Source organism: Crinia signifera, chromosome 5 (genome assembly GCF_055691185.1).
Source record: "Crinia signifera chromosome 5, ASM5569118v1, whole genome shotgun sequence".
NCBI lineage: Eukaryota > Metazoa > Chordata > Amphibia > Anura > Myobatrachidae > Crinia > Crinia signifera.
In genome coordinates, this window is record NC_139221.1 from 323,929,547 (window position 1) to 324,055,017 (window position 125,471).

Genomic DNA, 125,471 nt, shown 5'->3' on the forward strand with positions numbered 1-125,471 from the left:
AGAGGATCAGCAGTGGAATAAGAAGGACAGACAGGCTAGAGCAACCATAAGCTTACTAGTGGAGGATGATCAACTTATTCACATCCGTGATGAACATACAGCTAGAGACATGTGGACAGCTTTGCAGAGAGTGCATGAAAGGTCAAGTTTGAACAGCAAACTATTCCTATTAAGAAAGTTATACCAGATGAGGTTTAACAAAGACAAGACAATGCAAGAACACATTAATGCACTACTAGAGATAACTACAAAGCTTAGATCAATGGGAGAAGAAATTAAAAACAACCATATAGTAGCTATTTTACTGTGCAGTTTACCAGACACATACAGTGCTCTAATAAATGCACTAGAAACGAGACCTGAAGCAGAAATCACACTAGACTTTGTGAAGAACAGGCTCATAGAGGAGTATCAGCGCAGAAAGGAGCTTACAGAGTGTAATACTGAAAGTGACACAGAGAAAGCACTTAAAATGGTGGACACTAAGCCACACACTAAGGAAGCAAGAGCATGCTTCAGATGTAGGAAATTGGGTAATTTAAGGAAAGATTGTACCATATGGAAATCAGAACAGCACAGACCACCTGAAAGATTTCACAAACAAAGAGCCAAAGCCACACTCACAGAAACAAGTGTACATAACTGGAATGGGACATTTAAAGCGACAGTAACCCAATTGTCAGACAAATGGTATGTAGATTCAGGAGCAACTAGTCATATGACAAATAACAAGGACTTCTTCACTGAACTTGATTTGAACCATAAGGAAACTATCTACCTGGCAGATGGAACAAACATAATTGCAGAAGGTAAAGGGAAAGGTCAATTCCTATGCTCCAAGGGTAATGGCAACTACACACAGATACCAATAACAGATGTACTATACGTTCCTAAGCTAGAAGGGGCGCTATTGTCAGTAAAGAAATTAGCAGAAAAAGGACTTACTGTAAAATTCCAGAATAACAAGTGTCTTATCCAAAATGGAAGAGAAACACTAGCCACAGCCAGAATAAAAGAACACTTATATTTCTTAGATATTGCAGCACAGCAAGTAAAGCTAAGTACACAGAAACACGCAGACTGCATTCACAAGTGGCACAGAAGATTGGGACACAGACACCCAGATTGCATAAAGGAAATGCAGAGAAGAGACCTAGCAAAGGACCTCGCAGTGTCAAACTGTTCAGAAATGATGACATGCCAGTGTTGTATAAAAGCAAAAGCAACAAGGATGACAATTCCAAAGAAAAGTGAAAGCAGAGCTTCAAAACCATTAGATCTTGTACACAGTGATGTATGCGGACCTATGAAAATATGCACATCGGGAGGCAAAAGGTACATGCTGACATTTACTGATGACTATTCCAGGTTCACAGTCACTTATCTTATAAGAAGCAAAGATGAAGTCTTTGACAAGCTACAAGATTATGTATCCATGACCAGAAACAAATTTTAAGAGGAATATGCTAATTTTTCGATGTGACAATGGAGGAGAGTTCACAGGGCAGAAAATAGAACAGTACTTAAGGAGACTCGGCATAGAGCATCAGAAAACTGTACCGTACACACCAGAACAAAATGGCGTATCCGAGAGAAAGAACAGATCGTTAACAGAAATGATCAGATGTATTCTTACGGATTCAGGACTACCTGATAAATATTGGGGTGAAGCGGCAATGACAGCCACCTATCTTCAAAACAGACTACTCTCCAGAGCAGTACAGAAGACACCTCATGAGTTATGGTATGGTAAGAAACCCAGCCTAAAGCACATCAGAGTTTTCGGATGCAAAGCCTTCGCCTACATTCCCGCAGAAAAACGGAGCAAGTTACAGAATCGAGCCGTAGAGGGAATTCTAGTTGGTTACAGTGAACATTCAAAAGGTTACAGAATCTTAAATCGAAAAGATGATAGAATAACCATAAGCAACAGTGTGACATTCGTAGAGGAACCAAGAGACGATGTCATAATTCCTGAAAAAAAACCGTAGAATCCAATGAAACAGATGAAAGAGAGATCACTCAAGAAGTTGAGATACAAGATAAGATAAATACCATCGACACTCAAGAAAACACAACAGAAGAAGTGAGAAGATCTTCAAGGGAAAACAAAGGTAAAGCACCCGTACGTTTATCTTACAAAGCAGAGGCAATTAACATACAAGAACCTACATCATGGGAAGAAATTGCTACCTTTTCAGAAAGAGAAGCACAAAAATGGCTAGAAGCCGCAAAGGAAGAAATTAAGTCAATGGAAGATAACCAGACATGGACATTGACCAGACTACCCGCAGGTAAAAAGCCCATAGGATGCAAATGGACATTTAGGGGGACATTTACCAAAATGGATTCGTAGAAAAAAGGTGTATTCGTAGGGAGAAATACACCTTTTTTTTACGAATTTGTATTTTCGGGATTTACAATCCCAAAAATAAAACAATTCGTAGTCCTAAAGATGGAACATTCGTATTTGTAGTTACAAATACGAATGCCCTACACCATCGATAGGATACGACAGAAATCACCATTCAAAAGAATGGTGGTTTCTGATTTACTAAGCAGCCGTACTGATAATACGGCTGCTTAGTGGTGTAAAACACCCACGCAAATACGACAGGAAAATAGAACACCATTTTCCTGTTCTATTTGCGTTTTAGCCTGCACGGATCAGTCAGATCCGTGCAGGCTTCAGTGTAAAAAAAATAGAAAAATTAAATAAATAAAAAAAAAACGGCGTGGGGTCCCCCCCACAGCCGAAACCAGCACCAGGCTGACAGAGCCTGGAGCCGGTAATTAAAAATCAGGGAACCCGACAAATAGGGGCTCCCCGATTTTTAACAACCAGCTCCAGGTCCGGGGCTGGTTCCCAAAATACGGGGGACAAAATGACTAGGGGTCCCCCGTATTTTAAGAACCAGCCCCAGGCAAAACCAGCCAGCAGGGTAATGCCACAGCCGAGGGGAGACTTTTTATGCAAGTCCCCCCGGCCAAAGCATTAACCCTACCGACCAGTCAGCCTGGCCAGGGGCCCTGGGGGAGTGGGGACCCCCCCAATAAAGGGGTCCCCCCCCTCCAGGACTTACCTGACCAGGCTGAAGCCTGGTGCTGTCCTCGATGCCCCTGGGCGGTGGGCATCGAGCTGATAGCGGTGTAAAAAAAAGATGAATCTATTGTTTTTTACCGTGGCACTACAAGTGCCAGCAAGCCTCCGCAGCAAGCGGGGACTTGGAGAACCACAAGTCCCAGCCTGCTGGGCATTAAAGGGCCCGCTGGGTCTTGTAGTGCCACAGTAAAAAAAATAGTTAAATAAAACACACTGACACCCATTTTAAATAAAAGTTTAATACACACATTACACACATACTGATACTTACCTATCTTGATCCCGTTGGTAGGTCGCTGGCTCCGGTGTCGGCGGCTCCGTGTCGGCGGCTCCATGTCGGCGGCTCCGGGGACGGCGTCCTGTCCGAGGATAATCCATGTTGGACCTGTGGAAGGAAATCCTACTCACCCAGGTCCTGCATGGATGGTCTTCTTCATCTGTCGACATCCAGGTCTTCTGACAGCTGCTGGCGACTTCCAGCAGCTGTCGGCATCTTCCGCGACGCTCCCCGGCTTTCAGAGCCGGAGAGAACCTTCCTCGTCGGTGTCTGGGCTCAGAATGAATTCTGGCCAATCAGGAGCCGCCTAGCCGCCTAGCGGCCAATCAGGAAAGACCTTTCCTTTATTCCTTTATACAAAATTAATAAAAGGAAGATGTTTATACGTATTGATTTATGTGGATGATTTGCTAATTTGTTTTGAACAAGGAGGAGATGAAACTGAACTACTACAAGAACTAAACAGTCAATTTGAAACAAAAGACCTAGGGCACATAGCACATTACTTGGGAATGGAAGTCTCAAGAGAAGATGATGGTACATTCACTTTGAGTCAAAAACGCAAGATTCAAGAAACCATTGAGGAGTTCGGTATGCTAGAAGCAAAGACAGTAAGTACTCCTATGGAAACAAGTTATGTAAAGGAATCAAACAATCAGAGTGAACCATTACAAGATAACCATCTATACAGACAAGCTATAGGAAAATTGCTATATATTGCAACCGTTACAAGACCAGACATTTCCACAGCAGTTGGGATATTAAGCAGGAAAGTTTCCAAACCAACACAGATGGACTGGAACGCAGTTAAGAGAGTAATTCGTTACTTAAAGGGAACAATCAACAAGAAACTCAAACTCTCAGCAAGCAAAAGTCAAAAATTAACAGGACATGTTGATTCAGACTGGGCTGGAGATGTAAACGACAGAAATTCCACAAGTGGTTATCTATTCTTAATCGGAGAAGGATTAATCAGCTGGACAAGCAAGAAACAGTCTTCTGTAGCACTGTCATCTACAGAAGCTGAGTACATAGCAGCAGCTCACGCCAGTCAAGAAGTTACATGGTTAATGCAACTATTATCAGACCTAGGTATGCATCAAGAAGAACCTATCAAGATATATGAGGATAATCAAGGATGCCTTGCGTTAGCGCAAACTGAGAAAGTAAATCCCAGAACCAAGCATATTGATATCAAGCATCATTTTCTGAGGGATCTACAAGAACAAGGTCTTATAGAGTTGAACTATTGTCCGACAGAAGACATGACAGCTGATATCCTGACCAAGCCTCTTGTCAGAGAGAGACATTCGAGACTTGCATTAAAAATGGGTTTAATTGAAGAAACCTAGTCTGTTGAGAAGGGGTATTGGAATATGTGCAACAGACTGTGGGTTTCACTCATATGCATATACATGTGTATGTACACTGGAGGGACAGTAGATGGCGATATACTGTCATATGTATTGTTTGTCTGCTGTTATATTCCTGTATCTCTCTGATGTTTCCTGTTGTTTGTTGTTGTCTTAAGAGAAGGAATGGAGAAGCACATGTAGCAGACATCTTGTGTGAACAAGATACCACTGAATGCTGATCTTATGTAATGTTATATTGATCCTGTTACTCAGTTATACATAAAGAAGTTATACCTTTACAAGACTCATCCTATCTGATTGCAAGGTAACACCTGTGACCATCTTTTATGTGAAGCTGACCACTGCATACATCATTGGTAGATTCCATTGCAGAAACGCCAACAGTTACGAGATGTTTCGTGGACTGGTCGTGTAGCGGCGGCCAAGATGATCCTCCTACCTAGACTCATGTACCTATTTAGAACCATCCCCCGTCCCTTCCCTAACTTAATTTGTAACAAGTTTAATCGTATCATCTCAAAATATGTATGGGGAGGAAAGAAATCCAAACTCGCCAGAAATGTCCTTATTGCTCCAAGAAATGAGGGGGGAATAGCATACCCAGACCTAGAAAAGTACCATTCAGCCTGCATTCTAAGTCAGATCAGAGACTGGGCCCAGGTAGAACCCGTTAAACCCTGGATGGCTATAGAACAAAGTATTACGTTCCCCTTTCAACTATGTGACCTCCTATGTGTCACACCAGGGGACTCAGTCGACAAGACTGAGACCTCTGGTGGGGACCTGGACCGGTACCTGAACCGGGGAGGTTGGAGAGGACCCCTGCGCATGAACTGCGCGACAGTGCACCCAGAGCCAATAAGCAGTCAGAGGTAAAAGTACAACCAGATTTATTATGCAGAAGGTTGTAATGATACAGGCAGTAAAGTATGCAGGAGAAATGACAGTTCATACGGATTGCAATACTTTACAGGGATGATGAATGGAGTATCGATGGTGGAACATCAGATGGATATCGGATATGGAGACTGTAGGTCCGGAATGACGGACGGCAGGAAGGAGCTTGACTGTGAGTCCGGAATGACGGATGGAAGCTTGACTGTGGGTCCGGAGTGTCGGACTATCGATGGTGAAACATCGGAGACGGATGATGGAGACTGTGGGTCCGGAATGACGGACGGAAGGTAGGAGCTTGACTGTGGGTCCGGAATGTCGGACTATCGATGGTAGAACATCGGAGGCAGATGATGCTGGAGCATCGGAGGACCAGAGTCCTGGAGCTAGGCTGGATCGCTGGGCTGACGAGGCAGGTTCACAGGTGATGGAATAACCTGGATATCAACAGGAGATGGAATAACCTGGAATACACTGCAGCATGGAAGACAACACCAGCGGATAAAACACACTTGCACGGAGACAAGGACAGCTGACCATATACAGGAGACAACTGAAGCACTAGCATTGATCTGAGAGCTCCCAGCATACTTATACCCACTGGGTGGCCAGGATTGGCCGGGCAGGTATGACTGGGAGATCAGATCACACAGGATTGGATGGGAATGACATGTGACTGGGAAAACATGGCAGCCCCCATGTCAGGCTATGGCGGGAAAGTATGTTTGTGCACACCATGCTGGATACTGGGAGCAATGGCGGCGGACAGGTGGATTGCCGTGCACTGGGTACTGTCACTGGAGACAAGGAGAGCGGTGCGCCGCGCAGCCGCGGACTCAGCAGCGCTGAGCAGACTGGAGGATGGCAGCGGTGATGGCGCACGGCAGACAGGACGCCGGCAGAGGTGACGTCTGGACCGCAAGCTGAACCTGCGGAGGCACTTAGCCGGTAAGAAAGTCTGTCTGAGAGCTCGGATCGTGACAGCACCCCCCCCTTTAAGGGTGGCCCCAGGACACCTTTTAGGCTTGCGGGGAAACTTGGAATGGAACGCCCGGATGAGTCTGGGAGCATGGACATCGATGGCATTGGTCCATGATCGCTCTTCGGGGCCGTAGCCCTTCCAATCGATCAGATATTGCAGACGACCATATCGGATGCGAGAGTCCAAGATCTTACTGACCTCATATTCTGTTCCACGCTGGGTGCAAACCTTAGGAGCCTTGGGGAGCTTGGAATGAAAGCGATTCAAGACCAGCGGCTTGAGCAGCGAAATGTGAAATGTAGCTGGCACTTTCAAATAGGGCGGCAACTTAAGCTTGTAAGCTACTGGATTGACGACTCGCTCAACTGGGAAAGGACCAATATATCGGGGAGCGAACTTCATCGATGGCACTCTCAATCGAAGATTCTTGGTTGACAACCAGACACGATCTCCGGGACGGAGGGCTGGCACAGCTCTGCGTTTCCTGTCGGCAAATTTTTTGTACCTGCTTGAAGCCTTCAGGAGTGAAGAACGAATAAGCTTCCAGGATTTGACGAATTGCCGGATGGTCGTGTCGACCGCTGGAACAGAGGACACAGGTTGCAGAGTGAAGTCAGGAACTCGAGGATGAAACCCATAGTTGGCAAGGAATGGAGTGACATTAGATGAAGAATGATATTGGTTATTATGGCAGAACTCTGCCCATGGAAGGAGTTGAGCCCAGTCATCTTGGGAAGAAGAGACATATGTGCGGAGAAATGCTTCAAGGTCCTGATTCACCCTCTCCGTTTGGCCATTGGTTTGAGGGTGGTAGGCTGTGGAAAACTTTAGCTTGATTTGAAGCAGGGAGCACAGGCTTCGCCAGAATTTGGCTACGAATTGGACTCCTCTATCGGAGATGATTTCGAGAGGCAGTCCATGAAGCTTGAATATCTCTTTGATGAAGAGCTGGGACAGCTTGGAAGCTGACGGAAGACCGGTGAGGGGAACGAAGTGAGCCATCTTGGTGAACCGATCAACAATCACCCAGATGGTGGTGAACTTGTCAGACTCTGGAAGATCAGTTACAAAGTCCATAGAAATATGCGTCCAAGGACGATGTGGCACTGACAGTGGCATCAATTGCCCAGGAGGAGACTGACGACTGGTCTTGTGCTGAGCACATTTAGCACAAGAGGAAACAAAGTCCTGTACATCCTGTTTGAGGGACGGCCACCAGTAGGACCTGGTGATAAACTCGTAAGTTTTCTGAATGCCTGCATGGCCAGCGAATTTTGAAGAATGCGCCCAACAGAGCAACTTCTTTCTTAGAGCTGGCTTTACATATCTTTTCCCTGTAGGGGGCGTGAGATTAGAAACTCTCGTTGCGGAGAATGCCACTGGATCAATAATAAAGTGTTGATGTGTGGACTTAAACTCACTTTCTTGCTCCCATGAGCGGGAAAGGGCATCAGCTTTTCGGTTTTGTGTCCCTGGACAGAACGACAGCTTGAAACGGAACCTGGAAAAGAAAAGTGTCCATCTGGCTTGACGGGGATTTAAACATTGAGCAGACTTGAGATACAGAAGATTCTTGTGGTCTGTGATAATTGTGATCTCATGAACAGCGCCCTCTAGAAGATATCTCCACTCTTCTAATGCCAACTTGATGGCGAGAAGCTCTTGGTCACCGATGGCATAGTTACGCTCTGCAGGCAGGAACTTACGGGAGTAGAACCCACAGGGATGAAGACGACCATCGGGCGCTTTCTGCGAGAGGACTGCCCCAACACCCACGGAGGAGGCATCAACCTCGAGAATAAAGGGCAAGGTGGTATCAGGTTGTCTTAAGACAGGAGCGGAAGTGAACCTCTGTTTCAACAGATGGAAGGCTTCGATGGCTTCTGCCGGCCACTTCGCTGGATTAGACCCCTTTTTTGTCAAGGCAGTGATGGGAGCCACAATAGAAGAGAAGTTACGAATGAATTTTCTGTAATAATTGGCAAAACCCAGGAAACGTTGAATACCTTTCAGCGAAGAGGGAATTGGCCAATCTTGGATGGCCTGCAGTTTTCCTGGATCCATTTGAAGACCGGAACCGGAGACAATGTACCCTAGGAAGGGTATAGACTTCACCTCGAAGACACACTTCTCCAGTTTACAGTAGAGATGGTTAGCTCGCAGCCGGGACAGAACCTCTTTGACCCAATAACGATGTTCTGTGATGTTATTGGCGTAGATTAAAATGTCATCGAGATATACAACTACATGACTGTAAAGAATGTCCCGAAAGATCTCATTGACATAGTGCTGGAACACGGCTGGGGCATTGCTGAGCCCAAAGGGCATGACGAGGTACTCATAGTGGCCGTCTCTGGTATTAAACGCCGTCTTCCACTCGTCGCCCTCTCGTATGCGGATGAGATTGTATGCACCTCTCAGATCGAGTTTTGTAAAGATGGTTGCACCGCTGACACGGTCAAACAGCTCGGTGATGAGAGGCAACGGATATCGGTTTTTTACTGTAATGTCATTGAGGCCGCGATAATCAATGCAGGGACGTAGGCCTCCATCCTTCTTTTTGACGAAGAAGAATCCTGCGCCAGCAGGAGAAGTCGAAGGACGGATGAATCCCTTTGCCAGATTTTCCTTGATGTAACTGGTCATGGCTTGAGTCTCTGGAAGAGAGAGAGGATAGGTTCTACCTCTGGGTGGTTCTTTGCCTGGGATGAGTTCAATAGGGCAATCCCACGGTCTGTGAGGAGGTAGGACATCAGCGCCAGACTTACTGAATACATCTGAGTACTCTTGGTAGGGAAGAGGCGGAAGGTCTGCTGCATCGGCTGAAGAATGACGAGCTGGAAGTACCTTTTGGAGACAGGTACCAGAGCAGGAAGGATCCCAGGAAAGGATTTCGGATGTCTTCCAATCAAGACGGGGATTGTGAAGACGGAGCCAGGGTAAACCCAGAACCAGAGCATGAGTGGCTCGGGGTAAAACCAGGAAGGACAAGAGTTCAGTGTGCAGGACTCCCACTTTCACTGTAAGTGGCAAAGTTCTGCGGGAGACTGTCGCATCAGGAATCCTACTGCCATCCACAGCAGTAAGGAAGACAGTCTTGGAAAGACTTTCAGTGGGCAACCCCCACTTGCGGACCAGTTCTGCAGTAACAAAGTTGCCAGCGGCACCGGAATCAAGAAGCGCGGAGACAGTCTTGAAATGCTGACCAACTTGTAGGGAAACTGGAAGGACACAATCGGTTGCTGATGGAGAGGACTTAATTACTCCTAGCCTACCCTCTCCTTGACGGGCTAGGAGGAGGAGTTTTCCTGACGCTTTGGGCATGCAGAAATTTGATGTGCAGGATCGGCACAATACAGGCAGAGCTGTGCCAACCGTCGACGTCGACGTTCTCCTGGAGACAAACGGAAGCGGTTTATCTCCATTGGTTCTTCTTTGGAATGGACCGCAGGAACAGTGGGTAAAGAAGGCGGAGGAGTTGGCACTTTAACTGGAGCGCTCTTGTGACGTTCTATAGCCCTTTCTCGGAAGCGTAGGTCTACTTTAACACACAATGAAATAAGGTCACTTAGACCTGAGGGTAAGTCTCTTGTAGCAAGTTCATCCTTGATACGATCGGATAGGCCATGCCAGAAAGCTGCGTATAAGGCCCCATCACACCAGGAGAGTTCTGACGCCAGAATCTGGAACTGGACCAGATATTGCCCGACGGAGCGGGATCCCTGTCTGAGACGGAGGAGTTCAGTGGAGGCAGATGCTGATCGCCCAGGCTCATCGAAGATACGCCGGAATGTTGACACGAAGTCCTTGTAATTGGACAGGATGGCATCAGATCTTTCCCATAAGGGAGACGCCCACTCTAGTGCCGCTCCACACAGGAGGGAGATGATGTAGGCGATCTTGACCCTTTCAGTAGGGAAGTTGCTGGGTTGCAGCTCGAAGTGAATCTCACACTGATTGAGAAAGCCTCGACAGGTCTTGGGGTTCCCATCATACTTGGTGGGGACAGACAGATGAAGGCGAGGTGCAGCAGCCATTACAGGAGGATGAACGGGACTTGGAAGTTCTCTGACAGGCTCAGGGCCACTGAGAGTGGTCTGTAACTTATCCAGCCGGGAAGACAGATCTTGCAGGCAATGAATCACTTGGCTCTGCGCAGCCTCTTGCTGATCCAAGCGAACAGCCAGTTGCTGTACAGGGCTGGGTGGAGAAGCTTGGTTTGCGGCTGGATCCATTTGGCTAGTGCTTACTGTCACACCAGGGGACTCAGTCGACAAGACTGAGACCTCTGGTGGGGACCTGGACCGGTACCTGAACCGGGGAGGTTGGAGAGGACCCCTGCGCATGAACTGCGCGACAGTGCACCCAGAGCCAATAAGCAGTCAGAGGTAAAAGTACAACCAGATTTATTATGCAGAAGGTTGTAATGATACAGGCAGTAAAGTATGCAGGAGAAATGACAGTTCATACGGATTGCAATACTTTACAGGGATGATGAATGGAGTATCGATGGTGGAACATCAGATGGATATCGGATATGGAGACTGTAGGTCCGGAATGACGGACGGCAGGAAGGAGCTTGACTGTGAGTCCGGAATGACGGATGGAAGCTTGACTGTGGGTCCGGAGTGTCGGACTATCGATGGTGAAACATCGGAGACGGATGATGGAGACTGTGGGTCCGGAATGACGGACGGAAGGTAGGAGCTTGACTGTGGGTCCGGAATGTCGGACTATCGATGGTAGAACATCGGAGGCAGATGATGCTGGAGCATCGGAGGACCAGAGTCCTGGAGCTAGGCTGGATCGCTGGGCTGACGAGGCAGGTTCACAGGTGATGGAATAACCTGGATATCAACAGGAGATGGAATAACCTGGAATACACTGCAGCATGGAAGACAACACCAGCGGATAAAACACACTTGCACGGAGACAAGGACAACTGACCATATACAGGAGACAACTGAAGCACTAGCATTGATCTGAGAGCTCCCAGCATACTTATACCCACTGGGTGGCCAGGATTGGCCGGGCAGGTATGACTGGGAGATCAGATCACACAGGATTGGATGGGAATGACATGTGACTGGGAAAACATGGCAGCCCCCATGTCAGGCTATGGCGGGAAAGTATGTTTGTGCACACCATGCTGGATACTGGGAGCAATGGCGGCGGACAGGTGGATTGCCGTGCACTGGGTACTGTCACTGGAGACAAGGAGAGCGGTGCGCCGCGCAGCCGCGGACTCAGCAGCGCTGAGCAGACTGGAGGATGGCAGCGGTGATGGCGCACGGCAGACAGGACGCCGGCAGAGGTGACGTCTGGACCGCAAGCTGAACCTGCGGAGGCACTTAGCCGGTAAGAAAGTCTGTCTGAGAGCTCGGATCGTGACACTATGGCTCCCACAACCCGTAGTCCCACCCTCGATCAGTAGCTGCAAGGCGATTGCCACTACAATATCTATATGGCACAAACTATGTAAAACACAAACAACCCTTACGGGCCCGTCTCCAAACCTCTCCCTCCAAGCCATTGCATCTATAATCCCCAGCCTGAACTTAAATTATTGGACAGCACGAGGCCTTGTATCCCTCCATGATATCCTATCACAGGGTAATTTACTATCCTTTTCTCAAATCCGGGAGCGATTCTTAATCCCAAAACAAGATTTTCACAAATTTCTTCAAATTAGAAGCTGACTCGCTACTTTTCATAATGACACCAGGCCCCCTGAGAGTCATTGGAAACATCTAGCCCTTTTGGTACATGCTAAATCAAGCAGAGGGAATATCTCGAGGTGGTACGGTTATATCTTATCTAAATCCAAGAATCAGATATACCCATCCCATAAATGGGAGAGGGATCTTACCAACACCTTTACCCCAGAAATATGGTCCAGGATCTTTTCTTCCTGCTCTAAAATCTCAAGATGTACTTCACACCTGGAGATGTTCCTTAAGCTTATTCACAGAATATATCTTACCCCCGATTTTTTACACAAAATCTGGCCAGAGACCTCCCCATACTGCTGGAGGGGCTGTGGACAAATTGGGAATATCTTACATATCTTTTGGGCCTGCCCTCATATACAAGCCCTCTGGTCAGCGATCTTTGATCTCATAGCGACTAGGACACCGGATCCCTCAGAACCCCTTAACTGCCCTGTTTCACTACGCATACCCACAAGTGGTTGAAGTTGACGGTTACATCTTGGGCCATATACTTATTGCAGCTAAGGCCGCTATCGCTCAACAATGGAAGACTCAGAACATCCCTACGATTCAAGCCATAGAAGCCAAGATTCATAAGCATTTCACATTTGAAACGACCCCTAACCCATATAACCCTCCATCCCCTCTTCTTAAACGAAAATGGGCTAAATGGTTTTCCTATAAAAACACGGATCCGACTACTATACCACTCTCCCCTCCTTAGCATTTTGTACTCAGAATACATTTTCTTGACAGTTTGTACCCATGTCTGTGTGACTATTTGTGATTGCTATTGTAAGACATTTCTTATAGTTCCCCTACCCCAGCCCCCCCCCCCTCTTCTCAGCCCCCCCCCCCCTCTTCTCTCTCCTCCCCGATTCCCCTCTTTCTAGTATTTACTAATGACTTTGTGATTGTACTGATCACCATTTGTACTTTTATTGTGTTTACCTTGTCAATTGGTTTAAACTGTTCTTTCATAAAATCTTAATAAAAATGAATAAAAAAAAAAAAAAGAAGGGCGTTCGAGGGGCGGGCGTATGGGCTGCAATCGGGGCGTGTGGAAGTTTGTGGGCTCCAGAGCAAAATGTTGGGGGGGGGGGGCGGAAGCAGGGGAACACTCCCAGCGTTTTATGGGTGTCCTCTGCACATGCAGGCTTGGCGATGGCTGCTGGGGCCCTCAGTAGTGCACACCTCTTTCGCCTCTGTTGGCATTTTATGTGAGATACCCAGTCTGTAGGAAAGGTTGTCACCGGCATGACCGACCCAATCTAGTGCCGCCGGGTCACACTATCCCCAGTTATAGTATTGACAAATGTATGTCCTAACAATCATTCATGTTTTCTGTTTTATTATGTCTGCAAAATAAAGGTGAGCACCCCCTGGTGTTCCCATCCCGATAAACCAAGAGCCGCGTGATCCACTAGTGGGCAAGGCGCTGGCTGAAGCCAACATTGCTGAATGTCAAAGGCTTCCCTCAGGCCAACTAGACTCTGCTGAAAGTGTCTGATGTCCAAAAGAGAATATATATATTTACAGAATCAGAAATCCTTTATTGATCTCACAATGGAGAAATTGACATTGTTACAGCAAAGTGCACAGTGCAGACGAGAAATAAAATAACATAACAAAAGCACACACTAAAATCAAATCAAAAAGTGGTAAATAAGTAAGAAATGTATAGAGTGTATATATATATAAATATATATATATATATAGATAGATAGATAGATAGATAGATAGATAGATACACTGCTCAAAAAAATATAAAGGGAACACTTAAACAACACAATGTAACTCTACAGATGGGGCCGGGCTCATCTTTGCAGGGGATGGCGATGGCGTCGCCATCGCCATTCCCTGCTCCCGCGCCATCTGTGTGTCGGAAGGGGACGCGCGCGCACGAGGTGCGCGCGCGTCCCCTTCCGACAGTGCTGCCCTCGGTCGCCCGGTGCCCACACCGGGCGCCCGCACCCCCCCACAGCCTCCTCGGGTCCCCCCAGCCCCCCTCGAGCGGGAGGCGGACAGTATTGCGTCCGCCTCGCCGGCCGGCCGCCCGGATACTGAGACGCGCGTGCGTGGGGGACGCACGCGCGTCTCAGTCAGATGGCGCGCCGTGTTGCTGGCGGATCGCCAGCAGCATGCTGCTGGCGATTCGCCAGCAAGCATAAGGCCTGCGCTATCTGTAAGTCAATCACACTTCTGTGAAATCAAACTGTCCACTTAGGAAGCAACACTGATTGAACAGGTGGAAATTATAGGCAATTAGCAGGACACCCCCAAAAAAGGAGATGTTCTGCAGGTGGTGACCACAGACCACTTCTCTGCTTCTATGCTCTCTGGCTGACGTTTTGGTCACGTTTGAAAGCTGGTGGTGCATTCACTCTAGTGGTAGCATGAGACGGAGTCTACAACCCACGAAAGTGGCTCAGGTAGTGCAGCTCATCCAGGATGGCACATCAATGCGAGCTGTGGCAAGAAGGTTTGCTGTGTCTGTCAGCATAGTGTCCAGAGCATGGAGGCACTACCAGGAGACAGGCCAGTACATCAGGAGACATGGAGGAGGCCGTAGGAGGGCAACAACCCAGCAGCAGGACCAAAGATTTTGCCCATTTTGAGAACAAATTTGTACTGCGATCACATCTGAATAAGGGCCAAGATGTGTATTGGTTGTCAGTGTCCTTCCCATGAGAGTCTATGAACACATCCCACACAGTAGAGCAGTAGCGTAAGTTCATTCCAGTTGCCCGGAGGCAAGGGCCCTTATTCAGATCTGATCGCAGTACAAATTTGTTCTCAAAATGGGCAATCCATGTGCACTGCAGGTGGGGCAGATGTAACGTTCAATCTGTCTCCAAATCATGTTACATGCATCTAAAAAACATATCCAAAAAATGACCCTATCTCACACAAGACACTACTAAATCTCTTATCCATGCACTCATTATATCCCGCATTGATTATTGCAATAGTCTCCTAACTGGTCTTCCCAAGAACAGACTCTCACCACTGCAATCCATTGTAAATGCTGCTGCTAGGCTGATCTTCCTTGCAAGACGCTCATCGTCTGCTGATCCGCTCTGCCAGTCCCTCCATTGGTTACCTGTATCTTACAGTATTCAATATAAAACACTTCTACTCACATATGAAGCTATTAACCATACTGCACCAGCTTATATCTCTGCACTTATCACAAAATATCTCCCATCTCGCTCGCTCCGCTCTGCACAAGATCTGAGTCTCTCTTCTGCACGGATCACTAGCTCCCATTCATTATTACAGGACTTTCATCGGGCTGCTCCCATCCTATGGAATGCCCTTCCACGCACAATGGCATATATTCAATGCCGTGGGCGAGCGGTGACTGCGAGCAGGACTTTTTGCTCGCAGTCACCGCTCACCCTGTCAGTATTCAACTGACCCCCCCCCTCATTCGCAAATTCCCCCTCGCTCCGTTTTTTGAGCGAGGGGGAATTTGGGTATGTGCCTCCAAAAACTGCGAGAATCGAGGCTAATTACAGCAAGTTTGCTGCACTAGCCGCGGCTCTCGCAGTTTAGGGGAATCCTCGCAGTTCTGTGACTGCGAGGATTCCCCCGGAACGTTGCATAGTGCGAGTGGCCGGCGCAGGGGTTAAACTGCGAGGATCACTGGTTTTCTGCGATCCTCGCAGTTTAACCCCCTCGCCGGCCGCTCGCACCGGCATTGAATACTTGTGTATAAGTCTCTCTAATAGCCTCCAAACTTTCAAGTGTTCCCTGAAACCTCACCTCTTCAGGCAAGCCTATCGTATTTAAGTTCTACATGCATAACCCTCCGAGGCACTTATGTATTATATAGCTTCCCTTCTGGATTTGTAACTGCTATGCTATTACTGGTGCCTGTCCTTATGTTTCCCCCCTATATCCCTATAGATTGTAAGCTTGCAGCAGGGCCCTCCTACCTCCAAGTCTGTCTGTTGTTACCCAGTTTGTCTTATCACTGTCTACTATTGTAAAGTGCAACGGAATCTGCTGCGCTATATAAGAAACTGTAAATAAATAAATAATAACGTGCCGAGAGAGTTAGATTTGGGGGAGTTATTTTGTTTCTGTGCAGGGTAAATACTGGCTGCATTATTTTTACACTGCAATTTAGATTTCAGTTTCAACACACCCCACCCAAATCTAACTCTCTCTGCTATGTTACATCTGCCCCAGTGGTGTAACAAAAAAATGTGCACCCCCCGCCGGGAAAATTTCGGCGCCCCCTCCGTCCCTGCGGTGCTGAGTACTACGTTGGTGGGGTCCCCTGCTATCAGAAATGCAGGTAAGCATTTCTGGCTTTGAAAACACTGGTCGCACGCTGATTGGCTGTGATTCAGCCAATCAGCGTGCGGCTAGTGTTTTCAAAGTCAGAAGCACTTCCCGTGCAACATGCGGGGGACTCCCGGTCTCTCGGTGGTTAGTCCCGCCATGCCACGGGATGCTAACAACTGGTCCCTTGTATAAACAATGCGGCTCGGTCTGACTGTTGTATCTCCAGACACCAACGCCAACAAAAGTAGTAGAAAGGACTTGCCTTTCTACTGCTTTTGTTGGCGTTGGTGTCCGGAGATAAATTTCAGGATTGATGTCCATGGTTTATAAGAAAATATAAGAAACTACTTAGCGTGAGTTGGAGCGCTGTATCAGGCAGCCACTCTCACAGCGCTGGATGTTGGACATGTGACTGGCAATGAGCATGTAGATTTCCCCTGGCAATGAGCATATAAACCCCTGGCAACAAGAATGTAACCCCTGGCAATGAGCATGTAACCCCTGGCTACAAGCATGTAACCCCTGACAACGAGCATGCAACCCCTGGCTAAAAGCACGTCCCCCTTGGCTATGAGCACGTAAATCCTGACAATGAGCATGTAACCCCTGGCAATGAGCATGAAAGCCCTGACAATGAGCATGTAACCCCTGGCAACGAGCATGAAACCCCCAGTAACAAGCATGTAACCCCTGGCAATGAGCATGAAACCCCTGGCAACAAGAATGAAACCCCTATTAATGAGCATGGAACCCCTAGTAACATGTATGAAACCCCTGGCAACAAGCATATAACTCCTGTCATATAGCCTGTAACCCCCGGTAACAAGCAATTCAAGTAAAAAAAAACTCTGATTATTAATTTTTTGTTTAAAAACAAAACAAACCACCTCACCGATATCTGAGAAACTCCTGGTTGTAATAATAACAAAACTTTCCTATGACAGAATATTTCTCTTAGAATTAATGTCAGTGGGTGTATAATGTGTCAGACAGATAAGAACGCTCAATATTCTGCAAAGGGCAATGTTCCTGTTGGACAAACCTCAGAGGGCAGCGTCGGAACATTCCGCGTCGCCTGTGTGCCACCGGAAAGTATGCCAGACATCTGACTGGCAAACCCTGGCAGTGACCTGCCACAGAAACTGAGCATGAGAAAGTGCAGAGGGAACCCGAGGCGAACACACTGCCCCTCCCGCCCGTGTCTGTGTGATGGTCCCCGATCCAGCTACACCAGGCAGCCGCCCCTCCTGCCCGTGTCTCATTCTGTGTAGTATAATGTGTAAGGGGCATATTGCACAGGGTAAATGCCGGTAAATCACTGTGTACAAAAAGTAGATTCCGGGTTACAAAAGTCCGGCGGCCACCCCTGAATTAGAGTCAGTGGCGTAACTATAGCTCCGCAGCCCCCGCGGTGGCGGGGAGGCGCAGAGAAAGTTTGGGCGCCGGGGGTCTGCGGGGCTATAGTTACACCCTGCTGTCTCTGCCGGTACCTGCCTGCCGTGCCCGGTGCCGTCACGGTCCCGACTCCCGTCTCTCCCAGCGCTGACTAGTGGCTCCTGCTGCTATAATGAAAACGGACACTTAGAAAATGGCTGCCCCCATACTGCAGACAGTTTTCTGTCTGCAGTATGGGGGCAGCCATTTTCTAAGAGACTTTTCATTATAGCAGCAGGAGCCACTAGCCAGCGCTGGGAGAGACGGGACCGGGACGGCACCGGGCACGGCAGGCAGGTAGGTACCGGCAGAGACAGCAGCGGGGGACGGCGAGGGGAGGGGGAGCCCAAAAAAATTTGCGGCGGGGGGGCTCAAAATTCGTAGTTACGCCTCTGATTAGAGTTCCTCGTATCCATAATGATTTGGCTACTGCTATATAGGTATGAAACACAGCACATCCAATAAATATAGGTAGTGTCTACAAGATGCAGAAAGTCCAGTGTAACAGTTATTTACACCAAAAACATACTTATATGCTTAGGGATGAATTCACACAAGGTCAAATTGCATTTGGCATTTATTGCATAGACATCACATAAATCATGTACATTGTGCTAAGAAGAAAATAAATACCACCGAATTCATAGTTGCAAACAAGAAACCCCATATTGCAGACAGCAACGTTAGTATCAATACTATCAAAAATGTCCAAAATTTATTATTTCTAATGTTTATATAGAGATGTCTGGCAATAACAATAATGCAAGCATGGACACGCCCATATGTGGTTCTAGACACGCCCATTGGGTAGAGTGTGACACGCCCCCTTGACGGGGCACCCTACTGTAGTTTCCCTGATCCTAGTCTTCAGAAGCAGGCGAGTACTGTCTGTATGTGACACCTCCCATAACTCCTGCTGTGTGCATTCTGTGGTGTGACGGCCACATTCCATACAAAGGTTTCCTGTCCTTGTACTTGCAGGACAGTAAGATCTATGCGCATCTTAAGCCCTAAATTGGCTTTGTCTCAAATGGAATAACACTTGAGATTCTAGGATCCCATGTAATACGTTACAGTAACAGTATCCTCATCTCTCTAAGTAATGGAAATACTCCAGCAGTAAAAGTTGTGTAGAGTAAGGGGCCTATGTACTAATAATTACAGCATATTCTGGAGTGTATATATATCGGCTTACTCCATCCAGGGATGCAGCGGCTGCAGGTTCCGTATAAGTAAGCTTGCCGTGACATACCTTTCATCTGTAGCACCTGCAGATGTGTCCTAGCTCACCTTTGTGGCAAACACGCCTCATTTTGGGGGTCATTCTGGTTAACTCGGTAAGTTGCGGAGCTTGCAGCTTACGGGGTCCCTGTAACGCCGCCCACCACTCCCCCACGCCCCCAACTGACTTTTATTACAGCCGCTGTCATGGGGACACCCATCAAATGCTGGGTATTCCCCTCCATCCACCCCCTGACAGCCCCCATCCCTCTCCTACCCGTGCAAATGCATCAGCGAGTGTGATACTTGCCAAAGGCGTTCCCACCTGGGGTTTGCACAAGTGCAAATATGCGCACGGGCAGACCATCGTAACGGTGTTCAATTTGGACCCTTTCCAGTGGGTCTGAATGAGGCCCATAGTTTGGGGAGCAGAGTACGCACAACATAGGGGTTATTCTAGTTCACTCGCGAAGGACAAAACCATGTGTACTGCAGGTGGGGCAGATGTGACATGTGCAGAGAGAGTTAGATTTGGGTGGGGTTTTACTTCAAACTGATATCTATATTACAGTGCCAGTATTTACACAATACAATAGCCAATCTGTGATGTTGCAAACGTGTGATATATTTAGACACACGATGCAAATCACAGATAGGACAAAATCAGACGCGCAATAACCCGCGGTTAGTGACACTGTCAATATTCCACAGGGGAATAAATGAAATTAAAATTTATAACAATATTGCTGCTCCTAAGAGTGATTCTGTATCACTCAAGTTTAAAGCACAGGTATTTCTTGATAAGAAAAGTAGCGTAATTGTCATAAAAATCAATAAATGTATTAATACAGTAACAAAATATAAAAAAAACTATAAATGTCTGAATAGAAATAAGCAGCCAGCAGTACCAGGTGCTTGATGTTATTATCAGTACTTCAAAACAATGGGAGTTGATGTTGATGTCAAGAAATTTTATCCAGGTTAATGTGACGGCACTGTGGCCAAATAATTGCTGGAGTAGAATATGTGCTCACCAATTGTTGAAACCCTCTGTCTCTGGAGGGAATTTCCAATCTCCAGGGGTTATAGGGGACCACACTGCGGCAGTTTTTCAGGTTCGTACCCCACTGTCGAGCTCCAGGACCTGAAGCGTCCACACACCTTGTGAGCGCTGTGTGTGGGGGGCGTCTGAAGAAATTGCACAGGTGCAAGGACCGCTTTCAATCAGCCTCCAGATGGCAGCACCGCCTTCGCTTGTACACACTCGAGCGGGGAGCAGAGAAATAGCCGCACAAATTCGGCGTCACCCTGAGGAAACTGGTTTATACCAGAGATACGCGTCAAGACCCCTGGTGAACCATTTGACGATTGTGGGACACTTTGCGCATACGTTGGATAACGTTACAGGCAGTTCACCTGCCACCCAGGGTGACGCCGTTTTTGAGCGGCTATTTCTCTGCTCCCCGCTCGAGTGTGTACAAGCGACAGTGGTGCTGCCGTCTGTAGGCTGATTGAAAGCGGTCCTTGCACCTGTGCAATTTCTTCAGACGCCCCCCACACACAGCGCTTACAAGGTGTGTGGACGCTTCAGGTCCTGGAGCTCGACAGTGGGGTACGAACCTGAGAAACTGCCGCAGTGTGGTCCCCTATAACCCCTGGAGATTGGAAATTCCCTCCAGAGACAGAGGGTTTTAACAATTGGTGAGCGCATATTCTACTCCAGCAATTATTTGGCCACAGTGCCGTGACATTAACCTGGATAAAATTTCTGTCGACATGGAGTGTTGACATCAACATCAACTCCCATTTGTTTTGAAGTACTGATAATAACATCAACCACCTGGTACTGCTGGCTGCTTATTATTATTATACTGGGACTCTGTATATCCCTGCTTTCCTAAATCTACTCATACGCAATCGGAAATTCCAATCCCCATATATGTGCATATTGATAGTATTGCAATTTATGGATGTAACTACTGTTGGAACTAATAATGTATGAATTTGCATAAGTGTCCCACAGATGTCATTGTGATCACCTTCTATTTCTATTCAGAAATGTATCGTTTTTTTTATATTTTATTACTGTATTGATAAATGTATTGATTTTTTATGACAATTGCCCTTTTCTTATCAAGAAATACCAGCCAGTATTTATCCTGCACAGAAACAAAATAACTCACCCAAATCTAACTCTCTCTGCACATGTTACATCAGCCCCACCTGCAGTGCAGCATGGTTTTGTCCATAAGAGAGTGATTGTGCCTTTGCAAGTGAACTAGAATAACCCCCATAGTGTATCTGAGATGCCAGCAGTGGTGTGTTTCTGAGTTATCAAAGGGCAATTTCAGGCACAAGACTTCTCATGAGTTATTTCTGATTGTTACAGTCGTCCCCATAATGAATATAATCGGAGAACATTGTATTTCGGTGGTGAGACGTTCACAGTGATGACTTTCCAGAGCCGGCGCTTACTATTTTGGGACGGTCACGGTTATTTGCTAGTTGGCTGCAATTGCTACAAACAGTAGGAAATGGAAACTATTTGCCTGGTTTGGTGTTCGGGGCTCGGAGGCGTTTGTATAATAAACTTACATTTATTTCCGTAACTTCCACACTTTATTTACTAAAGCTTTGCAAAACTGTAGATGATGGGCGCGATACGGGAATGGACACAACCCAGGCGAATATTGCTCCAAATAAGCCTGCGCGGGATAATCTGTGTATCTGGTCTATGGGATGGGACACAGGGCCCGTGTAGGTGATAATTACTATTGTCTGTTATTATATGGCACAAAGTACAATAGTATAAAAACACACAATACAATATAAAAGTCAGTTATTAGCAGCAGCACTCGCTGCCCCCAAACCGCCACTGGCTGTGAGTGGGAGCCATATAGGGGGTGATTCTGATTGAATCGCTCCCGTGCACATTCGCTTTAGGACCGCGAATGCTCATAAACATTTATGCACAAGTGCAGCCTCATTGTGCGAGCGTCCACGGGGAATTGATTATTCGCCAGCCGCTCTCACACAGCAGTGCAGGTGGGGGGCGTGGAGCAGCGGGCCGTGTTCACGCCCATGGTAATGCCCAGTGGTTCATGGGCATTCCCAGGTGTGGGGGGGCAGCGGATGTCAGCAGATGTCACCTGCCCGCCCACTTCCCGTACAGGGACCCGCAGATCTAATAGAGGTGTATTACATCGGTGAGCACTGTAAAAACCATTCGATGGTCGGCAACCATCGAATGATTTCGCCCCTGTAAATGTTTATGCTAAACAGCCATTTGCATACATGCGGGAAAATCGGTGTTCATGCAGGCGCCGTTTAGAGGAATTTTGCAGCTTTGCGGGTCAACCAGAATCACCCGCGAGGGCAGTGGTGGGCGTGGCCTCACTGGAAGGGGTGTGACATTGTAGGGAGCCTCCTGTTTACATCACTCCAGGGATGATAAGGAGCTGCCTCTGAAGACTCTCCCTGTACTGCTGGCTGCTCCTCCTCAGTGACGGGAGCTGGTTCTGCACCTGGTACACTGCAGCATCAGACTACTGTCACTGCGGAGGGGCCGGCATTTTGGTGTCACCTCCAGGAAGGCGCTGGTGGCTCTTTCTATCTAATCTATTTATATATCAAATTTATCTATCTATCTATCTATCTATCTATCGATCTCAAATCTATATATTCTTCTCATTTCTATCTACTACTATCAATCTATTTAGTGTGCAGCATTCAGTGGATCTTTATATTTACAGTATGATACCTCTACATACATCCAGGTTTGTGTCTTACCCCTGGGTCACCAATAACCTTTATTCCCCAGATAACCGGTGTTCTGTCCCAGCGCCATCACTGTGTGACCGGTGCGCAGATTGCTAGGTCTGGTGTGGTAGTCTGCAGCTTACACCACCTGCTTCCTGATTACAGCGCTTGTCACAGTGACACAGAACAGAGCTCCTCACAGTTTACATCAGGATCCAGGGGTCACAGAATCCTTCTCAGAGCCTCTCAGGACCTGTGGGGTATGTGCTGAACGTCAGGGATTTGGGGGATCAGTAGTGAAACCGTTATACGGCTCTTAGTGTCCGGGCTGACACCCGAGTGTGTGATCTCTGAGAGTGATTGTGGCAGCGTAGTGGGAGCTGCCGCGTCATTTGTCAGCCGCAGGCAGGTGCTGATACCTTACACAGCAGTGATGGATGCAGGGAACATGTCCGTCTCTTCCTGCAGCACTGCCTGTTCCAGCGCAGCTTCCAGGCAGGTCATTAATAAGGATTTGTCTCCTGTTTCTCATGTTCAGTTTTTCCATAAAAGAAAAAAGAATAACAAAAGAAAAATATATTTTCTGTTTTGTACCAAGTAATAGAAACATAAAATGTGACAGCAGATAAGAACCATGCGGCCCATTTGTCTGTCCTAAACACACCAGGGTTCATTTTTTTTGTTGGGGGACAATTTACCTCCCGGATTCAGTATTGAATCCCGGCGGTCGGGATCCCGGCGTTCAGAATCCCGACGCCGGAATCCCGACAGCCGAAATGCCGACAAGGGGGGGACGTGGATCGCCCCCCCTTGCGGGCTCGCTGCGCTCGCCACGCAGCGGGCCCGGTGCCTCGCTACGCTCGGCACACTAATTTATTCTCCCTCCAGGGGTGTCGTGGACACCCCAGGAGGGAGAAAGTGTCGGCATTTCGGTGGTCGGGATTCCGGCGTCGGGATTCTGAACGCCGGGATCCCGACCGCCGGGATTGTAACTGCATCCCAACCTCCCTGTATACTGTATTTTTGGAATCCTCTGGTGTTGCAGGAATTTATTTGGGATGGACTACTCTCTTCTAAGGGACAACTATCGGTGGCATTGGTGGTGCCGAGTCCTCTATTTCCGTGCTGAGCTCTAAAGTAGGCAGGGTATCTTCCAGGAGAGTCCAATTTGGCACCTGATTGGCTGCTGGTCCAGGAGCTGCGATTGGCTTGCAGTTTATGCCAAATTCAAAATGCTGCTGCAGTCTTCAAGGCTGGCTGCAATTCCGTGATCTGCTTCCGGGCCCCCATCTCTCTCTGGGACCAGGACCCCAGTGCAAGCAGTGTCCTGCTACTGAGTGCTGAAGATAACTGTGCTACTAAAATGGAATCGTATTAATTGTGTTTTATCATTGGAAAGTTTAAGTTACTGTAATAATTCTCTGGAATTAAGAAAGACCAGCATACAGCCCCAGCTCCAGGTAGATTTACTAAGATGGAAGTTATATTATAGATGGGATGTTGCCCATAGCAACCAGTCAGATTCTACTTCTTATTGATTTTTTCTCCCCCATACATTAGGATTGTCATTTATGAGTACCCCCTCATCTCAATTTGAAATAACCACAGTACTTACGAGTGGAGTGGAAGTGGGCGGTCTGCGTGTCCATATGTGTATCCTTCTATTGCAGAGTAGTGGAGGAGTAGTGTGCGGTGGTTACGGTATAGATGGTAGACACTGTCTAGGTCAACGGTCACAAGGTCAACCACTAAATGTCAACACAAGCTTATGATCAGCATAGACATGGTCAACACGAATAAGGTCAACATGAGTTTTTCTCAGTTTCTTTTGGTGTCTATGTCCACAAGTCAACTCGCCATGCTTCGGGCGTGGCGCCTCGCTGCACTTGGCACACTATTATAATCCCACTCTATGCCCACTTGGATAGAAAAGTATGAAAAACCACCTTTAAAAAACAAACAAACAAAAACGTGAAAAACTCAGATCGACCTTATTCATTTCGACCATGTCTATGTTGACCATAAGCTTGTGACGAACTATTGTCAATGCCGACCTTAGTTATGTTGACCGTTTCAAGGTGTCAACCTAGTCACTGTCGACCAAGACATTGTCTACCCAGTGACTGCATACCGTGTGCAGTGAGAAATCGGGTGCCTCTGTGTCTAGCCGCTGGCTGTGTAGTACAGTATATACGGGGTTTCCGCTAAAGCCTGTCGGTGCTGATTAAAATGACGCGCTCTGCAATAATAAGATACATTGGTCTTTTTACTGTGCCGTCGGTTTCATGAGACTGTGGGTAGAAACAAAAGATGAGTAGAATTCCCTAGAACTTCTGGCAGAATATTGCCCACATTCCGCAGCGGTTGTGGCGCTCCGCGCATTTCCCCGGCAGAACTGCTACATGCAAACTTTCCCTTATCAGGATAAATCATATCCAGTTTAAACGGGGTTGGGGTGGAGCTTATTGCTTGCGGTTAGAAGCAGTGGTGGCTCCGGAGGATGTTCAAACATACACTAGGGGAGGCACACCCTCTGCCACCAACTGCCATTCCAAACTGACCCCCCCCCCCAGATCTACCACTGGTTAGAAGCCATTACTGCCAGCGCTCGTTGCTCGCTGCCATTCAAAAGGGGTTTGCATTGGATTAGCTCTGTCAGCAACATTTTCTAAATGCCAGCTGGGTTATTGCAGCGGTTTAATTACCCAGCGATGCCAGCGAGCCTGCGTTTCATTTTACAAGTTATATAATCACTGGGATTACATTTCCAGGGGCACATCTACGTTCTCCGATAAGACGACAGATAACGTTTCCAAGCTGAAATGAATGTCCGTGTCCGCAGTAGTCACGTGGAATGCATTATACGGCTGCTATTTACATAACGCGTTTTACAGAGCAATGGTTTATATCAGCAGCAGATTACATAAACCATTGCCAGCTAATCTGTGCTTTCTACATTATCTGCATTAGGTTACAGTAACCAGGATCCTATTACAGGCCAGACCTTACATATATGACAATTATAGGATTACAGAGAGCTGATAATCTGGGGTTCTGTATAACACATCACTATTAGGCCTTACTGGGTTTATACTGCAGGACATGGAGGCACTGAAATATCGCTACATACGCAGTACAGTGTACGAGCCGCTTATACAGATCCTGCACACCGGTGCCACCTGCAAATTCAGGACATGGGTCCTTATTCAGATCTAATCGCAGTACAAATTTGTTCTCAAACTGGGCAAAAGTATGTGCACTGCAGGTGGGGCAGATGTAACATGTGCAGAGAGAGTTGGATTTGTGTGAGTTATTTTGTTTCTGTGCAGGGTAAATACTGACTGCATTATTTTTACACTGCAATTTAGATTTCAGCTTCAACACACCCCACCCAAATCTAACTCTCTGAAGCGGAGACGGGGAGGGATCCGATGTGCCGCTGTCACCAGACTGGGATGCGCGTGCGTGTGAGACGCACGCGCGTCCCGGTCCCTATCGCCGGCGCTCGCCAGAGAAGGGGATCTGGCGGGCACCCGGCAAGGATGAAGAGGGCTACATCTGTATATGTGTGTATGGATGTATGTGTGTGTGTGTGTATGGATGGATGTGTGTGTGTGCGTGTATGTACTGTATGTGTGTGTGTGTGTGTGAATGGATGGATGTGTGTGTGTGTGTGTGTGTGTGTGTATGGATGGATGTATGTGTGTGTGTGTATGGATGGATGTATGTGTGTGTGTACTGTATGTGTGTGTATGTACTGTATGTGTGTGTGCGTGTGTGTGTATGTACTGTATGTGTGTGTATGTACTGTATGTGTGTGTATGTATGTATGTATGTATGTGTGTGTGTGTGTGTGTGTATGGATGTATGTGTGTGTGTGTGGGTGTGTGTGTTCCACGATAACTCTCAAACGCTTTAACTAATCGTCTTCAAACTTTGCCCACTACCTTCTTAAGGGACCATCTAAGTTTGAAGATGGGTTTAATCAGACGACCCATTAGGGTGCTGTCATAAGGGTCCATGCTATTTCTGTGGTTTCATGCATGGTGATATGTTGTTGGAAAGCTTATGACTTGTATATGTATACAACCAGGGCCACTGAGAGCGCCGCCGGGCCCTGATAAAAAAGGGACGCGGTCAACAGGAGGGCATGGCAAATGGGATGGGTCGTGACCACGTCCCTGTTAAAAAAAATTACAGGGGGTGTGGGCTATGTGCCGGCGCATAGGCTGCAGCTGCCTCTCTCTCCCCCACTCAGGGCCGGCGCCACCACTAGGCAAATCTAGGCATTTGCCTAGGGTGCCGGCCACTGGAGGGCGGTATTTCGCCCCCCCTTGCCGCCCGGGTACCTGTCCTGCGGCGTATATGTGCGTAAAAGCTGGCGGCGGCGGCAGCGGGGGGTCCCTGCAGTCAATAAGAAATAACGAGCGCTATCCGCCGGGCTATGCGAAAGTGCTTCTGTTTTGGTAACAGCCAGTGTTTCCAAAACAGAAGCGCTTCCGCATAGCCCAGCGGATAGCGCTCATTATTTCTTATTGACTGCAGGGACCCCCGCTGCCACCGCCGCCAGCTTTACAGCGCCGCAGGACAGGTACCCGGGCGGCAGACACCGGGGCGCCCCCACCCCGACTTGCCTGGGGCGCTCTGGTGCCTTGCACCGGCCCTGCCCCCACTCAGCACACGCACTGAGCAGAGTGTGCTTAGGGGGAGAGAGAGAGGCTGTGCTGCTGTGGCAGCCTTTGCTCCCTACTGCCACTACCAGATCTCTGCAGCGGGGGAGGGGGGCGCTGGACCCCATCAAACCCCCCCTCTTGACGGCATTGAATACAACACAATAAACAGACTCCCTTAAGTGGACCCTTAACCCCTCGAGTGGTGGGTTTTTCTGGGGCAGGACAAACCTACCAGGGCAGGTTTGTCCTGCCCCAGAAATACTCCCCTGGGGCTGCTGCTGCCAGCTTCAGGGGTTCGGGCGCTCAGACGTTTATCTGTTCGGGCATTCCTGTGTTTGGAACACACGAACGACCGAGCGGCAACGGGGAGGATCGGCAACGGGGGTGGTGGGGTGGGAGGGGGATCAGCGACAGGGGGGATGGTGGTTCACTGCTGAAGGCACCGCTGGCGCACCCTTTCTATTCACAGTCCATGCCCAGAAATTTCTTGGGAGCGCCCGCTCCTGCAGCTCAGCCCCAGGAATTTCTGGCTATACTACATACCACAAGGGGTTAAAGGTCTATAATGGTCCATTACATGAAAAACATTTTCACTTTACAAAACTTTTGAGAATTGCAGAAGTATAAACTTTTGCCCGTCCATCTGAAGACCTTAAGACTAGTACTGTATAAATAGAGGTGTACGGGCTACTAAGCAGTATATCTGACCCAGCCCAGTCTTCCAGCACGCAGCTATCTATTATATCATTAAGGAACGTATTTATTACAAAGTTGCCGACATTTGCATTCTCCTCTCCGGGAGAAGCACGGAGAGGATACCCGATGGTAGTATGGCAGGGGGTGGGGGGAGGCGGATGTCATCAAGCCCCGCCCCCATGGCAGGCAAACACTGCAATTCGTGGGTCCACGGATTGTGGGAGGGGATAAAATGACGCGAAATGACGCGATTTGCAACATTTTAGCCCCGCTCCTCACCACAGACCCGCGAAAACAGGTATTTCGGGCAGAACGAAGGGGGGTTATGGGGGACGATTGCCCACCTTCCCGGGGGGCAGGGAAGGGTACCCGATTTTCGGGAGCCTCCAGCAATTCCGGGAGGGTAGACAAGCCTGATTTATTATAGAGTTTTAGACCTGAGAATAATAATTTCTTATCCCCACTAATTGTGACATTACAGCTCTCAGCCTGGTCGGTTCTGAATATATCCCCCATATTGTGGGCAGTACGGATGGTGTAATGGTTAGCATTACTGCCTCACAGCGCTGAGGTCATGGGTTCTATCCCCACCATGTGTTATATATACGGGGCAGTACGGACGGTGTAATGGTTACATTACTGCCTCACAGCACTGAGGTCATGGGTTCTATCCCCACCATGTGTTATATATACGGGGCAGTACGGACGGTGTAATGGTTACATTACTGCCTCACAACACTGAGGTCATGGGTCCTATCCCCACCATGTGTTATATATACAGGGCAGTACGGATGGTGTAATGGTTAGCATTACTGCCTCACAGCACTGAGGTCATGGGTTCGATTCCTACCATGTGTTATATATACGGGGCAGTATGGACGGTGTAATGGTTAGCATTACTGCCTCACAGCGCTGAGGTCATGGGTTCTATCCCCACCATGTGTTATATATACGGGGCAGTACGGATGGTGTAATGGTTAGCATTACTGCCTCACAGCACTGAGGTCATGGGTTCTATCCCCACCATGTGTTATATATACGGGGCAGTACGGATGGTGTAAGGGTTACATTACTGCCTCACACCGCTGAGGTCATGGGTCCTATCCCCACCATGTGTTATATATACAGGGCAGTACGGATGGTGTAATGGTTACATTACTGCCTCACATCACTGAGGTCATGGGTTCTATCCTCACCATGTGTTATATATACGGGGCAGTACGGATGGTGTAATGGTTACATTACTGCCTCACAGCGCTGAGGTCATGGGTTCTATCCCCACCATGTGTTATATATACGGGGCAGTACGGATGGTGTAATGGTTACATTACTGCCTCACAGTACTGAGGTCATGGGTTCTATCCCCACCATGTGTTATATATACGGGGCAGTACGGATGGTGTAATGGTTACATTACTGCCTCACAGTACTGAGGTCATGGGTTCTATCCCCACCATGTGTTATATATACGGGGCAGTACGGATGGTGTAATGGTTAGCATTACTGCCTCACAGCGCTGAGGTCATGGGTTCCATCCCCACCATGGCCCTATCTGTGCAGAGTTTGTATATTCTCCCTGTACTTGCGTGGGTTTCCTGGTAATTGGGTCCCAACAACCCTAGAATGTTGGAATATTCTCTGTACAGCGCTGCGGAATATGTGTGCGTTATATAAATAACATAATAAATAATACATATTGTGATCAGCCACTTTCTGCTTTAAGGCCGGCAGCAAAGTTAATTTGGGTTTGAAGACTTTTCATGCCAGGAATGTTAATAAGAAGATTCCAGACTCTATAGCTATATATATGTATACGGAATAAAATAGCCATATAATGATATAATACAGTTCTGGAATCTGAGTAACAGCAGAATACACAATCACACTGAGACTTTGCCCTTCTCTGCTTGAAAGGTTCAAGTGCTCGTTTTACCAGCCGGCTGCTGCGATTCCTGTCCCCAGGGAAAGTTGTCCCACGCAGGAACCAGACCATCACCACAAAGAGGTCGTAGGAAGTAAAGGAACATATTTCTTCTCTGACCAGAGATCCCAGAGTAGTACAGTTATTATATTATCTGGGTCCCATTCCAGTCGTCACTTTACAAACAGTAAATATTTTCTAGAACTGAACCGAGGTACTGTAGTTCCTCTCTGTTTGTGTTCATCTGAATCCTATGCAGTGGTGCAAGTAGAAAAAATCTCTTGGTACAGTGCCGCGAAAAATGGGCATGATTAGGGGTGTGGCTAGGGGCGTGGTCATAGGACACAAGGGGGAGTGGCTGCATGACAAAACTTTAAAACACAATGCCATTTCTGTTTGGGCTTATGCACACATATGCCCCCACAGTGCCAGACAATACCAGATATGCCCACACAGTGCCAGACGTATGCCCCCCACAGTGTCAGGTATGCCGCCAGTGCCAGATATGCCCCCACAGTGCCAGACATATGCCCCCCCAGTGCCACACATGCCCCCAGTGCCAGGAATATGCCCCCAGTGTCACACATGCCCCCACCATAGGCGTGCGCACATTGAGTGTTAGGGGTGCACAGGCACCTCCTAATGCTGTGCCGACCTTTATGAACACCTACCTGTTGCTAGCAATGCCAGCATTACCTTTTACCAAAGGCTTTTGCTTTTTAGAACGGTATTCCATTAAAAGAAGTGCCTATCAATCAATTATGTGCATTTTGCATTAGTAATTGTTCTAGACCATTGTCATATCAATACATACCTCCATTTATGTTTTTTCATTTATTTGCATGCACTGTTACACTGAGTAATTAGAAGATTAAAACTGAAATAGGCAGGAGATTATGGTGTGGTTGGGAAACATTTATTTTGTAGCTAGTGCTAATAGATGATGGTAGACACGCCTGATTGGTGGTGTGAGACACACCCAATGGGCGGTATCAGACACGCCCAATAGGTGGTTCTAGTCACACCGCTTTGACAGTGCACCCCCTAATAAAATGTGCTGCGCACGCCTATGGCCCCCACAGTGACAGGCATTCCCCCCACAGTGCAGTGTTCCCTCTAAGCTGTGCCCGCGCACTCCACTCGACGAACATGCGCACAGACATTACAACTGAGCGCACAAAGCAGCAGTGGTCCCTTTTTGCAGTTCTGGACTCAAGTAATGTGTGTTTCACCCATTAACTACATTGTGTGCTGTGTTTTGAATGTTTAAATGTTTAATATAATTTTGAAGTAAAGTTAACACAAATGCTGAACGTCATTTTTCAGTTATATATAAGTGACGCACAAAATTTTTAATTTCTTTCCAAAGTTGCACAGCCAAAATCTTTAGCCGCACACAGCCTTCGTAAAATTAGAGGGAACATTGCCACAGTGCCAGGTATGCCCCCCCCCAGTGCCAGATATGCACACACAGTGCCACACATATGCCCCCAGTGCCAGGCATGCCCCCACAGTGACAGGCATTCCCCCCACAGTGCCAGGTATGCCCCCCACAGTGCCAGATATGCCACCCACAGTGCCAGCGGCAGCACAGCCCAACTCACCGTGCAGTGCTGGCTGGCCTGGGTGGCTCAAGTCGTCTCCTGGTGGTCTCTCTCCCTCCAGCTACTGCTGCCTCCCACCGCGCACTGCTGCTGCTGAGGGAGGGGATGCGCTTCCCGCCCCTCCCCGCCATAGGGAATCTGCTGTGGCGGGAGGGGGGGGCGGCGGACCTGTACAGGCCACGCCCCCCACCGCTTACGTATGCGCGCATGCACAGTACGATTTGGGGGACTTTGTTATGGCGGTACGGGGTACCGGCAAACTATGTTTTAGTGGTACGCCGTACCACCCCGTACCGCCTAACCTGCAGCACTGATCCTATGGCTTCCTCCTTGTGTCGCTAGAGCAGATAGGAGCCCAGTAACAGCAGAGTAATGGGTAACGCCAATCCAGGATTAGCAGAATGACCATTTATTACTATAAAACTACAGGGTTTTAATTGTTACTTCTTTACAGTCACCATCTGAAGACTGCAGACTGTTATCTCTTATCTGGAATCATTATTAATTTGTATGAAGGCGATTTTCTTTTTGCAGAGAGGTCAAACACTAAAATGAGATGTCCCATCCTCTCTTCTGTCACCAGTACCGCACTGCAGGAGTGCTCAGTCTCCACTGCGCATGCACAGATCTCCAAAAAACGTTGCGGCGGGATTTCGACAGCACTCAGGCCGGCTTTGCGGGACTCCAGTATTTATTTACAGTTTCTTATATAGCGCAGCAGATTCCGTTGCGCTTTACAGTGATTAAACAAACTGGGTAGATACTAACCGAAATGGAGGTAGGAGGGCCCTGCTCGCAAGCTTAAAATCTATAGTATTAACAAAATGGGTGCAGTGCGTGCGATGTGGGCCCCCCACTGACTCATGGCCCCTCCCCTTTAGCATGTAAGCACACGCAAGCAGGGCCCTCTCCCCTCTTTTACTTAGGGAGATATCGAATTTTTCAGGACGCGAAAAGTTGTGTTTATAGCAGTTTTTAAACAAAATTCCTTTTGATTTAATTGCCCCAGTTTTTTCTGTTCGCAATGCAGCCGTGCAAAAACATTCCAAAACATTTTAGGCCTTTGTGGATGTGGGATAAGTTCCTGGACCTACAGTATGTGTTTTCGTGTCAAAAAGGTTACCTGGAATATTTGTCACCTGCACATGCGCAAAACGTCCATCCGCAGACACCCCCCCCCCACCCATCGAACCAGGGCCGAATTCAAGCCGGTCCAATCGTTACAGAATCACCCCCAATGTGTACAACTTTTATAATGCGCATGGCTGGAGCGGGGACAGGGCTGACCACAGTCACCCAGTGGCCGCCATTTCCCGCTTACTATTTGTTTATAAATCCGTAAACCCGGTGTTCAAAGACACAGCGGGATGAATTAAGATGGTCGTCATGATTTATTGTCACCTATTATGTGGCTTTACTCGGCAATGTACTGTCATGTGATCGCTGCTGGAGCGCCAATGTGCCAAGCCTCTGAGAAGTTTAAGTGGCGTAGACAGAAGATGACCGGTTGTTTATGGAAACTTCTACATTTTGCCTGTCCCAGGTTTGATACAATTCCCCCGTAATGCTTCATTAAAAAAAATTCAAATAAAATATAGTTCTCCGTGCCCTGAAGATCAAAGTCAAAGTCGGGATCAAGAAATATTTTAATACATTTATTTTATTTGTGTACAAAAGTTTTCACTTGTTGACCCTGTAGGGGATCCTTTGAAGTGGAACGTTTATTTTTTGGATGCCAGTTAATCTGTTTTCAGAGAGGAACGATCTCTTTTCCTAAGCCGCCTTCACTATGCAAGTAACCGTGGTCCCGTTTGACTGTTGCTGATATATAGATATATCTATATGTATATACATATATCTATATATTTATGTGGGTGTTTTCTGAATGTTTCTGAACTTACTGAGGTGCAAATGACATTTTTTGCTTAGAACTAAAAGTCCTTTGTTTTCGCTCTGTACTATGATGTCCGGTTTGATATATGATCGAGGATAAATCCCCATCTTGGCCACCATGCTACGATAACAAAACGCGTATTTGTAACGTGCACCCTGCCAGCTGCACTCAGTCATCTGCAGGCAAGGGGAGAACACATAGACATTTCATCCTGAGGCCAAAAGGCATCTCGTTTCCTAAGCATCCTCCAGAAGTCTGTAAAAAGAAACATTTATTGGCAAGAGGGTTTGTTGAAAGTCTATCATAAGTTGTCTCCTCCATTACTCCCGGCCCCGCATATGATTTCCTGGCTTATTCCCCCATCTCCATCTATGGTCATAGAAAATAAGCCAGGAAGGGAGAGAAACGATGATCTATTCACACTGGGGTGATTACTGAGGATCTTCTTTGTTGCCTTGATCTGTCAGAGCTGAGACTCAGAGAGCCCTGTAGGCGGAATCTTGTTCTGGCCGGGAAGACTTATTTACATTGCACAAATGGAAGCAAAATGTATTATTTTTCATAAGAAATTCTGCATCTGTTTGATGGTAACGCTACCTTCCCAAATAAACTTTTTTTAAGTTGCATATAAGATGGCCGACTTCAAGATGGCCGCCATACTGGTGACACACCCTAAAAAGTTTTCCCCAACTCCCATATCGTAGCTATAGATAATGGATTAATATTTTAATGTTATATTACTATTATACCCTTAATATGACCAAACTTCTGGTCCAAGGGTGCTTCCGCCACCCTGTATATGGGTCACATCAATGTCCAACGACCCAACAATCTAATATGTCCTCTTTCCTTATATTAGGGTTTTACATTCTTCTCTTTAAATGCTGTTTGGTTACAGTTACACCTCATTTTTTAATGACATTTTTTTTAAGAGTTTGAGGATCTGCGCATAATTAGGTGTGGGCAGATAAGGTTATACTTTGGTTGTAGTTTATAACCTCCACCCAAAAAAATGCTTGTGGTTCTTGGGGCAGTAATATCATCACTGGATATAATGGTGAAATGGGTTGTTACTTTATGCGAATCTAAAGAATAATTTGTATTGAGTGAGAAAAGCTGCATTTATTGGTGCTTTATACTGTATTTCTAGAGATAATAGGAATTATTAAAATTAGGCAACTAGAAGCATATGCTTTGATACAATAGAGATGGGCTATAATGTATCAGTTTCAGTACATGGTTCCACTGTAACATACACTCATTACTGAATAAATCAAATAACCCACTCGTTGTTTATTGGAACCATTGAATAATGACTGCAACAAGATCCGTCATCCACACTCATTACTTGTTCCTAATTACACTTGCAGGACTTTCATTGGGCTGCTCCCATCCTATGGAATGCCCTTTCACGCACAATAAGACTCTCCTCTAGCCTCCTAACTTTCAAGCGTTCCCTGAAAACTCCCCTCTTCAGGCAGCCTATCATATTCAGGACCCCCCCACATAACCTCCAGTAGCATTCTTATCTAATTGCATCCCATCAGGACTGTCTGTAATCTGGTGGGACTGCCATGCTATGGAATTCTATCCTTCTGTTTCCCTCCTATTATCCCTATAGATTGTAAGCTTGCGAGCAGGGCCCTCCAACCTCTATGTCGGTTTGTATCTACCCAGTTTGTTGTATCACGGTTTCCTATTGTAAAGCGCAAAGGAATTTACTACGCTATATAAGAAACTGTAGATAAATAAACATGTCCCCGATCTCATTTTAATATTTGCTTATTACATTTCGATATATAGCAGAAACTATTATCTATTGTCTGACTATGTGTTTGGTGTACATATTCTCAGAGTGAACAAGTTGTTCAGCTCTGTACTAATTGATGATCACTATACAATACAAACAGTGCCGGATTAACCACGGAGCGACAGGGGTGGTCGACCCCACAGCAGCACTGCTGCGGCTGTTGTGGGTGGCAGGCAGCAGGATCAGGCAGTGTGGGGGGGGGGGGGGGGGGTGGGGTGGTGGCAGGGGGTCCCACTCAGAAGTGGCCTGAAGTGTTAGCAACAAAAAAGGCCATTTCATGAGCAGGTCGTAGGCTACTCCGAGCGTTGATGGTTCACGCGATTGTGGAGGTTTCAGGACAATTTGGGCGTCTCCGTGCTTGTATTCGCTGTCACAACGCTGGTGTACAAGGGAAAGTCTGATGTTAGCATTCATCGCTGTTCCAACATCGGCTGCTATTGTGTGACAGTAACTTCCACCTCTGAATTAGGCCCAGGGGCTTTTTTTGCACTATACAGCATAATAGCCATTGTATACACCGAGCTATTACAGTATTTATTGTTCTTAAGTGTTTTACTACCAACGTGATGATATTATGATTTGACGCGCTCGGTGTCTGCAATTTAATTGCTGTTTGTAGAATATGAAAGTGTCTGTCTAGCACAGCCAAATTCCTTCTTCTGCGGAGACACAAAACAGGTGGAGGGTGTGTGTGTATGGTTGCATGAAAGTCGTAATTACAGTATTGTGTACTGTAGATTGTGTGAAAAAAATATTATTCTAAAAATTCCATTGGCACGTCCTCAGCGTAATGCACGTTACAGATCAATCATGCCCCTATCCGCCTGTTGTGGTGACCCAGCTGCTTGCCGAAACTGGAATCATTAGCAACAGGATCACATGACCTTAGGGCATACCTCCCAACATTCTTCAGGTCACAGTAGGCACATGTCCCGAAAAGGGGGCATGACTTTGCGGAGTGTCCTCCATTGTGAAGCCACGCCTGTATTTTCAACAATGCATAAAATGGGGCGGTCCCGCCAAAAACGGGGACAGTTGGGAAATTTGCCAGGGCAGAGCCACAGAGCAGCCTCCCAGCAACAGGGTCACATGACCTCATCTGCCATCATAAATTGTGGGGCCTGGGACTGACAAAATAGGCAGGACCCTCCGCCCTAGGTAACTTACTGATATGGAGGGCCCCAAATTGAGCCTTTCCTGCAACGTAGCAAAGTATAACTTTTATAGACAGACTGAAGAGGTTTAAGGCAAAACTTAAAAATCACTGCAGGTGGGGCAGATGTAACATGTGTATGGGTGACCAGTCCCGTGCTGAGTGATGGACTTTAGCACATATCGCTCAGCAGACATCGCTGACACAAATGCGATGTGTGCTGACCAGTGACTATAGTGAGATCTAGTCAGACAACGTCGAAGCGCGGGACTGCTTACAAATAGATCTAAAATTGCTCCGTGTGTATGCGCCTTTAGATTTGGGTGGATTGTTTTGTTTCTGTGCAGGGTAAAAACTGGATGCTTTATTTTCACACTGCAGTTTAGATTTTAGTTTGAACACACCCCACCCAAATCTAACTCTCTCTACACATGTCACATCTACCCCACAGCAGTGTAGCATGGTTTTGCTCATATGAGAAAAAAAAAACAGCTTTGCAATCAGGTCTGAATAACCCCCAATGTCTGAATCAGGCCCATTCCTCCTAATGTGCATTCTATCAGCTGCGTGCACCTGTGAATCAGGCCCAAAGTCCTGAGAATCCTGCCACCTCCATAGTCCTGGGAGCAACTCCGAAGGGGCACGGCGGAACTGGGGCACAGTCTCTGGCGCTGGGACACTGCTGTACCAGCCGGCTGCAGATTTTCTTCCCATAATTTAATGCTCTGAAGCCGGTTTAGTCTATGCACGGTGTGCTCCCTCTGTACCCCAGGACAAGACACAGAGGGCGAGATGTACTAAGCCTTGAAAAGGCAGTAAGCAGATGATTGGTTGGTTATCACTCTCCAATTTATCACTTTTCAAGCTTAGTACATCTGGCGCTTAATATCTATCTATCTATCTATCTATCCATACTGTGTGTATATATATATATATATATATATATATATATATATATATATATATATCTTTTATTTTTTTTACTATCCCTGGATCTCTTTCCCCTTTGTTTGGTTGTAAGACAATGTTGATTTGATCCAGAGAAGAAACAGGTTTCCGACACCACAGTGCACTTCCAGGGAATCCGTTATCCCAGCACATGACAGAAGTGACACGGATAAACACTGCCGGCTTCCGCAGCTGTGGTGACACGGAGCAGAGCCGCAGCGCTGAGAGACGCCACCACACTATTTACTGTCACTCTCATCTGTGTTTCTTAAAGTGACACCAGGTGAAGATTTCTATGCGGATAAATACAGGAATATACTGTATCGTACTGTATAGGAGTCTGGGATTCTCTCTTACACAGAACATTAAAGGAATTAAGCTATTTAATTTTGGGTGTCGCATGTCACACTGAAAGCAGCTGCTCCCAAAAATCCTCCTAATCCGGGTGGGTCTGAGGTTTCAGTCCCAGGTAAATGTCGGTGAAAACGGAGCATTGAAACCATGAATGGGACATCCCCAGCGATGACACTTCCTGTGTGTTCTACTTACTCCCTAGGGTGCAGGAGAAGCGCCTCCAAACTTTTCTTATCTCTCTGGCATCATTTGTTTTTATATTATAAAAATACATAAATATTTCCAAAAAGTGCCATCTTACCGTCAGAGTCCGCCCTAGGTGAAATTGTTGGGGAGCTGAATATATACCTTGGCAGCCGCAACACTTTGTGCATGTCAGAGGGGGCGTGGTCTTAAGGAAAATGCCCAGGTGTAGGGCCCCTTACACTTTGCCCACAGTTGCAGTGCCCTTACACATTATGCCCACAGATGTAGTGCCCCTAACACTGTGCCCACAGTTGTAGTGCCCCTTAAACATAATGCCCACAGTTGTAGTGCCGGTACTTGTTTCCTAGCACGGCGCCACTGATTTTAATTGTATGCAATCGGGTTGCAAAAATCGCATGCAACCAAATCACATGCGATGCGATCGACCTGACCGAGCCGATTTTTTACATTGGAACCAATGTTAAATGGTCCCTGAGACCCGACTTTACATTGGCCCCAATGTTAAATGCCCCCCAGACCCCATTTTTCATTGTATGGCCCTCCATTGTTAACGCCACGATCAACGTGAACCCGAAGCGTGGCGGTACGCGTCCTACGACCTTTTCATACCCCCACTATTCACGTCGGCCTGGAGTTGATTTTATATAGTGTGGTGAGCGCAGCGAGCCCGAAGCGTGGTGAGCGCAGCGAGCCCAGTGAGGGGGCGCGCATTACTTCACATGTATTACGCGTCCGCTCGCCACACTATATAAAATCAACTCCACGCCGACGTGGATAGTGGGGGTATGAAAAGGTCGGAGGACGCGTACCACTGCCCCTCGCGGGCTCGCTGCGCTCGCCACGCTTCGGGTTGGCGTTCATCGTGGGGTGGCGTTAACAATGGGGGGCATTTCACATACAAATTACCCATCAGGGTGGGTATACAATCAAAAATTGGGTATGGAGGGCCATTTAACATTGGTTCCTACTGTATGTAAAATCGGGTCCATCGCATTGGTCGCATTGTATGCCATTATAATGGCATACAATGGACCCGATTTTACATAGGAATTTAATATTACATACAATGCTTACAATGTAAAATCGTGTCGGTCGCAGGCATGCGATGGACCCGATATTACATTTGTCGGGGAAACCTCAAAAAAAAAGCCAGAAATCGGGTCGGTCTGGTCCCATCGCATACCTTAAGTTAAGGTATGCGATGGAACCCGATGGGCGCCGTGCTAGGAAACAAATACCGTAGTGCCCTTGCACATAATGCCCACAGTTATAGTGCCCATCACACTGTTCCCACCGTTATAGTTCCCCTTACACACTGTGCCCACAGTTGTAGTGCCCCTTACACACTGTGCCCACAGTTGTAGTGCCCCTTACACACTGTGCCCACAGTTGTAGTGCCCCTTACACACTGTGTCCACAGTTGTGGTGCCCCTCACACTGTGCCCAGAATTGTGTCCCTTACACATTATGCCCATAGTTGTAGTGCCCCTTACACACTGTGTCCACCATTGTAGTGCCCCTCAACTGTGCCCACAGTTGTGTCCCTTACACATTATGCCCACAGTTATTGCATCCCTAAACATTATGAACCCGGGCAGTAATTTCCTTGGCTGACCCTGGGTAGTTCCTGCCTGGCCCTGGAGACGTCCACAGCAGCCAGGAAGTGTTATCGGCACCTGTGTCCTGCACCACACTACACCGTACACTGAAGAAATGCTAAATAAACTACAGCTCCCTGCAGGCCTAGATGTAGGTCCTTTTTGTGCTTGTTCACAGTGTGGTGCGGTGCATGTCACCGGGGCAGGACAGGTGCTACCCAGGAAGCATGCCGCTGGGTACGTAGCTGAGCCAGGGCGTGTTCCTCCATGTGGCACCTTATTCAGATACGTACCCATCTTATCCCTAACATACAGTATACATACATCTTAGTAACTACAGAGCAGAGACCAATTCCTTATACTGTATTAATCAGATATAATAGAAAATTGTGGAAAGTTCCCGAATGGGAACACTAGCCAACAGAGGGTTAATAACCCAATTATAACACCTTACCTGGCAATAGGGCATGTAGGGGTTTTATTCAACTCTTTAAGAAGGGATTATAGAACATTAGGAATCTTTGTATTAATAAAAAAATAAAAAAAATCTTCTTTAGGGAGTGTTTTTGAAATAACTAATGTGCGGGAATCCATATTCGCCTTTTTATGACTGCGTGCCGCGGCGATATGCAATGGTTTTTTATTGGTCCACTGACCGTTGCGTATACAACAGCACCCAAACCAAATGACGCCAATGTTTCTATAGGCTACAGATAGCGTCAGCTTGGCCAAATCAAGCTTTTTTTGGAGTTTCATAATTTGCCAATTTCACAGAACCCGTGAATGGCTTCATTTTTTTATGCAAGGCAAATAAATAGCGTTAAATGTTCATTTAAAGCCCCCAAAATTCTTGTTGACAACCTCAGGTCATTCCTAATTGTTAATTGTAACAACTTGGGCCAGTTTCCGACTCCTTTGGGAATACATTCTTCTTTTACAATGTTCAGCGATCAAAGTCATACTACGTTCCAAGCTGCCTGTCATCTGGGTGGGGGGGGGGGGATTAAAATAATATTTCAGAAATCATAATTTTTTTTTCACTGTGATTAACCACAAATTACGTTGAACATTCGCTGGATGAGATGTTTGTGTCTCACGTCAGGAAACGTACCGACAGCCAAATAAAATACCAGAGAGTTTATTGATTCATTACAAAAAATAGCAACAACATGACAAGACTCGCAACCTCGCTGAAACGTTTCAACCAGCGGACTAGGGAATAAACTACTGCATTTCTCTGCTACTCAAAATGATGTTTCTTCCCATAAGGCAGGAGAACCACAAGCCTCATACAGTATCTGCAGATGAGAAACAGTTCATCTGGGGTTAGCGGTCTTTGAGGTATATGCAAGGTGGAGTAGACGGTGGCGGAGGCATAGAGCAGCCATGTACTTTGATTAGCTCTTGTGTTGTGACGCTTCTACACATTTGTTTTTCTTCCTTATATCTTTCTACCCCTGTATGCCTGACAGAGTTGGGGGCTTCGGCCATTGAGGTCAGGGAGCTGGTTGGCTGGTTGTTTATCACTCTCTCACTTTTAAAGCTTGATACATCTGGCCCAATGTGTCTTAATTTATTGTGCATGTATTGATCTCTTCAACATACCTGGTGGAGCTCTGGTCATTTACCAGCGACACATCAATAACAAGATCCTTAGGGTCAGTTATGTGGTAGGGGGCAGGATTCGCTTCTGCTTGACCACATATGTTGGAAGCCACCAGCACTGGTTTTGGACCCCCAGCATGAAGCACCGCTGCAAGTGTCCTGAGGCATCCAGTTTGTGAATTAAGGAAATTAATGTTTTTATGTTACAATAATATTCTCCTTCCATTTTCTTCCAAACCACAAGTTATGAACACTTTACATTAAGAATCGCGTCCCTCGTATACCCTCCGCTCCTATCAGGGGAGGTGTAGTGCTCCGCTCCTATCAGGGGAGGTGTAGTGCTCTGCTCCTATCAGGGGAGGTGTAGTGCTTCGCTCCTATCATGTGAGGTGTAGTGCTCCTCTCCTATCAGGGGAGGTGTAGTGCTCCGCTCCTATCATGTGAGGTGTAGTGCTCCGCTCCTATCATGGGAGGTGTAGTGCTCCGCTACTATCATGGGAGGTGTAGTGCTCCGCTCCTATCATGGGAGGTGTAGTGCTCCGCTTCTATCATGGGAGGTGTAGTGCTCTGCTACTATCATGGGAGGTGTAGTGCTCCGCTCCTATCATGGGAGGTGTAGTGCTCCGCTCCTATCATGGGAGGTGTAGTGCTCCGCTCCTATCATGGGAGGTGTAGTGCTCCGCTCCTATCAGGGTAGGTGTAGTGCTCTGCTCCTATCATGGGAGGTGTAGTGCTCCGATCCTTTAAAAAGGACACATTGTCCCTCACCGCACTAACCTCGTTCTCTGTCCAGTCCAGGTTACCGTGATTTGGAAACCACGGGGAGGTACATCAGGGGTGTTATGTCCCGGGTGAAATGGTTCTTGTTTGAAGGTGAAATAAGTCGGTGTTTACGAAACTTGGTGTATAAGAAATGTGGTGTCACCCCTAGCAACTACATAGATTCTAACCAGCAGTTTAGAACATGGACTTGTGGGGCACCCGCAATCTCCAGTCAGGGCATAATCGGGTCACGCCAGCCGTTACGCAGTTCCATGTTGATCGTTGGATGACGCGTTGGCGTGCTGCATTTCTCCGTGATATGGTGGCCGCCCCTCTCGTGGCTGACTGTATGTACTTTCAGAGACAGGTATCGCGCCACCACTGAGTGCCAGTCTATAATCTCATCCACATGTATGGAGCTGGAGAAATGGCGATCTCGGTGCATCCCGCCTGCATGAAAAAACAAAACAAATAGAATTCTATAACGTAGCCACAAATTGTAGATAACCTGCCTCCAAAATCCCTAACAAAACAAGTAACTCTGCCATACGGTACCAGTCACTAATACCAGTAACTCTGTCATACAGTACCAGTCACTAATACCAGTAACTCTGTCATACAGTAACAGTCACTGATATCAGTAACTCTGTCATACAGTACCAGTCACTGATACCAGTAACTCTGTCATACAGTACCAGTCACTGATACCAGAAACTCTGTCATACAGTACCAGTCACTGATACCAGTAACTCTGCCATACAGTACCAGTCACTAATACCAGTAACTCTGCCATACAGTACCAGTCACTAATACCAGTAACTCTGTCATACATTACCAGTCACTGATACCAGTAACTCTGTCATACAGTACCAGTCACTGATACCAGTAACTCTGTCATACAGTACCAGTCACTAATACCAGAAGATCGGAAACTCTGTCATACAGTACCAGTCACTGATACCAGTAACTCTGTCATACAGTACCAGTCATTAATACCAGTAACTCTGTCATACAGTACCAGTCACTGATACCAGTAACTCTGTCATACAGTACCAGTCACTGATGCCAGTAACTCTGTCATACAGTACCAGTCACTAATAACAGAAGATCGGTAACTGTCATACAGTACCAGTCACTAATACCAGAAGATCGGTAACTCTGTCATACAGTAACAGTCACTAATACCAGAAGATCGGTAACGCTGTCATACAGTACCAGTCACTAATACCAGAAGATCGGAAACTCTGTCATACAGTACCAGTCACTGATACCAGTAACTCTGTCATACAGTACCAGTCATTAATACCAGTAACTCTGTCATACAGTACCAGTCACTGATACCAGTAACTCTGTCATACAGTACCAGTCACTGATGCCAGTAACTCTGTCATACAGTACCAGTCACTAATAACAGAAGATCGGTAACTGTCATACAGTACCAGTCACTAATACCAGAAGATCGGTAACTCTGTCATACAGTACCAGTCACTAATACCAGAAGATCGGTAACGCTGTCATACAGTACCAGTCACTAATACCAGAAGATCGGTAATGCTGTCATACAGTATCAGTCACTAATACCAGTAACTATCATACATTACCAGTCACTGATACCAGTAACTCTGTCATACAGTACCAGTCACTGATACTAGTAACTCTGCCATACAGTACCAGTCACTGATACCAGTAACTCTGCCATACAGTACAGTCACTAATACCAGAAGATCGGAAACTCTGCCATACAGTACCAGTCACTGATACCAGTAACTCTGTCATAAAGTACCAGTCACTAATATCAGTAACTATGCCATACAGTACCAGTCACTAATACCAGTAACTCTGTCATACAGTACCAGTGACTAATACCAGTAACTCTGTCATACAGTACCAGTAACTCTGTCATACAGTACCAGTCACTGATACCAGTAACTCTGTCATACAGTACCAGTCACTGATACCAGTAACTCTGTCATACAGTATCAGTCACTGATACCAGTAACTCTGTCATACAGTACCAGTCACTGATACCAGTAACTCTGTCATACAGTACCAGTAACTCTGTCATACAGTACCAGTCACTAATATCAGTAACTATGCCATACAGTACCAGTCAATAATACCAGTAACTCTACCATACAGTACCAGTCACTGATACCAGTAACTCTGTCATACAGTACCAGTAACTCTGTCATACAGTACCAGTCACTGATACCAGTAACTCTGTCATACAGTACCAGTCACTGATACCAGTAACTCTGTCATACAGTATCAGTCACTGATACCAGTAACTCTGCCATACAGTACCAGTCACTGATACCAGTAACTCTGCCATACAGTACCAGTCACTGATACCAGTAACTCTGTCATACAGTACCAGTCACTAATACCAGTAACTCTACCATACAGTACCAGTCACTGATACCAGTAACTCTGCCATACAGTACCAGTCACTAATACCAGTAACTCTGTCATACAGTACCAGTCACTAATACCAGTAACTCTGTCATACAGTACCAGTCACTAATACCAGTAACTCTGCCATACAGTGCCAGTCACTAATACCAGTAACTCTGTCATACAGTACCAGTCACTGATGCCAGTAACTCTGTCATACAGTACCAGTCACTAATACCAGAAGATTGGTAACTCTGTCATACAGTACCAGTCACTAATACCAGAAGATTGGTAACTCTTTCATACAGTACCAGTCACTAATACCAGTAACTCTGCCATACAGTACCAGTCACTGATACCAGTAACTCTGCCATACAGTACCAGTCACTGATACCAGTAACTCTGTCATACAGTACCAGTCACTGATCCCAGTAACTCTGCCATACAGTACCAGTCACTGATACCAGTAACTCTGTCATACAGTACCAGTCACTAATACCAGTAACTCTACCATACAGTACCAGTCACTGATACCAGTAACTCTGTCATACAGTACCAGTCACTAATACCAGAAGATCGGTAACTCTGTCATACAGTACCAGTCACTAATATCAGAAGATCGGTAACTCTGTCATACAGTACCAGTCACTGATACCAGTAACTCTGTCATACAGTACCAGTCACTGATGCCAGTAACTCTGTAATACAGTACCAGTCACTAATACCAGAAGATCGGAAACTCTGTCATACAGTACCAGTCACTGATACCAGTAACTCTGTCATACAGTACCAGTCACTAATACCAGAAGATCGGTAACTCTGCCATACAGTACCAGTCAATGATTCCAGTACCTCTGCCATACAGTACCAGTCACTAATACCAGTAACTCTGCCATACAGTACCAGTCACTAATACCAGTAACTCTGTCATACAGTACCAGTCACTAATACCAGTAACTCTGTCATACAGTACCAGTCACTAATACCAGTAACTCTGCCATACAGTACCAGTCACTGATACCAGTAACTGTGCCATACAGTACCAGTCACTGATACCAGTAACTCTGTCATACAGTACCAGTCACTGATACCAGTAACTCTGCCATACAGTACCAGTCACTGATACCAGTAACTCTGTCATACAGTACCAGTTACTAATACCAGTAACTCTGCCATACAGTACCAGTCACTGATACCAGTAACTCTGTCATACAGTACCAGTCACTAATACCAGTAACTCTGTCATACAGTACCAGTCACTAATACCAGAAGATAGGTAACTCTGTCATACAGTACCAGTCACTAAAACCAGAAGATAGGTAACTCTGTCATACAGTACCAGTCACTGATACCAGTAACTCTGTCATACAGTACCAGTCACTAATACCAGAAGATCGGTAACTCTGTCATACAGTACCAGTCACTAATACCAGTAACTCTGCCATACAGTACCAGTCACTGATACCAGTAACTTTGCCATACAGTACCAGTCACTGATACCAGTAACTCTGTCATACAGTACCAGTCACTAATACCAGTAACTCTGCCATACAGTACCAGTCACTGATACCAGTAACTCTGTCATACAGTACCAGTCACTAATACCAGTAACTCTGTCATACAGTACCAGTCACTAATACCAGAAGATAGGTAACTCTGTCATACAGTACCAGTCACTGATACCAATAACTCTGTCATACAGTACCAGTCACTTATACCAGAAGATTGGTAACTCTGTCATACAGTACCAGTCACTAATACCAGTAACTCTGCCATACAGTACCAGTCACTGATACCAGTAACTTTGCCATACAGTACCAGTCACTGATACCAGTAACTCTGTCATACAGTACCAGTCACTAATACTAGTAACTCTGTCATACAGTACCAGTCACTGATACCAGTAACTCTGCCATACAGTACCAGTCACTAATACCAGAAGATCGGAAACTCTGTCATACAGTACCAGTCACTGATACCAGTAACTCTGTCATACAGTACCAGTCACTAATACCAGTAACTCTGTCATACAGTACCAGTCACTAATACCAGTACCTCTGTCATACAGTACCAGTCACTGATACCAGTAACTCTGTCATACAGTACCAGTCACTGATACCAGTAACTCTGTCATACAGTACCAGTCACTGATACCAGTAACTCTGTCATACAGTACCAGTCACTGATACCAGTAACTCTGTCGTACAGTACCAGTCACTGATACCAGTACCTCTGTGATACAGTACCAGTCACTGATACCAGTAACTCTGCCATACAGTACCAGTCACTGATACCAGTAACTCTGTCATACAGTACCAGTCACTGATACCAGTAACTCTGCCATACAGTACCAGTCACTGATACCAGTAACTCTGTCATACAGTACCAGTCACTGATACCAGTAACTCTGTCATACAGTACCAGTCACTGATACCAGTAACTCTGTCATACAGTACCAGTCACTGATACCAGTAACTCTGTCATACAGTACCAGTCACTGATACCAGTAACTCTGTCATACAGTACCAGTCACTGATACCAGTAACTCTGTCATACAGTACCAGTCACTGATACCAGTAACTCTGCCATACAGTACCAGTCACTGATACCAGTAACTCTGTCATACAGTACCAGTCACTGATATCAGTAACTCTGCCATACAGTACCAGTCACTGATACCAGTAACTCTGCCATACAGTACCAGTCACTGATACCAGTAACTCTGTCATACAGTACCAGTCACTGATACCAGTAACTCTGTCATACAGTACCAGTCACTGATACCAGTAACTCTGTCATACAGTACCAGTCACTGATACCAGTAACTCTGTCATACAGTACCAGTCACTGATACCAGTAACTCTGTCATACAGTACCAGTCACTGATACCAGTAACTCTGTCATACAGTACCAGTCACTGATACCAGTAACTCTGTCATACAGTACCAGTCACTAATACCAGTTACTCTGTCATACAGTACCAGTCACTAATACCAGAAGATCAGCAGATGATAATTGCATTGTCACACCTGGGGGCACTTTGCGCTGCGTGTGAGCCCCACTGATGTCCCAATGATATCTATAGACCTGACTTGCTTCTGACAGTTATATAGAAAATTCCTGCAGCAGGGCAAAGTGTCATGCGTCACTCTCTGCAGTAATAAAGGCACAGTATGATGGTATATGTGCTACCGGTGTATAACAGCGCACTGCTTCCCAGCATATATACGGTATACGGGATTATGTATCCTTGTAATAAGCCAGTAAAGGTCAGAGTACCCTGCCAGGGGCACAGTGACACCTCTCCCGCACGGTCATAGCAATCTATAAAATGGGCTGTCAGGGTTATACTGTAGTCACAGCTATAGAGAACAGAGAGGAAGCTTCACATTATCTCTCCCCTCTTATTTATTTACAGTGTCTTATATAGCGCAGCAGGTTCCGTCACAGTGTCTTATATAGCGCAGCAGATTCCGTTACAGTGTCTTATATAGCGCAGCAGATTCCGTTACAGCGCCTTATATAGCGCAGCAGATTCCGTTACAGCGTCTTATATAGCGCAGCAGGTTCCGTTACAGCGTCTTACAGTGTCTTATATAGCGCAGCAGATTCCGTTACAGTGTCTTATATAGCGCAGCATATTCCGTTACAGTGTCTTATATAGCGCAGCAGATTCCGTTACAGTGTCTTATATAGCGCAGCAGATTCCGTTACAGTGTCTTATATAGCGCAGCAGATTCCGTTACAGTGTCTTATATAGCGCAGCAGGTTCCGTTACAGTGTCTTATATAGCGCAGCAGATTCTGTTACAGCGTCTTATATAGCGCAGCAGATTCCGTTACAGTGTCTTATATAGCGCAGCAGATTCCGTTACAGTGTCTTATATAGCGCAGCAGATTCCATTACAGTGTCCTATATAGTGCAGCAGATTCCGTTACAGCATCTTGTATAGCGCAGCAGATTCCGTTACAGTGTCTTATATAGCGCAGCAGATTCTGTTACAGCGTCTTATATAGCGCAGCAGATTCCGTTACAGTGTCTTATATAGCACAGCAGATTCCGTTACAGTGTCTTATATAGCGCAGCAGGTTCCGTTACAGTGTCTTATATAGCGCAGCAGATTCCGTTACAGTGTCTTATATAGCGCAGCAGATTCCGTTACAGTGTCTTATATAGCGCAGCAGATTCCGTTACAGTGTCTTATATAGCGCAGCAGGTTCCGTTACAGTGTCTTATATAGCGCAGCAGATTACGTTACAGCATCTTATATAACGCAGCAGATTCCGTTACAGTGTCTTATATAGCGCAGCAGATTCCGTTACAGTGTCTTATATAGCGCAGCAGATTCCCTTACAGTGTCTTATATAGCGCAGCAGGTTCCGTTACAGTGTCTTATATAGCGCAGCAGATTCCGTTACAGTGTCTTATATAGCGCAGCAGATTCCATTACAGTGTCTTATATAGCGCAGCAGATTCTGTTGCGCTTTACAATTGGAAACAACAGTGATTAAACAAACTGGGTAGATAGAAACCGACATGGAGGTAGGAGGGCCCTTTTGGGTTACACCGTGTAATTATCAGAAACACAAACCACATATAGACGCTGGAATAGGCGTAGATGTAAGTAGGGCTGATTACCCATCTCACGGGCCCTGGTGCTAGAGAAGTGAGCAGGCCCTGGAATTACCTAGGGCTGATTACTCATCTGATGGACTCTGGTGCTGGAGAGTAGGTGTGGCCCCTGGAATTACCCAGGGCTTATTACCCATCTCTTAGGCCCTGGTGCTATAGAGTGGGCAGGCCTTGGAATTACCCAGGGCTGATTACCCATCTCATGGACTCTGGTGCTAGAGAGTAGGTGTGGCCCCTGGAATTACCCAGGGCTGATTACCCATCTCATGGGCCCTGGTATTACAAATTTGGCACGGCCTGTGCTGTCTGATTTTCCCTATCTGCACCATCAGTGTATATCCGCTCTCCTGAAATCTAGCAGCAACACAAAGGCACATCCTGGTGCAATAAGTTGGGTCAGTTCCTTCCCCTGGCTCCAAGGTGACATCAGACAATAGGTGGGTTACCTTCAGGTGAGACCTGCATGGTTCTCTTGGCAGTCGGTCTAATCCACCCGAATGACGTATGGGCGAGGAGATCAATAGAGCGGGTGTCGGAGAAGCCATCCACATCCTCTTCTGTCATTAAAGTCCTGGCACTGGATGAGCACATTTTCCCTGCAACACATTGAACACATTTATTAAGAGTACAGTCATAGCTATTGTGTAGGTAGGAGATCGGTATATGAGCCTCCAAGCCACAGCGGCACCTGTCAACAGTAATCAAAGATGGAAATTTACAGGGGTTTAAGTTTGTGCAAAAATGAGGAAGGCGACAAGATTCCCTGCTTTAGGAGAAGCCACTTTACCCCTGCTCCAGGGCCACCTATAGGGCTGAACGTAAAACGAGGAGACGGGCCATGTCACCCAGCCCTGCATGCGCCAGCATCAGCCCGTTTAAAATGGGAGTTCTATTAAAGATGGGTTGTTGCTATGGGCAACCAAACAGATTCTGTCTATTATCTTCTAGAAGGTGCTAAATAAATAAAAAGTACAATCTGATTGGTTGCTACGAGTATGGGCATCATCTCATCTTCAATAGAAACCCATCTCGGTAAACGGACCCCTTAGTAATGATGGATAATACATAAATGGGCATGTTAGAACTAATTAACCCCCAGTTACAGATTATCCATCTATTGCCTGGCAAATGGCATGAGCAGACCTTGGTATTATTAACCCCTACAGTGGTGGGGTTTTTTTTGAGAGCGCTCCCCACCGGGTGAGTTTTTTTATGGGGAGCGCTCCCTTAAAAAAAAAACACCACTGCCTCCCTAAGTCCGGGCAGCACCGCTGAACTGTCAATCAGCGGCTGCCCGGACCTGCGCACCCGGTCCCTGTCCCCGGTCCCTGTCATAAGCCGGGACTTCAATAGAAAACCCGGAGGGGAGCGGGGGAGGAGGAGGCGCGGCGGAGGGGAGGACCGGTCACTGAGGCAAAGCCCGGAAAATTCTGGGGATTGCCACTGAAGGGGTTAATAAGCATATGGCATACTGGATGTGTGTGGGCATCAGTCCTGGAAGAATACTCTCGGGGAATTTCTAGGTTGCTATAGACAACCAATCAGATACTGTCTATTATCTTCTAGGTGATAAATAAATAATAATAAGATTCTGATTGGTTGCCCCTAGCAACATCCCATGTGATATAGGTCTCCCGTCTTAGTACATTTACCCTACTGTATATAATGTGGAAATTCACCAGCTGCTTGTGAGGTCGCTGAGGCACGAGGCACTGGAGAACAGAGAGGATATGGTATAATTGTGTATACTGTATACTCACAATGTAATAGCTTGCGCATCGGCCAGTTTGAGGCTATTACATAATACAAGTCCGTACAAGTTTATTGTACAGTAAGTAAGGGTAGGGGTCATAGGGTCAACACTGTGAAGGTCGATATACACTGCGTCGACCACTAAAGGTCGACCGGGCTTAGGATGACACATTTAATAGACACATGATCTATGTCGACATGGCTAAGGCTGACACAAGCATTAGTGGGAAGGTCGACATGAGTTTTTCAAAAAATGTTGTCCTGAGTTCAGCTGTAAGTCTCCACGGACACCGTCTCAGTGTACCGGGTCCCCTGGCATGGCTCGTGCGCTCGGTACACTGTTATATTCTCCGTGCCCGCTCTAGTGGTTGGTAGGGTACGAAATACCACCTGTCGGCACAAGTCGCTCAAAAAAAAAAAAAATTAAAAACTCATGTCGACCTTTTGACTTCCACCTTCCAATTGTCGACCTAATGCTTTGTGTCCACCTTCCGACCCAGTCAACATTAGACATTTCGACCTAAGCCCTGTAAACTCACGTCTTGTAAAGTTTGCGAGTTTCCCAGAAGCTGCACAGATCAGAGAGATCCGGACATGCTCCGGGAAATGGTAATAATACAATACAGAGACGTAGGGTTCAGTTGTGGAATACTTATCATCAGTTGTAGAATACTTATCATCAGTTGTAGAACAAACCTTTATGCTTGCAGAGGAGCTTGATGTAGTAAAATAGGTTGGTTAGCAGGTTAAAGGGGGAAGGCGTTCCCGGCTTCCTGGTCATATCTCTGATCAAAGTCGCTCTCCCGAATTTCCACTCGGTGTCTGACTGCGCTTGTATCCGTTGGTAAGTGTCACTCATCATGGCAATCAGCAGATTGATCAGGACGATTAAGGTGACCACAAGGTAGACTCCAAACACAAAGCGGATGATGATAAAGGTGAACTGGGGCGTCCTGCTCAGAGACGGGAGACAATCAGGTTCCACCAGACCAAACAAGGAGAAGAACAGGAGGACGGTGATATCAATAGGATCCTGAATACTGGAGCCGCTTCCATTCGCCCCGGTACCGTTATGTGACTGGTTAGCTGTGGGTTCCGGATACACGGGCTGATAGACAGCCGCCAGCTGCATGGTGAAGGCGGCATGGAATAGGGCGAGGATGACCGCGAACCTGGTCAGGTCCTTGATCAGATCTCTGATAATGATCGCCCACGGTCCAAAGAGGTGGTGAAAAGTGAGGAACTCCAAGAACTGGATGAAGGAGAGCGTCATGGCGACGCCAAGGAAAATGTTCCTAGCGAAGAGGCAGTGCAGGCGATCGATCTCCGTAAACAAGAACGCCAGTAGGTGGCAGAAAAAGGCAACGGTGGAGAACCCCAATGTGAACACGCGTACCCAGGCAAGGCCTGCTCGATCCCCTTGGTGAGTGAGCTCCGAAACTAGGGTACCCAATAACCAAGCCAACAGCAGCCACTCGTTCCAGGAGGGGATCATGCGTCCTTCATAAATGGGGCTCAGCGGCGGGTAGACAATGGTCAGGATGAAGAGCACCAACAGGAAAATGTGCGATGCCAAGTAACTCATGAACTTCATGATCGGGATCCTGTTGAACCTGTGCTTGAGAGGTAGAGAAAAGACCAGCCACACTGGTGGGCACGCCAAGAAGGTGAAGAAGAGCAGGACCAGCTTCCAAGCGCTCCAGTCAAGGTTCCCGTACCAGACCTCGGTCAGGTATTTCTGGACAGCGGGGTGTGCCACCACATCTTTCTGCTCACACTCAATCAAGCAGTCCAGTATGGTGGTCCCCCGGTGATCCACAGCCCGAAGGATGTACCCCGCATTTTTACTTCCCGATGCTATGGTCAAGAGTTCTGTGGCCATCGTTTCACTGTACTTGGCAGCATTCAGCAGGTCCACCGCCCGCTCCTTCTCTTTTAAGGCAGTGACGTAGAACGCTCTGGACAGTTTCACCGCCGTGTCCAGGGGGCCGTTAGAGTTCAGGACATATTCTTCTATGATTCTGTTGTTGTTCAGCTTCCCACACACCATGAGATCGAGGACAAACTGGAAAATAAACAGTATAGTAAGCCCTTTGTACTCCATACCTCAGTAACAAAACTCAACACGTTACATCTCGGGCAATACGGACGGTGTAATGTTAGCATTACCGCCTCACAGCAATGAGGTCATGGGTTCTATCCCCACCATGTCCCTAACTGTGTGGAGTTTGTATATTCTCCCCGTGCTTGCGTGGGTTTCCTCCAGGTACTCCAGTTTCCACCCACAATCCAAAAATATACTGGTAGGTTAATTGTCTGCCAACAAAATTAACCCTAGAATGTCTGTGTGTGCGTGTACATGTGGTAGGGAATATAGATTGTAAGTTCCACTGGGCAGGGAATGTTAAAATATTCTCTGTACAGCGTTGTGGAATATGTGTGCGCTATATGACAAACTGTTAATAAATGAATCAATCTCTGTACAACTACAATGGTGTCTGTACGTAGAGTTACATGTATGTACCACCTGCGATCGCGTGCTTGAAGACGGGGATCAGGGGTGCAGTACAGTATCAGGGATGTGTCTTATTTCGAGTTACATATATTATTAAATGCATAAGCATAAAATTTAAAAAAAATTGTAACTACATAAAGCGGGTGCTGACGATGAGGATTGTCGCACTTTTTCTCTGAAATCTTGGCTTTGTTTAAGCTGTCCGTATCTCTGCACAATAATTGGGCTGTACCCACATTTTAGTTCCCAGGGAAAAATCTGCTCCAAGTTTTGCCAATCCACCTGATATACTGTAAACAGCATATAAAGGGATTACGTAAAGTATTACTGATTTACACTTTAGAACATTACACTTATTTTATACTTTTGAGTCTTTCAAAATACATCTCTATTTTGCCTAAGGTAGCAAAGGAGGAAGCACCCCAGAAAATGTGCTCCCTCTTGTAAAAATGCAGAACCCCATTCTAAATGTGCTTCCTCTCAACGCCATTTACCACCTCCGATTAGTCCCATCCCTGATTGGTAGGGGCCCGTTACATTGTGATAGGATGGAACCCCTACTGTTTCTCTGGTTGGGGAGAGCTCCCCCCTGTAAAATATTTGGAACGGCTAGAACATTCACCAGGATATTTGTTACTTTGGGGTCCCGGTAATGACATCCTGTAAATACTAGATGAGTTTTGTGGCAAGATGACGAGTGTCCGTTACCTTCCTGTCCTCGGTAAGTCTGAGGGTGTTGTGGCTTTTCCTCAGTAGAAAGCTCACCACTTCCTGATGGTTGTCGCCGGCGGCATACTGGATCGCAGTCTTTCCATCGTTACACTCCAGGGTTGGGTTGGCGCCGCATTCAACGAGGAAGCGAACGGCGTGAAGGAATCCGGACTTGGCTGCAAAGTGCAGAGGACACCAGCCGTTCTGTGCACGAGAAAGACCGATATCCCGTCACGTCAAACACAGGTACCCCCCCTGGCAGGAGTTTATTATTAAGTAGGTACAAACCGCAAATCATTCTTTCACAAGGGCAAAGCTTTAGGAAATACAGTAAATGGGCAAGCCATTGGCTATCTGCGGCGAAAGCAAACAGGTAAGGGCCACAGGAAGATCTACGAGGAATCTGGGCCTACCAACACTCCGATAGATGCCAGTCTCCTACCAAACTCTACTCCGCATACAATCATTCCCGTATCTACGTAGCACCAGACACAGCCCGCCCTTCCTACATGCCCACGTCATTGTGACCACGTGTCTTCTGGGACACGGACAGAAGACTACCTTGTCGGTAACATTGATTTCCGCGCCTTGTCCGATGAGAGTCCTCATCATCTCGTTGTGGCCGTTGGCAGCCGCCAGGTGGAGGCAGGTCCGGCCTCTGCTGTCTTTCACATGCAGCTGGGTGGTGGATTTGCTGAGGAGGAGGCCGACCACAGCTGTGTGCCCGTTCCTGGCCGCAAGGTGTATGGGGGTGGAGCCCTGCAGATGCGGAAGTGGATATACGGGTGCAGTGTGAGAAAGGCAATAAGCAGGGGATACAGGACACAAGATGAACATATATACATACTTCATTGTTATATTCAGTGTTCTACGGTCAAGTTCTTCAGCACCCTTAGGGGGTGATTTATCAATAAGTTTTATCATACCCAATAAGTTGTAAAACTGGTTCTGTATGATGAATGGCGCCCCAGCCAATCAACTCTTAACTGTCATCTGCTTGAAAAGCTAGGAGCTGATTGGCTGGAGACCCATTTATCATACACAATGAGATTTAAAATTTGCTGCGTATGAAAAACCTGGATAATACATCAGCCTGTGTCATGGCTGGAGAAGGTTTTGAATCCAGACTAGGTAGAACTGATACCAGGAATACATTGTCTCTGGGATGAGAATAACCAGTGAAGGTGGGGTGCTCCAATGAAGTTGCAGGAGCAGGTTTTCAGGAATGCTGGGATTGGCTTTACCAGCCAATCAGGAAATGCTGCAATGGTGAAGCAGGAGCTTCAGTGTTACTGGGATTGGCTGCAACAGACTGACTGATAATTCCATGCCTTCTATATTACATATAAGGGTACTAAGGAAAATGACATTACAGGAGGAAAATGACAATGTTTGGACAAATACTGGGAGCCAAATGTAATAGGGTGTGAGAATCAGAAAGTGAGCGTTTTTGGGAGAGTTTTAAATTTTTTTAAAGCGGCAATCAACTACATGGCAAAGTCAACCTGTTTTTTTTCAGTGTAAATAATTGCCGCTTTAAAAAACAAACAAAAAACTCTCCCCCTAAATCTCTCACTTTCTGATTCTCACACCCCATCACATTTGGCCCTGTGTCAGTTTGCACTGGCAGAATATACAGGCCCATATACTGTAGATGAACTGGTTCAAAACCAGCACTCCCCCGCTAGCCTTACCCAATAAGGCCCTCTATATTTAATGACAGTCATTTGTAAAAGAAGCTGGAACAATAGCATGATGGCCGTTACCTGCCGGCTGGTCGCTGCGTCTGCCTGGACTCCGGGGTAGTTTAACAAGAGGCGCACAAGACTTTCATGGCCGGACTGAGAAGCCAAATGCAATGGCGTGTAACCAGACTACAAGACAGGGAAATAACACGTGGGTGCTTTGTTCTGGGGTGATATGGTTTACAAAGCGGTTAGTGGAAAATAAAGAAATAAACTGTATAAAGAAATGTGAATTATTAATAGGAACCTACTGAGCACACATAAAGGTAAACCCCTCCAGTGTCTCAGTATGATCATGTAGTCGCTTCTATTCCCTCACATCCTCCGGCGCTAATGGTACGGTCAATGCAAGAGGTAGCGATTATACCACATTTATGACAGCACCGGAATAATCTCCTGAGGAGGATTTCGCCGTCATCTGTCCATATACTGCAGGGGTGGCAAAACCTGTCCTCAAGATCTACCAACAGTTCTTGTTTTCCAGTCAACCTGTGGATCTATAGTAGGAATAAATGCAGCCGGTTTTAAAATGTGACCGTTAGTATTGGCTACAGCTGTGCACCAGCTAGGTGATCTGGAAAACATGGACCGTTGGTAGATCTTGAGGACCGGTTTGGCCACCCCTGATATACTCTATGCTATCATTTCCCAAACATGGCATTTACACAATATTACATTTGCGGAGATGCTGAATCGGATGAGACTGAATTACCCCGATCCTCGTGGCCTTACCTCTCTGTCACGTTCTCTCACGTGTAACAGGTCACCAGCGGATTTTGGAAGCTCACTGTGCACCGTGACCGGGAGCTTTGTCAATATGTCCCTGACGACATCCAACTGGCCAAACTGCGCGGCGACGTGAAGGGCGGTGAAACCGGTCTGGAAACAGAAGTAACATTTCAGCAATGCCAATATTTGTTCTCACCCTATACAGTAGCTCTGATTACATGAGGAATCGCTGCCACGCATCCCGGGGTCACATCCCAAGGACTGGGCAGGTTAGTAGCATTGTTTAACGGAAAGGACTGTTTTGCACAATAATCCAGATATTGAATCATTATTATTATTTTATCAAAGTAACAAGGGGACAAGCAGGAGAGGTTCACTTGGTCAAGAAGGTTCTAAAGCCTAGGAGAGAACCGAAAGGACCTAGCATCCAATGGTGAAAATGACATATATTCCTGGCAATTGTAATGCAAGTAGTCTTAGTAATAGACATTAATACAAGATATGGTTAAAAAATAACTAAAAAATTTCAGGAATTATCACTGACTGGAACAGGTAGGGATGGAACTGATAAGGAACTTGGGTCACCTTCTGCAGATGTTACCTTGTTGCTGGTAATATGAAATGAGACGCTGCCCTTTAATACATCCAGAATGTTGATATGTCCATTCTGAGCTGCCAGGTGGATGGCGGACATCCCTTCCTGTAACACACAGAGGAGGAACAGACACTACTGAGGGACAGTGATAACAGGGTCTAACAGTAACTATCCGGCACAGGTGGATGAGCACATCCCTTCCTGTAACACACAGAGGAGGAACAGACACTACTGAGGGACAGTGATAACATGGTCTAACAGCAACTATCCGGCACAGGTGGATGAGGACATCCCTTCCTGTAACACACAGAGGAGGAACAGACGCTACTGAGGGACAGTGATACAGGGTCTAACAGCAACTATCCGGCACAGGTGGATGAGGACATCCCTTCCTGTAACACACAGAGGAGGAACAGACGCTACTGAGGGACAGTGATAACAGGGTCTAACAGCAACTATCCGACACAGGTGGATGAGCACATCCCTTCCTGTAACACACAGAGGAGGAACAGACACTACTGAGGGACAGTGATAACATGGTCTAACAGCAACTATCCGGCACAGGTGGATGAGGACATCCCTTCCTGTAACACACAGAGGAGGAACAGACGCTACTGAGGGACAGTGATAACAGGGTCTAACAGCAACTATCCGGCACAGGTGGATGGCGGACATCCCTTCCTGTAACACACAGAGGAGGAACAGACGCTACTACGGGACAGTGATAATAGTGTCTAACTGCAACTATCCGGCACAGGTGGATGGTGGACATCCCTTCCTGTAACACATAGAGGAGGAACAGACGCTACTGAGGGACAGTGATAACAGGGTCTAACAGCAACTATCCGGCACAGGTGGATGGTGGAGATCCCTTCCTGTAACATGCAGAGGAGTAACAGAAGCTAATAGGGGACAGTGATAACATGGTCTAACAGCAACTATCCGGCACAGGTGGATGAGGACATCCCTTCCTGTAACACACAGAGGAGGAACAGAAGCTTATAGGGGACAGTGATAACATGGTCTAACAGCAACTATCCGGCACAGGTGGATAGTGGACATCCCTTCCTGTAACACACAGAAGAGGAACAGACGCTACTGAGAGACAGTGATAACAGGGTCTAACAGTAACTATCCGGCACAGGTGGATGAGGACATCCCTTCCTGTAACACACAGAGGAGGAACAGAAGCTACTGAGGGACAGTGATAACAGGATCTAACAGCAACTATACTGCACAGGTGGATGAGCACATCCCTTCCTGTAACACACAGAGGAGGAACAGACGCTACTACGGGACAGTGATAACAGGATCTAACAGCAACTATCCGGCACAGGTGGATGGCGGACATCCCTTCCTGTAACACACAGAGGAGGAACAGACGCTACTACGGGACAGTGATAATAGTGTCTAACTGCAACTATCCGGCACAGGTGGATGGTGGACATCCCTTCCTGTAACACATAGAGGAGGAACAGACGCTACTGAGGGACAGTGATAACAGGGTCTAACAGCAACTATCCGGCACAAGTGGATGGTGGACATCCCTTCCTGTAACATACAGAGGAGGAACAGATGCTACTGAGGGACAGTGATAACAGGGTCTAACAGCAACTATCCGGCACAGGTGGATGAGGACATCCCTTCCTGTAACACATAGAGGAGGAACAGACGCTACTGAGGGACAGTGATAACAGGATCTAACAGCAACTATCCGGCACAGGTGGATGAGCACATCCCTTCCTGTAACACACAGAGGAGGAACAGACGCTACTGAGGGACAGTGATAACAGGATCTAACAGCAACTATCCGGCACAGGTGGATGGTGGACATCCCTTCCTGTAACACACAGAGGAGGAACAGAAGCTAATAGGGGACAGTGATAACATGGTCTAACAGCAACTTTCTGGCACAGCAACCAATCAGAATCTATATATTATCTTCTAGAAGGTGCTAAATAAATAAGAAGTTGAATCTGATTTGTTGCTATGGGAAACATCCCATCTTCAATAGAACTCCCATCTTAGTAAATTTACCACTAGGATAACATTCATTTTAGTGTGAAATATATATATATTTTTAAAATACATTAGTTTATAACACCGCGGGCTGAACCTACCCCATCCTCATCAGAGGCGGATGCACCGGTTTCCAACAAGACCTTTACCACCTCTGCGTGGCCCCCTGCTGCGGCCAGGTGCAGGGGGGTGGAGTCCGTAGTCTGGAACGGCAAATAATGTGTATCATCATTAACATATCACGCTCTGTGATACTATGGGTGAGATTTAATAGGATGAGAGATTCAGAAAGTGAGAGATTTGGTGAGAAATCTTCAGTTTTTTTAAAGCGGCAATCATTTACACTGCAAAATCAAACTGGTTTTGCAGTGTAAATGATTGCCGCTTTTAAAAAAAACTGGAGATTTCGGTACTCTTCACCTAGCACGGCGCCCACGATGTCCATCGCGGTCATCGGGGGTCATAGGGATCAATGTTAAAAGTGTGATTGGACGCGATTTTACTGTTCAATGCCCGCGATTTTTCCATAGGAAACAATGTTAAATGGGCCACAGAGCCCTAATAGTCCCCCTGAAGTGTGAAATGGCCCCCACAATTGTTAACGCCACCCCACGATCAACGTGAACCCGAAGCGTGGCGAGCGCAGCGAGCCCGCGAGGGGCGGCGGTACGCGTCCTCCGACCTTTTCATACCCCCACTATCCACGTCGGCGTGGAGTTGAGAATAGAATAGTGTGGCGAGCGCAGCGAGCCACCGAGCCCGAAGCGTGGCGAGCGCAGCGAGCCCCGCGTGGGGACGCAGATACCTGTGAAGCCCGCAAAGGGACGCGTTTACCTGTGAAGGTATCCGCGTCCCCTCGCGGGGCTCGCTGCGCTCGCCACGCTTCGGGCTCGCCACACTATTCTATTCTCAACTCCATGCCGACGTGGATAGTGGGGGTATGAAAAGGTCGGAGGACGCGTACCGCCGCCCCTCGCGGGCTCGCTGCGCTCGCCACGCTTCGGGTTCACGTTGATCGTGGGGTGGCGTTAACAATTGTGGGGGCCATTTCACACTTCAGGGGGACTATTAGGGCTCTGTGGCCCATTTAACATTGTTTCCTATGGAAAAATCGCGGGCATTGAGGCATTGAACAGTAAAATCGCGTCCAATCACACTTTTAACATTGATCCCTATGGGAAATCGCGGGCATCGCGTCGCACCCGTTTTTTAGTGCATTTGATGGCCGCGATGGGCGCCGTGCTAGGTAAAGAGTACCGAGATTTCTTCCCAAATCTCTCACTTTCTGAATCTCTCATCCTATTAAATCTCACCCTATGTTCAGTGTATGGGTAAAAGCACACAATATCTTGTATTCTATATTTTAGCATCATATAAGAAATGACATAATAATCCTACTACCTACAGTAACTTGCATAACTGCGTAAATAGCAGGAGATTTATGACGATTTGGAGACAGATAAAGTAAAGCCAATAAGCTTCTAACTGCCATTTTATGGGCTCCCACACATCTAAAATCCGTTCTCCCAATTACCCAAAAGGTGCTGCCAATCCCCAATCATTGATGATCGACAATCCATCTGGGAATCTGGTAAATTCTTCATTTTAAAAATCCCAGATTCACTGATCCCAAAATGTTTTAATATTTCCGATTTCTGAACACCGGCCGTTGGAGGCCATAAGGTCAACAGGTAATTGTTCAACAGGGTTAAAAGGTCAGCATTCAAGGTATCCACTCTTTACAAGTATTAACCGGGCAGCAGCAGCAGCATGCAGCAACATTGTATCCACAAAATAAATACTATCGACAAATGATCAGTTAGAAACAATTGCGTGCCACAAATCTTCTCAGCATCCCTATGAGCCTATAAACGGCTGAGTAAAGTGATTTTATAGTAGCAACACACAGGGCACCTCGCCCACGGGTGGGCCTCACCTTGCTGCGCGCTGTGGTCACCCCGCTGCTGTTAGACTTGAGAAGCTCCTTGATCACTGCCACACTGCCCTTAGAGGCCGCAATATGGGCACAGGTCAAACCATCCATGTTGGCGGAAGTCACCAGCTCCGGGCGGTGTTTCAAGAACAGCTTTACAACTTCAGAGTGGTTGTTCTGGGCGGCGACGTGGAGAGGCGTTTGTCCTTCCTAAAGTTACACATAGGATTATACAGAAGGTTTTGGCATCAGACTAAGCTACACGTGTGCATCAGTCCGATCATCTCACATCCCTAGCGGTGACAATGACTAATGCAACGCATAGAAACAGAAATGGAATTACAATGGCTTGTTTGGAGAGCACAAAAAGTTTACAAGCTCTGAAACTACAGCCGCATTCTGGAAAATATAACCGCAGCCTAATAACCGGTGGGTGGTGCATCCATGGGATGGGGGGGCGTCGACATAAAGTTGCGGGGGTGCAATCCGGACAACACAGGCATATCCGGGCATGTTGCACCAGCTGTGTGATGTCCGCTGCACCCAAAAGCAGCCGTCAGGAGCATAATACAGGGCCATCCTCATCACACCTCCTGCAATACGGACGTCATCTTTCTAAAAGGGACATAGCTGACCCAGTGGCGTAACTACTGATTCTGCTCCCCCCTGCCGAAAATGCAGGGGGGCGCCTCCGCTAGGTTTAACAACAAACGCTTCCCCCCCCCCCCCACCCTCCCAATGCGGCCGTTACCTTACCCAGTGGAGGGGAGCCGGGGTGCGGTGGAGGGGAGCCGGGGTGTGCGGAGGGGAGCCGGGGTGCGCGGAGAGGAGCCGGGGTGAGGGGTGGATGAGACGTTACCTCCTGTCGCATCTGCGCCTGGTCCCCGCTCTCCCGTCTACTGCTGCTAATCAAAAGTGACACTTGGAAAATGGCTGCCTACAAAAAGCAGACGAAAAACTGTCTGCAGTATGGGGGCAGCCATTTTCCAAGTGTCACTATTTGTATTAGCAGCGCTGCAGCAGCAGTAGCCGGGACTCGGGAGAGCTGGGACCCGGCACAGGCGCTGGCGGCAGAAGGCAGCGAGTAATGTCCCGCAGCCCCCCAGGCGCCCACACCCGCTCAGCGCCTCCCCGCCACCGCGGGGGCTGCGGGACGATAGTTACGCCACTGAGCTGACCTCTGCCTGTACTTAGGTGCCGATTCAGGATCACTCATAGGGAGCTGAATAATAAAGTTATAAAGTTATAAAATAAAGTTATAAAATAAAGTAATAAAGTTTTGCTGTTCTCTGTGTCTGTGGTTTTTTTAACATTCTTTTACAGGTGGACAACAAGTCCAAGGGGACCCATTAATGCCCCGCATGCTGAGACTTGTGGTTCGCCAAGTCCCAGGATGCGGGGAGGCCTACTGGGACTTGTAGTTCACCTGTAACAAAGCAATGTTTTTTTACACTTTTATGCGTATCAGCCCGGCGTATCAGCCCACGGATGCCGGGGACACTGGGAACCCCTTTATTGGGGGTACCCACTCCCCCAAGGCTGACCAGCCACGGTGAGTATGGTATGGCCGGGGACCTTATGTAAAAAGTGTCCCCCGGCTGTGGCTTGACACCGTGGGCTGTTGGAGCTGGTCCCAAAATACGGGGAACCCCCATTTTTTTTGTCCCCCGTATTTTTGGAACCAGGACCGGTCCAAAAGTCCGGGGCTGGTTTCAGAAGTACAGGGGACCCCTACTCTTTTTGTCCCCCGTAATTTTGAAACCAGGTCCGGCTCAATGAGCCTGGGGCTGGTTATGCTAAGGAGGGGGGACCTCACGCCATTTGAAAAAAATTTAATTTTTTTACTGTTACACATATTTTAACACAGAACCATGCACAGATCTCAATGATCTGTGCATTGTTCCGTCAAATTCGCCTGTCAGAACCTGGTCTATTTGTTTGGCGATTTTTTGAAACATTTACCAAAAATTGCATCCCATTAAATCTGCGAGTTGTATACTTTATAATGGTAAAACATCTGGATGTGAATTGATGTAAAAACCGCCAGGTCAGAATGTGCGATTCTTTCCCACAATTCGCATCCTATAAAATGTGCAATTATCGGAAAAAGTGCGATATCGGACATTTTTTTTGCAATATTATCGCAAAAGTCATTATATCAGACACCATTAAATCTCGCCCATAATCTTTTTTACACAACATTTTTTATTTGAATTTATATAACAAATGTGAGGGATGCTGGCATTTGTAGTGGTTATTTTGCACTTCTCTCACAGAGAGAAAGGGTTAATCTCTCCCCCCCCTGACTTTGCACAATACCTGCTCCTGACATGTCAACACCAAAATGTCGGCAGACGCAAAATCGACAGTCAAAAGATTGACATTTGTGTTTGTTGGGCATATGGTGTTGTCCTGATACCAAAAAACCCAGACAATCTATAAAAATATGTCATTTTGTCAGTTTTACCAAACCTGCTAAAGTCTCCCGACTGCAGGGGGATGGGAGACCTGAGGGTGCAAATTCCAGAGCCTTGTGCGTTTGGAAATTCAGATACAGAACCCTCAGACAACTTTATGTAAAACAGTTGTTTTTCTGTCTTCGAAGAACATGATGTTATTTTAATGCACAAAGCAGAGCTGATCTGTGTAATACCCAAGGGTAACTAAAAGTAAACACCTTTGTAGATGTTAAGGCGGCTAAGAAGAGGAAGAAACGGCATTGTATTGAATATGTTGCAGGCTGACATGCCCAAACCAATGCTCTATGGGGCCTTAAATGCATTGTTACATATACAACTACCCAAGGAATGACTGCTGAGTGTCAGCAGCAGACAGACGCACTGGGACTATACATGCAGCCAGTCTGATTGGCTTCCGAGTCTTCTCAATGACCCCGCACTTTGATCATTAGCACGGAGGAAATCCTCTCAACGTTTCATGTGAACATCAAGGTCGCAGTTCGGTGTCACCGGCCGTGCAGGATAATCATGGAGAGGAAAGGGAGCGGCACAAGTAGCAATGTCCTGCGGCCGCCTGATCTCCAGCAGTCCAGGAAGGTGACGACTAGTGTGACAGGCAGGCGGCCCTTTTATGTCTGCAGTGACACGTGTGGAAGAGACTGCCTCCTCTGATGTCACTGGACACGTATTACGCAGCTGAAATGCGTCACAGTGCAGAACAATCACCTACACTCACAGGCTGCTTATTGCTGGTCTCTACACGTTGCATCAACATTAGGGATTGTTATGGTCTGAGAAGAGGAACTTAGATAGTAACATAGTAAGGTTGAAAAAAGACATTAGTCCATCGAGTCCAACCTATCTAACTTGTAACTACTGACTTGAGTAAGTCATATCTATAGGATTCCCTTAGTGGCCAAATATGCATCCAGTTTTGATTTAAATACATTAACAGTAGTTGCTGTAACCACCCCCACTGGCAATGAGTTCCAGAATGTTACTGCTCTAATGGTGAAGAATCCTCTTCTTAATTCAGTGCGGAATTTATTTTCCTCGAGCCTCAGTACATGCCGCGTGTCCAAGTATAGGCCTGTTAGTGACCAATCATGTCCCAGTTCCATATGAGTCCTATTCCTTTATTTGAACATACTAATCATATCACCTCTCAATCTCCGTTTCTCCAGTGAAAACATATTCCGCCTGGTTATCCTATCTTTGTATTCTAGTGATTCCAGACCTGTTACTAGCTTAGTCGCCCTTCTCTGTACCTGTTCCAATTCATTTATGTCCTTTTTAAGGTGCAGTGCCCAGAACTGAACACAATATTCTAAGTGTGGTCTCACCAATGCCTTGTAAAGAGGCACTATCACATTGGCATCCCTTAAATCCATACCCCTTTTAATGCATGCCAGTGTCCGGTTTGCTTTTGCTGCTGCACTTGAGCAGTGTGCACTATTACCCAATTTTTCATCTATGATGACCCCCAAGTCCTTCTCTACAGCAGAATTCCCTATAATAACTCAATTTAGCCTATAGGTAGCATGTTCATTTTTATTCCCATAATGCAGGGCTGGGCAATTGTGGCCCTCCAGATGTTGATGAACTACACATCCCAGCATGCCTTGCATCAGTTTCAGCATGGCCACATAGCAAAACTAATGCAAAGCATCCTGGGATGTGTAGTTCATCAACATCTGGAGGGCCGCAATTGCCCAGCCCTGCCATAATTACTTTACATTCATCATGGTTAAACTGCATTTTCCACCTTTCTGGTTTAATTAAGTCACTTTGTAGTGTATCCACATCCTCTCCTGAGTTAATTTCCTTACTCATTTACGTGTCATCCACAAATATTGCAATTTTTTTCACTATGTCGCTTCCTATTTCATTAATGAATATATTAAACAAGGTGGGTCCCAACATTGAACCTTGCGGGACTCCACTTTGGACCTCACCCCAGCTGGAATGTATGCCATTTATCTCCACTCTCTGTTCCCGAATGTGCAACCAGTTTTTAATTCAATTATACATTTTATCTCCTAACCCTAAATTACCTAGTTTTATTAATAACCTTTTATGAGGCACCATGTCAAAAGCTTTAGCGAAATCAAGAAGTATTACAGCAACAGCTTTCCCTACATCTAGACCCCTACTGACTTCCTCATAGAAGCTAATTAAATTCTTCTGGCATTATCAATTTTTTTACAAACCCATGCTGAGCCTTACTTATGACCTTCTCCTGTTCTAAGAAATTTGGATACTATGGGTGAGATTTAATAGGATGAGAGATTCAGAAAGTGAGAGATTTGGTGAGAAATCTCCAGGTTTTTTTAAAGCGGCAATCATTTACACTGCAAAATCAAACTGGTTTTGCAGTGTAAATGATTGCCGCTTTAAAAAAACTGGAGATTTCTCACCAAATCTCTCACTTTCTGAATCTCTCATACGATTAAATCTCACCCTATAACTTATTATTCCGTCTATTATTTTCACCGCAATGGATGTAAGGCTGACCTGTCTATAATTTTCAGGGTTAGTTTTTGCTACCTTTCTTCCATATTGGTACTACGTTAGCTATGTGCCAGTCCCTTGGTACCATCCTTGAGTTTATTGATTCCTTGAATATCAGATAGTGTGGTATTGCTATGACAGAACTCAATTCTTTTAGTATCCTAGGGTGTATTTCGTCCGGACCAGGAGATTTGTTACTATATAGGTTCTGTAATCTATTTTTGACTATTTCCTCACTCAAACATACAGTTTGGAAGCAATCAAGAGCCGAGTATTTAATCTGTGGGAGATCTTCTGAAGATTCTTCCCTTGTAAATACCGAAGCAAAATATTAATTGAATAATTCCGCTTTCTCTTTTCCTTCAATTAACAGGGTACCCTGCTAATTTTTTAATGGGCCAACATTTACCTTCCTCAACCTTTTCCTGTTTATATAACTGTAGAATTTTTGGGGATTATATTTGCTATCTGCCGCTATTTTACGTTCTGTCTTATCAAGAGATCCAGGATATTGTTATTTCTGGTTGGACTTTCAATGAATTGATACAAATAGTGGTAATTTAGGGCATCCAATAAAACATTTCCCTTAGCGGTACTAGTTGACCTATCCTTCCAATTTATTTCAGGGTGGTTAAGGTCACCCATAATAATAATGTCCCGTAAGTTGCCCGCTTTTCCCACCTGTAACAAGAGGTCTTTTCCCTCCTCCGTATTTATTTTGGGTGGTTCATAAAAATTTTCCTACTATAAGTTTTTTAGCCCCTTTAATATTACCTGTGATTTCTACCCATACCGATTGTACTGACTTCATTGTGCTCTTGTATATGTCTTCCCTTATGTATGCTTTTAAGGATGGTTTAACATATAAAAATACCCCCCCCCCCTCCCCTTCTACCTAATCTGTTTTTTCTAAGACTATAACCTTCTGTTAGCCTCCCACTCATGTGATTTATCCCACCAACTTTCAGTAATGAGATCATATCTTCATCCAAAACTAGGGTCTCTAGTTCCCCCATTTTACCAGTTAGACTCCTAGCATACAGGTAAAGGCATTTCAGATCTCGTCTTTCGTTTGCCCTGGTCATGTTACCTGTGACAGTTGCAGAAGGTTCCTGAAATGATAAATCCGCATCATGGACAATATTTGTACTTGGCTGTGTGTCTCATACACCTTTCGTATACCTTGTTCCCTTTTTCCTCCTTTCCCTTTGCTATCTCCACAATGTAGCTGTCTTTGCCCTCTATTCTACACTCATTTATTGGTTTAAGGTTTTTTAAATCTCCTCAAGCCTTCCCACCATTCTACTCCCGAGCACCCCTGCCCCCTCCTCGTTCAGGTGCAATCCGTCGCGTGGGCATGTGTGCAGTGCGTTTGCCGGCAGATCTTACTATTTCAGTAGCATTGGCATCAGCCTTCAGGGTCAGTAGAGTGTTGCAGACGTCCAGCTGTCCGCTCCGGGCTGCTAGGTGCAGGGGGGTGCACTTGGTCTGCGTCAGGAAAGGGGAGAGACGATGTAAGCAGCAGTATTAGAGATGAGCACTACGGACAGTAACAGGATTATTATTACAGTTTTACTGACGACTGTAAATGCTCCGAGCAGAGATTCACGAGCCCTCCAGACAATGGGGCAGATGTATTAAGCCTTGAGAAGAAATAAACGTGAGGGTGACAAAGCGTAATAAATGTCCAGCCAATCTGCCCCTAACTGTCATTTTGCACACACACGCACAGCCTGTAACATGACAGTTAGGGGCAGATTGGCTGGGTGTTTATCACTCTTTATCAACATCGCGGTTATCTGTTTTTAAGGCTTAATACATCTGCCCCTGTGTTATTGTTATGTGACGCGTAGGAAAAGTGGAGGGGACACTCACAGGGCATATAATCCACTGACAATAGACATTTCCAGGGGACTCCCAAATAATGTATCCACGAGATGGAACAAGGAGGGACAGCATCAGATTTCTCCGATACTGTATCTTCTGTGGATTACATTTCGGATTACAAAAACAGCCTCCATAGGTTTCTATGGGGCTGTACATATGGGGCTGTGGGGCGGTATCCCTGCGGTGGATAAGAAGCGCTACTAGTTCCCATCCGCCGCTGGGACCACGCCACTGACTGCCCATCCACCACAGGGACCCCGAGGCTGCAGGGGGGAGTTACAGCAGCAGCCGTGGCCAGCATCCTCTCTGTCTCCCCCCTCAGCAGCCTGACAGCCTCCCTCCCCACTCAGCAGCCACAGACACCCCCTCCTCCCGCAGCAGCCGGGGACAGCTTCTCCAGAGCTGCACACCGTACACTGGTGCCTCAACCCGCAGCGGGACCCTTTACACCGGCCTCTACACGGCTCCTAACCGTGTTCTACCCAGGTCAGCTTGACCCCATTTACACCGCCGCAGATCCAGGTCTGACCCGCCGCTGACCCAGATTTTTCGGAGGTGTAAAAGGAGTATTATGCTGCCCATACATATGTGCACTCGGATTCAATGCAACATCGCAGTGCGATCGGATTCGATGCGACATCGCAGTGCGATGTCCAACGAACCTGATTGCATCTTGTGGTGCTAAAGTGTCCCCTTTGCAGCACCCGATGTCGCATGCCATCTTGAGATGGCACATTGGGTGCTGGAAGAGGGCGGGCAGAGGGTGGCGTTATGTAGCGCAAGAAGCGCTAGTGCTGTGGCAGGGGTCAGTCAGCGGTGGCGGCAGAATTGCTTAAACACTTCTGCCGCCACCGCTGACAGACCCCAGCCACCTGCTAGCGCTTCTTGCGCTACATAACGCCGCCCTCTGCCCGCCGTCTCCCATGCCGCCAGCAGTCCCTCCGGCCCCCTCTCCCCACGCCGATGAAAAAGCATTCCCTCCGCCCCCCACTTGCGGATCGCATGTGGTTAAAAACCACATGCGATCGCTCCTGCGATTCGATAGATATTATGTGCAGCACATAAGATCTTGAGACCCGTCATTCGACCGGCGTGCCCGCATATCGCGTCGAATGTCCCCTTAAAAATGCATACAATCATTCGATTTCTCGGCCAGATGCGGTCGAAATCGAAGGATTGTATGCGATATCTCACATATGTATGGGCAGCATTACATTTCCAGGGATATATTTGGTAAACAAATAAACCCTTATACTAAATTTAGGCCCAGCAGGTGTCTTGTTGGCTTTCTTGCATTGGGTGACATTTATATTGCTATTTACCAGCGACATGGCATCAATGCTGGCGTGGTGGATCTCCACAAGTAATTTAACCAGACGGTTGAAGCCATTTTGAGCGCACAGGTGAAGCGGCGTGAGACCGAGCTTGGTTTTGGTGTTTACGAAGGCTTTGTGTCTCAGCAGGATGTCCGCCATCTTGTCGTGGCCGTTCTGGCAGGCCAGATGTAAGGCCGCTTTGCCGTGCTGAGGAGAAACAAAATTATTACAAATAGTAATTTCCAGATACAATTGTATGGGATGCGGTCATCTATTAGAATGAACTTAGGTCTACAGTCATTAGGTCGACCCCACTAGGTCGACTGGCAGGAAGGTCGACCTGATTTAAGGTCGACATGGGCCAAGGTCGACATGACTTAAGGTCGAATTTGCATAAAGGTCGACATGAGGAAGGTCGACTGGTCATAAGGTCGACATGAGGTTTTTCACTGTTTTTTGAGCCGACGTGCCGACAGGCGGTATTTCATGCCCTACCATCCACTAGGGCGTGGAGGAGGTTATTAAAGCTGTGGCGAGCAAAGCGAGCCACCAAGCCCGATGCATCGCGAGCGAAGCGAGGGTCCGATGCTCATTGCCAACTGTGTCCATGTCGACATTCGGATAAAAAAAAACAGTGAAAAACCCAAGTCGACCTTATTACCAGTCGACCTTCCTCATGTCGACCTTTATGCAAATTCGACCTTAAGTCATGTTGACCTTGGCCCATGTCGACCTTAAATCAGGTCGACCTTCCAGCCAGTCGACCTAATGACTGTAGACCTAAGTTCATTCTGACAGATGTACCGATTCCAATTGTATGCAGGGCCATCTTAATGTATAGGCGGTTACATTAGGACATAATGATGTTTCGGTGCCCACTTACCTCATCAAATACATCCACCCTGACGTGGTTCTGTAACAGGAGGTTCACAATCCCCGTGTGGCCCTTGTCTGCCGCCACCAGCAGTGGTGACCACCCATTCTGAGACAAGGAATGGACAGGAAAATGTTACATATATATTAGAACTAGGCTGTAGCTTTCTACTTTGTTGAAACAATGTTGCTGCATCCCACAAAGACGCTCCACCCAGACAGCCCAGTAATAGAACCTGCATTAGGTAGCAGTAACACTGCACCATAAATCACCCCTACGGCAAGTGGGTGTATATACTGTACAGCACCTGGCCTTGTGTCTAATATAATCCAAAATGCTGTCACATGGCTTTATGCTGGTCAGCGGCAGATCTAGGTGGTCGTCTATAGCACCTAAACACAATAGGGGGAATTCAATTGTTTCTTCACTAGATGGTGCCCAGTGGAGCAATTCAATTGTTGCTTTGTTCATGAGCGCTGAGATGCGGGAGACATATTTCAACTCACCAGCTCTTCCACTGGTGAGCTGAAGTGTGCGGAAAGTGACCCATTTAGGCACCCAAACTGCACTTATTGGGTTGCCAGCAGTACGGCCTCTAATGACAAAGAATTGGTGATATAAAAAAAAAAAAATACACCCCCATCATGATAAACAATTGAATCGCCACCAGTGTTTACGTTTTCCTGCAGAACCCTTCCCGGACACGTAGGGGAGGAAGCCTTGTTAATTATGACATCACACACCCGCTTCCCAAGAGGACAAGTTGTTGCACAACGGGTGGAGTCACCTTTGCTTGCTTGTTGAGGATCTGCTGCCTCTGGTTGGGTCCGATATATTCAATCATCTCCAGTAAGACGTCCTCATTCCCCATCCTGGCGCAGTAATGCAGCGGAGTCTCGCCGGCCTTCCATGTCACAATGTACAATGGTGAGATAGAGTTATTACAGCACATAACTATCTACAGTATATAGCCATTATCGTATATGTATCCATTGATTAAATAATCTAATTATCTGGCAGGTGCAATGTCACATGACTTCCCCTTAAATGCTTGGCCACGCCTGCGTTTTCCCTGACACTCCCAGAAAATTAAGCAACTTGTTGCAGGTGCTCTATAGAACCCATAGGAGCAGAGACTGGGAGAATACGTACAGCCCAGGCCACAGGTCCGCTTGTCTTAGTCACCCAGCAGATATTCCCAGGGGACTGGTAGCCGGTGACATTTACTGACAGATGCTGAGTGTTGGAAGGGATGATACATGACACAGGGATTACACAGAGGTGTCTCAGATCTGCAAGCGCTGGAGAAATCCATTTGCAGCCGTGTGGGGGATCGCGGTGTGCGAAGAGGGAGCGGGCAGCCATACGGGCAGTGTCTGGTGGACTGCGAAATTCGCAGCCTTGTGAGTCAACCAGAAAAAACTCTTAAATCTCTTGACACCCATCACATTCATCTCTTACGGACTAATTTGAAGGAAATGTTGTGGTTCTACGAGTGTCAGCATGCCAGTAAATATCTACCAGGCTTGCTGAGACTTATAGTTCCACAGTGGTTTCCCAGTGGCCCCTCGTCGAGTCCGGGTGACCTGGGGGTTTAAAGACGCTTTGATTATTGGCTGACAAAGGCTCCCGGGCTGGCAGCTGATTGGTTTGTAATCTTATGACCGACATGGGAAAAGGGTCGACATGAGCTTTTCAAGTTTTTTCGTGTCAATGTCGACCCCCAGTTAGTGTAGCGCATACCCTCAAATGGCGCCTCACTCAGCAGCTATACCGTGCCCCCTCCATCTCCCTCTTCGTCCTTAAGGTGCCCGCACACGGGATGATGCTGGAAGAAATCTGACATCATTCGCGAGTGTATGAAATCGTTCATTGTGCGCACACATGGAACGATTTCACAAAAGATTGCTCTATGATCTTCCTGCATGCATGGAAGATCATAGACCATAGTTAACAACCGGCAGGTACACGCATCATTAACGATGCATGGAATGATTTCAACAATTGGTGGTTCCGATCGATTGGGAAAATCACATTGGGCCAGATTCTCTAAGCTTCAAAAGTGATAAAATGGAGAGTGATAAAAAGCCAGCCAATCAGCTCCTGTCTGACATTTTTCAAACACAGTCTGTGACATGGCAGGTAGGAGCTGATTGGCTGTCTGTTTATCACTCTCCATTTTATCACTTTTGAAGCTTAGAGAATCTGGCCCATTGTCCTTCAAATCATTCTGTGTGTAGTAGGCAGTTTATTTCTTTACACAATCGGTATGAGCAGTGTATGTGAGACGCTGGCTGCAGAGGGGGTGTGGGGGGGCACTGCCGGAGCCAAGTCCTGAGCTGCGTTTACAGCATAGAGACTCAGTATAAACAGCCAGAAGTGTGAGAGGGGGTGTATGTACTGAGCAGCCCCCTGTCTGCAGCGGCCCAGGGGGTGGGGGCATGCTGGATGTGCGGACACAAATCTTCTAATTAGTCAACAAGTGCTGTAAACACTGTAACCCTGCCGCGTAAATATTGTCATAGTACTTATCGCTGATTTATACGCCAAACGCTTTGTGCTACCGGCAGCCTGGACTATGAACAACACGAGATGGACGAGGCCTCCACATGGCTCTTATTTACTATGGAACATTGTACTTACATCTATATACAATGTATATAATATATACATTATATATAGTGTTACATTGTTATTATTATCATTATTACTACAGTTCAGCAGAAATCCTTTACACGATAACTAAGGGTCTCATTCAGGTTCAATCGGACGACCCTGTTTCCGATTGTGCTGGTCCCACCTGTGTGCCCGCCCCCTTTTCAGCCATCCCTGCTGGAAATAAGAGTCAGTTTAGACACTTTTATTTCCAAATGGGGGGAAAAAATCATAAATCATTCGATGGTCAGCGAACATCAAAACATTTTTCACATGTGCGTCTGCATGCGAGGGGATGTGTAAGTGCACATATCTACTCGCATGCAAATGTCCATGTGGCGGGGGGATGGGTTTGGTTGTTCGGTTGTCTGGCGGCATTTACCTGTTCACTAGGCTGGGGACAGGTATGAATCAGGCCCTAAATCCCAGAAACTTCCGATTGTCTGATAAAGTCATTTATATCGCAGGTTTCTGCACACCTGACCCCTCCCACCGTTACCTGTGCGGTGCCGCAGGTGATATCGGCACGGTGCTCCATAAGCAGCCTGATGATTCGCACATCCTCCCCGTCGCAGTGGATCAGGTCTCTGGTAATGGCGGCAGCGAGGTGCAGAGGGGTCTCCCCGGCCTGTAAGGAGTGCAGGACAGAGAATGATTCCGGCTTCCCACCGTTACTCAGAAATAATGATAATGACGTTTGAGGCCCGGTCCCGTCTGTTGTTGGTTAAGGCGTCAGATCACGTTATTATTGGATCTGTTTATGTGGTTCCCCCAGTCTGTGTTTTTCACCCATGACTATGTAGCATTGGGCAGAGCTGGTTATTTCTGTGGCTCGGTAATGGGACGTAAAGCAGCCATTGTATCCAATGCAGAGATCACTGGCCAGCAGCAGGGATATATAACTGCACCTCATGATATGAATCCAAATCTGCATCTGCCCCCCTGCAGTGCAGCATGGTTTATCCATTAGTACATAGGCCCCATATATATCTTTAATGACTACATTAGTATGTCCGGCATACCTGGTTGGGCTGGTTTACACACGTTACAGCGTCTGCTTCGCTCTTTTCATTTGCCAAATAGCTGAGTATAAGTTCTACGATGGGCAGATGGCAGTGCCGGACGGCGGTGTGGAGGGCATTCTCTCTGGCCTGGGGAGATAAGGGCACAATATAAATACCCACTCATTATCCACACTGTAATACCTTCACATCATGCCACACTACAGCCCACCGCACATACACACTGCAGAAACCTACATCATGCTATATGCTAGTGCCCCCATATAATGGCACCATGTACTCACAGCGTCAGACAGCAGCCGGCAGAGCAGTCACAGCTTGGTACATTGTTAAAAGGATAGTGGGATAAAGGACCTTTCCTGCACAGGAGGAGGAGGAGCAAAGCCGGTGGCTCACATCCAGGGGGAGAAGCAAGGCCAGTGGCTCACACACAGGAGCAAGGCCGGTGGCGTTGCAGTTAGGGATGGCCATCGGTGCAGTCGCCATCAATAGTATTAAACCATGTGATGGATGACCATCGATAGTTTTACCTATCGATGGTCATCCATTTTCTTTGACTGACTGGCCCATGGGCCAATCAGAATGTGGGGGCAGGGCTTCACTGGTGTTAAGGGCGGAGCTATGCTCCGTGTCCCGATGGAGGGAAACCATCTAGTTCTCTCCCATTGATGACAAAAGTATTAAACATCGGCCAGCAACGATTTAAAATCATCGATGGTCGATGGCCATCCCTACTTGCAGTGTCAAGATCCACGCCACCACCTGTTGCCTTTAGTCCCCAAGTGGCGAGCAAAGAAGAGCAACCCACCATGCCCTAAGCATGGCAAACGTCCATTTGAGCTCCCTTCTTCAGACCTTGCTCCTCCCACTGTTCTGCCCCGTCACGTGATGGTCCATCCTCCCACTAGGAAATAGACATGACCGTCAGTCACAGCCTCAGTGTGTGTCACTCCCACAATGCTTCTGCTGCTGATCTACACGGGTCAAGGTAGCATGTGACAGGCTCCTCCAATCAGAGCTCACCACATGCTCCTCTGACCCTTCAGCACATTCTCATGGAAGTTATTACCCAGTTGTGCATTGTTCCAGCCGGACATCACCTGCCTGAATCTTTGAGTGTCAGGGTCCCTCTGAACCTTGGGATGATTGCCCCCTTTGTCCGAGCACTCTGCTCAACTACCTTTCCCACATCCACAGGGCGTGGCAGAGCAGCTTCTCCTCTTGGCACCCTGCTGGACCACCTGGCATACTACAGAAAGAAGAGAGGCTACCACATAGTGACCAATCAGCTTCTACCTCTCAGACTCCAATATGACTCAAGGCGCTTAACAGATAGAATGAATGTAATACAGTACAGGAACAATGAAGTACAGAAAAGCTTTTCATAAACTATACTCAAGGGAATTACAATAATGCTTGAGTAAACAGGAAAGTCTTGAGCCGTGAAGGATTCTGGAGTGATGACCTCTCACACTGTGCGGTGAAGTGAGTTCCTTAAAATCAGAGCTGCATGGCTAAAAGATTGTACTGTACGTGATAAATGCTACCTTGCAGCTGATTGGTCGCTATGGACAACATCTCCAACTGGTCCACTTCTCTACTCTTTTCACTATTTGATACAATAACCCCACAGCCACAGATATTATACTGTATGTCAGTGGGCAGGAGCCTGCAGTTCGTCAGGTGGCACTTTTTCAGATCTAAGAGTTTGTCGAGGCACGTCTTATAAATATGTATATACTATATGTGGCACCAAGTGCCAAAGGTTGCCCCAGTCTGTTATATTCTAAATAATAAATATGCATACCTTGAACATTTAGAAGGGGAGAATCTGGACGCACCCCCATTTTTCATTACTACGGGGGCCTGGCCAGCGATATATAAGATGCTGGTCATGCCCCCCAACTGCCACTCCCACCATAGGACACTGACAGCCCCAGTGAAAAGTGGGACAGTTGGGAGGTATAATTACGACGTGTCCTATTTAAGCTAATCACATCAGGAAGCACGGACGCAGGTTTCCAGTAACTGAGGCCATAAACGTATCTTTCTGAGTCATACTTAATATTACAGTTAAATTATATAAATAGACCCTTAGTTGGTGCCAAGACCCAGTAACGTTTCCACCACAATAAATCACTGCACATTAGCCGTAAAACAACATGCCAAACAGTAAGCGAGCACACTTATCCCTGGTTTCCATAGGAGAGGGGCTTATTCACATACCCCGGGAGGCACTTTGTGGCCATCGCTCAGGATGAAACCTCATCTGTAGCTCAGATAGGTCTGCAGCTTAATGGCCATTTCTGTTATAAATAAGATCAAATAAAACAACATTCCGAGACGGATAAACGGAATAACGGTGAATAAGAGGTGTTTATCCCCGTGTGCAATATAAAGAATAAAGCATCTACGTTTTCAATATGTAACATGACGACGTTGGGGCAATGAGCCTATGTTCTATGGCTGAAGGTACGGTACACCCATTATCTGCTATAAAGTACGGATCCTTTACCAGAGACTGGACGAATATCATGCCCAAGTAAGCAACACATTTGGCAGGATGGAACATACTTGGTGCAGATAACGGGACAGGAAGAAGATACAAACAATTCTAAGAAAATCTGTACCAAATTTACCAGGAACACAATTATGTTGCAGAGAGACTATGTTCTAAGTAGAAGTAACATTGCCTTGATTTACTATATGTAATCTGCACTGGCAGTGAAGAAACGTTGGGAAAGGCCACCTTTCTACATGGAAATGCTACAGAGAAAACACCCCATGAAATATTTGATGGAAGGAAACAGATCTAGAACGTTTGGAAGCAAGGCCAATGCACATGCTCCTAAAGAAAATAATTCTTGTGGGCTACAGTAAATACCACAGAACTCTTCACTAGAGACACAAGTAAGATCACATGCATTAGGAGATGACTGATGGTAATGGTAACAAAAGTGATTCAACAATTTAAGAACAATTATATTCTTTTAAGTTGCGTATGCACATCCCAGTGATCACGTCTAAAAGCCCCCCAATGTCATTGAGGATGCATGCTCCCGTACATCGTCAGTAACATCCTCCATTGGCCCTGCATGGCCCCCGCTCTCCATCCCATCGTCACGGCCGGCATCAGTGTGTATGTCCCCCCCACTGGGTCCCATTGCGCACGACCATGCTGGGTATACATATAGTCTGATATGTATCCAGCTTAAGGCCGGGTACACAGATGCCAAAGCCAGGTCCTACCGAGGGGAGCAGCATGTCATTGTTAGCGACACCCCCCCATCGGGCCTGCTGCACGGCCTACATCGGAGAGACCGCACCAAAATCTGAGCCCCTGCACAAAGAGACGCAAGGATTGCCACGTTCAGCGTCAGTAGAAAGTGTTTCAGTAACTTATGGAAATGTTTGCTCGTGATCCGCACTTCTATCAATGTCTCACTCACAAGACGTAAATAAAACAAAAGCGTATATCTGCAGGAAACATTAACATCGATAATAACGACCAACACCTTTGATTGCCACGTGACTTCCCCTCCTTCGTTTATCAGGGCGGTTACCATCTTGATGTTGCCATATTGAGCCGCGACGTGCAGCGCAGTCTCGCCATTCTGCTGACAAGAAGGCAAGGATGTAACTAACAGAAGTGGAAATGCAATTATTTCTTATGGGCAAATCGGTGGTCAGAGATATCGTTGGTGTAACTCACAGATGGTGATTATCTAAGGCTATAGCAGATAGCCCCATAGAAGGAGAAATGTGACCGACTCTAGTGCATGGTTTCTACAGTTTGGGGGAAATTGACTAAGACCGAATGGGTATTAATGCACCCATTCGTACCCATTCAATCTGTTATACGGCCGGGAACCGCACTTCGGATGATTAACTATCAAACTTTAACATTAACATGTGATTCCTATGGAGCCGTGAATAGACAATTACCCCCCCCCCCCCCCCCCCGATCCTGCTGCTGATTGGCTGAGGGAGGAGCCAGTGTGTGACATCACAGTGTGTGCCCCAAACACATCTATTTACCGCTCGCTCCATGTTGACGTCCGCTCCACTCTTCAGCAGGATCTCCACCACTTTCTCTCCGTCCTTTATCTGTGCGGCGATGTGTAGAGGAGTCTCCTGTGCCTGAGAGAGAACAGCATGGCTGCAGTCTCTAACCTTAATTATTAGCATATAGCGCCAGCATACTCCGCAGCGCTGTACAACAGGGACTGAATACACTGATAAAAAACAACAACTTGGTATTAACAGACAGGTATAGAGCTAACGACACTCAGATCGCACTCACGGGCCAAACAGTGGACCAGATTCAGTAATGCAAAACAAGCAATTCATTTTGTGTTGCACAGGGATCAAACACATTTATCTTGTTTCTCTGCAGGGTAAATACTGGCTGCTTTTGCATGTAGCTCACACAGATGTTTGACAGCTGTATATTTACACTGCAATTTAGTTTTCAGTTTAAACACTCCCCACCCAAATATAACTCTCTCTGCACAGGATACATCTGCCCCACCTGCAGTGCAGCATGGTTTTGCCCAATTTCGTGATTTTATGCTCTGAATCAGGCCCAGTGCACTACTCGGACATAATGACGGCGCTCTAGCAGTAGTGTGAGCAGCCCTGGGAGCCCCATTCCAGAAACACTGGATATAAAGGAGTGTGTTGTGTAAATCACATCATGTTCTGACACTTCAACATGTAGCATAAGAAGATGACACGAATCAAACTTGTCTCTTGTAATAATATGTATCGTACAGCGGGGGGTGTTCTGATTAGTTATAATGCACATTCAGCTACCAGGTATTACATTGCTGGAGTTTGTCGCCATCATGTGGCCATATAAAGTACTACATGGGATCGTAGCTAGGACCTAATTCATACCTGATCGCAGGGCGCATTTTGGGCCTGATTCTGGTTGACTTGCTAAGCAGCGTAAATGTGCTGCATAGCGAGCCATCTAACCCCGCCTGCCGGGTGAGCGACACTTAAAAAATCGCGTCCACCGCATGCCTTAACTTAAGGTATGCAATACGACCGACGTGACCGACGCGATTTAACATTGAATGCATTGTATTCAATGTTAAATTCCTATGTAAAATTGGGTCCATTGTATGCCATTATAATGGCATACAATGCGACCGATGCGATGGACCCGATTTTACATACAGAACAATGTTAAATGGGCCAATGGACCCGATCTTTGATTGTATACCCACCCTGATGGGTAATTTGTATGTAAAATGCCCCCCCATCGTTAACACCACCCCACAATGAACGCCAACTCCAAACCGCGGCGAGCGCAGCGAGCCCGCGAGGGGCGGCATAACGCGTCCTCCGACCTTTTCATATCCCCACTATCCATGTCGGCGTGGAGTTGATTTTATATAGTGTGGTGAGCGCAGCGAGCCACCGAGCCCGAAGCATGGCGAGCGCAGCGAGAACCTCGAGGGGACGCGTAATACCTGTGAAGTAATGCGCGTCCGCTCGCCACACTATATAAAATCAACTCCACGCCGACGTGGATAGTGGGGGTATGAAAAGGTCGGAGGACGCGTGCCGCCGCCCCTCGCGGGATTGCTGCGCTCGCCACGCTTCAGGTTGGCGTTAATCATGGGGTGGCGTTAACAATGGGGGGGATTTGACCCATCAGGGTGGGGATACAATGAAAATCGGGGTCTGGGGAGCATTTGACATTGGGGCCAATGTAAAATCGGGTCTCACGGACCATTTTACATTGGTTCCAATGTAAAATATCGCGTTGATCGCATCGCATGCGATTTGGTTGCATGCGATGCGATCAACGCGATTTTTTAGCACCCGTTGGATACAATTTTTATCGCTGGCGCCGTGCTAGGAAACAAGTACCTAATTTATTCCCCTGTTTGCAAATATAAGTCAGTCTTGACTGACCTATATTTGCGGCATCCGGTCCGAGAATGGGGCGGGTGTCTGACATCCTGTGTCATCAGCCATCCTCCCACGGCAGGCAGCTGCCCGTCTGCATTCGCAAGGGGATACCCAGCGGTTTTCTGGGTTCACCCACAATTTTTCCTGGGTGCCTCATGCAAACACCCCCTGCTAGAACTACATCAGTACTGGAGTCAGGTGTGAGTGGTTACAGAACTACATCAGTGCCTGAGCCAGATGTGAGAGTGGTTACAGAACTACATCAGTGCCTGAGCCAGGTGTGAGAGCGGCTACAGAACTACAACAGTACCTGAGCCAGGTGTGAAAGCGGTTACAGAACTACATCAGTACCTGAGCCAGGTGTGAGAGTGGTTACAGAACTACAACAGTGCCCGAGCCAGGTGTGAGAGCGGTTACAGAACTACATCAGTGCCCGAGCCAGGTGTGAGAGCGGTTACAGAACTACATCAGTACCTGAGTCAGGTGTGAGAGCGGCTACAGAACTACATCAGTACCTGAGCCAGGTCTGAGAGCGGTTACAGAACTACATCAGTACCTGAGCCAGGTGTGAGAGTGGTTACAGAACTACATCAGTGCCCATGCCAGGTGTGAGAGCGGTTACAGAACTACATCAGTGCCCGAGCCAGGTGTGAGAGCGGTTACAGAACTACATCAGTGCCCGAGCCAGGTGTGAGAGTGGTTACAGAACTACATCAGTGCCCGAGCCAGGTGTGAGAGTGGTTACAGAACTACATCAGTACTGGACCCAGATGTGAGAGAGGTTACAGAACTACATCAGTACTGGAGCCAGGTGTGAGAGTGGTTACAGAACTACATCAGTGCCCAAGCCAGGTGTGAGAGTGGTTACAGAACTACATCAGTACTGGACCCAGATGTGAGAGAGGTTACAGAACTACATCAGTACTGGAGCCAGGTGTGAGAGTGGTTACAGAACTACATCAGTGCCCGAGCCAGGTGTGAGAATGGTTACAGAACTACATCAGTACCTGAGCCAGGTGTGAGAGCGGTTACAGAACTACATCAGTACTGGAGCCAGGTGTGAGAGCGGTTACAAAACTACATCAGTACCTGAGCCAGGTGTGAGAGCGGTTACAGAACTACATCAGTGCCCGAGCCAGGTGTGAGAGTGGTTACAGAACTACATCAATGTCTGAGCCAGGTGTGAGAGCGGTTACAGAACTACATCAGTACCGGAGCCAGGTGTGAGAGTGGTTACAGAACTACATCAGTACTGGAGCCAGGTGTGAGAGTGGTTACAGAACTACATCAGTACTGGAGCCAGGTGTGAGAGTGGTTACAGAACTACATCAGTACCTGAGCCAGGTGTGAGAGCGGTTACAGAACTACATCAGTACTGAGCCAGGTGTGAGAGCGGTTACAGAACTACATCAGTACTGGAGCCAGGTGTGAGAGTGGTTACAGAACTACATCAGTGCCCGAGCCAGGTGTGAGAGTGGTTACAGAACTACATCAGTACTGGACCCAGATGTGAGAGAGGTTACAGAACTACATCAGTACTGGAGCCAGGTGTGAGAGTGGTTACAGAACTACATCAGTGCCCGAGCCAGGTGTGAGAGTGGTTACAGAACTACATCAGTACTGGACCCAGATGTGAGAGAGGTTACAGAACTACATCAGTACTGGAGCCAGGTGTGAGAGTGGTTACAGAACTACATCAGTGCCCGAGCCAGGTGTGAGAGCGGTTACAGAACTACATCAGTACCTGAGCCAGGTGTGAGAGCGGTTACAGAACTACATCAATGCTGAGCCAGGTGTGAGAGTGGTTACATAACTACATCAGTACTGGAGCCAGGTGTGAGAGCGGTTACAGAACTACATCAGTGCCTGAGCCAGGTGTGAGAGTGGTTACAGAACTACATCAGTGCCCGAGCCAGGTGTGAGAGTGGTTACAGAACTACATCAGTACTGGAGCCAGGTTTGAGAGTGGTTACGGAACTACATCTGTACCAAAGCCAGATGTGAGAGCGGTAACAGAACTACATCAGTACCGGAGCCAGGTGTGAGAGTGGTTACAGAACTACATCAGTACCTGAGCCAGGTGTGAGAGCGGTTACAGAACTACATCAGTACTGGAGCCAGGTGTAAGAGCGGTTACAGAACTACATGCCCAGAATGCAACGCTGCATGACACACTTCTGGTTTCTTGCACTGAGAGATAAGAATAGCTTCATGGGCTTTACCTTCCCTCCTTTTGGTTGTACTTGTGCCCCAAAGCCGAGCAGGGTCTGGACTACGTGCGGCTTACAGGACTCCACGGCAATGTGCAAGGCGGTGTAGTCCTCCCTGGTCCTAGCGTCCACCTGGGCTCCCTTCTGCAGCAGGGCTCTCACCACGGCGGTGTGCCCTCTCCTGGCCGCTGCATGCAGGCACACCGCCCCCGCCTGTAAGTACCAGGAAGACACTGCATCTATGTTACTCCATAAACACAACACAGAATACAATTTTTTTTCCTAATCATGGTTTCCAGTTGTTCCCATTGATCTATCATAAATTTTAGTATATTAATAACTATAAAAAAAAAAACAAGTATTAATATATTAATGTTTTCAAGACTATCCACGGCACATGAGTCATATGCAAATATCTGCAGGACCCCCCCCCCCCCATGTTTAGCCTTGTGCCCAACTTAGAATAAGACTCACAGGTGCATAAACTTAGCCAAAGTTATTTGACAATTAAATAAAATAAAATAATGTTTTCAGTTATATACTGTACATATTGCTACACTGTCCTAAATTGTTATGGAATAATGCACATATTTGGGGTCTATATACTAAACCTTGGACAGAGATAAGGCGGATGCAGATAAAGGGGGCATAATTTAGGTTGATTTGCAAAAAGCAAGCTCCTTCTTTAATAGGCAAAACCATGCTGCCCTGGAGGTGGGGCTGATGTAACATGTGCAGAGAGAGTTAGATTTGGGTGGGGTGTGTTCAAACTGAAATCTAATTTGCAGTGTAAGAATAATGCAGCCAGTATTTACCCTGCACAGTGACAAAATAACTCCCCCAAATGTAACTCTCTCTGCACCTGTTACACCTGCCCCACCTGCAGTGCAGCATGGTTTTGTCCATTAAACAAGGAGTTTGAAATATGTCAGTTAGGAGCTGGTTGTCTGGAACTTTGTATCTCTCCAAGGCTTGGATTGTGTGAATTGTACGGCGTCCTGTAGTAGTCAGGGTCAGGGACTTTTAAACGGTTCAGTCCCGGTGCAACCCTGCATGTGCGGTCAGTTCAGACTGCAGCAGCGGAACCTGAAAAGCTGACGTCATTGGGGGCAGGGGAGGGCGCTGCTCCAAGCACTGCCTCCTCCATAGTGTGAACAGAAAACTGGTCGCCCGATCCATTTAACCTGTTCACACTACACAGCAACGAACCAGTAAGAACCCTGCTTTTTACCCGGTTCGGATTGCCGTGTTGCTACCTGTTAGCTGTAACCCCTTTCACATCGCACCAATTACCAGAATGAACCGGCAAGTAACTGGCTTGTACCCGGTAATTAGCTGCAATGTGAAAGGGGTTTTACTTAGGTCTCTAAAAATCCCCCATGTAAGCGGACATACCTTATTAGGCATATGGAGTAGAACCCCCTTCTTCAAAAAGGCCAGCGCTGTTTCCGGGTGCCCACATTGTGAGGCGATGTGTAGGAGGGTGTCACCATCCTAACAGTTAGGAGAAGGTGCAGAGTATGAGAGAATAGATTAGGAGTATATAGTATATTCTACCCCAAGGCTGGGTACTGCAGCATTATACAATAACTAGATACATTGAATGAGGACTTTTGCCTAAAATCTCCTTTTGAAATCTCAGAAACACACAATTGTTGCTGACATTTGACAGTTTGTAAAGAAAAATATGTAATTATGAGAACAAATTGTAGGGTTTCCATAGTTACATATTTTTCTAAGCAATATCATCTCTTTATAACCTGTCTGTCAAGCGGCAACTGAAAATTGTTCATGAGTTTTTAACAGGAGATTTCAGGCAGAAGTTCCAGTCATTCCAGCAAACTCTAAAATCAAGATTTTGGATTAGGAAGCATAGGGCATGTAGAGAGGAGATTTGCATGGGCGTTCAGCCGGGAGGTGATAACCTGTTCACTAAGCTACGTACATATGCAGCTTACCGACTAGTGTATAGTACAGTAGGTACGCTTGTAAAGGGTTAATAGCATGGAAGCTTATCTGGTTTACTTAGTAAGAACACATGGATCTAAGGCCACATTCAGTGGAGCAAAAAAGCAAGTACTTTTCAGTCTGGAACCAACCAAGGTTGAAATGCTAGGGGAACAAATATATTTATATTGTTTCTGTGCAGGGTAAATACTGGCAGCTTTTCCATGCAGCCTACAGATGTTAGACAGTTTTATTTTTACACTAAAATCTAGATTTCAGTTTGACTTCATTTCATACAAATCTTATCTGTTTGCATATGTTATTAATCAGGCCCACAGTTGGTAGTCACTGGGTTAATAGCGTGGACACTTATCGTACACTTATATATCTTACTAGCACATAGAATTGAAATCATCCCTAGTCTATATGGTAAATTTTTGGCCAGCAGGCCCCTCTCTAACCTCTGTCAACCTCGTATGCATCTGTACACGTTCCTTTTAAATGTCAAGGTGCACTGCCAACGCACTGGCCGGTATATCGGCTACTCAATGAAACAGCCAATACAATAAATCGCTGGAACTTTGTACCAGCAATATGACGTCCTTCACAGACATACGCTGTGTATCACAACCAATGGCCAATATACCAGTGCTAGGTGCTGTGTGTATGGGTGATCTGCCGACCTCCCTTATACTCACTGCACAAGACGAGGGTTATTAACAGCACAGCTGGGTGGGCGCATGTAAATGATTGCCCAGTTGTGACATCAGTGGGCAGCATGTATACAGAACACACTGCCTAATCTGTTTGTAGATATATCTATAGGTGTGTACCCAGCTTTAAAATACACCCATACACTTGCCCATACACTTGCGCAATGTTATGTGATGAGATGATAAGGAAACTAGACATCGGTACCGGTACCATACATTGTTGGAAACAATTCTTCTGCCATCAATCCGGGAGCGTAGACGAGTCCGCTTAGCTGCACTGCACTTGCAGAGAATCTGCAGCTGGAACCCGAGAGCTACATCTGAAGCTTGGCAAGTTACCCCCCTCCAAACAATAACCTTACTAATATGGTTGATGCTATTGCAAATTAGCAAGTGTTCTTTGGACATTGTATACTAATATCCACTAATCTATAGGAGCTGTGAGAGAGCCACCTATATTAACTGGACTAACATTGCCTTACATAGGCTAATACAAGAATGCGAGCATACTAATCCAAGTTGGGCTGACAATATAATAAGCACTTCCTAAAGTGATCGTCCCTTGATTAACCCCTTTTTCCCCAATTTTATGATTAATTATTTTTTTATTATAGATTACCGGCCGGTGATTAATGTGTAATTGATAATTGCTAATAATTTTTAATAAATTATATATGTTGTTTAAAAACTTGAATCAGCGCTGTCTCTAATTTTCTTTTGTGGTTTTCTGTACATTTTCAAGGGGTGGAGTATCCCCTTGATAGTGACAGCAGCAGATCCAAGAATATATATTTGCATCTCTGCGCTTTTGACAAATTGTTTTTTTTTTATGAGATATCACGCTGCGATTACCCAGCTCCCTGTGCGATAAATCGCATCTCAGGTGCCCATCATCTCCCAGTGTGTATGGACCTTTATGCAGTAAAGTTGGCTGCAGCCTGCACATGTGCAGTAGCACATCAGGTTGGAAGTCGCTCCTCCGCAGATTCTAGGTCCTAGTGCCCAGCAAGTTCTAGTACTAGGACAGAGGCAGAGCAGCGTGTCTGTCTTTCAACAGCACCTTATAGCTAAATAACAAATAATAAAATTATAGTAAGATAATAGGATTTTGGCTACAGGAACTATTGACTGTATTGAGTCTGATCATAGTTTTCACTGTTCAAAAAAATAAATACATGGTGCAACATTTTCTTTAATGGGGACATTCCCAGAATAAGTAGAAAGCAAGGCCACCAATAACATTGAATTGTTGACTAAGCCAAACGACCTCCATGTTAAACAACATGAACCAACCTGAGCTGCACCAACCAATGTCCAGCAGAAATACAGTACCAGCACGGACAATCCCTATATCACAATGCATTTGTGGCTCGGCAGATAACGTAACACATACTTGCCTTCGTACGCGCCAAAACATTGGAGCGAAACTTCTCCGTGAGTATCTCCACGAGGCCGGTGTGCCCCCGCTCTGCCGCCACATGCAGAGGAGACCGGTCCAGCTGTGGGAAACAAATGACACTTCATTAATGTATAGCACTTGGCGCGGCTGGATTATGACCATGCGGGAGATTTATCAATCCTTTAATCTACATTATATATGAGATGCATTAGTAAATTTACCCCTTAATCTGTCCCACATTATGCCATAAAGGGGACTATGAGAAGTAGTAAGGAGACATAAAACGTATAATATCTGGCACATGATACCCAGTGACGGCAGATGTGAAGGTTACCGTGTCCGTAATGTTGGGGTTAGCCTTGCACTGATGTAAGAACTTCACAGTGGCTTCATCTCCTTCCCCAGCCGCGATGTGTAAGGGAGTCTGCCCTTCACCCTATAGAAGAAGACACAGCGTGACCACCACGGGCAACTTATAGGGCGGCTGGTGGAAAGGGCTAATATAAATGTAAACATTTCCATACATTGGCAGAACTTGCCTGACACCAACCTCATTCCCCTGCACCCTCCTTTTAGTCCTTGCTGCTACCCCCACCTGAACTCTCCCCTTCTCTGACTCTCCACCATTCTCCAAAGCTGCAAACAGGATCTGAAAACCCCTTTATTTATCAACACCTACGGTCTCTCCTCCTAACGCACCCTTAGCCCCAGTGACGGAACTTGTGAGTGGTGGGCCCAGGTGCAAAAGAACAATTTAGGCCCCACACCAGTGGGTGACGGGTACAAGCTGCTGGTCTAGACAGCAATGGGCCCCATAGTCCTCAGGGGCCCCGGTGCAATGCACCTGCTGCACCAATGGTAGTTCCGCCTCTGCTTACCCCTGTGTCCCCATGTCTGACTTCCTCCTATACATTGTAAGCTATGACAAGCAGGGTGCTCACTACCCATCCCAGCCAACGCCATCCCTCCTTCCCCTCACCATTCCTTTTATAATCCATAGGTGTGACGCGGTCATCTGTGCAAAATTCCATTATTGTGACCTCTCTGACTACTACGTACTGTACTCTATATATTATCTGCCCTGTTATATTAGCCCTGTACTGCTATATGCACTGGGGGGATTCAGACTCGCTCGTAGCGGGCCGAATAAGTCGGGAAGTGCACACTGGAACGGTCGGTCCAGGCTGACTTTTCTTAGCGAACTGTGGAGAAATCATTTGATGTTGAGCGATCATTGAACGATTTCTATCCGGTTCCGCCACATGCGTGCGGATGTGTACAGTATGTGAACACATTTGCTCTTATGCGAGTGAGCAGATTTGGTCGGCAGGGGAGGGGCGGCATTTACCTGCTCGCTAAGCTGCAAATATACGGTCTGAATCAGTCCCACTGTCTTTATGTCTTGTTATGTTCTTAGAATGCTCTCTGTATAGTACCGGTAACTACTACTTATGAAGGCTCTCTGTATCGTACCGGTAACTACTACTTATGAATGCTCTCTGCATAGTACCGGTAACTACTACTGATGAATGCTCTCTGTATCGTACCGGTAACTACTACTTATGAATGCTCTCTGTATCGTACCGGTAACTACTACTTATGAATGCTCTCTGCATAGTACCGGTAACTACTACTTAAGAATGCTCTCTCTATAGTACCGGTAACTACTACTGATGAATGCTCTCTGTATCATACCGGTAACTACTACTTATGAATGCTCTCTGTATAGTATTGGTAACTACTACTTATGAATGCTCTCTGTATCGTACCGGTAACTACTACTTATGAATGCTTTCTGTATCGTACCAGTAACTACAGTACTACTTATAAATGCTCTCTGTATCGTACCGGTAACTACTACTTATGAATGCTCTCTGTATCTTACGGGTAACTACTACTTATGAATGCTCTCTGTATCGTACCGGTAACTACTACTTATGAATGATCTCTGCATAGTACCGGTAACGCCTACTTAAGAATGCTCTCTGTATAGTACCGGTAACTACTACTGATGAATGCTCTCTGTATCGTACCGGTAACTACTACTTATGAATGCTCTCTGCATAGTACCGGTAACTACTACTTAAGAATGCTCTCTCTATAGTACCGGTAACTACTACTGATGAATGCTCTCTGTATCATACCGGTAACTACTACTTATGAATGTTCTCTGTATCGTACCGGTAACTACTACTACTTATGAATGCTCTCTGCATAGTACCAGTAACTACTACTTATGAATGCTCTCTGTATAGTACTGGTAACTACTACTTATGAATGCTCTCTGTATCGTACCGGTAACGACTACTTATGAATGCTCTCTGTATCGTACCGGTAACTACTACTTATGAATGCTCTCTGCATAGTACCGGTAACTACTACTTATGAATGCTCTCTGTATCGTACCGGTAACTACTACTTATGAATGCTCTCTGTATCGTACCGGTAACTACTACTTATGAATGCTCTCTGTATAGTACTGGTAACTACTACTTATGAATGCTCTCTGTATAGTACTGGTATCTACTACTTATGAATGCTCCCTGTATCGTACCGGTAACTACTACTTATGAATGCTTTCTGTAGCGTACCAGTAACTACAGTACTACTTATAAATGCTCTTTGTATCGTACCGGTAACTACTACTTATGAATGCTCTCTGTATTGTACCGGTAACTACTACTTATGAATGCTCTCTGCATAGTACCGGTAACTACTACTTATGAATGTTTTCTGTATCGTACCGGTAACTACTACTGATGAATGCTCTCTTTATCGTACCGGTAACTACTACTTATGAATGATCTCTGCATAGTACCGGTAACGCCTACTTAAGAATGCTCTCTGTATAGTACTGGTAACTACTACTTATAAATGCTCTCTGTATCGTACCGGTAACTACTACTTATGAATGCTCTCTGTATCATACCGGTAACTACTACTTATGATTGCTTTCTGTATCGTACCAGTAACTACAGTACTACTTATAAATGCTCTCTGTATCGTACCGGTAACTACTACTTATGAATGTTCTCTGTATCGTACCGGTAACTACTACTACTTATGAATGCTCTCTGCATAGTACCAGTAACTACTACTTATGAATGCTCTCTGTATAGTACTGGTAACTACTACTTATGAATGCTCTCTGTATCGTACCGGTAACTACTACTTATGAATGCCCTCTGTATCATACCGGCAACTACTACTTATGAATGCTCTCTGTATCGTACCGGTAACTACTACTTATGAATGCTCTCTGCATAGTACCGGTAACTACAACTTATGAATGCTCTCTGTATAGTACTGGTAACTACTACTTATGAATGCTCTCTGTATAGTACTGGTATCTACTACTTATGAATGCTCCCTGTATCGTACCGGTAACTACTACTTATGAATGCTATCTGTAGCGTACCAGTAACTACAGTACTACTTATAAATGCTCTTTGTATCGTACCGGTAACTACTACTTATGAATGCTCTCTGTATTGTACCGGTAACTACTACTTATGAATGCTCTCTGCATAGTACCGGTAACTACTACTTATGAATGTTCTCTGTTTCGTACCAGTAACTACTACTGATGAATGCTCTCTGTATAGCATTCATTGCCAACCTTTTATTAAACACAGATTCCCAAAGTATACCATCTGTTGTAACCACCGTGACAATGAATGCATTGAGCAGCAGGGCGGCCATGTTGGTACTCACGTTCTGGCAGTCCACGTGGGCTCCGTACTCAACCAGGAGTTTAGCGGCCTCCACGTCGCGCTTTCTGCAACATGCATGAAGTGCGGAGTCACCATATTTCTGTTAGTGACAGGCAGTATATTGACACGTTAAAGCCTGGTTACATCAATGCAAAAAGGCATCACAGCATTCCAGATACTGGAGTATATGTTAGGACACAGGTTTATGTAGGCAGCACGGCATTAAAAAGACTACTCATGAGATACAACTCAATGATCAGAGTGTCTGACTGAAACGCTACAGGCAATGGGTTTGAATACCAGGTATGTCAGCATTGTCCATCAAATATAATAATAGTCAGTGTGACTGAATAACAAAGAGCTCTCCAGTTAAGTTCATGAATGTTGTATAGGTACAGTATTCGCATAGGAAGGGGTGGGAGATGGAGACGGCAGTTAGGAGATGCTGGGCTTCAAATAGAAGGGAAGCAACAAGTGAATGTAATTAAAACAGATAATTAACAAGGGCATTATGCAAATTTACAGCTGGAACTACAGACCCCTGAGTAGCTGCGTGCCGGTTCTGGAGACCAGCCTGAGACTAGATAGATAAACAGGATTTGTGTAACCAGAACATGATGGCTGGTGTGCAGGTGAGCACATTCGGAATTACCTGGGTCTATCGTACCTGTAACATGTAATGCCACGAACCAGGGACATTTTATTCCATAACTTATAACCTCAGATAATAATAATAATGTGTACTTACGGTACTTGTAGCTTTCACCTGGGCGTCAGGGTGAGAGGTCAGCAGCTCCTTACAGATCCCCAGATTACCGGACTCCACTGCTAAGTACAGAGGGATGCAGCCGTCCTGGGAAGCCAAGGATTACAGTAATCACTTATCAGTTACTTCTCAACATAACACGAATAGAATTGTTCTAGGTTTGACTGTATGGCATGTTCTTCCCTAACCAGGGTCACCTGTTCTCCCCTAACCAGGGTCACCTGCTCTCCCCTAACCAGGGTCACCTGTTCTCTCCTACCCAGGGTCACCTGCTCTCCCCTAACCAGGGTCACCTGCTCTCCCCTAACCAGGGTCACCTGCTCTCCCCTAACCAGGGTCACCTGTTCTCTCCTAACCAGGGCCACCTGTTCTCCCCTAACCAGGGCCACCTGCTCTCCCCTTACCAGGGTCACCTGCTCTCCCCTAACCAGGGTCCCCTGCTCTCCCATAACCAGGGTCACCTGCTCTCCCCTAACCAAGGTCACCTGCTCTCTCCTAACCAGGGTCCCCTGCTCTCCCCTAACCAGGGTCCCCTGCTCTCCCCTAACCAGGGTCACCTGCTCTCCCATAACCAGGGTCACCTGCTCTCCCCTAACCAGGGTCCCCTGCTCTCCCCTAACCAAGGTCACCTGCTCTCTCCTAACCAGGGTCCCCTGCTCTCCCCTAACCAGGGTCACCTGCTCTCCCCTAACCAGGGTCACCTGCTCTCCCCTAACCAGGGTCACCTGCTCTCCCCTAACCAGGGTCACCTGCTCTCTCCTAACCAGGGTCCCCTGCTCTCCCCTAACCAGGGTCCCCTGCTCTCCCCTAACCAGGGTCACCTGCTCTCCCCTAACCAGGGTCCCCTGCTCTCCCATAACCAGGGTCACCTGCTCTCCCATAACCAGGGTCACCTGCTCTCCCCTAACCAGGGTCCCCTGCTCTCCCCTAACCAGGGTCCCTGCTCTCCCATAACCAGGGTCCCCTGCTCTCCCCTAACCAGGGTCCCCTGCTCTCCCCTAACCAGGGTCACCTGCTCTCCCATAACCAGGGTCACCTGCTCTTCCCTAACCAGGGTCCCCTGCTCTCCCCTAACCAGGGTCCCCTGCTCTCCTCTAATCAGGGTCACCTGCTCTCCCCTAACCAGGGTCACCTGCTCTCCCCTAACAAGGGTCACCTGCTCTCCCCTAACCAGGGTCACCTGCTCTCCCCTAACCAGGGTCACCTGCTCTCCCCTAACCAGGGTCACCTGCTCTTCCCCTAACCAGAGTCACCTGCTCTCCCCTAACCAGGGTCAGCTGCTCTCCCCTAACCAGGGTCACCTGTTCTCCCCTAACCAGGGTCACCTGCTCTCCCCTGACCAGGGTCACCTGCTCTCCCCTAACCAGGGTCACCTGCTCTCCCCTAACCAGGGCCCCCTGCTCTCCCCTAACCAGGGTCCCCTGCTCTCCCCTAACCAGGGTCACCTGCTCTCCCCTAACCAGGGTCCCCTGCTCTCCCATAACCAGGGCCCCCTGCTCTCCCATAACCAGGGTCCCCTGCTCTCCCCTAACCAGGGTCACCTGCTCTCCCCTAACCAGGGTCACCTGCTCTCCCCTAACCAGGGTCCCCTGCTCTCCCCTAACCAGGGTCACCTGCTCTCCCCTAACCAGGGTCACCTGCTCTCCCCTAACCAGGGTCCCCTGCTCTTCCCTAACCAGGGTCCCCTGCTCTCCCCTAACCAGGGTCCCCTGCTCTCCCCTAACCAGGGTCACCTGCTCTCCCCTAACCAGGGTCACCTGCTCTCCCCTAACAAGGGTCACCTGCTCTCCCCTAACCAGGGTCACCTGCTCTCCCCTAACAAGGGTCACCTGCTCTCCCCTAACCAGGGTCACCTGCTCTCTCCTAACCAGGGTCACCTGTTCTCCCCTAACCAGGGTCACCTGCTCTCCCCTAACCAGGGTCACCTGCTCTCCCCTGACCAGGGTCACCTGTTCTCCCCTAACCAGGGTCACCTGCTCTCCCCTAACCAGGGTCACCTGCTCTCGCCTAACCAGGGCCCCCTGCTCTCCCCTAACCAGGGTCACCTGCTCTCCCCTGACCAGGGTCACCTGCTCTCCCCTAACCAGGGTCACCTGCTCTCCCCTAACCAGGGCCCCCTGCTCTCCCCTAACCAGGGTCCCCTGCTCTCCCCTAACCAGGGTCACCTGCTCTCCCCTAACCAGGGTCCCCTGATCTCCCCTAACCAGGGTCCCCTGCTCTCCCCTAACCAGGGTCACCTGATCTCGCCAATACAGTAAATATATAATGACAAGGGGATGAGAGGAGGGGATGATATGGCGCGGCAGTCACAAACACTCTTGTCTATGGTGGAAAGCCCTTTATGAGTGGTGCAATTAAGTGACATCTTGACACCCCCCCTCCCCCAAACTTAACAACTTTCTGTCACCCCTGATGTCTCCAATCTATGAATACACCTCACCTTATCCGGGGCGAGCCGGGCCTCCTTGTGTGATGCCTTCAGCAGCGTCTGGATGACACTGACAGCACCGCTAGGGCGCTGCGCTGTGTAATGGAGAGGCAGCTGGTCCTTCACCTGGGGGAACAAGGACACGCTATAGGGTAGAGGACAGTGCTGGGTCCTATCTGTGTGCAGTCTGCATGTTCTGCCTGTGATTGTGGGTTTCCTCTGGGTGCCTGGAAAAACCTTAGAAAATCAGGATTCTTCCCTCCTCTATCTGGGTGTAACCTTAGAAAATCAGGATTCTTCCCTCCTCTATCAGGATTCTTCCCTCCTCTATCTAGGGGTTTCCTCCCACAATCCTACTAGATGGGTAACGGACACCTGACAGTAAAATGATCATCTGTCCATGTGATAGGGAGTATACTGGCGGTGGGAAGTGGACTGACACATTCTGTGGCGTACTCCGGCATATGTGTGCACTATATAAATAACGGGTAACAAATACATGTATGTTTCTGAATAAATGTGAAGGAAGCAGAAATGTGCTAAGGGGGTGAGGTAATAAGTAAAAATAATATAATGACTGATTTGTACCCCTCCGGGAAGATTGGGATCAGCTTTCTTGGCCAGAAGAAGTCTCACAATCTCCTCCTTAGAGTGCGCCGCGGCCACATGTAACGCTGCGCGACCATCCTGAAACAGACACAGACACATACATGTAACATAGGTGTAAGGAGAAACGATTGCACTCCCAGGAGGTGATACCCCCCTCCCACTGCAACACTGCATGTCACATTAGATGGCGCTAGAGATGCGGAGTCTCATCCTCTGCCCCTCTCCCCAATCACTGCAGAGACCGGTAATGCCCCCATGCACCGTAACAATTCACTACCAGCGATTCATATAATAGATGTGTGACAGTGATTAATAAACCAGAAAGTAATTGTACAAGGGGCAGACTGCCACCATGCTGGACACACCCTGGCCCTAGAAGGCATTTACACACACCTTGGCCCTGGGGGGGGGCACTAATAAATTCAACCAGCAGGCCTACTAAGAACTTGCTCTATTGAGGGAGATGTGGCCAAGTGTGGGCATACTTGTGTCTCCCCGATAAGCCCACCCCTTACCTTAATTGCTATCCCTCACCATAACCCTGCCCTAACAGTAACCTTAATCATAACACCAACCCTAGTCCTAATATTAACCCTAAGAGCAGTGAGGTAAACAGCTGTGGAGGAACTGGCCTAGCAGGTGTCTGATTGTGCGCATTGTGATGCCGCTCTCTGTATTCTGACCACCGGCAGCAGGTGCTCCCTCCCCAGAGCAGCAGCACTACACCTTTCTATCATGATATAACACACGGTGCACAATGTCAGGCAATTGCACAGAATCATGTAGCAGTGTTACTTATCTGTCTGCTAGCTGCCAATGATCCTCAGCGATCAGCAGGGAAAGCGCTGCCCAGGAGAAACTGCTCACTGCACTGTAATGAAATCCTTGCTTCAGCTCCGCAGCTTGGAGAGAATAAGGCACCAGCACAGAGAGCAGGAAGAGACCAAGTGTCTGCTTCAGCGGGGAAGGAAGCCTATTAGCGCCTTTTACCCCTTTAGCCGCTCCCACAACAGTTTCTCCTCACCTCCAGTGCCTCCCCTCGTTTATGGGATCACTTGGAAGTGGACTCCTGTGGAAGTGGACTCCTGTGATAGGCTTCACTTCCTTTTCAGGATTTTCAGCCTATAAGCCCTTGTGAGATTGCGCCCGCCATCGCAGGGGATCTGACCCCCGCGATCCCCCCCTAAGCAGTGAGCCGTTCAGGACACCCCCAGAGCCCAGGAAAACCTCTCTGGGCAGTATTCAATGAGAAAAGTTCTCCGTGTTTTGTGGAGAACTTGTGCTTTGTTCGCCTTGGACGGAGCATTTTGCTCTCCAAAAGCGAGCAACCCTATTCAATGTGAAATGTTCTCCGTCTTTCTAAGTGACTTTCTCCGTGTCTCTCCGTGTAGCAATTCTCCATCTTTTGATGGAGAGCTGGAATGTGAACTTTTAAACTAAAAGGTTTTTTTAAGAAATTTTGGTGTCAAAAAATCAGTTTTTTTTTTGTTTTTTTTTACACATTGCAGCCAGCAGGGGGCCGGAGCGCTCGAGCCGCTCATTAGATATTCATATATTCACTGCACCCGAACATAACTATGCACAAACGGGTGCAGTGAATACTGGGTCCCCCGCTGGCTATAGGGGGGTGCAGCCTGGGTCCTGGAGAGCCCCCCTCCCCTCCACAGTCCTCTGGAGCAGCCAGGGAGACTTTAATCTCTCTGGCTGCTTCCGGCTCCCTGAAAGCTCCCTGCTCCCTGCAGGGGTTAAGACTCTCCGCGAGTGGCGGAGAGCATCAGCCACATTGAATAGAGGGAGCAGGAGTGGCAGAGAGCCCTCCGGAACACGGAGAGTGCATGGAGAGCGAAATAAAACGCTCTCCATGCACGGAGAACTTTTTCATTGAATACTGCCCTCTGTGAAGGTTAATAGCGGTGCAGAGGGAGCAGAAAGCGTCCCTCTGCACACAGAGAGCTGACCGGACGCGCTTCTGTCAGCCTCTGCTGCGCTCTCAGTGTGTGGGAACTTCTTGTAGAAGTGACACACTGGAAAACCTGCTTAACTAGTGAAATTAATAAAATAAAATAAAAACCCTAGCTATTCTACTCCAAAAACGGCTGCAGCCCGCAGCCGGTCAGCACAGCACCCACTCTGGTGAGTACCTAAAAAGAACTGGGGAACTCTGGGATGCAGAAGGGAGGAGCCTGCTCTCAAAAGAAGTCAGCATAGGTGCCTTGCTCCTGCAGACCCTCCTACATCCCATGGTTGAGCTGTGTCACCAGGATGGACGAAAGGGAATTATTATTTTTTTTAGCATTTTTTATTTTTTTATTTTATCTAAACTGGCTTTTATCTATATCTAATCCAAGCACTTTCTTTTTTTCTTTTGTATTTCTGTCGTGTATTGGGATTGGTGATCCCTTTTAGTTAGTAGCTGGATTAGTGGGATTATCGAATTGTTATTCTCATTAGCGCTTACTACTTGCTTTTTCCCAGTATATAGAGAATCCTGTCTTTTCCCCTCAGGATATCCCAGTATACAGAGAACCCTGTGACTTTCCCCTTAGGATATACCAGTATATAGAGGATCCTGTGACTTTCCCCTCAGGATATCCCAGTATACAGAGAACCCTGTGACTTTCCCCTCAGGATATACCAGTATATAGAGGATCCTGTGACTTTCCCCTCAGGATATCCCAGTATACAGAGAACCCTGTGACTTTCCCCTCAGGATATACCAGTATATAGAGGATCCTGTGACTTTCCCTTCAGGATATCCCAGTATATAGAGGATCCTGTGACTTTCCCCTCAGGATATCCCAGTATACAGAGAACCCTGTGACTTTCCCCTCAGGATATCCCAGTATATAGAGGATCCTGTGACTTTCCCCTCAGGATATGCCAGTACATAGAGAACCCTGTGACTTTTCCCCTCAGGATATCCCAGTATATAGAGAATCCTGTGACTTTCCCCCTCAGGATATACCAGTATATAGAGGATCCTGTGACTTTTCCCCTCAGGATATCCCAGTATATAGAGGATCCTGTGACTTTTCCCCTCAGGATATACCAGTATATAGAGCCGAGGATCCTGTGACTTTTCCCCTCAGGATATCCCAGTATATAGAGGATCCTGTGACTTTCCCCTCAGGATATCCCAGTATACAGAGAACCCTGTGACTTTCCCCTCAGGATATCCCAGTACATAGAGAACCCTGTGACTTTTCCCCTCAGGATATCCCAGTATATAGAGGATCCTGTGACTTTTCCCCTCAGGATATCCCAGTATATAGAGAATCCCGTGACTTTCCCCTCAGGATATCCCAGTATATAAAGGATCCTGTGACTTTCCCCTCAGGATATCCCAGTATACAGAGAACCCTGTGACTTTCCCCTCAGGATATCCCAGTATATAGAGGATCCTGTGACTTTTCCCCTCAGGATATCCCAGTATATAGAGGATCCTGTGACTTTTCCCCTCAGGATATACCAGTATACAGAGAACCCTGTGACTTTCCCCTCAGGATATACCAGTATATACAGGATCCTGTGACTTTCCCCTCAGGATATACCAGGATATAGAGGATCCTGTGACTTTTCTCCTCAGGATATCCCAGTATATAGAGGATCCTGTGACTTTTCCCCTCAGGATATCCCAGTATATAGAGAATCCTGTGACTTTCCCCTTAGTATAACGCTGGGCAACACCGGCCCTCCAGATGTTCATGAACCACACATCCCAGCATGCCTTGCATCAGTTTCAGCATGGCCACATAGCAAAACTAATGCAAAGCATCCTGGGATGTGTAGTTCATTAACATCTGGAGGGCCGGTGTTGCCCAGCCCTGCCTTAGTATATCCCATTACATAGAGAATCCTGTGCAGCTGGACCAGGCACCATTAGGCCGAGCGCACCAGTGTAACCTCCCTGGGTGTAGGGAAGAATGCTAATAATTTTCTCCTGCGTCTCTCACAGGCCGGCCATTGATTTCACCTCAGGTGTTGGAACAAAGGCTGGATTGTTGACATAACAGCTCTGGAGATGAGGACCATCCAGAATCATTAACTATATCATCGGGACTCCGCTGCAGTCGCTGATCAATGGGTTACATCAGCGTGGCCTTTATATCAGGCTCTATCTAACCCCTCAGGGCAAGGCTGCGCTGGAGTGAGTAGTGGGAACATTCAGAACGTCTTGCGCATCGAGACATACTGCGCCACGCAAGTCTATAGGGCACATTCTTATGCCCCCAAATCAAGGTCTAAATGTGTGTAATATATGTGGTACTGGTCTGGTGCCAATACACCTATGTCGTACTGGAACCCAAAAGAGAAGATGGCGCATTGCATGCGCAGAAGCACATAGGGCCAGATGCACTAAGCTTCAAAGGTGATAACATGGAGAGTCAGTGATAAGCAACCAACCAATCAGCTCCTACCTGACATTTTTCAAACAGAGTCTGTGACATGGCAAGTAGGAGCTGATTGGTTGGTTGTTTATTCCTCTCTATTTTATCACTTTTGAAGCTTACTGCACCTGGCCCATATTGAGAAAGGACCTAATGCCTTAGTAAGGGCAAAATGGAGATAATGCTGAAGTGCCATACATTCCAACAGATCTCTACTTGGTCTAAAGTGAGCTTTGTGTATGCGAGGGAGATGGGACAGGTCTACAATAGGAGAATAGGCCATCAGAAAAGAGATACGTATGGGAGACAGCAGGCAGGATGGAAAGGCGGGAATTGAGCCATGGCAGAGCCAGGCGGAACCGGATAGAGAGGAGGAGGGCGTGGAGGGGGAAGCAGGGAGACTGAGGTGACATGGCATGTGACGGGTCCAATATACCAGGGATGTATTTCAATGGTTACTTTATTGTTGCTGTTGACGACGCCTGGTAGATCATGCTTGTAAAGATTTGAATACACAGAAAATAACACTGAAATTTTAATAATCATTGTTATTAATTTTATTATTATTATTATTAGTGCTAGTAAGTCCTGGCAGCGCCATTGTGCTAGACTCATGGACTCAAATTTACTAGGATGGGAGTTTTATTGAAGATAAGGGGCCTTATTCTGGTTCACTCTCAGAGGCGAATTCCTTCTCAAATGGACAAAACCATGTGCACTGCAGGTGGGGCAGATGTAACATGTGCAGAGAGAATTAGATTTGGGGGAGTTATTTTGTTTCTGTGAAGGGTAAATACTGACTGCTTTATTTCTACACTGCAATATAGATCTCACTTTGAAGTAAAACCCCACCCAAATCTAACTCTCTCTGCACATGTTACATCTGCCCCACCTGCAGTGCACATGGTTTTGTCCATTTGAGAAGGAATTTGCCTCTGAGAGTGAACCAGAATAAGGCCCATGATGTTGCCCCCATAGCAACAACGGGAACATCCCAACTTCAATAGAACTCTCATCTTTGTAAATTTACCCCATGGTAAACGATTCAGACCCATTCGGTCGGGTTTGAATTCGGACCTTTTTTCGATGGTGGTGACTGGATTTTCTCTGGCTTGGTTGCTGTGGGTAACACATTGCCGTGTAGCCAGTTTCGGGGGTATTCACAATGTCGACAGTGAACATGTCTAAATTCACAATCCTGACATGGGCATTATGTCAACCCTGTGAATACTGACATGCTTAGGGTTCGGTTTAGAGTTAGGATTAAGGTGAGACTGCAGCTAGGGCTAGGGTTAAACTGTGGTTAGGAATAAGCTATGGTTAGTGTAAAGCTGTGGATAGGGTTGGGCTGTGGTCAGAAATAGGGTAAGGCTGTGGTTAGGTTGCAGTTCGGGCTAGGGTTAGGCTGTGGTAAGGGCTAGGGGTTGGATGCGATTAAGGCCAAGGTTAGCCTGTGGTTAGGGTCAGGCTGTGGTTAGGGCTATGTTTAGTGTTAGTATGTTGTAAGAGGTAGGGTTTTGCTGTGGTTAGGACTAGGTCCCGTGCTAGTATGCTGTAAGGGCAAGAGTATTGCTGTGGTTAATACGTGGTTTATTGTAAGTATGAAGTAAGGGCTAGTGTTAGGCTGCGGTAAGGGCTAGGGTATTGCTGTGTTTAGAGTCAGGCTGAGGTTAAGGCTAGGTTTAGTGTTAGTATAAGGTTAGGGCTAGTGTTAAGATGCAGTAATGGCCAGGGTATTGCTGTGGTTAGGACTAGATTTAGTGTTAGTATGCAGTAAGGGCTAAGGTTTTGCTGTGGTTAATGTTAGGCTGTGGCAAAGGCTAGGGTATTGCTGTGATTATGGCTAGGTTTAGGGTTATCATGCAGTAAGGACTTAAGTATTGCTGGGGCTAGGCTGTGGTTAGGGCTAGATTTAGGGTTAGAATGCTGTAAGGGCTAGGATATTGCGGTGATTAAGGCTAGGTTTAGGTTAGTATGCAGTAAGGGAGTATGTATTGCTGTGGTTAGGGCTAGATTTAGGTTAGTATGTAGTAAGGGCTTATGTATTGCTGTGGTTTAGTGTAAGTATGAAGTAAGGGCTAGCATTAGGCTGTGGTAAGGGATAGGGTATTGCTGTGGTTATGGTTGGGCTGTGGTTAGGGCTAGGTTTAGGTTAGTATGCTGTAAGGGCTAGGGTATTGCTGTTGTTAGGACTTGGTTTAGTGTAAGTATGAAGTAAGGTCTAGCGTTAGGCTGTGGTAAGGGCTAGGGTATTGCTGTGGTTAGACTTAGGCTGTGGTTGGGGCTAGGTTTATTTTAGTATGTAGTAAGGGCTTATGTAATGCTGTGGTTAGGGCTAAGTTTAGGTTAGTATGCAGTAAGGGCTTGGGTATTGCTGTGGTTACGGTTAGGCTGTGGTTAGGGCTAGGTTTAAGTTAGTATGAAGTAGCTTATGTAATGCTGTGGTTAGGGCTAAGTTTAGGTTAGTATGCAGTAAGAGCTTATGTAATACTGTGGTTAAGGCTAAGTTTAGGTTAGTATGCTGTAAGGGCTTGGGTATTGCTGTGGTTAGGGCTAGGGTATTGCTGAGGTTAGGGTTAGGCTGTGGTAAGGGATAGGGTATTGCTGAGGTTAGGGTTAGGCTGTGGTTAGGGCTAGGTTTAGGTTAGTATGCAGTAAGGGCTTGGGTATTGTTGTGGTTAGGGTTAGGCTGTGGTTAGGGCTAGGGTTTTGCTGTGGTTAGGACTTGGTTTAGCGTAAGTATTAAGTAAGGGCTAGCGTTAGGCTGTGGTAAGGGCTAGGGTTTTTCTGTGGTTAGCGCAAAAAAGTTTGGGAACCACTGCTGTAGAGGTAAGGTTAGGCCCAATGAGGGGTAAGGTTAGGCTTTGGTAAGGATAAGGCTGCAGTCAGAGAAGAATCGTTTGGGAGTGATCCTATCCTTTATTTACTAGCACTAGAGGAGTGCAGCATATAGAGCTGTTAATGCCAAACTCAAAGTAGTATTGTAGTGTATGTATTCACAGTACGCACAGTGTTTATTGTGTTTCTCACAGCAGACCAATGAACCCATTAGCCAGCCCCAGTCCGTATGTCGCCTGTATCTCCAGCACGTAACACGATGCTTCCTATCACAGCACCATCAGTTTGTAGATTCCGGAATGTCTACCGGACAAATATACAGTCACCCCATCATAATGTGTTGTGTCTCAGTCTCTGAGAATGTAACCGCAGCGTGTCCAAACTCCTGCGTCTATATAACAGTAGGAGACCAGGAGGGGAGCTTGTTACACCAATAACTCAATTCTAGGTCACCACAAGGGCTGGGCCTCTTACGGGCATTCCATCTGGTTGTCCTGAGAAATGGGGTGTTTGATCAGGAACATGTCACACTGGGGTGAGGGGAAATGCAGAGAGTACAGGTGGGAGGAGGGGATGGGGGGGGGCAGACGGGAAACTCTTACATACTTTATTTGTAGGCTGTAAGGGAACAAGAGTGACAATTAAACATCAACCAATCAGCTCCTAACTGCCATTTTGCAAGCAATCTGAACAACGGCAGTTAGAAGCGGTTGGTTGGTATTTTATCTCTCTCCACGGTTTGATAAATAACACCACAATGTCCTTTGTACCACAAACTCTCAGATGACAGCGTCCAAAGCGAGGGCCGGATGGGGGCGAAAACAGTGCTCACCTATGGGAAATTTCATTGATGCTCCGTGTCTGTCCTTCCAAAGCCTTAACTACAGAAGCCTGATCCACATAGCAAAAGAAATTCCCCCCAAAATCCAAGTATGTTCTCATCTATGATTCAGCCTGATATCCCCCCGAAGCACATATATATATATATATATATATATATATAGGTTTTCAATGTAATACAAGTTGAATTTATAACTTGAATATCAGAGAGGATACAACTTCCTACCTCCATGTCGGTTTGTATCTACCCAGTTTGTTTAATCACTGTTGTCTCCAATTGTAAAGCGGAACGGAACCTGCTGCACTATATAAGACACTGTAACGGAATCTGCTGCGCTATATAAGACGCTGTAACGGAATCTGCTGCGCTATATAAGACACTGTAACGGAATCTGCTGCGCTATATAAGACACTGTAACGGAATCTGCTGCGCTATATAAGACACTGTAACGGAATCTGCTGCGCTATATAAGACACTGTAACGGAATCTGCTGCGCTATATAAGACACTGTAACGGAATCTGCTGCGCTATATAAGACACTGTAACGGAACCTGCTGCGCTATATAAGACACTGTAACGGAATCTGCTGCGCTATATAAGACACTGTAACGGAATCTGCTGCGCTATATAAGACACTAACGGAATCTGCTGCGCTATATAAGACACTGTAACGGAATCTGCTGCACTATATAAGACACTGTAACGGAATCTGCTGCGCTATATAAGACACTGTAACGGAATCTGCTGCGCTATATAAGACACTGTAACGGAATCTGCTGCGCTATATAAGACACTGTAACGGAATCTGCTGCGCTATATAAGACACTGTAACGGAATCTGCTGCACTATATAAGACACTGTAACGGAATCTGCTGCGCTATATAAGACACTGTAACGGAATCTGCTGCGCTATATAAGACACTGTAACGGAATCTGCTGCGCTATATAAGACACTGTAACGGAATCTGCTGCGCTATATAAGACACTGTAACGGAATCTGCTGCGCTATATAAGACACTGTAACGGAATCTGCTGCGCTATATAAGACACTGTAACGGAATCTGCTGCGCTATATAAGACACTGTAACGGAATCTCCTGCGCTATATAAGACACTGTAACGGAATCTGCAGCGCTATATAAGACACTGTAACGGAATCTGCTGCGCTATATAAGACACTGTAACGGAATCTCCTGCGCTGTATAAGACGCTGTAACGGAATCCGCTGCACTATATAAGACACTATAACGGAATCTGCTGCGATATATAAGACACTGTAACGGAATCTGCTGCGCTATATAATACACTGTAATGGAATCTGCTGCGCTATATAAGACACTGTAACGGAATCTGCTGCGCTATATAAGACACTGTAACGGAATCTGCTGCGCTATATAAGACACTGTAACGGAATCTGCTGCGCTATATAAGACACGGTAACGGAATCTAATGCGCTATATAAGTCACTGTAACGGAATCTGCTGCGCTATATAAGACACTGTAACGGAATCTGCTGCTCTATATAAGACACTGTAATGGAATCTGCTGCGCTATATAAGACACTGTAACGGAATCTGCTGCGCTATATAAGACACTGTAACGGAATCTGCTGCGCTATATAAGACACTGTAACGGAATCTGCTGCGCTATATAAGAACCTGTAACGGAATCTGCTGCGCTATATAAGACACTGTAACGGAATCTGCTGCGCTATATAAGACACTGTAACGGAATCTGCTGCGCTATATAAGACACTGTAACGGAATCTGCTGCGCTATATAAGAACCTGTAACGGAATCTGCTGCGCTATATAAGACGCTGTAACGGAATCTGCTGCGCTATATAAGACGCTGTAACGGAATCTGCTGCGCTATATAAGACACTGTGACGGAATCTGCTGCACTATATGAGACACTGTAACGGAATCTGCTGCGCTATATAAGACACTGTAACGGAATCTGCTGCGCTATATAAGACACTGTAACGGAATCTGCTGCGCTATATAAGACACTGTAACGGACTCTGCTGCGCTATATAAGACACTGTAATGGACTCTGCTGCGCTCTATAAGACACTGTAACGGAATCTGCTGCGATATATAAGACACTGTAACGGAATCTGCTGCGCTATATAAGAAACTGTAAGTAAATAAATAATAAACTCCCCTTCGCTCCTCCCAAGATCTGCGTCTCTCATCCACACTCATTACTCGCTCCCATTCCCGACTGCTGGACTTTCTACGGGCTGCACGCACTCTGTGGAATGCCCTCCCAAGCACAATAAAACTCTCCCCCAGTCTCCAAACCTATAAGCGTTACCTGAAAACTCATCGCTCCAGGCAGTCTTATCAAATTCCAGAACCAGTCACAGAACCCTGCATTCTGGTGGAATCGATGCAATAAAGAATACCGTATCTAACTTTACAGTAAACTAAATCCGCCTCTGGAGGACTTACCTGGGTCTTATCATGGAGACTGACGCCCAGCTCCAGGAACCTCTCCACAATGGACAGCCGGTTCTCTCTCACAGCGATCATGAATGGATTTAAACCAGATTCCTACGAAGAGGAAATGATTAGTGGCAGCTCCATAGAATTCAATGCCAAGGATAACAGGGCCACTACACCCTACACCCGGGGCCCTACAGCGAGTGACGAATGAATATTCCGGCTGTCAGTTTGAAAGAACCAATAAATACCACTGAGCGGGAGATATATGAAAGCTTAGAGCTCCAACCGTCTCTTAACTGCCATTTTTTTTTACAAAAAAAACTGTAATGTGACAGTTAGGAGCTAATGGTTGGGGAGGGGGTGGATCAAAGGGCTGACAGTGTCTAGGGTTGACTTGATAAAGGTTGCCATTGGCAAAAGGCTGACAGTCAAAAAGTTCCACATGAGTTTTTCACGTTTTTTGTGTGTGTCGGTGTTGACACCTCCAATTAGTGTAGCGCATACCCTTACTTTCCTGTTCCCAATTATAGCCCACGTATGAAAAAGTCCAACAAAAGACAAAAAAATCGTGAAACTCACATCGACCACCGTCATGTCAACCTTTTGTAAATGTCTACCTAGTGCATGTAGACCATATGGGGTGGAACTATTATCTGTCGTCTTAAACACTGTTGAACTATCATGCGGATACCAGTTGGTTGATCATTTATCTTTCTCTCTAGTCCAAGCCTGTGGTAAATCTCCTCACAGTCACTGACTGAGCGACTGTGTGAACAGACAGTCAACAAAATGGCTGCCTCAGCTATATGTGTGGCTGCTGGCTCTGAGGTAAATATATATGTCTGAACCTATTACATACAGGGCAAGGCCTAGTGTTTGCATGTCCTAATACTGATTTTGGTTGCAGGTGTTAATGACCTTATACGTCGGTATTTATTGGGGAGATTTATCAAACCTCCTGAAAAAGGAAATGAGAGGTGTTGCCCACAGTATCCAATAAGGTTATAGCTATTGTTTATCTTATATATTCTAGAGCCTGATTTTTTGCTATGGGCAACATCTCTGTTTTGCCTTTCTTGTATTTTTAACCAGCCGAGATTTGGTCCTGGCGGAGGCAGATGGAGACAGTGCTCTACTGCAGAGGAACACAACCACTCCCCAAAATGGCCTTGGCATCAGATATGAGGGTGCATTCCTCTCAGCATAAGCTTCCAAGCTACTGTCCCTGGTAGTGAGACACTGGCTGTCAATCCATTGTATTTAGGCCTCATTTCAGCTACTCAGTCTGTCCCCTGCTGTCTAGGAGACGTACCTGTAGTATACTGTTGTACTATAGCAATCAGTAACATGTCAGTGCAGTTGGGTGTTTGCTATGTTGAGCTGCATTATATTATGTCTGGGGGAATTGAGTTTCAACAGCACAAAAACTAGAACATTAAACAAATGTAGACGTTGCTGATAATTGTATATAATTTGTGTCAATCAAGCTGTCATCGGCGGTAGTAATATGGTATTACAGTAACGGGACAGAACAGGGGTGGGGGTGATAATTCTGTATCACGTTCCACCTACCTACAGTATCATCAGTATACTCCACCTGCCGGAGGCCAGATTCTACCTTAGTGAGTGATGATTTAAATATTATTATTTTTAATTAGTTATTTATAAATTAGTTTACATGTTTACTGTTTGCAATGCTATTACGCCTATTAACACAACTGTCCTATTGGAATTATAATGGGTCTTTAAACTGTGTGCTTACAACTAAAGGTGCCCATACACGGTACAATTATTGTATACAATTTTGCATCTCATCGCATTGCATAGGTTTTGCCATGAGATGAGATCTAGTACAAAAAGCTTGTGCAGCACATACATTTTGTACTAGATCTCATCTCATTGCATTGCATTGCAAAACCTATGCAATGCGATGAGATGCGATATTGTATACAATAATTGTACTGTGTATGGGCACCTTTAGGTAAAAGTTTTATTGTGGGTATTAGTGCAGCGAAGTTGGTTCATATCTGCATAAGGGGTGTGGCTTATTGGATCAGGGCAGGGATTGTGAGAATTGGAGGCGTGGTTTGCTGAAATAAGTGTGTCACCTTTCTTTCAACCTGTGGCCCTCCAGATGTTGTGAAACTACATTTCCCAGCATGCCCTGACAGTTTTGGCCTGCTCTTATAGGAAAAAATGTGGCAATGCATGTTGGAACATGTAGTTTCACAAAATCTGGAGAGCCACAGGTTGAAGACCCATGTATAAAGGCTGTATACAAGCAATAAATAAACAGGACTCCGATTATCGCCTTATTCCATGAGTTACAGATAAGCGCTAACCCCTCTAATCCATACACTGGCCACCCGTGCTAAACCCAGTGTCCAGAGTTGTTATTCTGATTGATAAAATGTAGTCCTGATCCTAAGATGCTACTGTCACCAGCAAAGAGGTACTGCAGCAGCAGGGCCATAGAGAGCTAGGCCTGGCCTAGGTAGTCTTTGGGGTACAGTATGTGGATTCATCATGGGAGGCAAGGCCACGTTCACTTAGAAAACTGAAAAAAGTAGCGCTGCAAGCTGAAAAGTGGGGCACCAAGAGCCGCAGACACAGCTTTGTCCAACAAACCTGTGTAATTAGCACCCGACCCCTTGTTTCTCTTGGTGGCCCTGTGCAGCAACTGGAGGATGAATGCAGCTGCATCACAGCATGTACATGGGTAGCTGGAGGTGCGGCCAATTATGGAGGCCCTTTTTTAAAAAGGGACAGTTGGTTATTATGAATAACTCCTTCTAGACTTTAAACACCCCTGTAATGTACAGTATTCTATAGGATAGCTCCATTAAACATAACACACGGGTTGTTACCCAAACGTAATACTTGAGGTGATGTCACCAATGTGTACAACAATGTATTTCATTGTTGTAAGTAACCATAAGGTTAAGAGTGCCTATCCATCAACACTACTACTGCCTGTCCCTCCCTGCATTGTATTTTAAGGGGCCAATTCATAAATAAAGGCCGCAGCCCCCCACAAATGATTTCCTTCATTTGTGTCTGCTGCAGATATGCGGCAATTATTAAACAATGCATATCATCCGTGCTACTAATTAGAGGCGTAAGCTTACACTGGCGACTTTGCCCCTGCAGTGTTGCTGCAGGTGGGTTACATAAAGTCTGAGGAGGTGGAAGGATCTGAAAGGTTTCCCTCTATGCAATGTGGAACTCCTTCCAATAGGGAGCAGTGGGGGTCCGAGGGTTTATGTCATCTGAAGATGACGTTAGTACCTGTCGTTACACTTTTCAGAATTTCATAAATTATTACCTCAGGCAATGCATGGACTATGCTGCATGCAGGAGATATCTTCAATAATGATGTCCGTTACTTAAAAATGTGAAAAACATCATGAATTAGTCCCTAGCTTGATTTTGTAAAGGCACTGCAGAGAGAGCAACACGTTACACGGCAGTACATACGTGGGCCAGCTGGCAGAACCCCAAGCATTGAACACATTTAATCTCGGGTCCAATTGCAATTGCTTAATCGGCCGGTTATTCTCTTGCAGCCGTCTCCTGGCTGCACAATGATGGTCTGTGAGTGTCTGGTTGGTATATTGTACCTCATGTGTGACACTTCCAGTCACCAGGGGTGGGAGGAGCCGGCGGGGAGGGGCTCCCGCTACAATGCTACTGTCTGATCCGCGCTCGGTGAGGTCATGCTACCAGATGTGACACTTTCTGTGCTGCTAAGTCACCATACCTGTTCCCACAAGCTGACTGAGGTGCAATGGGATTAATACTAGTAACAATGAGGAAGGAAATGATTTTCCTAATCTCTTTATTATATTCTGATTCTCTGAACAGCTCAAAACTTCCATTTATTTTTCTCCTATTCGTAAACAAACTTTTGACCCCTCCAAAGCTAAAACTGCGGTGTGGTGTGATAGGGATGGGCATCGACCATCGATGATTCAAAATCATTGATGATTTATGGCCGATGTCAAAGAGTTTTGCCATCGATGAGGGAGAACCAGATGGGTTTCCACCATCGATGTCACAGCATAACTAAATAGTTTTTCACCTAAGGTGCAGGATATGGAGAATAGCTCCACCCCGGATACCCAATAAGCCCCACCCCCAGGCTCTGATGGGGGCCACAGGACAGTCAGTCAAAAAAAATAGATGACCTTCAACAGTTTGAATCATATTTGGTCACCTATTACATGTTATGCTACCATCGATGACCATCTGTCACAAGGGGGCGTTTCCTGGGCATACCCAGGAAAATGCTGGGCAGGGTAGAAGGCTCATTAAGCAGTGAACTACTGCTGCTTAGCGAGCCAACAAGAATGACCCCATGCTGGATGTTCCTCTGACTGCAGTGACCTGGATCGGAGCCGCGGCCTCGCGCAACATATATTACACTGGGGAGAATACGTCTCATTGTCACCTGCAGTGTCTGTGCTGTGTCTGATTTGGGACAATAAGGACTAAAATAACACAACAGCATAAAAGAAAAGCTCCATGTGTCTCTACCGATATAATCATATGTGGAACATATAAATATAATTCTGGGTATAGCTCACTAGGATGTGTATATTCTGAGCATAGCGAGCGAGCAGGTTAACGCCGCCCTGGCAAAGGCCCCTATTATACTGCATGTGATCGGTCCAGGCCCCCTTACAGCTCCTGGCCCTTATTATACTGCATGTGATCGGTCCGGGCCCCATAACAGCTCCCAGGCCCCTATTATACTGTGTGTGATCGGTCAGGGCCCTCTTACAGCTCCTGGCCCCTATTATACTGCATGTGATCGGTCCGGGCCCCCTTACAGCTCCTGGCCCCTATTATACTGCCTGTGATCGGTCCAGGCTCCCTTACAGCTCCCGGCCCCTATTATACTGCGTGTGATTGGTCCGGGCCCCCTTACAGCTCCTGGCCCCTATTATACTGCATGTGATCGGTCCGGGCCCCCTTACAGCTCCCAGCCCCTATTATACCGCGGGTGATCGGTACGGGCCCCCTTACAGCTCCCGGCCCCTATTATACTGCATGTGATTGGTCCGGGCCCCCTTACAGCTCCTGGCCCCTATTATACTGCATGTGATCGGTCCGGGCCCCCTTACAGCTCCCGGCCCCTATTATACTGCGGGTGATCGGTACGGGCCCCCTTACAGCTCCCGGACCCTATTATACTGCGTGTGATTGGTCCGGGCCCCCTTACAGCTCCTGGCCCCTATTATACTGCATGTGATCGGTCCGGGCCCTCTTACAGCTCCCGGCCCCTATTATACTGCGGGTGATCGGTGCGGGCCCCCTTACAGCTCCCGGCCCCTATTATACTGCATGTGATCGGTCCGAGCCCCCTTACAGCTCCTGGCCCCTGTTATACTGCCTGTGATCGGTCCGGGCCCTCTCACAGCTCCCGGCCCCTATTATACTGCGGGTGATCGGTGCGGGCCCACTTACAGCTCCTGGCCCCTATTATACTGCCTATGATCGGTCCGGGCCCCCTTACAGCTCCCGGCCCGTATTATACTGCATGTGATCGGTCCAGGCTCCCTTACAGCTCCCGGCCCCCATTATACTGCATGTGATCGGTCCGGGCCCCCTTACAGCTCCTGGCCCCTATTATACTGCCTGTGATCGGTCCAGGCCCCCTTACAGCTCCCGGCCCCTATTATACTGCGTGTGATCGGTCCGGGCCCCCTTACAGCTCCCAGGCCCCTATTATACTGCATGTGATCGGTCCAGGCCCCCTTACAGCTCCCGGCCCCTATTATACTGCATGTGATCAGTCCGGGCCCTTTTACAGCTCCCGGCCCCTATTATACTGCGGGTGATCGGTGCGGGCCCCCTTACAGCTCCCGTCCCCTATTATACTGCGTATAATCGGTCCAGGCCCCCTTACAGCTCCCGGCCCCTATTATACTGCATGTGATCGGTCCGGGCCCCCTTACAGCTTCCGGCCCTTATTATACTGCTTGTGATCGGTCCAGGCCCCTATTATACTGCATGTGATCGGTCCAGGCCCCCTTAAAACTCCCGGCCCCTATTATACTGCATGTGATCGGTCCGGGCCCCCTTACAGCTCCTGGCCCCTATTATACTGGGTGTGATCAGTGCGGGCCCCCTTACAGCTCCCAGGCCCCTATTATAATGCATGTGATCGGTCCAGGCCCCCTTACAGGTCCCGGCCCTTATTATACTGCATGTGATCGGTCCGGGCCCCCTTACAGCTCCCGGCCCCTATTATACTGCATGTGATCGGTCCGGGCCCCCATACAGCTCCCAGGCCCCTATTATACTGCATGTGATCAGTCCAGGCCCCCTTACAGCTCCCGGCCCCTATTATACTGCATGTAATCGGTCCGGGCTCCCTTACAGCTCCCAGGCCCCTATTATACTGCCTGTGATCGGTCCAGGCCCCCTTACAGCTCCCAGGCCCCTATTATACTGCGTGTGATCGGTCCAGGCCCCCTTACAGCTCCCAGGCCCCTATTATACTGCGTGTGATCGGTCCGGGCCCCCTTACAGCTCCCAGGCCCCTATTATACTGCGTGTGATCGGTCCGGGCCCCCTTACAGCTCCCGGCCCCTATTATACTGCATGTGATCGGTCCAGGCCCCCTTACAGCTCCCAGGCCCCTATTATACTGCGTGTGATCGGTCCGGGCCCCCTTACAGCTCCCAGGCCCCTATTATACTGCATGTGATCGGTCCGGGCCCCCTTACAGCTCCCGGCCCCTATTATACTGCATGTGATCGGTCCAGGCTCCCTTACAGTTCCCGGCCCCTATTATACTGCATGTGATCGGTCCAGGCCCCCTTACAGCTCCCGGCCCCTATTATACTGCATGTGATCGGTCCGGGCCCCCTTACAGCTCCCAGGCCCCTATTATACTGCCAGTGATCGGTCCAGGCTCCCTTACAGCTCCCGGCCCCTATTATACTGCATGTGATCGGTCCGGGCCCCCTTACAGCTCCCAGGCCCCTATTATACTGCATGTGATCGGTCCAGGTTCCCTTACAGCTCCCAGGCCCCTATTATACTGCATGTGATCGGTACGGGCCCCCTTACAGCTCCCGTCCCCTATTATACTGCGTATGATCGGTCCAGGCCCCCTTACAGCTCCCGGCCCCTATTATACTGCATGTGATCGGTCCGGGTCCCCTTACAGCTCCCGGCCCCTATTATACTGCATGCGATAGGTCCGGGCCCCCTTACAGCTCCCGGCCCCTATTATACTGCATGCGATAGGTCCGGGCCCCCTTACAGCTCCCGTCCCCTTTTATACTGCGTATGATCGGTCCAGGCCCCCTTACAGCTCCCGTCCCCTTTTATACTGCGTATGATCGGTCCAGGCCCCCTTACAGCTCCCGGCCCCTATTATAATGCATGTGATCGGTCCGGGTCCCCTTACAGCTCCCGGCCCCTATTACACTGCATCTGATCGGTCCGGGCTCCCTTACAGCTCCCGGCCCCTATTATACTGCGTGTGATCGGTCCGGGCCCCCTTACAGCTCCCGTCCCCTATTATACTGCGTATGATCGGTCCGGGCCCCCTTACAGCTCCCGGCCCCTATTATACTACATGTGATCGGTCCGGGCCCCCTTACAGCTCCCGGCCCCTATTATACTGCGTGTGATCGGTCCGGGCCCCCTTACAGCTCCCGTCCCCTATTATACTGCGTATGATCGGTCCGGGCCCCCTTACAGCTCCTGGCCCCTATTATACTGCATGTGATCGGTCTGGGCCCCCTTACAGCTCCCGGCCCCTATTATACTACATGTGATCGGTCCGGGCCCCCTTACAGCTCCCGGCCCCTATTATACTACATGTGATCGGTCCGGGCCCCCTTACAGCTCCCGGCCCCTATTATACTGCGTCTGATCGGTCCGGGCCCCCTTACAGCTCCCGTCCCCTATTATACTGCGTATGATCGGTCCGGGCCCCCTTACAGCTCCGGGCCCCTATTATACTGCGTGTGATCGGTATGGGCCCCCTTACAGCTCCCAGCCCCTATTATACTGCGTGTGATCGGTCCGGGCCCCCTTACAGCTCCCGGCCCCTATTATACTACGTGTGATCGGTCTGGGCCCCCTTACAGCTCCCGGCCCCTATTATACTGCGTGTGATCGGTCCGGGCCCCCTTACAGCTCCCGGCCCCTATTATACTGGGTGTGATCGGTCCGGGCCCCCTTACAGCACCTGTCGCCTATTATACTGTGTGTGATCGGTGAGGGCCCCCTTACAGCTCCTGGCCCCTATTATACTACGTGTGATCGGTGAGGGCCCCCTTACAGCTCCCGTCCCCTATTATACTGCGTATGATCGGTCCGGGCCCCCTTACAGCTCCGGGCCCCTATTATACTGCGTGTGATCGGTATGGGCCCCCTTACAGCTCCCAGCCCCTATTATACTACGTGTGATCGGTCTGGGCCCCCTTACAGCTCCCGGCCCCTATTATACTGCGTGTGATCGGTCCGGGCCCCCTTACAGCTCCCGGCCCCTATTATACTGTGTGTGATCGGTCTGGGCCCCCTTACAGCTCCCGGCCCCTATTATACTGCGTGTGATCGGTCCGGGCCCCCTTACAGCTCCCGGCCCCTATTATACTGTGTGTGATCGGTGAGGGCCCCCTTACAGCTCCTGGCCCCTATTATACTATGTGTGATTGGTGAGGGCCCCCTTAAAGCTCCTGGCCCCTATTATACTACGTGTGATCGGTCTGGGCCCCCTTACAGCTCCCGGCCCCTATTATACTGCGTGTGATCGGTCCGGGCCCCCTTACAGCTCCTGGCCCCTATTATACTGCGTGTGATCGGTCCGGGCCCCCTTACAGCACCTGTCGCCTAATATACTGTGTGTGATCGGTGAGGGCCCTCTTACAGCTCCTGGCCCCTATTATACTACATGTGATCGGTCCGGGCCCCCTTACAGCTCCTGGCCCCTATTATACTGGGTGTGATCGGTCTGGGCCCCCTTACAGCTCCCGGCCCCTATTATACTGGGTGTGATCGGTCTGGGCCCCCTTACAGCTCCCGGCCCCTATTATACTGGGTGTGATCGGTCCGGGCCCCCTTACAGCTCCCGGACCCTATTATACTGCATGTGATCGGTCCGGGCAACCTTACAGCTCCCGGCCCCTATTATACTGCATGCGATTGGTCCAGGCCCCCTTACAGCTCCCGGCCCCTATTATACTGCATGCGATTGGTCCAGGCCCCCTTACAGTTCCCGGCCCCTATTATACTGCCTGTGATCGGTCCGGGCCCCCTTACAGCTCCCGGCCCCTATTATACTGCATGTGATCGGTCCGGGCCCCCTTACAGCTCCCGGCCCCTATTATACTGCATGTAATCGGTCCGGGCCCCCTTACAGCTCCCGGCCCCTATTATACTGCATGCGATTGGTCCAGGCCCCCTTACAGCTCCCGGCCCCTATTATACTGCGTGTGATCGGTCCGGGCCCCCTTACAGCTCCCGGCCCCTATTATACTGCGTGTGATCGGTCCGGGCCCCCTTACAGCTCCTGGCCCCTATTATACTGGGTGTGATCGGTCTGGGCCCCCTTACAGCTCCCGGCCCCTATTATACTGCGTGTGATCGGTCCGGGCCTCCTTACAGCTCCCGGCCCCTATTATACTGCGTGTGATCGGTCCGGGCCCCCTTACAGCTCCTGTCCCCTATTATACTGGGTGTGATTGGTCCGGGCCCCCTTACAGCTCCCGGCCCCTATTATACTGCGTGTGATCGGTCCGGGCCCCCTTACAGCTCCCGGCCCCTATTATACTGCGTGTGATCGGTCCGGGCCCCCTTACAGCTCCCGGCCCCTATTATACTGCGTGTGATCGGTCCGGGCCCCCTTACAGCTCCCGGCCCCTATTATACTGCGTGTGATCGGTCCGGGCCCCCTTACAGCTCCTGTCCCCTATTATACTGGGTGTGATCGGTCTGGGCCCCCTTACAGCTCCCGGCCCCTATTATACTGCGTGTGATCGGTCCGGGCCCCCTTACAGCTCCCGGCCCCTATTATACTTCGTGTGATCGGTCCGGGCCCCCTTACAGCTCCCGGCCCCTATTATACTGCGTGTGATCGGTCCGGGCCCCCTTACAGCTCCCGGGCCCCTATTATACTGCATGCGATTGGTCCGGGCCCCCTTACAGCTCCCGGCCCCTATTATACTCCCCCACTGCACGCCCCAGATCATTCAGCCCCTGGCAACATCACAGCACATGCAACATGTGTCCTGAATGTCAAACATCCCCTGGAAGCATCACATCGGTTGCAGGGAACCTGAGACTTTCCATCTGTCTGGCAACTGAAAACCTGGCTGTGCATTCTGAGACTTGTAGTTCCACAAACACCGCAAAGAACAGTGTGCTGGTGACGAGGCTGAAGTCAGCTTCTAATTCAAATCATTCCATTTTGCAAGGGTTAATGAGTCTTGGGCCACGCTGGCAAAGTGGGCACATATTTAACAGTTTTGAATAAGTAGCTGTAGTTCTGCAAGGGTTAACGAATCTTGGGACACGAATTTGACAACTGTAATCGGTACTTATGTAGTAACTGGGCTGCCGATTTTGAAATCGGGTCCATCGCATCGCATCGCACCCGACCATATCGCATGCGATGCGATGCGATGCGATGGACCCGATTTTTCCATAGGATTCAATGTTAAAATGGACTGAGTCCATTTTAACATGGAATTCAATGGGAAAAAGGGGTCCTTTTCATACCCCTACTATCCAAGTGGGCATGGAGTTGGATATAAACCTGTGGCGAGCGTAGCGAGCCACCGAGCGCGAAGCGTGGCGAGCGTAGCGAGCCCCGCGAGGGGACGCAGAATACCGTCCCCTCGCGGGGCTCGCTTCGCTCGCCACGCTTCGGGCTCGGTGGCTCGCTACGCTCGCCACAGGTTTATATCCAACTCCATGCCCACTTGGATAGTAGGGGTATGAAAAGGACCCCTTTTTCCCATTGAATTCCATGTTAAAATGGACTCAGTCCATTTTAACATTGAATCCTATGGAAAAATCGGGTCATCGCATCGCATCGCATCGTATGCGATGCGATATCGCATCGCATCTGATTGTATGCCTTAACTTAAGGCATACAATCAAAAAATCGGCAGCCCAGATACTACATAAGTACCCTGTAATCAACAGAGGGGGGGGGGGGGGGGATGTCACTTACACATTGCAATATGTATGTGTGGTGAAAGTGTCCAACTTGTCAGCATATTTCATGCTCACACCAGCTTTAGGCCAAGCAAAATAGAATTGGGTCATATGCCAGTGAACCCCCCCCCCCCCCGAATTAATACAATGGAGACCATCACACTGAGCTGCAGTCTACTGCGCAATGCACAGGTAATTAGGGTACACACCCGAACGATCATGATTGTGAGACGATCATACGACGGTCGCACGATCTGTTGGAGCACACAATCTGCATACGATCTGATCGTGTTCTGTTCCCAGTTGAAGGGATCATTTTCAAATCCTGACTGCAGCAGGTAGAATCCGCAAAACGACCAGTGGGGACGCGCATCAGATCCGAATCTGATCTAAAACTTGCAAAATTTACATACAATCGGTCGAGATTGTATCAATATTGGGGGAATTAATCCAAATCGTTCTGGTGTGTAACCAGCATAAGAAAATAACTGGGTCACGATTTTCGGTACTCTTTACCTAGCACGGCGCCCACGATTTTGATCGTGGGCATCGCGGCCATTGAATGCACTAAAAATCGGGTGCGACGCGACCGACGCGATGCCCGCGATTTCCCATAGGGAACAATGTTAAATTTTTCAATTGACCCGATTTTACTGTTCAATGCTCCAATTAACCCGATTTTACTGTTCAATGCTCCAATTAACCCGATTTTACTGTTCAATGCCTCAATTGACATGATTTTTCCATAGGAAACAATGTTAAATGGCCCACAGAGGCCAAATAGGCACCCTGAAGTATGAAATGGCCCCCACAATTGGTAACGCCACCCCACGATCAACGTCAACCCGAAGCGTGGCGAGCGCTGCGAGCCCGCGAGGGGCGGCGGTACGCGTCCTACGACCTTTTCATACCCCCACTATCCACGTCGGCGTGGAGTTGAGAATAGAATAGTGTGGCGAGCGTAGCGAGCCCGAAGCGTGGCGAGCGCAGCGAGCCCCGCGAGGGGATGCGGATACCTTCACAGGTAAACGCGTCCCTTCGCGGGCTTTACAGGTATACGCGTCCGCTCGCTGCGCTCGCCACACTATTCTATTCTCAACTCCACGCCGACGTGGATAGTGGGGGTATGAAAAGGTAGTAGGACGCGTACCGCTGCGCTCGCCACGCTTAGGGTTCACGTTGATCATGGGGTGGCGTTAACAATTGCGGGGGCCATTTCACACTTCAGGGTGGGTATTTGGCCTCTGTGGGCCATTTAACATTGTTTCCTATGGAAAAATCGTGTCAATTGAGGCATTGAACAGTAAAATCGGGTCAATTGAGAAATTTAACATTGTTCCCTATAAGAAATCGCGGGCATCGCGTCGCACCCGATTTTTTAGTGCATTCAATGCCCGCGATGACCACGATGGGCGCCGTGCTAGGTAAAGAGTACCCGATTTTCCAATCACCGGCTGCAAGGTGCGTATTGCAGATACACAAACTGTGCATTATAACAGCCCCAGTTACCAGCCCCAGTTACCAGCCCTTCAAAATGACAGAACAACTTCAATTGCTCCACCTGGCGCCATCTAGTAGCAGCCGGCGCACACAACACTTGAATTACCCCCATAGAGGTGAGGAGCAGCATTAGCCTTTCATTAGTATAGGATCTTTGTTACCGGAATCTGGTATGAGATCACCCACCGGGTCGGTTTCGCAGACTCCCAGATCCCCTCTGTCGATCCCCTTCAGGGTCTGCTCTAAAGTGATCCACTCCCCTCTGCTGGCCAGCTGCAGGATTCTGCCGGCACAATCCACTCCGCTGCTGGGACCTCTCTCCGCATCGGACATCTTCTGCTCTGTGCAGGATGCTCTCACACTGGGCACATATTCCGCAGATATCCCAGACTGTTCCTCCTGTCTCTCTCACCCCCCCGTCTGTCCGTGGGGCTGGTGGCAGTTGCAGAGTCTTAGCAGGAGGTAGAAGACAATCTTCCTCCCCATCACACTATTTATACAGTTCTGCCAATCAGAGGGGACTCCCCTGCCCCGACTCTAACTCCTCCTGTGTATCCCGGTTACCTTGGCAGTAGATTCTTTAAATGGGGGTGGAGGAAATTTGGCATTTTCTATCAGAATGAAGGAATGTAGCAGCAGACAGAAGAGGTTAGCGGCTGGTGTCACAGAATACAAACCATGTAATAACAGAGTGCTATAGAGCTGTGCAGGACTGATGTTTATCAAGGGCGTAACTACCATAGGTGCAAGGGGTGCAGCTGCTACGGGGTCCAGAGCTGAAGGGGGCCAATCTTTACTGTTTAATCTTTTACACACATTTACCACCAACTTTTGGTATGGAGCCTACGAATATCTAGTTACACCTCTAATAATTAATAGTTAAAGCATATTGGTCTGATTCAGTACAGCCAATCATATTGTGCCTGGAACACACCCTGTTGTTATGCAAAGGGAGAAAATACATTAATAATGATTCCGTGCAGGGTAAATACCGGCTGCTTTTGCATGTAGCTCACAGATGTTTAAGTCACACCATCATTCGCCCAAGCAAGCCAGGTCTGAAAGGATACTTTGTAGATCTTGCTCCATACAGATGCACCTCGTTCTGTCGGAGCCCTCCACAGCTCCCCTGATCCCCGCCCGACTCCGTGAAGTGGAGACGGGCAGAGAAACCGCTTCCTGCCGCCAGGAATCAGACCCCTCTGTGTCTGGCCGCTGGCTGTGTACTGTCTCCGGTAGTGGAGGAGTAGTGTGCGGTCAGGAATCGGGCCCCTCTGTGTCTGGCCGCTGGCTGTGTGCTATCTCCGGTAGCGGAGGAGTAGTGTGCGGTCAGGAATCGGGCCCCTCTGTGTCTGGCCGCTGGCTGTGTGCTATCTCCGGTAGCGGAGGAGTAGTGTGCGGTCAGGAATCGGGTTCCCTCTGTGTCTAGCTGCTGGTTGTGTACTGTCTCCGGTAGCGGTGGAGTAGTGTGCAGTCAGGAATCGGGTCCCTCTGTGTCTGGCTGCTGGCTGTGTACTGTCTCCGGTAGTGGAGGAGTAGTGTGCGGTCAGGAATCGGGTCCCTCTGTGTCTGGCCGCTGGCTGTGTGCTGTCTCCGGTAGTGGAGGTGTAGTGTGCGGTCAGGAATCGGGCCCCTCTGTGTCTGGCCGCTAGCTGTGTACTGTCTCTGGTAGAGGCGGAGTAGTGTGCGGTCAGGAATCAGGTCCCTCTGTGTCTGGCCGCTGGCTGTGTACTGTCTCCGGTAGTGGAGGTGTAGTGTGCGGTCAGGAATCGGGCCCCTCTGTGTCTGGCCGCTAGCTGTGTACTGTCTCTGGTAGAGGCGGAGTAGTGTGTGGTCAGGAATCGGGTCCCTCTGTGTCTGGCCGCTGGCTGTGTGCTGTCTCCGGTAGCAGAGGAGTAGTGTGCGGTCAGGAATCAGGTCCCTCTGTGTCTGGCCGCTGGCTGTGTCCTGTCTCCGGTAGCGGAGGAGTAGTGTGCGGTCAGGAATCGGGTCCCTCTGTGTCTGGCCACTGGCTGTATACTATCTCTGGTAGCGGAGGAGTAGTGTGCAGTCAGGAATCGGGTCCCTCTGTGTCTGGCTGCTGGCTGTGTACAGTCTCTGGTAGCGGAGGAGTAGTGTGCGGTCAGGAATCGGGTCCCTCTGTGTCTGGCCGCTGGCTGTGTACTGTCTCTGGTAGCGGAGGAGTAGTGTGTGGTCAGGAATTGGGTCCATCTGTGTCTGGCCGTGTACTGTCTCCAGTAGCGGAGGAGTAGTGTGCGGTCAGGAATCGGGTCCCTCTGTGTCTGGCCGCTGGCTGTGTACTGTCTCCGGAAGCAGAGGAGTAGTGTGCGGTCAGGAATCGGGGCCCTCTGTGTCTGGCCGCTGGCTGTGTACTGTCTCCGGTAGCGGAGTAGTGTGCGGTCAGGAATCAGGCCCCTCTGTGTCTGGCCGCTGGCTGTGTACTGTCTCCGGTAGTGGAGTAGTGTGCGGTCAGGAATCAGGTCCCTCTGTGTCTGGCCGCTGGCTGTGTACTGTCTCCGGTAGCGGAGGAGTAGTGTGCGGTCAGGAATTGAGCCCCTCTGTGTCTGGCCGCTGGCTGTGTACTGTCTCCAGTAGCGGAGGAGTAGTGTGCGGTCAGGAATTGAGCCCCTCTGTGTCTGGCCGCTGGCTGTGTACTGTCTTCGGTAGCAGAGGAGTAGTGTGTGGTCAGTAATCGGGTCCCTCTGTGTCTGGCTGCTGGCTGTGTACTGTCTCCGGTAGTGGAGTAGTGTGCGGTCAGGAATCAGGTCCCTCTGTGTCTGGCCGCTGGCTGTGTCCTGTCTCCGGTAGCGGAGGAGTAGTGTGCGGTCAGGAATCGGGCCCCTCTGTGTCTGGCCGCTGGCTGTGTACTGTCTCCGGTAGCGGAGGAGTAGTGTGCGGTCAGGAATCGGGGCCCTCTGTGTCTGGCCGCTGGCTGTGTACTGTATCCGGTAGCGGAGTAGTGTGCGGTCAGGAATCGGGCCCCTCTGTCTGGGTGCTGGCTGTGTACTGTCCCCGGTAGCAGAGGAGTAGTGTGCGATCAGGAATCAGGTCCCTCTGTGTCTGGCCGCTGGCTGTGTACTGTCTCCGGTAGTGGAGTAGTGTGCGGTCAGGCATCGGGTCCCTCTGTGTCTGGCTGTGTACTGTCTCCGGTAGCGGAGGAGTAGTGTGCGGTCAGGAATCGGGGCCCTCTGTGTCTGGCCGCTGGCTGTGTACTGTATCCGGTAGCGGAGTAGTGTGCGGTCAGGAATCGGGCCCCTCTGTCTGGGTGCTGGCTGTGTACTGTCCCCGGTAGCAGAGGAGTAGTGTGCGATCAGGAATCAGGTCCCTCTGTGTCTGGCCGCTGGCTGTGTACTGTCTCCGGTAGTGGAGTAGTGTGCGGTCAGGCATCGGGTCCCTCTGTGTCTGGCTGTGTACTGTCTCCGGTAGCGGAGGAGTAGTGTGCGGTCAGGAATCGGGGCCCTCTGTGTCTGGCCGCTGGCTGTGTACTGTATCCGGTAGCAGAGTAGTGTGCGGTCAGGAATCGGGCCCCTCTGTCTGGGCGCTGGCTGTGTACTGTCCCCGGTAGCAGAGGAGTAGTGTGCGATCAGGAATCAGGTCCCTCTGTGTCTGGCCACTGGCTGTGTACTGTCTCCGGTAGTGGAGTAGTGTGCGGTCAGGCATCGGGTCCCTCTGTGTCTGGCTGTGTGCTGTCTCTGGTAGTGGAGGAGCAGTGTGCAGTCAGGAATTGGGCCCCTCTGTGTCTAGCCGCTGGCTGTGTACTGTCTCCGAGGTTCCCGCTAACGCCTGTAGGACTAATGCCACTGCTTCCTACACCCGTGTCAGTGCGGGGCAGATGGACGCCGATGTCTGAGGGCAGCGCGTGTAGCTTCCAGTGGATTGCTGGTCACACGAGGAGATTCTGATGCAACGTGGAGAAACGGAGGCTGAGAGGTGATATGATTAATATGTTCATATACAGGATTGGGAATCATATGGAACTGGGACATGATTGGTCACTAACAGGCCTATACTTAGGACACGCGGCATGTACTGAGGCTTGAGGAAAGAAATTCTGTACTGAATTAAGAAGAGTATTCTTCACCATTAGAGCAGTAACATCTGGAACTCATTGCCGGTGGGGTGGTTACAGCAACTACTGTTAATGGATTTACATCAAAACTGGATACATATTTGGCCACTAAGGGAATCCTATAGATATGACTTGCTCCAGTCAGTAGTTACAAGTCAGATAGGTTGGACTCGATGGACTAACGTCTTTTCCCATCTTAATTACTATGTAACTTCACATGGGATGTTGCTATGGCCAACCAATCAGAATCTACTTATTTATTTAACACCTTCTAGAAGATAATAGATAGTATCTGATTGGTTGGACTTAGCAACATCCCATATGAATACTTCCGGCATAGAACGGCTCTAGATAGATGAGACAGAGCCAGTTTCCTCCAAGTCAGACCAATACCAGGAATCCGAGGTGCAGAGTGACTGGGATGTAGAACCACCTCTGTGCAGTCCCCTTTTCACAGTCTTACCCAGGCAGGGTGTGTTGTAAGCTCTGAACAGAGGCAGACAAGGAGCTCACCTATGGTTCCAGCAAAGGGGAGCCAAATCCAACTTGGGCACAAACGGTGCAGAGGATAATTTATCTACCAGCTGCGCCATCACCTGTGTCAGAGACACTGCCCATGCTGGCTCCTGAGATGAGGTTGAGGGCTGCTTGTGAGCTCTGGAACAGCTTACACACAAGCCATCCCACACCTGATCCTGAGGGGACACACTAGCAGCACAGGCTGTACATGACAGTAGCACTGGAGCCCCTGTCTCCTTCTGGAGGACATTATGCAGGATCTAGCGCCAAATGGTTCAGTGCAGGTGAATAAGGGATTGCATCGCACTAGCGACTAATAAGACACTAGCTGCTTAGTCGCTCAGCAAGCACAGTGCAACTAAAACACAGCAGTACTGTACAAAAGGTAGAATGACACAACCACAGTATACGCACAGTGCACATACCATACAGAGCAATAAGGGCATTCAGCTTAAACTGAGCTCTAAAGCGGGTATGAACGAAACTGGTGGGACCTGACCTGATTTGGAGGAGTGGCACACACGGACAGCAACCCAAACCGCTAGCCCCGCTACTGACACTGCGCACCGGTCGCACCTATCCCTGGTGGTCCAGCAGGGAAACGGTATATCCAGATGCCCGCTTGTCAGTACAGCACGGCAGTTCCCTGCACCGGAGCGATAACGTGCAGAAGACACTAGTGGCATTCTCTGCACAGAGATGGGGGTAGGAGAATGCTGCCGTAGGTGCCCCCTTTATGTCCTAGGTACGCAGTAGAAATTCTCACTCACACGTTACTATTGTTAATGTATCAGTGAATGTTTGACCTGTTGTATTCTTTATTGCTGTGTCACTGATTGATACATCTTTTATTTGAATGGTCTCAGTACACACACACACACACACACACACACACACACACACACACACACACACACACACGAGGTGGTCAGCGCCAATATAACATTGTAGAGGGTGCCGCTGCCCCAGGGCCATCTGATATGGCCAATTCCAGGATACTGAAGATGAAGCCACGAATAAGATCAGTGCCACAAGAATAGGGAGGCTGCCAGCACCACAACCATTATCTGGCATCCTGTATAATCTCCATCCCGGATACCAGTGCTGAAGACACGACAAGCAGATGACAAGCAGCAAGTGCCTCAGTTACATCTGGCACCTGTGAGACTGCAGCAACAGCCAACTGGGAGGCTACATACTACCCCATCGCACAGAGACGGCACCCACAGCAAATGCCAGTGTTTGAAATCATCGGGGCTCAAATCAGAGATGCAGTAAAAAAGACCATTGATTCCATTACTGTTATCACAGAGCGCTCCAGCGTGCCCAATATGACCAGCATTGGGGAAGGCACCAGCACCCCCATCGTGTCTAGAACGTGTGAGGTCACCAACACCCAGAGCACAGGGGAGGCCACCAGCACATCACAGTTCTGTAGAGGCTGCCAACACCCAGAGCACAGGGGAGGCCACCAGCACATCACAGTTCTGTAGAGGCTGCCAACACTCAGAGCACAGGGGAGGCCACCAGCACATCACAGTTCTGTAGAGGCTGCCAACACCCAGAGCACAGGGGAGGCCACCAGCACATCACAGTTCTGTAGAGGCTGCCAACACTCAGAGCACAGGGGAGGCCACCAGCACATCACAGTTCTGTAGAAGCTGCCAATACCCAGAGCACAGGGGAGGCCACCAGCACATCACAGTTCTGTAGAGGCTGCCAACACCCAGAGCACAGGGGAGGCCACCAGCACATCACAGTTCTGTAGAGGCTGCCAACACCCAGAGCACAGGGGAGGCCACCAGCACATCACAGTTCTGTAGAGGCTGCCAACACCCAGAGCACAGGGGAGGCCACCAGCACATCACAGTTCTGTAGAGGCTGCCAACACTCAGAGCACAGGGGAGGCCACCAGCACATCACAGTTCTGTAGAAGCTGCCAATACCCAGAGCACAGGGGAGGCCACCAGCACATCACAGTTCTGTAGAGGCTGCCAACACCCAGAGCACAGGGGAGGCCACCAGCACATCACAGTTCTGTAGAGGCTGCCAACACCCAGAGCACAGGGGAGGCCACCAGCACATCACAGTTCTGTAGAGGCTGCCAACACCCAGAGCACAGGGGAGGCCACCAGCACATCACAGTTCTGTAGAGGCTGCCAACACTCAGAGCACAGGGGAGGCCACCAGCACATCACAGTTCTGTAGAAGCTGCCAATACCCAGAGCACAGGGGAGGCCACCAGCACATCACAGTTCTGTAGAGGCTGCCAACACCCCCAGAACAACCAACAAAGGGGCCATGAGATCAGTCTGTAGAAGATTCAGAGACCTCTCAGCCCTGCAGGATAACAACGGCCATCTGCATATTTGGGATGTGGCGCAGTGACCAACTGATGGCACCCAGCTTAGAAAAAGTGTAAAGGACGGTGTAATGCCAGTTGTGCCTTTAATGTCCGCCAAAGCTACGATGAAGATTAAAGACCCCACTGTCACCACAGAGGCCATCACCACCCCTTCATCATCATCACTGGAGGCGGCCAACACAGAACCGTTACCTTAATAAAGAATTCTGTACCAATTGTGTCAGTGTTCTTGTGTGTTTACCTACTCTGGAAATGTACTTGCAGAATATAAGGGTATTACACATATAACATGGCTCAGGGAGGGACACTCTCTCTAGCTGCATACACATAATACACAACTTATTAAGTGTACAGTACAAGGGGGTCCGCTGACACCAGAAATACAACGTTATCAGGAATAAGCACAATAGAGGTAAATGAAAGCACCGCTCCCATCACTCACCATGACGTTACACAGACTCTCCAGATCCCACCCAGCTGAGTCCCATCCTAACCTTCTGTTTATGCACACTTCTCCCCATTCTGTGCTCTCCTGTCTGCCCCTCCCCCATTCAATGTACTGACAGCGTATACCTGGTGATATTGGCAGCAGAGGGGACCTGACGCATGGCAAGCATCGGCAAGTTCATGGACGATGCAGACAGGACGATGCAGACAGGAGGGAGCGATGGAGGAGAAGCGGGGGCCCAAGCTGCAGCCCTCATTAACAATCTGTGGGAGTGCGGAACCGTAATGACATATAGCATACACATTAACCGGTTTTAAATGATATCACTCAGAAAGAGGGTAAATGAGCAATATGGTTCAAAATAACATCTAGAGCAGGGGTGGCCAAACCGGTCCTCGAGATCTACCAACGGTCCACATTTTCGAAATTACAGGTGCAGTCATTACTAACTGTCACATTTCCCAGATCACCTAGCTGGTGCACAGCTGTAGTCATTACTAACTGTCACATTTCCCAGATCACCTAGCTGGTGCACAGCTGTAGTCATTACTAACTGTCACATTTCCCAGATCACCTAGCTGGTGCACAGCTGTAGTCATTGCTAACTGTCACATCTACCAGTCCACCTAGCTGGTCTACAGGTGCAGTCATTACTAACTGTCACATTTCCCAGTCCACCTAGCTGGTGCACAGGTGCAGTCATTACTAACTATCACATTTCCCAGACCACCTAGCTGGTGCACAGCTGTAGTCATTACTAACTGTCACATCTCCCAGTCCACCTAGCTGGTGTACAGGTGCAGTCATTACTATCACATTTCCCAGACCACCTAGATGGTGCACAGGTGCAGTCATTACTAACTTTCACATTTCCTAGATCACCATCTGGTGCACAGCTGTAGTCATTACTAACTGTCACATTATCAAATATGCTGCATTTATTCCTATTATAGATCCACAGGTGGCCTGGCAAACATGAACTGTTTATAGATCTTGAGGACAGGTTTGGCCACCTTTGATCTAGAGTCTGAGGATTTCCCGAGCAGGGTCCTTTGTCAGTAGTGTGACATTCCCTTGTGAGTCTGGTAGGGTGGATGCACAGGTCACACCTGCCCCTGTCTCTATAATAACTAC

The 125,471-nt window shown here is 47.8% G+C and overlaps 1 protein-coding gene across 1 annotated transcript; it reads right to left on the reverse strand.

The window, feature by feature from the left end:
• Positions 1 to 41,033: 41,033 nt before the first annotated feature.
• LOC146005595 (uncharacterized) lies at positions 41,034 to 117,595 on the reverse strand. The gene is made up of 28 exons (XM_083144921.1): positions 117,123 to 117,595; positions 104,259 to 104,360; positions 93,717 to 93,815; positions 93,141 to 93,254; positions 90,683 to 90,787; positions 89,936 to 90,034; positions 86,556 to 86,657; positions 86,220 to 86,321; positions 83,558 to 83,656; positions 82,175 to 82,375; positions 78,066 to 78,167; positions 77,543 to 77,641; positions 74,028 to 74,156; positions 73,505 to 73,633; positions 71,138 to 71,254; positions 70,360 to 70,458; positions 69,483 to 69,683; positions 67,663 to 67,761; positions 61,307 to 61,513; positions 59,472 to 59,573; positions 57,358 to 57,456; positions 56,760 to 56,906; positions 56,049 to 56,156; positions 54,844 to 55,041; positions 54,280 to 54,486; positions 51,753 to 53,121; positions 49,751 to 49,900; positions 41,034 to 42,728 (listed from the first exon to the last, which is right to left on the reverse strand). Exons 1-28 carry the CDS (start codon positions 117,267 to 117,269, stop codon positions 42,511 to 42,513), a joined length of 4,950 nt encoding a protein of 1,649 aa, XP_083001047.1. The 5' UTR covers positions 117,270 to 117,595; the 3' UTR covers positions 41,034 to 42,510.
• Between the last annotated feature and the right edge of the window lie 7,876 nt (positions 117,596 to 125,471).

Bases quoted from the DNA above. Each gene is read 5' to 3' on its own strand.
- LOC146005595 (XM_083144921.1), bottom strand. From the start codon at position 117,269: ATGTCCGATGCGGAGAGAGGTCCCAGCAGCGGAGTGGATTGTGCCGGC. The intron at 93,255-93,716 runs GTACAAATCAGT...TTGTTCCCCCAG, and splicing joins ATCCCAATCTTCCCGGAGGG to GTGAAGGACCAGCTGCCTCT. The intron at 73,634-74,027 runs GTATGCCGGACA...CACTCCTTACAG, and splicing joins GTGTAAACCAGCCCAACCAG to GCCGGGGAGACCCCTCTGCA.